At 41.5% G+C, this 112,630-nt stretch overlaps 4 protein-coding genes and 1 long non-coding RNA gene across 9 annotated transcripts; 4 read left to right on the forward strand and 1 right to left on the reverse strand.

Moving 5' to 3' along the window:
- The first annotated feature begins 18,117 nt into the window (after positions 1-18,117).
- On the forward strand, positions 18,118-21,964 carry LOC110090459 (interleukin-8). The gene is made up of 4 exons (XM_020814079.3): positions 18,118-18,278; positions 19,939-20,065; positions 20,178-20,262; positions 20,738-21,964. The coding sequence occupies exons 1-4, from the start codon at positions 18,188-18,190 to the stop codon at positions 20,753-20,755; spliced, it is 321 nt and encodes a 106-aa protein (XP_020669738.1). The 5' UTR covers positions 18,118-18,187; the 3' UTR covers positions 20,756-21,964.
- Positions 21,965-43,024: 21,060 nt separating this feature from the next.
- LOC110090461 (uncharacterized) lies at positions 43,025-51,960 on the forward strand. Of its 4 annotated transcripts, none has more exons than XM_078377714.1 (17): positions 43,030-43,386; positions 44,075-44,154; positions 44,613-44,667; positions 44,888-44,970; positions 45,794-45,851; positions 46,071-46,153; positions 46,939-47,011; positions 47,231-47,313; positions 48,065-48,122; positions 48,747-48,829; positions 49,140-49,194; positions 49,293-49,360; positions 49,743-49,797; positions 50,041-50,108; positions 50,424-50,545; positions 50,919-51,236; positions 51,572-51,960. In XM_078377714.1, exons 1-14 carry the CDS (start codon positions 43,360-43,362, stop codon positions 50,086-50,088), a joined length of 909 nt encoding a protein of 302 aa, XP_078233840.1. In that variant the 5' UTR covers positions 43,030-43,359; the 3' UTR covers positions 50,089-50,108; positions 50,424-50,545; positions 50,919-51,236; positions 51,572-51,960. The 4 variants fall into 4 exon arrangements, with proteins under 4 accessions (XP_078233842.1, XP_078233840.1, XP_078233841.1 ...); XM_078377715.1 differs by having other exon boundaries at positions 50,919-50,976; XM_078377713.1 differs by having other exon boundaries at positions 50,919-51,960.
- Positions 51,961-56,329: 4,369 nt separating this feature from the next.
- On the reverse strand, positions 56,330-60,588 carry LOC140708398 (uncharacterized). The gene is made up of 2 exons (XR_012088556.2): positions 60,430-60,588; positions 56,330-56,856 (listed from the first exon to the last, which is right to left on the reverse strand). It is a non-coding gene; the product is annotated as an uncharacterized LOC140708398 (long non-coding RNA).
- On the forward strand, positions 59,666-87,721 carry MTHFD2L (methylenetetrahydrofolate dehydrogenase (NADP+ dependent) 2 like). Of its 2 annotated transcripts, none has more exons than XM_078377717.1 (8): positions 59,666-59,881; positions 72,786-72,970; positions 73,239-73,361; positions 77,897-78,049; positions 78,635-78,742; positions 81,747-81,839; positions 83,658-83,783; positions 86,566-87,721. In XM_078377717.1, exons 1-8 carry the CDS (start codon positions 59,745-59,747, stop codon positions 86,679-86,681), a joined length of 1,041 nt encoding a protein of 346 aa, XP_078233843.1. In that variant the 5' UTR covers positions 59,666-59,744; the 3' UTR covers positions 86,682-87,721. The 2 variants fall into 2 exon arrangements, with proteins under 2 accessions (XP_078233843.1, XP_078233844.1); XM_078377718.1 differs by lacking the exon at positions 86,566-87,721 and adding an exon at positions 84,609-85,087.
- Positions 87,722-93,794: 6,073 nt separating this feature from the next.
- On the forward strand, positions 93,795-96,982 carry EPGN (epithelial mitogen). Its single transcript, XM_073002893.2, has 3 exons — positions 93,795-94,019; positions 94,690-94,842; positions 96,811-96,982. The coding sequence occupies exons 1-3, from the start codon at positions 93,865-93,867 to the stop codon at positions 96,863-96,865; spliced, it is 363 nt and encodes a 120-aa protein (XP_072858994.2). The 5' UTR covers positions 93,795-93,864; the 3' UTR covers positions 96,866-96,982.
- Positions 96,983-112,630: the final 15,648 nt, after the last annotated feature.

The following is a 112,630-nucleotide window of genomic DNA, read 5'->3' on the forward strand; positions in this document are numbered from 1 at the left end:
GATTAATTTTAGCATGTGTTTTCATGGATTGCTATCTACTGTTGAAAGCAATCCACAAAAGTTCATGCTGAAATGAATCCTATAGTCTTTCAGATGCTACAGGGCCATGCCTTTGAAAACTAAAGTAAGATGGTGTCAGGCAATCCGGGACCCTTAAAGTCTTGTCTGCCTATTGACACTACACTCCATATCTCTGATGAAGTGGACTTCAGTCCAGGAATGTTTATGTCAAATAAAACTTCTTTCTCTTTCTGTTGCCACAGTACTTCAGTTTGAACGGAAGCGAAGTTTGAAAGTCTTAAGGGAACATGCTGCAACACACTACAAGGTGAACCTGCTTTTGAATCATTCTCTCAGTCAAGGCTTGCCTTGGTTTGGAGGGAGCGGGGAAGCTAGTAATTATGTTTCTTCTTTGAGAAACTGAAAATGGTGTTTCTGCATTCTGCATTATGGTTCCTGCATTGAGCAGGGGGTTGGAGTTGATGGCCTTATAAGCCCCTTCTAACTCTATTATTCCGTTACTCTGTTTCTGAGACCAGTGAGTCTCTTCCCAGAAACAGTTATCTGTTTTTCTAATCCTAAAAGATAAACTTCTGTAGATCGTCACTGGGAAATTATCAACAGGGAACTCCCAGAATGTGAGATTTATTTTCTCTCCCCACTCCTCCGTTTTGCATGTAATATGACTAGCAGGAAATTAGAGTCATTAATCACCTGAACTTCTTAATTACTTGTTCTTTTGTAAGATCATAGTTGACTTTTACAGGACTGCACTGTGATACAGGTAGAGGAAGAGAATCTAGGTACTGTAGTTAAAATAGCTTGTAACATTGTGTAGGATTTTTTCTCTCTGTGTGTGTGTTACATCCCATGTGCCATCAAGTCAGTTCTGACTTATGCAAACCCTAGTTCAGTGAGCTGGAGAACCCAGTTTTTAAATGTTGTGTTTATACAAAAAGCAAACAAGTTTGAAAACAAGCAAAAAAAATACATACCTAAAAAACCTAATCATACAGAACAAAATAAATAGCATAAAAAAAATAAAATTAAACAAAATGTGCTCTCTCACACACCCTGCCACCAGGCCCATTTGGAGATATAACCACTTTTTCCTCCATTTAAAGAGACTGATTCCCCTTCTAAAATGGCATTGACTCCTGCAAAAGTGCACAACCTTTCTCCTTTATTAATACAAAATCAATCCATTCTTCCCAGATATGAATAAAGAGATACTTATTTATCAAGCCTTTCTTTAGTTTCATCAATAGCTATATTCCAAACTTCTTTATACCATTGATTTAAATGAAAATCATGTTTTACTTTCCAATACTTTGCTACCTTAATGGATTTTCCAATATTTTGCTACTGTTAATAAATTTGAAATTAATTCTATCATTTTCCAATTCAATTCCTCCTTGTGACATATTGATAAAAGCATTATTTTATGGTGTACTTCTATATTTGACTTATTTATTGACTTGAAAACCAACTATCAGAATTTCAATATTTATTTATTAATTTATTTAATTTATATGCCACCCACACTACCCAAAGGTCTCTGGGCGGCTTACAACAATTAAAATACAGTTAAAAAGATAAAACAATTAAAATACAATTAAAATATATACTCTAAAACACCGGTTCTTAACCTTGGGTTACTCAGGAGTTTTGGACTGCAACTCCCAGAAGCCTTCACCACCAGCTGTCCTGACTGGGGTTTCTGGGAGTTGCAGTTCAAAAGCATCCGAGTAACAAATGTTAAGAACCACTGCTCTAAAAATTGCCATCAAGACCCACAGGTGATATTATTTCAATTAAAAACCTTCTGGAACAGGAGGGTTTTGACCTGGCACCGAAACGTCATCAACGTTGGCACCAGACGACTCTCCCTCAGGAGGGTGTTCCATGGTCTGGGGGCAGCTGACGAAAAGACCCTTTATCTACAAACCATCCCTCTTACCTCCTTGAGGGACGGCTCTTTCAAAAGGGTCCCTGCTAGATCTTAACTGCCAGGTAGGTTCATATGGAACACTTTGTGCATTCCCACTATGGAGGAAAAGAAGTACCTGTTTTCTGACATCCTCTCCAGCACTACTTGGAATAATTCATATAATTTGATTATATAATTTGATTTATATGAATATAATTTTATTCAATTTCAATGAAGTTAAATATAATCTCCAAACTAATTTATAAAAAATTTTCTTTTAACTTTATAGTCATAGACTCCAGTGTTCTTGTATCTCATATGTAATTCCACACCTCAGTACTTATTTCCTCTCCCAAATCATGATCCCACAATGCTTTAATAAGATCTTGTTGTTCCTCTCCTTCTATTATCATATTTTTTTAACCTATTATCTCTTTCAATATCTTATTTTCATCTACCTTTTCTTTCTGTAAAACCATTTCTTCAAATCTTACAATGTCCCTACATTTGCCTCTTTTTTCCACATGATCTTTAGTCCACTGTTTTAGAATCATAGAATAATTGAGCTGGAAGGGACTTACAATATAAGACCCTTGAGTCCATCCATATGCTCAATGCAGGAATCCAAATCAAAGCAGATCTGAAGAATGGTTGTCCAATTTTCTCTTCAATGCCTCCAGCATTGGACTGCTCCTACTTCCCAAAGCAGTTGGTTCTGTTGTTGTACTGATCTAACAGTTAAGAAGCTTTTAATGACATTCAGCTGAAATCTGGCTTTCTGTAACTTGAGCCCATTATTACATGTCCTGCACTCTGGGATGATCAAGAATAGATCCTTCACCTCCTTTCAGATGTGCTGTCGTATTTCCTCTCAGTCTGGTTGAATAAAATTGAACCAAGAAACTATCTTCATTCCTAATACATATTTTATTTGTTCTTCATTCCCCCCAACTTCTCTAACCAATCTTTTATCCTAATAACTTCTTTCTTTCTTAATAGATTCTCCATATTTCATTTCAAATTTCCTGGGGATTTCTCCAGTTCTACTGCTGGATGTAATGGAGCAATTAATGAAATAAATATTTTTCTATATTTATGCCAAATTAAAAGCATAATTTAAGGGGTTTTCGGATTTTAATTTTACAACATTCTTATTATGATGAATTAAAAAATATTCTGGGGTTCCCACAAATTCCCTGTGATTTTATAGTTAATCATATTAAATTATTAAACTGAGATACAATATCAAGTGTATGTCTTGCTTGGTTAGCTGTGTAATATAACCTTCTATTAGGAAGACTTAACCCTCCTACTTTTTGAGATTTACACCATTTCTTCTTGTTAAACCTTGCCTTTTTATCTCCTAGAAATGGGCATTAATCAAACCACAAACCTGAAAAAGCACAGCCTGGTCTGGTTTGTGGTTCAGTTTGGGGATTCGTTTTTGACGAAATGAAACAAAGCAGTGAACTTTTTTTCCCCCTCAGGGCTTTGTTCTGCTTTGGCAAAACAGGATACTTGCCCCTTCCCTGCCCCCAGCCCCATTGCCTCCCTACCCTGTCTTGAAGCTGCTGCTGCCATCCTGAGAGGCAGCAGGCCCAGCTGCCTCTCAGAATGGCGTTGGTGGCTTCAAGACAAAATAAGGGGTGATGGAGGAAGAGGTAGGGGAGGGGCAGGCATGTAGAAGTTTCTCCCTGTGGCATGAACTCAAAAAATTAATCATGAACTGGTTCACTTTTTGGTGGGTTTGTGACAGTTCACGGTTTGTGGGTAGCCGTGAACTACGAGCTATTACAAACCACCAGTTTTCCAATCCGTGTACACCTTTTACCTCAATTACAAAATGTGTTAATCATATTTTGCCAGTCTTCCAGCTTTTCTTCAGTTATTTTTATGAGTAACATCATAAACATTATCTTAAATCTTTATATCATACCATGCAATCCTATTGCACAGCTCTGCCTGAGCAATGAAAATTAATTCGTCATCAGTGGCAAATTGCCAGTGACTAAAGGCAAATCACTGCTGATTAAAGGAGACTTCAGGTTGCATGCAACTTGTATGCAATGTGAAGTCACGTGCACCCCAAAATCTCTAAAGGAAGCTTTTAATCACCAGTGATTTGCTGCTATTGCTGCTATCATCATTGTTGTACATGCAGAGTTGAGGAACAGGATTTTAGCCATAGTGTCATAAATGCAGTTTTCCAGAAATTCATGTAATCTGTGAAAGACAAACTTCATTCTTAATGGAGCTGTTCTAATAAATAGTAATGTTTGTCTCCCTGATTATGAAAGACTTGAGAAGGTAGTGTTGTCATTTCTCTTAAGATCCATTTGAAAGACTAGATAAGGCAGTTTTTTCATTTGTGTTAAGATCCCTTTGAAGCCAATAATTCTGTAATATTTATACCCGATTTTCTCCTCAAAGTTCAAGGTAGGCTGTGGGTGAGGTTGCCAGGTCACCAGCCTGCTATTCCCTGAAGTTTCTAAACTAAAGCCTTAGATCTAAGAGTGGTGTTGTGATGCCCAAAATAGCTACAAATTGGGGAAGTGGGAACACACACATGCTGTGTATGTGCATCTCTGTCAGTCATAGATAGGTAATGTCGCAAAAGGAGATCCAGGGCATGCATGTAATAAAAAGACAAGAATACTTTTGCGCATGTCAAAATTGTATGTCCTGAAGCTATGAGAATGGGCCCTTAAATCTGGATTGCCATGCCCCCAGGGTTCGGGCCCAAAACATGAAACCTAGAGAATAAACCTCAAAAGCTGAGTCTCAAGCACAAAGTCTAAGCCTTTGCTACCCTAATTATAGGTTATAACCCCACTAAATTCTCACAAGAACAGCCCTATTAATAACTTTGAATGAAAGAGCATAAATTGCTCGGATGATCCAGTAAGATTCATAGGTGAATAAAATGTTAACCCAAATATCAGTGGCCAGGTGTAACAATACATATATTATTTCTAACTGGCTTTTGTATTTGAACTCAGAGTTGATTCATATGTGCACAATTTCCACACAATGAATGGGACATTGAATTACAATTTACATGTATAGATTCATAGACATGACTTCCATATTTTCTCAGATTACTTCAAGTGCAAACTACTTTTTAAAAAATGCACACATTAATCTAGTGTGAGTACATCAGGGTATAAAAATACATGCATGATCGGAGCCTAACACTCCACGCTTAAATTATTAAGACATTCAAAAATTGCCTTACATAGTGTCTTTTCCATGTAAAAAAATACTGATAAGATTCATGCTACACAAACAAAAATATAGCTTTATAGGCTTTAATAATAATAATAATAATAATAATAATAATAATAATAATAATAATAATAATAATAATAATAATAATAACAACAACAACAACAACAACAACAACAACGACGACGACGACGACGACGGCGACGACGACGATAATAATAATAATAATAATAATAATAATAATAATAATAATAATAATAATAATAATAATAATAATAATAATAATAATAATAATAATAATAATAATAATAATAATAATAATAATAATAATAATAATATAGAAATCCTCTTGCGTTTTCTAGCTTTGTAATTAGGGTGATTTTGTGAAAATATGGCTGGACTGGAGTGCTTGGGCAACATAATCTGACAAAAACGGACAAACAAAAGAGACAAACATGCCAGAGATAATTTGAGGCAAACACACGCGCAACTAGAATATTGTGATGTGTAAGTCAGAAGTAACTCTACTTAAGTAGCAACACTATCTGGAACCAGGAACTCTCTTTAGAGATGCCAGTGCAATTATTTTGACTCTTCTTTCCCTTTGAGCCGGTTACAACCATTTTGTTTAAAGCTGGATTCCTAAAACTGCTTTAGAGTAAGACCCTTTTTGTGGTTTTATCTGTGGTCTCAGACACAAAATTTATATTACAATAAATTAGCGTTTCTTCTTCATCTCCTCCTCTACCACCACATTTCAAACAAATCAGTTTTCTTCCTGTCAGCTTTTTTCACAGCCCAGCATTCACACTGATACATATCAATCAGGAACACAGCAGTACAGTATGGATGATCTTGGTCTCCAGGGATACATCCTTGCACTTGATGATCTCTTCTAATTCCTTCATTGCTTTTTTTCGGTTGCATTCCTTCAATGCAAAATTATTGTTCAGAATCCTGTTCCTCAACACAAATCAAATGGCAATTTTCAGTTCACTCCTTCATGGTAAACAAACTATTCCTGCCACAATCGTAAAGGGTTCTGATGCATGCGCATGTGTGCTCACCCACTTCCAGAATGGACCAAAAGTTACAATTAAGCTTACTTTTGGCCATAGATTAGAAACACAACACATTACACTACAATGGGCAATACTGACGAGGAGATTTGGGTGCCTGTTGTTCAGATGCGTAACTTCAAGAATCCTTCATAAGATTTATTTTTAAACTGGACTTGAACTGAAGAGATGTTAAATAGGGGATCTTTTCAAACAGAGGACTATCCACTGTAAAATAGGAGATATAGGACCCTGCAACTGAGGAAAAAAGAAAAACGTCTCAGCACCTCTGCAGAACACCATGTCTTCCAGGTCAAAACAAAAGAAAAAACAAAGAAGACAAAAACATTGTGGCACCTTAAAGACAAACTGCTATATTTTAATGTGAACTTTCATGGACAAGTCCACTTCCTCAGACATATGTTCCAGAACTACCTAATCATATGTTTTAAAAAGCAACTAAAAGGGCGAAAGTGGAGGACTTAATATGCTGAAGGTAAGTCAGGGAAAGCGGAGTATCTATTGGAGATCAGAGATGCGAAACTTTGCTTTTTCGGACTGCATCTTCCAAACTCCCAGAGCCAGTATGCTGGTGGTGGGATTCTGAGAGCTATAATCCAAAATATTTCTTACTTTTGAGAAAGCAATACAAACATTTCCTGCCTTTAGCCTGGAGGAAATGTGATCATAAGTGCATAGTCTTGAGGCAGTTTTGAGATACACAGGTATAAACAAATTTGTTCCAGACAAGAAGGCAGCACTGTGTAAAAAATAAATCTTTTTAAAAACAAGTGCAGTGGGTTCTAGATGTGGTTGGTATGCCAGCCATGTCTTTAGGTAAGGTTGGTGAATCTTCATCAGTTGTTTATGTCCTAGCTCCATCCTTCATGACTGGAATGTAATAATGCATTCTATGTGGGGCAGCCTTTCATGAGATTTCAGAAACTTCAGCTAATAGTATAGAATGCACTTGCATGTTTATAAATGCTAAGCATTTGAAATACTGTATCACTGTGATCTGGCATCAGCTGCACTGGCTGTCTATTTGCTTCTTAGCTCAAACTAAACAGTGTTAGTCAACCTTTAAAGGTATATATACAATTTAGGAGCACATTACATGAAGGCTTGTCTGCATCCATAGGAGCTTGAGCATGCTGTGTGTGAGAGACTGACTCCCTGTAGTTATAATCAGAGACAGAAGACAACCTTTTCAGTGTAACCCACCCTCTCCCTGAAAAGATATACCTGGTCCCATACCTTTTCTGTCTCAGATGGGCACTCAATCTATTTTATTTCAAGCCACCATTTGAAAAGCAAGTTAGATTCTTTGAACTTATTGCCCCCATTGCTATTGCTCTTAAAATAATTTCCAATATTATAGTGGTTGTCTAGTGTCACTCTGCTCTTAAAGATTTTGAAGGTTTTAAAGTTATTTAAATAATCATTGCATTTAATGTTATGCTGATGTTCTATTATTTTTATTATTTTCTAGTGAAAACTATATTGGGAATAACTTTAAGTCTCAAAAAGCAATAAATACATCTTATGAGCAAGGAGGAAAACAAATCTATAGAGTCCCAAAGCATTGGGTGTGAAGAGTATTGTTGGCCTGTTCTTTCAGCATTGCCCCTTGCCTTCTCTAGGAGATTTCTAAATCAGACTGTGGTGGTAAGGTGGTGCTAGAAAGTGGTATGTTCCCAGGAAATTCAGCTCAGTTTCCTGCAGAATACAAGTTTGTGGGTGGTTGAATCATGGTACTGTAGTTTATGAATTGTCCACATTTGTTTGTCAATTTTCTGTGGAAGTGGGTTACACAGAATTAGACAGCATGTGCATCAAAGGTGTTGGCTTCCTATAAGCAGTTCATCAGTCCTGGAAGAGAGAAGGCAGGACACATGCTTTCTGAGATTCCGTTTTTTAGTGGTATGTGACTGGCAAAAAATGCTCTTATTATACAGCAGGATCCCCCATCCACTGGATCAGCATCTACAGATTGACTTATCTGGTACATGAAAATATTAAATAAAAAAAAAACATGGTGTATTAGAGGGAGCCAGAGACAGTGCTATATGTAGAACTCACTAATTTCTGTGGGGGGTGGGCTTAGAGCCGATCTTCCATGGATATCACAGTCCTATGTATAGCAACAAGAACATTAAAAGCTCTGTGCTAGAGCAGGTCAAAGGCCCATATAGTCCAGCGGTGTGTTCCCACCAGGATATTTCCTTTTTTAAAATGAACCTGTACCATGTTTGGGATGGGAAGGGTATAAATTCTAGCTGAAATTCCATTATGGTTGTTTTGAGGAAACCCAGGTTCTCTCTTTTGATGTCAGATATGACTGTGTTTGGACATCCTTGGGAATTTTTCTATCTGATAGCCATTTGTTAACACTGATTTCTCATATTTTACACGGGACCCACAATACCTGGATTTAGCTTCCCCTTTGATTGGCTCCTAGAACAGCTATATTTCCCTGACAGCGTAGCTGATGCTTGATAAGCTGGGCGACAGAGGAAAGTGAATGTGCTTTGCCAGGCTTTATAGTCTATGCTGAGAGCAGCTGAGGGCCATATAAACCATGGTGCATAAATTATCACACATAGTATATCTGTATTTAAAAGAGCAGCCAAGGTGGAGGCAGGATTAGGTGGGTCACTCTTTGCCATGTAACACGGTCCAGACAAAAGCTGCTGTTTTCCCATTTTTATAGACTGCAGACCTGCATTTGATATCACCCATCCTGGTCTCTTTAAAAAAACCTGCCACATTGAATACAGTTATGCATTTAACATTGAATACAGTTATGCATTTAACATTAGTACATAGTTTGTCCGTGGGGAAAAAAACTTAGCAACTTTCTCAGCCTTTTCAAATGTGTCTGCTTCCTACTATTCATGTTAATCCATATATGTTAATATAACATTAATATGTTAATGAACAGAATGGTTCAGATATAACTTCAGAACATTATCAGAACTTCGGAATATTACTTTCTGGACTTCAACTTCCAGATTCCCCCAGTCAGCATGGCCATTGGATACGGAGAGTTATAGTCTGAAAAGGTAAAATTTCCTAGTGTTGGACGTAGCCAAAGTGTTAAACAAGCATGACTGAAAGCTTAGGCAACTCAGAGATGGGAAACTTAGCATTAAAGTTGAGATTTATTGAGACAGATATTTAATTACAAGATATACTAAATGTTTTCACATATGTTTGTTTCAGCAAAATCAAATATACTGTGGCATATTAAGCCTAGCAAATTTATTTCATAGGGAGCTTTTTAGATGACAATCCACTTTTTGAGACATATGGAATATAATATCTGGGCCAAGATTTTGTATAAAATGCACATGGTATGGGGATGGGACTAGGGCCAAGAGGAATGCAAAAGTGAATGTTGATTGCATATTGACACTTCTACTTTGAAGACAGCTTACTGAGAAATATAATAAAATTCAGAGCAGATGACTTTGTTCAGTCCTCTAAAAAGCCTCTGGCTTATGGATGTGGTGTATTGCTGCTGTATCCATGCCTAAAAATGCCAAAAAATGACCTAATTTGCCATACAATAACATATCTTACTTCACTGTCTGGATAAGCAAAGCCTCCAACCAGCAGGCGGAACTTTTCCATATAGTCTGCAATCTATCCGGAGTTGGTCATAGTGACTGGCATCCCACTAGCATCTCACCTGACCAGTTTGCAGCCTTTTAAAAATTAAAAGTGGAGGCCATCCGCTGGGATCTGACTCCCTATTTGGAAACAGTAGATCGAGCTGAGACGTCCAGTGCTCCGCCTTGCCCAATGAGACTCGATCTCTTTCAGCCTGTGAAGTCAGACATGGTGGACAGAGTGCTTGACTGCTGTCACACCACCACCACCTCCCTTGACCCTTGCCTGGCCTGGCTAATCAAAGCAGCCAGGCCTATAACATCTGAATGAGCTATGGCAATAATTAATGGGTCTCTCCAGGAGGGCAAAGTTCCCCTTGCCCTGAAGGAGACACTCGTTAGGCCCATTAGGAAGAAACCAAGCTTGTAGGTGGACAATATTGGTAATTATAGGCCCGTCGCTAATGTTCCTTTCCTCAGTAGAGGGTGGTGGCTGATCAGCTGCAGGCTCTTCTGGAGGAAACCAATGCCTTGGATCCATTCCAGTCGGGCTTCAGGCCGTGCCACAACATGGAAACGACATTGGTCACCCTGCTTGATGACCTACTGAGGGAGGTAGACAGGGGCAAAATGTCTCTGTTGGTCTTCCTCGATATCTCAGCCGCCTTTGATACCGTCGACCACAGTATCCTCCTGGGGAGGCTCTCCGAGTTGGGAATCGGTGGCCTGGCTCTTGCCTGTCTCCATTCCTTCTTGGAGGACCGTCCTCAGAGAGTGCAGCATGGGGAGTGTGTTTTGGCCCCATGGAGCCTCAATTGCGGGGTTCCGCAGGGCTTGATTATCTCTCCAATGCCATTTAACATCTATATGAGGCCGCTGGGAAGGGTCATCAGGGGATGTGGGGCTTTGTGTCATCAGTACGCTGATGATACTCAGCTCTACATCTCCTTTTTTCCAGCAACAGTGGATGCTGTTTCATCAATTGAGCACTGCCTGGGGGCTGTTCAGCAAAGGATGCAGGTGAATGGGACTAGGGCAAGACAGAGGTCCTTCGGGTGGGTGTCTCAGACATCAGTGGTCTGGGAAACTCCCTCTTTTGGAGGGGTGACTCTTACCACCAAGAGTGAGGTTCGCAGTTTGTGTGTACATCTGGACCTGGGCTGGCCCTCACCATGGAGACCCAGGTGTCGTCAGTGGTCCATTCCGCACATTTCCACCTTCGGCAGATTGCCCAGCTGCATCCCTGTCTTGATGTGGGGGCACTCACCACTTTGGTCTATGCATTCATAGTCTAAAGATTAAACTACTGTAATGCGCTCTACATGGGGCTGTCTTTGAGGCTGACGCGGAAACTTCAGATGGTACAGAATGCGGTGGCCAGACTTCTTACTGGTGTGAAAGGTACCATCATATTTCCCCCAATCTGGCTGCCTTGCATTAGCTGCCCATTCATTTCCGTGTTGATTTCAAAGTTCTTACGATTACATATAAAGCCCTAAATGGTTTAGGACCTTGATATCTGGCAGAATGCCTTCTCCCACTCAGTTCTGCCAGAGTCACTCGTTCCAGCCAGGCCGTGCAGCTGAGAGGCCTAATGGCAAGGGAGGTCCAGAAGGAAAGAACGAGGAACCAGGCTTTCTCGGCAGTGGCCCCTTGCCTTTGAAACAACTTGCCAGTGGAGATCCGCCTGGCTCCCTCTCTGGGTGTTTTTAGGAATAAATTTTAAACCTGGCTATTTAGGCAGGCTTTCCCTCTTGCCATATCTTAATTTCTGATACTTTCGCCACCTTGGATCTATAATATATGTTTTTGGTTTTATTGTTTTTAAATTTGTAAACCATCCAGAGTAGACCTTTGGTCTAGGTGGGCAGGATAGAAATCCAATCAATCAATCAATCAATCAATCAATCAATCAATCAATCAATCAATCAATCAATCAATCAATCAATCAATCAATCCATAAATAAATAAATAAATAAATAAATAAATAAATAAATAAATAAATAAATAAATAAATAAATAAATAAATAAATAAATAAATAAAAATACCCACATTACCAGCAGGAAAGAAAAACAATGGTCAGCCTGAATGTTAATGACACCGATGTCAGCAGTCAGGATGGTCTACAGGATCCTCTCTTATGATTGCATCCTTTTTAAACCACTTTTCACCCAAACACAAAGCAATAGCCCTAGGTTTGACTAGTTCTTTAGGTATTTATTGGTTGGATCACAAAGAAATTGCCCCCTTTCCTCCTATAGTTCCTTTTCCCTGTTCTCTCTTCCTGTGTCTCCTCTTTTACTCCTAGCCCCACAAGGCTTCTCCCTCCTACTCTCTCTCAATATCTGTCCCTCCTTTCTTTCTCTCCCTCCTCTCTCTTTGGTTCTTCTCTCTCACACACTCTCTTCATGGTTCCTCTCTATCTCTTTTCCTGCTCCCTCTATAACTCCTCTCACTCTCATAGCATCTTTCTTTCTTTCTTTCTTTCTTTCCTTCTTTCTCTCTCTCTCTCTCTCTCTCTTTGTGACTCCCCCCTTCTTTTGTGCTCTTTCTCTCTCATTGTGTTTGTTCAATTACACTCATTTCTGTGGAAAGGCTGAATTCTTTATCTACTGTTTTACCTGATTTAAGCCCCATTCATGTCAGGGAGACTCCTTTGTTTCTTGAAGGATTGGCAACAAGTCTGGGCAACTGCTATGAAAGGTTATAAAATGTATTTTCTAAACAACAAGATGGTTTGACTTCACAATTTTAACAAAGCACATAGTAGGAATCATTTTCTTTTTCAGAAAGCAGCAGTAGGCACTTCAGAAATAACAATAGAGTTTGCTACATGTGGGGGGCAAGGAAGTTAGGAAAATGATACTCAAGGGCAGTGCAGTAGTAAATAAGGGAGGTTTTATATTTATGTGGCACATATATATGTGCCAAATGTGGCACAGAGATAGCCTACACTTTCTGACACCACTGTTCCAGATACAGTCCTGATTCAAGAACTAACTCAAAAGTTATAATTTTTTGTTTGGACTGCCCCCTCGTATAAGTAATGGCTTATGAAATGCTGTCTTGACTAGTCACACAATTCTGGCAACAACAAGATGACTTGAGTTTCCAGGATTTGAATCTTCAAGAACTAGTTCACTGTGCTGAGATCAAGATTTCAGTGTGGAAATGGGAAACAGATGATGATACCCGGTGATGAGCTTACAAGGTGACAATGGCATGATTAACAGTAGTAATGGACATCCAAGCAAGGATTACATTAATATCCTGGCAATAGACAGATGCAATGTAAGTTGAATATTCAGGATATGGGTTTTAGGGTTTGAGTTTTTGGGACCTTAGTTTTCAAGAAGCAGGGGGCTTTTCTGAAGTTAAGGTTTTACCAAAGCCAATTGTTTGGCTATAGGCAAGACTGTAGAGAAAATCAATTTCTGGTGTGTATCCTCACTGGGATCAAACCAAACCAAGTCAATTGTGACTTATGGTGTCCCTTTCCAAGGTATTCTAGGTACAGAGTACTCTGCAGTGGTATACCATTCCCTTCTTCTACCACAAACTATTTCTCAGTCAAAGAAAAAGAGAAGAGAGATTATCACCTATCACCTAGTAATGCACTCTTTATCACAGTACTGAATATAAATGTGCTCATAGCATTGCTTTCCTACTGAATTCGTAGTGTTATTTTTAAAATAAAATATTTCACGCTACATTTAATTGTGCACTATTCTGTAATGTAAAAGCAAAATGTGCTGCTTATATACTGCCCTATACTACTTAAAATACTCTCTGGGCAGTTTACAGCTTTAATTATGCAGGCTACACATTTCTCATCCCCTAGTGAGCTGGGGATTCAGTTTACCAACCTTGGCAGGATGGAAGGCTGAGTCAGCTTTGAGCAACTATCTGAGCCTGCTGGGATCAAATCCAAGCCATGAGCAGAGTCTTGACTGCAGTACTGACGTTCACCACTACACCATGAGACTCCTATATTCTGTGAAGAAAGAGTGATTAAATATGTGGTAATTGTTGTTACTGCCTAATCAATTAAAGTAACAGTCAGTCAGTGATATAAATATCAGAGTTTTATTTGCTGAGGTTATACCTCTTTGTGGGTGTGGCTTCTTCATTTTTTTTTTGCTGTAAAACAGAATAAAAAACAAAATATGACAGATAAGTATGTATTTAAATGATGATGAGTAACCTTTGTTAAACCAAAAGCCATCTTATTTGTTTATCTGAAAAAAGAATGTATAATAAGGTTTGGGTTATACTTTTTAAAAATTATTTGTCAGTTCTGTCCTATATGAATGTAACTCAGGGAATGATGCAATCAGTAAAAACCATTTAATATAAACTTATGAAATAATAAATCACAATCTAATCTAAAAGGAAAAACAGTAAACCAGAATCAAGATGCAATCTGTAATATCCTACTGTTTGGGCATATAACTGATCTTGACTTTCTCAGTTCAGTAGTAGTAAAATGCACTCAATTTAATTTAAACACAGCTAGAAATTTTGTTAAAAGACAGGAGGTTGATCAGTTAAAAATCTTGAATTATCTGAGAGCTCTAAATAACAGCGGCTGTAGGTCAGTGAACAACTACCATTCAGTTTTCATTGCTGCCTGCACCCTTTGCTTGTAACAAAACAGAACAAATGGGTCAACTCGTCTAACATCATTAGCAGAGAACTGATTGGCTTCAAGGGAGTTGCCACTACTTTAGATCACAGCCTGACCCTTTCTCACCTTGCTGGGGGAAAAAAAAAGTCCAACTGGGAAAGTCATTTGAAACTTTTGTTCTGCCCTTCCTTCCTACCACAAGAAAGGCTCCTGAGAAACCATGTTGCCCTGAGGAAGGTGAATTAAAATCAGATTAATCCTCAAGTCAAGGGGCATGTGCAGGTAGAGAAAAAGAAACAGCAAAAGAGAGAAATAGGCCGGCCAATGACAAACATGCCAGCCCTGGAAAGAGTTAGCCAGAGTGCAAATCTGTGTACGATCAAATCCAGAATATATTACCATCCGAGTACCAGAATCATCTACCGGCATCATGTTTTTCCTCTTTCCTCTCTAATCCATTTCCTTGTGTTCTTGACTTTCAGAGTTTAAGCTTGAGGGCAAAGACTGTATTAAGGCTGTACAAAGCCATTGTAAGGCATTTTGGGACCCTTTTTGTAGCTGAAGAGCAATGTGAATAGTACTTCTATAAATAAATAAGCACCTGGAAGACACTGAGAGACAGTTGGCAGTAGGTAGAAGTTGGACACTGTCCTGTCTGCTCTGTATCCTCCAGGTTAGTGTTGACAACCAAACTATTTTCTTTACCAAGTGAGCTGGCATTTCTCCTCAGACCTAACTTGACATCTTTGTTACAACGTTAAAGGGCATAGTGTAAAGCACAGGTTAGCTTTTTTAGCAACAACTCCCACTGGGTATGGCAGCTACAGTCTAAAAAGTAACTTTCCCTAGCTGGGCAAGCCATTAAAAAGCCATTTGCCTTGAGCCTCAGCCCTTCCTCTGCTTTGCCTTATTTGTTGCTCTGGGTGCATCATCACTTCACCTCAGTGTCATCCGTGCTTTACCAGAAATGGGCTGCTGGTGAGCTGCTGCTCACATGCTGCTCATTCCTGTTCCTGAGCTATGACTCCTGAAATTCATGCTCTTTCCAAACTGATGATATTGTTTCCTTTCAAGAGCTCTTTCCGTTCAAAGTGACAGTAATAGAAGAAACATTACTTACAGAGGGGATGGGTATCACCGGCTTACACAAGACCTTTCTTTATGGAATGCAAAAATAAATAAATAAAAATGCTCAGGGCCTTTGTTTTGAACTCCAGATACAAGAACAGGAACATAATGTTTTAAACTGGAATCTGATACTATCACATAGAAAGCAGAAGGCCTGATTGGGTTTTTGAAGATCCCGCTTCAGCCACAGGTTTCATTTCCACAACACTTTCCCCTCAGGTGGGCTCTTACATGGGAACTCAGCAAGAGTTTGGTTCTATAGTACACAGAAACTGAGAAGAAGCTCATATCTGTGAGGTGTGTGAAACTTGACAACATGCAGTGCTCCAAATATTTTTGGATCACAATTCCATTTCCCAGAAACCCTCACTATTGCTTAAGCTGATGGCTGATGTAGTCCAAAAACATCTGGAAAACCACACTTTACTCACTTGTAGGCTAGAATTCAGGAACAGCTCTATAGTTCAGCATGTCTGGACTTTCACAAACGTACACTGGGTTTTTCTTTTTGGCATATTATTCCCATTCTAGCACCAGTTACACAATGCCTCCCCTCTACTGCAATAGCCTTGCTACTTTCAGGGAACTGTGCAAAGCTTCTCCACTTTTAAAAATGATTAAACATTTTATAATCCAGGTCTCTCAGACACCTACAAAGAACTGCTTTTCCTCTTATGAGAGAGTTTGTATGTTGGTTGGTTGGCTTGCAGAATTTATAAACTACCCCATACCGAAGATTTCAGAGTCAGATACAGTACATTAAGACAGGAAATATCACAAATAAAATACTGTATCTGCATCCTAATCAGAAGTAGAACAGCATTCCATTGGATGGGAGCAATACACTAAATCCTTAGTCTTCTCTGTTGGTCTCCCATCAGATTTTAGATACACGCTGTCAAATGTGTCTTTCGGTTTTGAATCTTGCAGGAGGGAAAGTCACTTGGAGAAAAGCAATTTTTAGTGAAATGGCTGGGAAAGACAAAGACAATCTCCCCCTGCCAACTTGCTTATTTGCAGAAAATCATCACTTATAGCTCTACTGCAAGTGGTAAAAGCTGATAGATTTTGCCTTGCACCAAGCCTATAAAATAACCTTGTGCCATTCTGTTCATAAGTGGTCCAGTGTTTTTATCTATGGTACTTCCCCCCCCCCTGTACACTGGATTTTTGTAGAGAATGTGAAGCTATTTGCAATGACAGTGGAAATTACTAAAATCAGGTGGGCAGCTGCGGCAGTCCTCCTGAAATTTGGGGGCAGTGCCTTCCATTGCATGTTCCATAGCCTGATGGACAGACTTCAGGCTTCTTAGATCTACTGGGGATTTTTTTTCCTGCTGGAAACTGGAGGATTCTCCTGTTAGGTTTCATCTGCCAATGCAACTCTTTCAGCATAAATCTCTGTTGTGAATGCAGGTTAAGAAATCAGCACAGGCATTTGCTGTTGCACATCACTTGTGTAACTCTGCACATGTCAGGAAATGCCTACTCTGGTATCATAACATGTAGTAATTTGCAGCTGAAATTTACACTAATAGAATTACACCAGTGGAATTTTGGAGTTAGGCACAGCAGCAGCTTCCTGATCTACTGTCTCATGGGACGTGTCAAAGACACACCCTTCAGACTGCCATTCTTTTGAGTTTTACCCAGATGTTCCTAAGAGGAACAAAATAATGCTAGAACATAGGATCCTCTTTCTGACAAGTCATGTTAGTTTTTCAAAATTGTAGCCCTGTTAATTCGTGCAAGCATATCAGTAAGAAACACAAAACAAAGGGGGGGGGGCTTGTGGCACCTTACAGACTTCTATTAACGAGGTTTATAGCACTTAGTCTTTAAGATGCCACAACGTTGTTTTTGTTTTGGTCTTGTTTTGTTTTTCATGTTCAGTTGCTCATCTTAAATTAAAGGAGATGAATGATGATGCAGGAAAATGTCTTAAGCCAGTGTTTGTCTATCTGTTGTACACACACACACACACACACACACACACACACACACACACACACACACACACACACACACTCTGTTGCTGGATTATTAAAATACAGTAATAATCGCTTCAAATGACATTGGGGGGAGTTCGTCAAGCTTTTTGTGGAAGCTGGTTTGTGCGTTATAACGCTCGTCTGCGTTAGTGGCAGCAAACGCCTCGGGTTTTCTACCGCTCGGTGGCTTCTTAAGAAGAGAACGTGAGTCCAGGCAACAACTCACACCAGCGGAAAAAAAGCGCGGAGTAGCGGGGCGCGCGAGGCAGAGAAATCCCAGTCTCCACAGGACGGTTTGCCGCCCAATTCTTGTCGGACCTGCCAGACGCAGAACCGCTCGCAGTGGCTTCTCTTTCTCTGCCTCCTTCCCCTCCAGCGGCGCCTGTTTCTCCACACCCGCCGGCGTGGCCCCCGGCTGTTGCTCCCGGAGGCTTTGGCGCTCTCTCCTCCCTGCCCGCCTCTAGCCCAGGAGGCTGGCTGGGGCGGGGCTTTCCCGCCGGAGGAAAGGCGCTTATGTGGAGGTGCCCCCCCCCCCCGGCAGGTATAAAAGGTCCCGCCGGGAGGATGGAGCAACATAGAGAGTGCGCTCTAGCCAACAAGACGGTGTCCCAACATGATGAGCCGGTGCCCTTCTGCCCTCCGCGCCTCCGTCCTGCTTTTCTTCGTCCTGCTCCTGCTTAGCGGAAGCCCCTCGCGGAGTCAAGGTAAGCCCCTTTTGCCTGTGGACAGCCTTTCGCTATGAAAAGCCTGTTGACATTGAGTGATTGTGGTGGGTCGTGCTGGCACTGTGCTCGCTTGCGGAGGCAGGTTCAGGGGGCTTCGGGCACGGAGAGGGGTTTCAACTGACTGCAACCCTTTCCAGGGTTTTCTAGGTGGAGGACACTCGGAGGTGATTTCCCATTCCCATTTCCCGGGGGCGCCCTCAGACGGTGCAGCTTGGCTCTTCTCCCACACGGCACAGTGGGGAATCGAACACCCAACCTCTGGCTCCGCAGCCAGATACCTAAACCACTGAGCTGTCTGGCCAACTTGGGCACAGCAACTACACGCATGCAACTTACACCCATGGGCTCTGTTTACCCCGTTCTGTGCCAACCTGGAGGTTAGACTCCTCCTATGCTGGCTGACTTGCTCATTCATTTTCATAAATATTCAGTGAAGGTGGAAAGAAGGCGTTGCTGCCTTAGTGTTCTACTTCTCAAGGTTGATTGTGCAAGGGGAGCAGTTTACCTTCATTAAAATGGCTAAGCAGACTGCATCGTTGAGTTAGACAATAGGATTGTCAATTGAAAAGATGAAGAACTGCCCAGTGTCCTAATATAGGGTGCAGTCTCACTTCTGATATGTGGGGCAGCCTGGCCTAAGTAGGTATTTATTTTATTCCAGTAAAAGCAGGATTTTATTATTGCCTAACATTGCTAGTCTGGTGTCTATAGTATTTGGAGCAATAAAGTTTGAACTCCACTCTAAAGTTCATGTCACTGGATAACAACACTGAGAGCAATGTTGCCTCTAAGTGTGTGGGGTCCTGAGTGCAGAGCTCTCCCAACTCAAGAGGTTCATTCAACAATTATGGTATTTTAAAAGTTTTATATATTTATTCTTTGCAGCATCCAGTTTTGATGGTGTAACTTATTTTGATTTTTCAGATGCTTTTTGCAAAATCAGAGTCCCTGTTTGGACATATGCCTACGGCACCTAGCACACCTTGGGCATGATATCAACATTTATGAGATGAATGTAGATAGAGGTGAATCATTAAAATGAAAGATGCTAAATGGAAATAACTTGTTATTGCATCTTATTATCAATAATTACAAATCCATGCTTAAAATTAATCAGATCATTTCTGTTTCTAAAGAACTATTCATCACTATTTGAGACACAGATATTTCACTCACTGTATGTTTTGGATGGATGGATGGATGGATAGACACACACACATGTATGCATACATAGGCATATCACATATCGTTTGTGACATAAGAATAATTGGAACTTGGGTGTTTATAGCAAAATGCAAGGCAATCTGGAGTGCTTCAATATTTTAGCCTACTATTTCCAATAACAGAAGGGAAATAGAATCCACAGAATTGGGGAATGGTGTAGAAGGGTTTCATCTGCAATAATTAAAATGATCTGTCCTCTTAATGTGGATTTAAGCTATGAGGCAATTTGTAGTATATTTGTCACTGAAGAAAATAATCAGTATGTCCTGGGAGAGCAGGGTCATATTAAACATTCATTTTTATTGCTTTCCATTCTTACTTGGGAATCAGCCCCATTGAACACAGTTGAGGTCATTTTTTAAAATAAATATAGGATATCATCGTGAGTCTCTGTTATGTGTTCCCTCCTCCACAGCTGCTCCCATGACTGGGGAGCTGCGTTGCCAGTGTATCAACGTGGTCTCCAAGATGATTCCACTCAAGCACATTGCTAATGTCGAACTCATCCCCGAAGGACCTTACTGTGCTGCGTCTGAAGTCATGTAAGTCTCCAGAACCTGCCCACCTCTTTCTTTGCCACTGCATTTGTGAACCTACTTTGCTCATCTGGCTCTTTAATTTTTTTTCTCTCTCTCTCTCTCTCCACTCCAACAGAGCCACCATGACAAATGGGAAGAAAGTCTGCCTGGATATCACAGCACGCTGGGTCAAGCTGATAATTGACAGGATTCTTCAACAGGTACCTACAAAACATACTGTACCGAGATGGGCTGCATCTATGGACTGCTTTCTGGTGTCACATGAGAGTCACAGTTAAATCTCACTGAAATAAATGCAGTTTACTGATATAGCATTTCAGTCTCTTTTTCTACTGGAAAAAAATGCCTTTGCAGCTGTGTACTGTAATTGGTCTGAACTGCCCATTCATAGTGCTTAATTACATTAAAGCTATCAACTCATGTTCAGCCAATTTCAATGGAACGTTAATTGCCTAGAATAACATTTTGGTTTCTTAGCGAAAACAGGCACCAAGAGATCAGTTCACAATTAATGCCATAGATTGAGTAGTCCTTTTAATAGCAAAATGCAGTACATAAAATATATTGATGGTTGGGAACCTGAAGCATATGGGGAAAAAAAGATATATCTTAAAAAGGCAACTTTGCTTTTTGTATTTACTCATGTTTTCATTATGCAATATCTGGCTTTTGCAGAAATCCAGTACACCCTGATGGAAGCAATGAAAATGAATTTGGAATTGTAATAGAAGGTGCTGTGCACGTGTGAGAGAGCATGAGAAGAGGAAAGGCCAGCAATCAATACAGTGCAACTTTTTTCTACACATATTTATTAGTGAAACTTATTTTTAATATGTTTTATATATTTATTACTTCTTATGTCTGCAACTGTCCAAAAAGTTCAGAATTTTACCACTGTTGTGCATACTGTGAAACCAAAGGACACTGAATGTATACTTGGGTGCCTTTTTAATGTTAATTTACCATATTTTTGAGCTATCCTAGGATGGAATAAATATAAACATGCAAAAGAGTGCAATCCAGCACAAAGTTCACCGGTGCAGTCTTCACTGGAGTGAATAGAAACACTACTGTGGGTTCAGCACACTTCAGTGGGACATGAGGAAGAGGGCGTTTTGATGCACTGTGCTCAATTTATTCTTTGAATACATCTGAAAAGGAGAAAGGCTTGAGTAAGCGGATAGGCCCAGGTCATGAACGTGCAGCCCAAGATTCTTGATGTAAGCTGGCATGCAGTTTCCAAAGGGCCTGCTCTATTGGCTGTGCATTGATAGAAGAAGGCTGGGCTCCTAGTATTTACACCAGCCTGTTCTATATATTAGTAATTGAAAAGTCCAGTAACTAGCTCATGAACTAAGTGATGTTCAGATTTCCAACAACATTAGAAGGGAAGAAAGAGAATGTATAACTTGATGTGTGTTATAAGTACAGAATAATGCATTGGGAGAGGTCTCCTATGTAGGCCTCACTGAAATCAGTGGCAGCTGCTTAAGAATACTGCCTCCTGGTTACATTTCTAAAGTAAGGGGACAGTATGGCATAATTACTTTCTTGACCTACAACTCCCTGAATTCCTAACCTAGCTTAGCCCAATGTTACTAGGACTGATTTGGGAGCTAAAGTCCAAAAGAAATGTTTTTCCAAGTTCTAGATAAGAGTCCAGTCCATATCATTGTTGAACTGGGAAAACATTGACTTTGATGTATGTATGAAAATCATTATTTTTAAAAGCTGGAATTTTATGTTGACTTGTAAGAATATCAGTGATTGACATGCATTGAGATATATATCTATATCTTCCTTGTATGGCATACTATCATGTTTCTTAAAGACTAAGCAGTTTTGATAATGCTTTTGGATTACATGGGATGCTATGCATTATAAACAAAAATAAAACTATTATCTTATTGTTGTGGTTTGAGATACATTTATCTTTGGGCATGGCTTGGCTTAATTACATAACATAATTTCTTTATTTCTTTATTCAGTTTATGAACCGTCTTTTGGCTGAAATGGGCCCTAAAGGCAATACAAGTGAAAATTGGCTTTAAATTTAGGCTGCAATCAGTATAGCAGCATAGCCTAAGACATGGTAAACCAAAGAACTCTGTCAGCCAATACACTCTGCTACCCAAAAATCCTTCCAGAATACAAAGATTCTTGCTATTTTCCTTGAATATCAAAATGGTGTAGGAAAAAGTATAGAAAAGTTGATACAGCATTGCCATGGGCTTTGTAGGGCAGAATTTCTGGTCAGCAGTTGTTGTATTGGGGCCAGAGCCTGCAGGGTTGAGACCCTTATGACTTTCTCAATAATGGGTACTATGACATGATCAGCCATCCCACTCGGGTTTCCTTGCTCCCTTTCGGATTAGCTACAATCCTCAATAGCTGGGAGAGAAATGGATTCTCCCAAGAACAGTATATTGTTGCAAACTATTCCAGTTATAATACAAAATATTTGAGGGTATTTGGTGTTGAGTGAGTGATTAAGAACCATTACCTTTACAAAAGGCATCCTGCTTAAGTGTTGCTATGCACCCATAAAACAGAAGGTGTGTTTGGAGTCTCTAGGCTGGGGGCTAGAGGGGCTATCACAATGAGCTCTTGACTTTTCACATTTACTCCTGTGCTGCGTATTAGAGTCCTAACGGCTTCCTCATATATTGTTTGCTTATGGGAAGGAGGAAACTTGCATGATATATCTACTCATCTTCTATTATAAGAAAAATCGGATTCCCCCCCCCCCACTGTCACAAGAGGAGCCTCAGCTGCGTGCAGCTGATCTTTCCACATTACACTGCTCACATTGACTAAACACTGTTACAGGTGTATATCCCTACCTGAAATTTTATTTTTCATTTGACAGCACTGTTTAAAGTAGCAATCATACAGATTATAGTTCATCTGAAAAGTGATACTCTCTTGATTCATGGAGTGATGTCTCTGCAATCAGCAGGGCCATTGTGGACACTGCAAGGATAAGGCACAGCATGAGTCACCATATGTAGTTTGATCTACACTGGCTATTCCCATCCCCCACCCCCACAAAGTGTCTGCCTGTTGAACAAGCAAAACTCCAAAACCAGGAAGGGGCTTTACGGGTCTAGGCTCAACATGTCATTTGGAATCCTGCATAATCAATGGCCAAAATCCAATGCTTGAATAATTGAAATACTGTAAGTAACAGTGGCCAGTGGCCCCTAATTACATACTTCCACCTCAAATATACTTGGGGCTGGTGGTAAGATAGTATTAGAGAGGATGCAATGGGGGTTTATGCAAATGATACCACTCTGATGGCAGAAAGCGAGGAGGAATTAATTCCTTAATTCTTTAAGGAATTAAAGAACAGGAATTAAATAAGAGGGAAAGAGGCCAGTGCAAAAAAATGGTCTGAAGCTCACCATCAAAAAAACTTAAGATCATGGCCACTGGTCCCACCACCTCCTGGCAAATAGAAGGGGAAGATATGGAGGCAGTGACAGATTTTACTTTCTTGGGCTCCATGATCACTGCAGATGGTAACAGCAGCCATGAAATTAAAAGACACCTGCTTCTTAGGAGGAAAGCGATGACAAACCTAGACAGCATCTTAAAAAGCAGAGATATCACCTTGCCAACAAAAGTACGCATAGTCAAAACTATGGTTTTTCCAGTAGCGATGTATGGAAGTGAGAGCTGGACCATAAAGAAGGCTGACCGCCAAAGAATTGATGCTTTTGAATTGTGGTTCTGGAGGAGACGCTTAAGAGTCCCCTGGACTGCAAGGAGATCAAATCTATCCACTCTGAAGGAAATCAACCCTGATTGCTCACTGGAAGGACAGATCCTGAAGCTGAGGCTTCAATACTTCGGCCATCTCATGAGAAGAGAAATCTCCCTGGAAAAGACCCTGATGTTGGGAAAGTGTGAAGGCAAGAGGAGAAGGGGACGACAAAGGACGAGATGGTTGGACAGTGTCATTGAAGCTACCAACACGAATTTGACCAAACTTCAGGAGGGCCTGGCATGCTCTGGTCCATGGGGTCACAAAGAGTTGGACACAACTTGACAACTAAACAACAACAAATGGGTGGGGGAGGTCCCAGAAGTATAGCCTTACTCTTCCCATCACAAAAGTATAGGTATGTGTTATGAAATGCCCTCATTCATATGTACATGAACATGCATATGCAAATACAGCTGATACACATGAAACGCATAGACATTTTGCAAAGATGCATATGTGTACAGTAGATTTCACATTGTACCTTGACAAAATCAAAGAAATTAAGCATAAGAAATATATGTTGACTTCTGTAGTCAGCATATATGAACAACCATAATTGTCAAGACTAAAACAAATAGCTTTATTTAACCGCATCACTTCACAGAGTGAAGACTTATTGTTAACCTATGGTTAATCTTATTGTTAATTTATGGTTAATCTTACTATTATCATCAACATCACGGCATCTTGTAGCATGGAAGGAAAGCCCCCAAAGAATGTGAATCTGTCAGCTGATCCTTCTATACAAAAAGTACCAAAATAAGGCAACTCATTCTATGAACCCCACAACCCTCATGATCATAGCAAACTCCCTGGCAGCATTTTCTCTGGCAAACAATTAACATTACTCAAAATACTGATGCAAAAGATCAATGTGATGAGCTATGATCTGCATCATAGAGGCTCTGCACAACAGAACAGAATCCTTTGAATTTTAAAGACATCAACTGAATAATTGAGAAACATAACAGCTAAATACAGACAAGAGTCAGTTCTGTAGTCATGATTTTTGTCATCTTAATGTTCAACTGCAGTTTGTTTTTGTACTTTCTTCTTTCACTTTCATCAAAAATTGTTTCAGGTTATTGCTGTTGACTGCCAGTAATACGGTGTCATCTACATATCTTAAATAACTGATGTTTCTTCCACCAGTTTTCATTTCTCCTTAATTTGAATCTAGTCTAGCTTTCTATGGAATATGTTCTGCATACAGGTTGAACAGATAGGGCAATAAAACACACCCTTGTCTGACACATTTGCCTATAGGAAACTATTCTGTTTCTCCATATTGTGTCCTAATGGTAGCTCCTTGTCCAGAATACAGATTATGCATCAAGACAACTAAGTGCTATGGCATACCCATTTATTTCAGAAATATCTATAGCTTCTCATAATTCACATAATCAAAGGCTTTATTGTAGTCTATAAAGCATAGATTGATCTTTTGAAATTTTTTGGTACTCTCCTATAGTCAGCATATATGAACAATCAAGAAACTGCAACTGTTTAAGATTTTTTTATACCTTGGTTCAATCATCAATCCAAATGACGACTGAAGCCAAGAAAATAGAAGACCAGCAATGAAGGAAGAAGAAAAATCCGCAAGTATAAGGATGTGTCCTTTGAGATCAAGGTGAATATCATCCACAGTAATATATTCCTAGTTACTATATGCAGTTATGAAGGCTGGACAGTGAAGAAAGCTGACAGGGAAAAAGTGATTCATTTGAAATATAGTACTTGTGGAGAGTTTTGCAGATACTCTAGTTCACCAGAAAGATGAAAAAAATGAGTTACATATCAAATCAAGCCTGAACTTTCTCTGGAGGCAAAACTGGAGGTGGTCGTACTTTGAGAGGATCAGGAGAAGGCAGGATTCTCTGGAAAGACCAAACAGGAGATGCATTGACTCCATAAAGGAAATCACAGCCTTGAGTTTCAAGAGCTGATCACGGCTGTTGAGAAGATTATATTTTGGAGGTCAGTCATTCATAAAATTGGAGGCAACTTGGTGGCACATAACAGAGTCCTTTCAAGAGGAAGGAAGGAAACTGAAATGGGTATATTTAATAGGGATGCTTGAATACCATCTGACTGATTTGGGACCATCCCCGAGCTGAGCTGGAGGTGGCTTGAACCAATTTGTTCTGTGGTTTCTTCGGATGTGTATATTTATATGGTTCTGGACCAGGAGGTGGGAAAAGACCCTGAAACATTGGGAAATAATGGCTATAGCATGGGTAAATCTGTGGTTTAAGCATCTAGTTTGATTCCTCATGTGCCTCCTTGAGAAGGGCTGGATTCAATGATCCACAGGGTGCCTTCCAGTTCTGCAGTTCTATTATTATTATTATTATTATTATTATTATTATTATTATTATTATTATTATTATTATTATTATTATTATTATTATTATTATTATTATTATTATTATTATTATTATTATTATTATTATTATTATCATCATCATCATCATCATCATCATCATCATCATCATCATCATCATCATCATCATTATTATTATTATTATTATTATTATTATTATTATTATTATTATTATTATTATTATTATTATTATTATTATTATCTGTGCAACAATATCAATTATGGGAAAGCAGTAGACAAGTGTGTAGGCAAAGCTCCTACCGGCTTCCTTCCTTCCATTCCCCCTCCATTGGATCATTCGCTTTCCTCCTTGCCCAGCTCCTGCCCTTCCTTGACTCCAGCTAGCAAAGGCATTCCTATGAAGATAGGAAACTCCCTGGTTCCTAGCTGAGCTTCCCAACTGTCTTGCTTCTTCCTGACTCCATGTCTTTGTATTTGCTCTTAGAGGTTAAACTTGATGTGTCCTTTCAACAGCAGCCTAAGAAATGGAGGTTGTGGGATGCTGAAAATACCCCAGGCACCAGCTCTGGCAGGGGCTACACTAGAATCTGGACAGCCTGTTTCTGTGTTTCTGTGATATTCCTGGATATACTGCAAGGACAGCTTTTTGTCCATTTAAAAGTTCATCGCTATCAACATGCACTGCAGGTGTAATTCTCATGTATTAAAATTATATTGTGTTATAATATTATATGAACTGTCAGTATTGAAACTAAAGGACTGGATTTGTCCAAGCTTCTTTCATTAATTTAGGCACGGGGAATTCCAAGTCAGGGAGGGGTTGTTGAGTATGAGCTAAATGGTTGCTAAACTTTTGAAAATAATCTTTTCATGATTTATGGATGACAATGCTCTTCAGAAATACTGTCAGCTGCTTTTCTTGAACACAGTTGGCAAATCAGTGAAAATGCAGTAGCTGGGGCCAGAAACAGACGTAAGTGATAGGCCATAATTAGAAACAAAAACACATTAATTTTGCAGAAAGATGACTAAGGCAGACTTTCATAACTGAATATAAACATACAACACAGTTGAAGTCTGATTTTTAAAAAATACAGTTTCTGAGAGGAACTCGTACTGTGCTGTGACACTTTAGTTAAGAGTTTCCCCATCACAGGTCTGTGTATGGCTTCAGTCTTCTCCTTGTATAGATCCTGGGCTGTTGAAATAAAATATGATAGTGGAGATCCAGGATATGATGGAGATGCAAGGAACCATGGTCCCCTCTTGGGAGCAATATCAAGAGATCTCTGTCCAACACAAGGAAGCAAGGAATGACATCAACCACCACAGGGGTCCGCGTGAGTCAGAAAAGGCAATGGGCAGTCTAGGAAAACTGAAGCCACCCTTCCTTTTTCTTCTTCTTCCACATACTGTACAAAGATATCCATCTTCACTATTTAAAAGACAGCATTTTAAAATGGTGTTTTAATGGAAAACATTTTCTCTCAAAGTTTCTCTCCATCTGTGGTCTAGCAGATGTTGTAAAAGGCAATGGATTTCTTATCACACGCATCCTCCTAAGTCTCTTTTGCCATTTCCAAGAATTCTCACCTTCCCATATTTTGCTAACCAACACTTATCACATCCATCTTTTACTTTTTTTTGTCTGTATGAATGTTTTGCAAAGTGCTGATGGTATGCTAAACAAGAATTATTCTGTAAAGCTGTCTGATAAAATAAAGGTATTATTCACACTTGACCTTTAACAGTGAATTCAGTTCTCAGTTTTGTCAGTCTAAATGTATTCTATGTGCAATAGTCACACTTCTTTGGCAATGCTGGGAATTCCATGCTTTGTAGTCATGAATATTTTTCCTCAGTATCTCACCCAAGTGAGAAAGGACTGAGGTATCTGTGACTATAAGAATCTATAGGGAAGAAGTCTAGGGAAAAAGCTCAGTATTAACTTACACAATCTGCAAAATGTGTATTTCATGCTATTATAAGATTTTTCTTCTAGGCATCCAACCCTTTCAAAACTGTGTGCCTGAGCAATCAGACTTACAAAGGGAGTCTGTGTTTATCTTCCGATGGCCAATCATGAAACAAAATCAAGCTGATTTACAACATACAGAGGTGAGGACAAGCAGGTTAAACTGGTATTTTCTCCTCTAAAAGGAGCTTCTAATGAAATGCTAAACGTACTGTATAATCAAGTTTGATCTTGAGGAACAGGGAAGAAGTTCCTGATACAGGTACATTCTGTAACTTGAAAGTTTTGAAGTAATGCTACCATTTAGATTAGACAAATACAAATACAATTAATTGTTTTGAAGGTTTTTGTTTGGTTTGGTTTGGTTTTGAATGTGTCCTTTACATTTTTGCCAAAATCTAGGGAACTGAGATAGGATGACTGTGTCAAAATCAAAATGAACACTTTTATATCTACCATCATTTTGATATTAATATCAGAAAGTGGGTTTCAAATTTAATGTTTAGATACACATGGGGAAAACAAATTAAAATTACAAGAGAAGTAACAATGTTGTTAAACTATGAATCAGAAACCTTGGTTTAACTACGTTAAATCCTTTGATACTTACAGTATATCCAATTCTAATACCTGTCCACTTTTGATCTAGAATGATAGCTATCCTGTCCTTCAGAAACAAAGGCCAATCAAAGGCCAGACAAGCCCTCTCATTGGTTGTGCAGGGTACCCATCTTAAGTGCTGGAAAGATGGAAACTCCACCACCCCTGGGCTGGGGGGCCTCTGGTAGCAATCAGGAACCCTTTTCAAAATAGGCTTTGAAGACCCACACCAGCTGTTTGCTGCTAAGCATTAGAGGCAACCAAAATAAAACTGAATTCCTTTGTGGGTTTTTCGAAGTGAGTCACTAAAGAAGAGTAGGATGGCTGAGGAGGTTGTTTATGCCATGACAGCACAACCAGTATTTTCCCCACCCAAAATGCCTCATTCTGGGGAAGGTCTCCTCAGAGTGAGGCATTGGGAATGAAGTTAAGTGATGGTGAGGAAGCTGGTTAGAATAGTGTGGTAAGCAAGGTAGCACAGTAAAGATGGGAGGGGGAGAGGGAGAAAGCAGACATCTTTCTGTCTCAAGTTGGTGGGAGACCTACACCAAAGAATATTACATCCAATGCACTTATAGAGCCTTTCTTGTTCAAGAAAGGTTTAACTAATGTAGGGAACTAGTCCATATTTCTTCCAGACAGGTTGGAAGTCAGATTCAATTCATGGTGAAACCACTAATGTATGTAACTAGAATACCGTATTTCCTCGAAAATAAGACAGGGTCTTATATTAACTTTTGCTCCAAAAAACGCATTAGGGCTTATTTTCAGGGGATGTTTTAATTTTTTCATGTACAACAATCTACATTTGTTCAAATACAGTCATGTCATCTTCTGGTCACTGCACAATGGTGGAGGGTGGGGTTTCACTTAACTGGGGCTTATTTTTGGGGTAGGGCTTATATTATGAGCATCCTGAAAAAAATCTTTATAGGGCTTATTTTCAGGCTAGTTCTTATTTTTGGGGAAACAGGGTATTATGACATATAGTTTAGTTGTTCGCCTCAAAGGACAGCTGATATAGTCTCTGAATCCCACAGGTCACATCCTGATTAGACCTGCCGATGCTATACCTATAACAAGTCTCATCAGTCAAGACATGCTATATCAGAAGTCCTGAAAAATGTGTCTACAATTAATCCATGTTATCCTTTAGCCATCTCATGAGAAGAGAAGACTCCTTGGAAAAGACCTTGATGTTAGGAAAGTGTGACGGCAAGAGGAGAAGGGGACAACAGAGGATGAGATGGTTGGACAGTGTCATTGAAGCAACCAACATGAATTTGACACAACTACGGGAGGCAGTGGAAGATAGGAGGGCCTGGTGGGCTCTGGTCCATGGGGTCACGAAGAGTCGGACATTACTAAATAACAACAACGATGATATAAAAGGCATATATGATACAATCCATGTATCTTACTGAGAAATATTTCGACATCTGAGCAGTTTACATACAATATTCCCACCCACTGGGAATATTTACCTGTTTAATTAAGAGAGAGCGGAATAATGGGCAGGGATATTTCTTTTTCTTTTTTCAGTATTGATGTCTCTAACTGCTTTGGTTACTTCCCAATTCATCCTAATAATCAATCTAGCGTTCTGTTGGTGGGCTAATTTATTCATTATTTCAGGGTGCTGAGCAAATTACCTGTATCTAAAGGAAGACAAGCGTGGTAATTTGTCCTAGACTGCAATAAACAAACAAAAACTACTGGTATCTTTTCAAAAACTGGCCTGTCAAGATGTGTTAAAAATTAAGGGGCATGTGTATGTAGAAAAAGCAGCCCTGAAAATGAAAATGCTTTAATAGTTTACTATAGTCTTTACAAAACAATTAGTGAGCTGTCTTGCTGAGCAAGGTCAGTGAACAAGAACATTCCTGACAGCTGTTTATGTTGCAATGTTTAAACATGAAGCGGGGACTGTAAGTCCTATATTACACCCTTTTGGTGATTATAATTTTCGGAATTCACAATAGTTTCATATTTCAGGGTTTTTAGGATGATAGTATCCTAGCGCATCAATATCCTGGCACATCAAATGCTTAATCGTACAGAGCATCATTACCCTAAACTCTGCAAAAATTGTAGTCATAACAATAATGTTAGCTGTCTGCCAGATAGTAAGAGCCCAGAAATTATATAAGCTGCAGAAACAATTAGATTTCCGATTGCAAGGTTATTCACAGAGCCAGGCCCCTGGAAATGAGATTGTTTATACTACATTGGGGGGAAGTGTGGACAACTGAATGAATTCCACACAGTGGTTAACCAGCAGTACTGTAGTCACGCCTCTGCTCACAATCTGAATTCAGTTCCAACGGGCTCAAGTAGTCAGCTCAAAGTTGACTCAGCGTTCCATCCTTTCAAGGTTAGTAAATTGAATACCCAGCTCACTGGGGATGCAATGTGTAGTCTGCATAATTAAATTGTAAACCATTCAGAGAGTGCTTTAAACATTATGGGTTGGTATACAAGCAGCACACTTTGCTTTTGCATTATAAGTATAGGGAAGTAAGAAGCACGCAGAAAGTCAACTCTTTAACATAGCAAGGCTTTACACTGTGCCACACACACTGGATTCCAACACCAATCATGTAACAGCACAGCAGATTCATCTTAAACCAGCAGCACAATCAACATGGATTTTGCTGCAGAGATTGAAATTAACCTGGCTGGGTTAACACTGAGAATAATTTTTCATGTGTGATTAGTAATATACTTGGAATCATTGGGACAATTAAAAGACTTATACTGTGATACTCAGATGAATTTTGACATGATTGTCAATGATTGTTTGGTTTAATTCTGTAATTAACCGTTAATTGGGATAAATGTCAACTGTAACACACACAGGCTTCTTATTTTTCTTTAGAGGTCTATAAAGTTCTGAAGGACTCTCTGACCTGACATGCCAATAATTTTCATAAATATTTAGAACAGTTGGTCATTTGCTCGTATCTGTTTCTAGCATTCTGGCAGTAAATGGACATATCCTTTGTTTATGAACACATGTTGGAACTAGTATTTAGATAAAAGGGCAGAGGATGGGCAGGCTTTTTAAAAAATCCTTTGTGGAACTTGACTCCTATATGAAAAATTACTGTCACGGGAAGGAGTAGTTCCAAGTACAGCTTTCTGGTAACTGAGTTTCACATGCAGGAGTTTGGTGCATGGCAGACCATTTTGGCTACATCGGAAGGAGCTCCATCCCTCAGCTTAACTGAGAACTACTGTCATTTGGCTCCTCCCCTTCTATGGCTGCCTCCATTTGTGCCCTTTCCGTCCAGCTACATTTGAGGGACAGGTGAGACAGTAAGAAACTGACTTGCCTGTCAATCAGTCTGACAAGACCAACAAATATGGGCACCTTAGCACACAGAACTGTCTCTTGCTGTGTCAATGTAAACTTCCCATGCTGGCCCTCCAGGAAAGGCAGATTGTGTACTGACTAGAGATAAATTGTCTGGAGGAACACCTTCCCATTTGGGTCACAAGCAACTTCAAGAACTCTTTCTAGAATAGATGAAGCTAAGCTCCAATTTCTTCCATGAGAAGTAACATATGAAGGGTCAGAGAGAGTTGAAATAATGAGCCATGATTAAAGGCCAATGGTGCAGAGGAATTAACAGCTCACCAGGTCAGAGTTGCAGGAACCTTTGATTACCTGAAATCATCTGCTGTCTCTCTCAGACTTCCCTGTTTCCTCTGAGTTTAGTTACAATTAGAGATGGGCATGAATTGGGAAAATGGTGATTCATTTTGATTTGCGATTCATAAAGGTCAACAAGTCATGAATTATGAATTTATTATATTTTTTCTGAGGAATCGATGAATTGAGTGAAGATTGGGTTTCAGACATCCAAGTTATACACCCACAAAGTGACTGCCCCCAGGAAAGTGCCCTTTAGCAGTTTACCTGGGGAAACAAAATCTTCACCAAACTTGGAGGATTCCAAAGGAAAGTCAGTAGAAGCTTCTCTGTGGTTTTGGTGTCTCAAGATGCCTGGGAAGGGCTTTCCTTGGAGGGGTCTCTTTGTGGGTGTATAATTCAGACATCCAAAACCCAGTCTTCACCAAACATGGAGGGATTGTAGAGAAGAGTCAATAGAAGCTTCTCTGTAATTTGGGTGTCTCTGGGTGCCTGGGAGGGAACTTTCCTGGAGGCATCTTTGAGGGTGTATAATTTAGAAATCTGAAACCCAATCTTCACCAAACCTGGGGGGTTTTAGAGGAGTGTCAGCGAAAGCTTTGCTGCAATCCTTGTATCTCTAGGTGCCTGGGGGGACATTTTATAGCCAAACAATTCAATGAATCAAAAATCGTTAAAAATTCATTGATTTGTATTTGTTGGGGCATTGATTTGTACAAATACAAATCAATGTATACAAATACAAATCAATGTACTGTATACAAATACAAATCAATGAATCAGTAATTTTTTAATGCATTTGGTGATTTTTTTTTTTTTAAATTTGTGCCCATCTCTAGTTATAATCATCACAGTGGCAGCAAGGAAATAAATTTGCCAGTAACATTTTGTTTTGAGCTGTCTCGCTGTGCAAAACATTTTGGAACTGGTCTTCAATGGGAAATTCACATTTTGCTTTACAAAAGACTTTGCTTCTATTAGAGCTGGACACTGCTCAATTAGTTGTTGATATGGATCAGGGCAGACACTCATGTTTTCAGACTTTTCTTGGACGCCTGGCAATGGGAAGTGTTATGCGTACCATCTCCACTTACATTTCAGTGCTGTGTAACAGCTGAAGGATGTAAGCAAAGTGGGTGCATCTGTAGAATATGACACTGATTAATCTTGGCTTTTCTGATTATTATCCCTAGCAAGTTCGACCTAAAAAGAATAATAATGGGGGAGGAGGAGAAGCTTGTTGCAAAATGAACTCCAGTTCATGGTATCAGATAACTAGCCAAGCCCTCTTCCAAGCACAGTCTAAAGGTCATCTCTGTGGCGGCCCAGTCAGGGCTTTTTAAAGACAGTGAGGAGCCTTGAGCAGAAGGCTTTCTGAAGACCTTTCCTTACTTCTTCTCCTAGCACATTGTAAGAGTGCCGTTTTTCTTGTCTCCTGGGGAATGGTTAAGTATACATGCAAGACTTAAAAAAAAAGCTGCATTTGATTTCAAAATTTTAAGATTCTTATGACGTCTTGCATGGCAGTGAAGGAAGAGGAAGAAGACACACATTCCACACTGTCCTAGCCACCCACTGGTGTCTCTTTCCAGTGCACATGCGCACATTGCATTCCCCCCTCTGACAGAGGAGATGACGTGCTTCCCATTAAAGTTTGACTGTCTCCAGGGGATCCTCAGGTCAAGGCACTGTAGCAAGGGCAGCTTCAACTATCACCTTTGGTGCCAGACAGAGTACACCAATATGTGTGTGAACACTGGTTGCTACTGCTTGTCTTCCCCTTCCCTTATCATTGTCCTGGAGCACTAGGGCTGCTGCTGTCCTGCTTGGGATCTGGAGAAATGTGTAAAACAAACATCACCCCACAGCTCAATGGATTCTGCTGACTGTCAAAACCAGCTCTACAGAAACCCATCTGTGTCAAATATTATCTGTGACTTGTGAACTGGCAGAGAAAACAAAAATTGCCATGACTGTGAAGCTTGTTCAGGAAAATAAAATGAGCAAACAGGAAAATAAAAACAGTATCAGAAATAACCGAAACCTCTTAATCAGTATGAAGAAACCCTATCGTAACGAGCAGCATGAAAAAAGGGACGGAGTGCCACAGAGAAAGAAAACATGGCTATAAGCATTACTTACTGTAGATATGTTTGAAACACTAACACGTCTGGTTGGCAACAGTATGTTTCACAAATCTTGAATATGAAACAGAGAGAGAGAGAGAAAGAGAGAGAGAACATTCATATTTCACTGCCATTCCAGTTTAATTCTGTATTACCTGATATACTAGTTGGGTACTTTAGAGGCCCACAGTCCAGTGTTAAGTTCTGTCATTTACTCCAAATTGAAGTGAATGAAAGAGTAGGATACTGTTCTTGTGCAGCTCTTTTTTCATGTCTGGAAAATGTCTTGATGAATAGTATAGTGCTTTTAGACATCAAACATTAAGATTTCAATTACACACCCTTTGCCGTAGGCACATTGTCTTAGCTGCCATAAAGTTGCAACCCAGCACGTGTATTCCATTGTGCAATCACGGGAATTTACTTTCTTGTCCTAAGTATCTACAATTACTGGCAAACACTCTACATTTTCCTGAAAGGCCATGGACAAATTGCAGCAATAAGTGTTGAAATCCACTATATCAGCTAAATACTCCATCTGGTGTTTCAGCATGTGTAATCACTATAAAATATATTGTGGGAAATTTGCAGGATGCTATTAATTGGCTCACTCTGAGTTATATCTTTTCTGGAAAATAGCAGGATTTTATAAGCAAATAGATGCCTTCTGGATTAAGCATGATCTGCTGTGGTGAGCAAAAACAAAGCATGGAAAAAATTATTTTTGGACCACAGTTCACTGACTCCTGCAGCGAGCATGACTATGGGGCTGGGGATTCTGGGAGTTGTAATCCAAAAATCTAACTTTTCCAAACTCTTAAGAATGGAGTAGTTGCATACATAAGAAAATGTCAATATATTTTGCCAGTGCAAAATCTGAATGCATTGCAGTGCTCAACCATGATGGCAATGTACCTTTCCATCCAGGGTTATCAGCTATTAAACATCATTATTTGTGTATGAACTACAGCTGTATTATATCCAAAGTATATATAATGAAACATTGGATGACAATCAAAATGAGTCTCGTGGCGCAGTGGTTAAAACGCTGTACTGCAGCTAAAAAAAAAAAAAACTGTGCTCACGACCTGGGGTTCAAATCCCAGGTAGCCGGCTCAAGGTCGACTCAGCCTTCCATCCTTCCGAGGTCGGTAAAATGAGTATCCAGCTTGCTGGGGGGGCAATGTGTAGCCTGTATAATTAAAAAATTGTAAATCCCATAACCCATACTTACTCACTTTAGGTCAAACATATCAATTATGCATTTAAACATTAATATTTGCAATACATTAAGTTACCTTTATTAATACAAACCAAGCCTGTTCAATAAACAGGTACATTTAACTTTTGGTCACCAAAATATACATAGTCCATGGTTTCTTCGCCGTCTTCACTCGTCGGGTCTTCTTGACAAGGCGTCAGCAACACAGTTCATTGACCCTCTGACCACCTTCACTTCAAAGTCAAAATCTTGCAGGTTTAAAGCCCACCTCATAAGTTTACTATTATGGGTTTTCATTGTCTTTAACCACTGCGGTGGTGAGTGGTCAGTGCACAGAACAAAATGTCTTCCCCAGATGTAAGGTTTGGCCTTCTGAATCGCGTATACTATGGCCAGGCACTCCTTTTCCACGGTTGCCAAATGTCTCTCACCTTTCTGGAGTTTCCTACTCAGGTAGGACACTGGATGCTGGTCACCATTTTCATCCTCCTGGCAAAGAACTGCTCCTACCCCGCTGTTAGACGCATCGGTGTAGATGATGAACTCCCGGTCGAAGTCGGGAGCACGCAGCACTGGATAATGGACGAGCGCCTCCTTCAACCTCTGGAACGCCTCCTCACAGTCGCTGGTCCACGGGATGCGGTCATCAGTCTTCTTCCGCGTCAGATCGGTCAGCGGAGTCGCCATCTCGCTAAACCTCGGGATGAACTTTCTGTAGTAGCCCACCAACCCAAGAAATGATTTGACTTTTTTCTTGGTGTTGGGTCTGGGCCAATCACGAACTGCTTCTATCTTGGCCTCTAGGGGTTTGATCACTCCCTTCACTATCCCCGGCTTATTTGAAAAAACCTTATGATGTTTAGTGAGCAGCACTTTTAGTTCTTGCTGCTGGTCTTGGGTGAGTGCAGGACTGATCTTCACCTCATCTGGGTTGTATTTCACTTCCCCTCTACCCTCCCAGAAAGGTAATTCAGCTTCCTCACTCTCAGCTGCTTTTATGGCAAATAAAACCCTCTGTTCCCCTCTGTAGTAGGGTTTCAGGGCATTCGCATGTACCACCCTCCGTGCTTGGTGTTCCTCCTGTTCTATAAGGTAGTTCAGATCTGACATCTTGGAAATGACCCTGTATGGTCCTGCCCATTTGAGCTGTAGTTTGTTCTCTTTGCAGGGCCTAAGCCAAAGCACTTCCTCCCCTGGGTTAAAGTGCCTCTCCCTGGCTTTCTGGTCATACCAGGTTTTCTGTCTGACCTTCTGAGCTTGCAGGTTTTCTGCTGCTAGCTCTAGGTTTCTCTTCAGGTCATTCATTAAAGTGTCTATGTATGTCACAACATCTTGTGGTTCATCCTGGGTGATCTGCTCCCAATTTTGTTTGATTAAATCAAGTGGACCTCTTACTTTTCTCCCAAACAAAAGTTCAAATGGACTGAACCCGGTACTGGCTTGGGGCACTGATCGGTAAGCAAACAAAAGGGATTGCAGCTTCTGGTCCCAATTGTTTGGATTCTCTGCCAAGTAAGCCCTAATCATGCGCATCAGAGTCCCATTGAACTTCTCCGTTAACCCATTACTTTCGGGGTGATAGGCAGTGGTTTCCTTGTGTTTAATTCCACAGATTTGCCATAACCGTTTCATGAGCTTTGATGTAAACGATGTACCTAAATCTGTGATTATTTCTGAGGCAAATCCCATCCTGGACATATACCCCACCAAGGCATCTGCCACTGTGTTAGTTTCGATATTAGTCAAGGGTATGGCTTCGGGGTACCTCGTGGCATGGTCCACAATGGTGAGAATGAACCGGTTCCCCCTCTTTGTGGCCTTGGGCAAAGGTCCCACAATATCCACTCCTATACATTGGAACGGGGTGTCAATCACAGGCAAAGGGCACAACTTCGCTTTGGTCCTGTCACGGTTATTCCCCTGCCTCTGACACACATCACATTGTTTACAGAACTCCTTGATCTGCTTCCCTATTTCAGGCCAGTAAAAATTTTGTGTGATTCTCTGCTGTGTTTTGTTCACCCCTAAGTGCGCAGCAAACATGTCAGAGTGCCCCCTTTGTAAGATCATGGGGCGATACTTTTCAGGTACCACTAGCTGACTTCTGATCCCATCTCCCCCTTTTGAGACATTCATCAGGGTCTCTCTATATAAAATTCCCTTGTCCTCGCGAAATCTCGCTGGGGTTTCAGGTGTTAGCTGGGTGTCTGTCACCTTTTCAAAACACTTTCGGAGAGTGGCGTCTGCCTTTTGCTCTTGGCCAAATTTGCTGTCTGTGGTTAAGGTTTCTGCCACGGCTTCGGGACTACCCTCATCTGCTTCAACCTCGGGCTCTTCAGTACCCCCCTGAACTGTCCCCATGGTAGCTTGTGAGCGTGTAATCACTAGCACCCGTTTCACATGTTCAGCCAGGTCATTGCCCACGAGCACGGCTGCTGGCAGAGTCGATGAAATCGCTAGCCGCCAAACTCCCCTCCAGCCTTGAAAGCTCACAGGTACCTCAGCTACTGGCAGTGAGATCACCTGCCCCTCAATCCCTGCCACCTTCAAGCTCTCATTTGGGATTATATACTTCCTAGGAATAATGTCTGGATGGCACAGGGTCACCTGGGAACAAGTATCCCTTAGCCCCCTATACTGATGGTCAAGTATTCCTACGTCCACCCCTGCGGTCTCAAACAATTGCGAATCTGTCCTAACTAGTAAGCAGCGCTTGACCTCCACAAGAGGACCATTTTCCCCAGCCTGATCAGCAGATATAACTGGTCCAGATTGAGTAGCCATGGCAACAGGCTCCCTCAGTGGCAAGGAGCTTTGCTCTGTCTGGACACAGAACACAGCTTTTGGCTTGGTTCCACTCAAATCATGAGGCAAATTTCCCTTTAGCTGCTTTAATTTCTCACACTCTGAGATTAGATGGCCCTTTCCTTGACAGAAATAACATTTTCTGCTGTACTTGGAGTCTTTCTCATCTGGTTTTGGTTTTCCCTCCAAAATCTGAGGTCTTGGTGGTTTCATGTCTGAGGGCTTCCCTTCAACATGGGCCCCTCCCCCTTGCTGGTTTTTCCCTGGTCCCTGAGAGTACCTGCTGTAGGTTTCTTTGGGTTTACCCACAGATTTCCCCTCAGCACCTAAGGGCTTCCTTATTTGGGAAATAAAATCTGCGATCTCTGTCACCGATTTAGGTTTCCTCTCCCTCACATGGAACTTTAGTTCCCCATGCAGGACTGAATAAAACTGTTCCAGCGCTATCAGGTCTTTGAGCTGCTGGAAAGTCTCTGTCCCCTCCTGAGACAGCCATTTCTCTAGCAACCTCACCAGTTGGGCCCCCACTTGGGTAAAAGTCTGCTCTGGTTTTTTTGTGAGTGACCTGAATCTTTGCCTCAGCTGTTCCGCATTTATCCCATGTCGGGCAAACACCAGTTTTTTAAACTCAGCGAAGTCCTTCAGCAGTTCCACTGGCATCTCTGCATAGACTTCTGCCAGGCTGCCACTGATTAAAGATCGCATAATGGTCATCTTCTCAGTTTCCCTTACTGAGAAGTCCACAAACGCTCTTTCCACGAGGGAAAAGAACACCTCAGGGCAATCTCCCTTGTGGTACACAGGGAATTTCTTCAGGTCAGTTTTAGACAGGCTGCCTTCCCCATTCCCTGGGTTCCCCTCATTATTATTGTTATTCCTATTTCCACTCATTATCTCCAGCTTCTTCAGCTCAAACGCCATTTTTTCTAACTCAAATTGTCTTTGTTTCTCTTCCCTTTCCATCTCAAATTTTCTCTGTGTCTCCCTTTCCTTTTCCTCCATCTCCCTCACCCTCAGTTCATGCTGTTGGGCTAGGAGCATTTTTCTGAGTTCTGAGGTCAGTTCTCCTGTGCTCTCATCCTGCACTGAGCCAAATTCCTCCTCAGAACCTTGTTCTCCCTGTGGTTCTCTCACTTCCCCCATTTCTGCCATTTGGCTTCGAGTCCAGGGCATAATCCCCCCCCCAGAACAGGCTGCCTTCAAAAGTCAAGCCTCAAAATAAAACGACGACTTTTTTCCTTTTTCCTCAGAAACAGCCTTCTATAGACGGCTGCTGTCCCTCCAGCACCAACTTGCAACTGTTGCCAGACAGAATTCACCCCCTCTGCTAGGCCTCTCAGCAGACAGGCTAGATCACTGTTACTTCACGCAGCTTTGCCTCAGCCCTTTCCCGCCAAAACGGGTTGCCTCAGAGCTCCCTAATCTAGTCCCCCAATCTGAGTTTGCACGTTCTTCCACTAGCCTACCTCCCCGTGAGGTAAGCCTAGAAGATACCATCAGTGCTGTATGTGACAACTACATCTTTGCCCCTTCTATAACTGGACAGTGTTGGTTTTAAACTGTCCAGAGTTACCCTGAGCCAGATGGGGGTTGTATAAAAATCAGAGAGAGGGAGGTAGAGAGAGAGAGAAAGAACACCCTGTGTGTATGTGAAAATGGACCTCAGTCCCCCAAAATACTCAGTGAAATATATAGTTAATCTTTAAACTGCCACAATGTATTGCTTCGATATTTGGATTGCTTTTGTTATGTATATTAGCTCTATTTCTTATCAAAAAAGTTCCCTGTAGGATTACACCTGAGAGAAGCAATTTTGAATTCCCCAGGGAGATATGTGATGATCCAAGACCTAAGATGGAGGACCAAACCTTCCAGATAGGAAAAATCTGTGGATGAAGGTTGATAACACTGTACCATTTTAATGACCTCAGTATGATTATCTAACATAGACATTTTCCTATATCTAAAGACAAAACTTGTAAGGACAGTATGTATGTGTGTTTTTATGTATGTATATGTGTGTGTATGTGTGTAGGTAGGTAGGTAGGTAAGTAGGTACATATTTATTTATTTATTTATTTATTTATTTATTTATTTATTTATTTATTTATTTATTTATTTATTTATTTATTTATTTATTTATTTATTTATTTATTTATTTATTTATTTATTTGATGTATCTGCTGCCCAGTTAGTGAACACAGGGAAACCACACACATTCCAATATGACCAAAGTTACTATCTGGAGCTCTTTCAGAACTGGTTTTACCCATATCCTTTCCCCCAACTACGGAGATCCCATGGTCAGGCCGTGATTTAAACTAGGTCTTCACAGTTAGAATATAAGAAGACCCCTGCTGGATCAGGCCAGCTTCCTGTATATCACTGTGGCCCCGCCAGATGCCTCTGGAAGCACATGAGACAACTAGATCCCTGTCTCCTGATACCTCTCCCCTGCGTCTAGCATTTGGAGGTACCTTCATTTTAAACCTGGAGATTATACATCCTCATCATGGCCTGTAACCTGCGATGGACTATTCCTCCAGGAACCTGTCCAATCCCCTTTTAAAGTCATCTAGGCCAGATGACATCACCACATCCTGTGGCAAGGAGTTCCAACGACTAACAACATGCTTGGTCAGGAAATATTTTCTTTTGTCTCTTCTCACTCTCCCAAAACTAAATTTGAGTTGATGTTCCCTGGTTCTGGTATTGTGTGAGAGGGAAAAGAGCTTACCACTTTATGCATCCCCTGCATAATTTTATCTCAGTCATGTCCCCACTCAGACATCTTTTCTCTAGACTAAAGAACCTAAAATGCTGTAGCCTTTCCTCATAAGGAGGTGCCCCAGCCCAGTCATCATTTTAGTCACTCTATTCTGCACCTTTTCCAGTTCCACTATAATTGTTTTGAAGTTTGACGACCAGAACTGTACGCAATATGAATTACATTACATATTCTTATAGTAAAACAGATGTGATCAGATGGACGCAAAGGACTTGCCTGATCATACCAGAAAAGGTAGCTTTGTATGCCACATTTTATTGTGGTGTTTTCACTTCTTGATCTGTTGATTAACTGTTGTGTTGTATTTTACTTTTACTTCCATGTATTCTTTTAGTTGACTCTAAACAGCACAGACTAGTGCATCTGCACTAATGGAGTGATATACAAATTGAATAAAGAAATAAAGAAATCAAATAGGCCTGTTCCTTGGGACATCAAAGGGAGAGACAGACTTGTCAAAGGGGGTGGTCCCTTATGGTAACAATGCCATCTGTGTGCGTGAGAATGTGAGAGTGTGTGTTTGTGTGTGTGTAAGAGAGGGAGAAGACGTGAATTTTCTGCAACCCTTCATAAATAAATATTTTCTTACAACACATAGATGGCCAGAGATCCTGCTCCTATGCAAGTAAACATTACTAGTATTCTTACATCCGGTTCATTTCACTTTCTCAGCCAAGCACATATGTAAAAACCTCAACCCAGGCCAATGAAGGCCGGCCCCCTCTGAGAATGGATAGTGAGCTGGGTTCTCAGACTTTAAATTCACCTGACATCCAAAAACAAAGCTTTTTCCTGCTTGGGAAACCCTGATCTAAATTACCATAGGTTTTTTAAATAAATAAATAAATAAATAAATAAATAAATAAATAAATAAATAAATAAATAAATAAATAAATAAATAAATAAATAAATAAGTAAATAAGTAAGTACGTAGGTAGGTAGGTAGGTAGGTAGGTAGGTAGGTAGGTAGGTAGGTAGGTAGGTAGGTAGGTAGGTAGGTAGATAGATAGATAGATAGATAGATAGATAGATAGATAGATAGATAGATAGATAGATAGATAGATAGATAGATAGATAGATAGATAGATAGATAGATAGATAGATAGATAGATAGATAGATAAAAAGTTGGTATTTCAAGCTTTGATGAGTAAAATCCCTCTTCCTCAGGCTGTACAGCACCCCTTCATGTTTAATTCCAGTTCTTTCTACAGTATTATTTTATTATTTTATTTATTTATTTGTTCATTCATTCATTCATTCATTCATTCATTCATTCATTCATTCATTCATTCATTCATTCATTCAACTTATATGCCACCCAAAGGTCCCTGGGCAGCTCACAATTGAAAGGCAATTAAAATATAGTTATGGGAGACCAGTCACAAAACAAAGTGGCGATGGGCCATTTATCAGACACATTTTTGTGACCAAACTGGGGGACAAAAGCCTTTGACTCTCCCAGAAAGATAGGAGCCGCAGGGACTTCTAAAATCCTTGTAAGATTACTCTGCACCCCCCTCCTGAAAGCCTGCTGGCAGTTTCTGGTTCCTGGACCCTATTGGACAAACGTCTGAGAGACATGTAAAAACTAAGCCTTTAACACTGTTTGTTTCTCCCTTGCGTAAGCCATCTTCGTCTGTGGGCAACTTTGCATGTGTTGTCAAGAGTGCCTGTTTCTATTTCTCCGACTGCTTCTGCCAGACGCACAGGAGGCAGGCCTGAAAGGCAGCTGGCAGCCTCCATGGCCAAGCTTGGCTCCAAAGGGAGAGCTTGTTCCTGTTTGGACTCAAAAGCTGGCCAGGACTGGTCGGAACTCCCAGACCCTGGGTGTTTACCTGGTTGCCAAGGCAACCAGGTTCCGGGCCGGTCCTGAGCTGCTCAGTCCCCTAGTGGACTTGGTGGCAGTTGGAAGCACCTCCAAAGCCTTCTGGCTGGGGGTGTTTGTTTGCGCCCGTGTGCCATCCCTTCTGCTTGGGTGAGACCAAGTCCTTGAGCCTCTGGAGATCATGTCTCCTCTTCTGAGAAGAAACAGAGTAAGTTCTAGCTGCCTCGGGGGAGGGGGCTGGAGCTCCTCTGGAGATCTTGGGGGGAAGGGGAGGGGAGGCCCAGGCCATATGGAGAGGGGGCAGAGCCAGGTGCCTTGACTATGCTCCCCAGCCTTAGCAAGATTCAGTCTGAGAAGAACCGTTCTGAGCAATAAGAGCAATAGGTAAAAAAGGAGGGTTGGAGCAGCAGACTTGGTTCTGTGCTGGAAAAAGGATACACGACACACACAACCCACTCCTTGCAACTGCCCCCTTGAACAAGGGGTTTGGCTTCAGAGCTCTAAAGTTAAATTCCAAAAACACCTTTTTCCAGATTTTTGAAGAGAAAATCTTTTCAGTTGATTAGAATTCTAACCTAGAAAACGAAATATAATGTGCAAATTGAAAATATCAATCTTCTCAACATAGTCAGGTACATTGTGCCAATAAAAGGACAGGCTTTGTTCTCTCCCCAGCCCTTCTCCCTCAGGAACACCCTCCCCTCTGCCCCAAACGCTCCCAAGCAGATTCAAGGGGCAGGTGGAAGGCGCTAATCTATTATCTGCTGCTGCTTATTTTGAGGCACCCCCTCTGCACTCGGGGACAAGGAGATGGTGGGCGATAGAAGTCTTAGGAGGGCCTGGCCTGCACCCACACCCACACCCCTGCCATTCCTATCCTCTGCTCTCTTCTGCAGAAAGCCAAGTGGTGGCGGCTGCTCTGTTGCTTCTCCAGCACCACAAAGGAAGAAGAGGCTCCCGAGTCCCCTCCTGCCAGGTAAGATGACAAATCAGGTCCCTGATCCCAAGGGGCTTCCAAGCGGTTGAAGGGGAGAGGAACTGAAGAATGGGAAGCAAAAAAACACTTTCTTGTACTTGCTTAGGCACGGGTTAAGGGAAATTTAGGCTCTTTAGAGCATAGGCTTGACCCTTGTCTAGAAGCAGTGCTTGCAAAAAAATGGTGAAATACATCAGTTTCTCATTGCATGCATTCTTCCTGACTTATGTGTGCAATCTTTGAAAAGCTTAGTTTCAGTCTAATAATCTAATATAGTCACAAGAAGACGAACGTGGGCTTAATTTGAAGGCCTGATTCCTGAGACTAAAACAATGCCCCCAGAACTCCCTAGGGAGTCACAAACGTTGGAGGAGCTGGCTGGCTTCTGTGGGCATGCTGGGCAGCAGAAGGATAAGATTCACTGCCTTATGATTGCACCTTGTGGATTTCCTCCTTAGTCCACCAGAGACAAAGAACGTGACCTATGAGGTAGAAGGAAGCTCCAGCCCTCGGGTAAGAAATGAAGGGATGTCCCCTGGAAGAAAGGGAGGATCGGTGGTGGCCAGTAAGTGTAGCCACAATATCCAGCTGATGGCTGATGCCGGAGGGGCACCATGGAGTGCACTTTGCTCCCCCGCCCCTCCGGTAACCTTAAATGTAACCCTGAGCTGGGATAAGGGCAGGCTTGGCTTTAACATGAATTAATTAACACCCACATGATTTTGATTCCTAGGATTTTCTCGACAGCGAAGGAACTCTTGATAATATCAGCAGCATCCGCGACGAAGACTCAACCCCTACCCCCACATCTGACATGTAGGCTATGGCTTTTTTATCTTGGAAGAGTTGAGTGTCTAATTTCAGGGAGCAACAAAATAGAACCCCTGGCTTCTTAAGGGTGAGCAGTGTCCTGGTGGATTGAGCGCCGTTACAGTGGACCCTTGACTTACAGACGGCTTGACTTACAGACTTTTTGAGTTACAGACTTCTTTGGCCACAAAATTTAGGTTTGACTTGCAGCCTGAGAATTGACTTACAGACCAGAAAAAAACCAAAATGGAACAAAAACGGCCTATTACGGGATTAATCGGTTTTCAATGCACTGTAGGTCAATGGAGACTTGACTTACAGACTTTTTGACTTGAGAACCGCCTTCCAATACGGATTAAGTTCTCAAGTCAAGACCCCACTGTATTCCCACTTACACCTTTGCCCTGCTTTGATCTCTTTTTGGACTGAAAGCAAAAAGAGATCCGGTTCCCAGTGTTCTCCATTCTTGGATAAGAGAGAGAAGAAACCTGGCTTTATCCTTGGCTTCCTTCTCTTCTCTGCAGGAAGAGAAACAACCAGAGAAAGGGCCTGTTGGTTGGCAGAGGACACAAGAGTAGCTCCTGCTCTGTTTGGCTACTCCTGGTGCAATTGGGAACCATGAGGGGTCATCCATCCCCTGCTCATACACAACGAACCAGGGCCCCTTTCAATCCCTAGTTTGTTGGGTTGTTTCAATTCCCGGCCCACCTTCCACTTTGCATAAAACTGGAGGAAAATGTGATGGAGAGTCCAGTAGGGTTATCCACATTATTTTCTTTCCTTTTGATTTCAATGCCTTATGTTTGTACTCTAGGATTTTCTCCCTCAGTGCATCGGAGCCAAGGAAGAACGTGACTTACGATGTGGAAGAGACCTCCAGCCCCTTGGTGAGAAGCAGAGGCTTGTGACTTGGATGAAAGGCAGGGGTTGGGGTGGTGGGGCTGGATAAGAGGAGCCAAAATGTCCAGCTGCAAAATGCTCCAAGACGGTCTAATTGGGTAAAGGTTGACCCCCGCATGCCCTGAGTGCAGCCTTGGGCAGAGCTTGGGGTAAGCATAACTTGAGGGAAATGAACGAATTAACACATGCACCATTTGGGTTCCTAGGATTACCGAGACCAACAGGACACACTGGATGATGTGAGCAGCATCAAGGATGAGGAGTGGTTCCCCTCTTCCAAGTCGGCCAGGTAGGCCCTTCTCAGGTAGTGGAAAGGTCAGGGAGGGCATCCGTTTTTGCAAGAGGTCTGTCCCAATTTGGTCACTTCACTTATTAGCGAGTCAGGGGGTGGATTCTCAAGGAATGATAAGCCAAGCTCTCCGCCTTGTTGTGGATGAGCAACCTGCTGGTGCCTCCTCTTCAGCGCATCTCACTGGAAGAGTTACCTCGGTCAGCTGGGTGTTCTGGCACCAAGCATCCCTGCTTCCCCCTCCTCATGTTTGTTCCCTCCTGGGTTAGTGGAGGAAAACTCCATGGTTTGTCTTTGGGTCCCTTCTCCACTCTGTTGTGAGGAAACCAACCAGAAATGGAAGCTATTGACTGGCAGAGGACCCAAGAAACGACACGTAGAGAGAAGCCCCTGCTTTCTTTGCATGCTCCTTCCACAAGAGGTAACCAGGAAGGCTAGTCCCTCATCACAGAAATCTTACACAATAAGCTGCAATAAGCCTGCCCGTCTGTTGTCTAGCTAGTTGGGTTGTCTGAACTCTTCCAGCATTTCCTTGATTGTCATGTGAGTATTAGACCTTGGCCTGGGACAGAATAGATGCTCACTTTAAACACAGAAGAAAAGATCTCTTCTCTGTTGTCTTCATGGCATAGTTCTCAGCTTCCATGGGGATCTGGTTGCTCACTCTTTCAAAGTTGGTTTAGATGGGCCTCCCATCTGGAGGGTGGGAACTATGAGGGATCCATCCCCTGCTCATACGCCATTTTCTTTCCTTTTGATTTCAATGCCTTATGTTTGTACTCTAGGATTTTCTCCCTCGGTGCATCGGAGCCAAGGAAGAACGTGACTTACGATGTGGAAGAGACCTCCAGCCCCTTGGTGAGAAGCAGAGGCCTGTGACTTGGACGAAAGGCAGGGGTTGGGGTGGTGGGGCTGGATAAGAGGAGCCAAAATGTCCAGCTGCAAAATGCTCCAAGACGGTCTAATTGGGTAAAGGTTGACCCCCGCATGCCCTGAGTGCAGCCTTGGGCAGAGCTTGGGGTAAGCATAACTTGAGGGAAATGAACAAATTAACACATGCACCATTTGGGTTCCTAGGATTACCGAGACCAACAGGACACACTGGATGATGTGAGCAGCATCAAGGATGAGGAGTGGTTCCCCTCTTCCAAGTCGGCCAGGTAGGCCCTTCTCAGGTAGTGGAAAGGTCAGGGAGGGCATCCGTTTTTGCAAGAGGTCTGTCCCAATTTGGTCACTTCACGTATTAGAGAGTCAAGGGGTGGATTCTTAAGGAACAATAAGCCAAGCCCTCCACCTTGTTGTGGATGAGCATCCTGCTGGTGCCCTTTGTTCAGCTCCTCTCACTTGAAGCGTTACCTGGGTCTGCTGGGTGTTCTGGCACCAAGACGCTCCGCTCCCCCCTCCCCATGTTTGTTCCCTTCTGGTCAGTGGAGAAAAACTCCACGGTTTGTCCTTGGGTTCCTTCTCCACTCTGTTGAGAGGGAACCAACCAGAAAAGGAATCTGTCCGCTGGCAGAGGACACAAGAAAAAAAAATTAGAGAGAAACCCCTGCTTTCTTTGATTGCTCCTTCAGACAGTGGTAATCAAGAAGGCTCATACATCATCACAGTAATCTTATACAATAAGAGGCAATAACCCTGTCGGTCTGGTGTCTAACTTGTTGTGTTGTCTGAAGTCTCCCAGTATTTCCTTGATTCTCATGGTAAAATTAGATCTTGGCCTGGGACAGAATACATTGTCTCTTTAAGGACGGAACAAAATATATGCTCTCTGTTATCTTCCTGGCATGTTTCTAAGCTTCCGGGGGATCTGGGTGCTCACACTTTCATAGTTGTGTCTGGCACAGCAAGGCTCCTCCTCTGCTTTTATTTTCTGACCCATCAATTCTCTCCTCCCCTCTCCCTTTCTAGTGTCCTGCAGACACAGAGGAACCAAACCTTCAATGCTGAAGAGTCCTTCTCTATTTGGGTAAGACAGGAAAGCCTGCCTGGCACATAAAAGAGCAAGAGCTGGAGGGAGGCATGGTCCGAAATACATCCAAAGTTTTCGCTGGGTTTCCTTCTTTCTCTTTCATTTGCCCACCACTCCTTTTCCTCTTCTGAAATCCCAAGAAAGTCTTTCAATGGGGAGATAACAGTCTGGTTGTCCTTCCCCCTTACCATTTCTTCACTCCCTTTCCCACCGACTCTAAGGTGGCTGCACCTCCCAGAGAAGTTAAGCCAGTGGGGAAGAAGTCAGATGCTCCTTCTCTGAAGAGGAATCAGTTCTGTTGAAAGGACCGGTCCTTGTTTCATAAACTTGAGGTCTGACAACAACCCTGATTCAGAATGCGGTCGTCATTCTGGAAGCATGGTCTAACCATAGTTCTCAGGTTTAAGCCCAGGTCTTGGCATAATGATAATTTTGTGCCCTCAAGTCCATTCCCACATACACCCAACCTCTTCAGGGTTTTCTAGGAAGATAAAACTAAAAAGTGGTTTATTATTCCCTTTTTAATGGGGCACAATGGGACTGTGCAGCTTGCCTGGAGTTGTGGCATTGGTAAAGGTTTTCTTTGAAACTGGATAAGAAATTTATGAATTCCATTCCTAGGACTCCTCGGAAGAACAGGGGACCCAGGATGATTTGGGCAGTGTGCAAGAGGAAGCATGTGTGCCTTCTCCCCATCCAACCAGGTAATCTATTTGCTGAGGTTTTGGTATTTTGGGGATGGACTGAGAAGACACAACCCGCCCAAAGCCTGGGTCACAGTATATATGGGCACACTGATGAGCACGTAGCTGCTTCCGGCTGCTGCTTTGCTCAAGGCTGGGTGTTATGAGAGTGGATCTAGAAGTCACAGATTACAGTGAGTCAGTCACTAAATAAGAGATCCAAGAGTATCCGAGGCATGACATCTGCTGCCTCTCTTGGATTATTGGGCCGGAGGGACCCATAGCCTGCAGGGCTCTTCTTGTCTTTCATGTGGTGGGTTCTTTCTTCTAGGTTTCCAGAGCCAAGAGAAGGTACCTTCACCGAAGATGAGTCTCCCTCTCCTTCGGTAAGGAAAGAAAGGCCAGAGTCTTTGTATCAGGAAGGATGACAAACACCTTAAGGGGCAAGGAAGCCTTGGGTTTAACACTTGATTCTTCTTGACAGGATTCCTTAGAAAATATCATCAGGAGCCTGGAGAAGATGGAGAGGGAGCCCGTGTACAGTGCAGAGAGGTACCGTACATTTAGCCTAAAGGCACCCAAGAATCACAGCACCTTCCCTAAGAAGGAGGGGTGGCCTTTTCAGTTCAGATAAGGGAGAGGCTTACTTTCTGAAAAGTCCAGGGTAGTTATTCTCTTAAAAAGCAAGGCTAAAGCCTTTGCTTTGGTGTGTGGCATCGACAAGAGTTTTGAGCAGCTGTGCTCTGGGCTCAGTGGATTCTCAGTGGAACTGGAGGTCCAGAACGAGAGGGAGACAAATTAGACACATGCTGAAAAGGGGATCCAAGATTTTCCAAAGCAGAAGTACTTGGTCCCTATTCTCAAGATGTTAGGTGAGATGGACCCATTGTCTGCAGGGTCTTCGGTTCCTTAATGAGTGGTCTCTTTCTTCTAGGGTCTCGGAGGGACAGGAGGAGTCATTCACCCTGGAAGAGGCTCTCTCCCCTTGGGTAAGGAAGGAGAGGGCAGAAACCGTGTATCAGGAAGGATGTCAGACACCCTGAACTTAAGGGGCTTCCCTTTTTTTTTAAAGGGCTAAGCTTTCCTCATATTGGAATGGCAACCTCAGCTAGCAAAAACAGCCCTAACAGGCCTGTTCTTGCTGTAAGAGTGGGCTAATCTTGCTCCCAGACTTCAGCCTTAGTTTGGGGAGCAAAGCAGCCTGGGCTTGAACACTTCACTCTCCTTGACAGGATTCCTTAGAACAGATCATCAGGAGCCTGGAGCGAGAGGAGTGGTAGCCTTTGTCTGACACAGCAAGGTAGGGTATTCTTATCTAAAGAAAACTGAGCTAAAGGACGTCTGAAGCCACTCAGGGATTGCAGCCCCTTCTGAAGAAGAATGACTAAGAGGGTGGGTGGCAGCACAGCCAGTCTGTTATTTTCATTTTAGGAGGTAGCCCTCTGCATACATCAGGATGTAGATTTCTATGCTGTTGAGAACAGACATAGTAGAAATGTACAAACATGGCCTTTGAGAACGGGTTGTGTTTCAAATGTAATCTCTGGCATGGGTGTGTGTGTGGAATTTCCAAAAGAATCTCAATATTCAGGCCTCACTTTCTCTCCTTTTCCAGGCCTGGAATAAATCTGCGGAGCAACAAGGACCCTGCAGCCCGGCGAGTTGCTCCTGAGATGAAGGGCGACCTCTAGAAGGCTTTCTCCCTGCTCCTATTCAGACACAGGATGCTGCAGACAGGTAAGGAAAAGAGCTGGAAGAAAACAAAGTCTTCTCCACTGAAGAGGCTGTCTAGTTAGGTGTAGCGCAGAGTTTGCTTTAGACAGGGCCTCCATGGAAGGGGAAGAGATCAGATGTCAGTCACAGTGTAAGCTAATTACAAACTGAAGGGTAGGAGTAAACAAACATGTTGCTTTGTTTTGTAGATCTCCAGTTAGATGAGAAATTATTATGTCAATTTTCTTTTCTTTTCTTTTTATTTTTTAGGAATGAGGTCAAGCTAATTACAAACTGAAGGGTAGGAGTAAACAAACATGTTGCTTTGTTTTGTAGATCTCCAGTTAGATGAGAAATTATTATGTCAATTTTCTTTTCTTTTCTTTTTATTTTTTAGGAATGAGGTCACCTTGAGTGAAAGGACAGTTCAGCTGCACCATGGCTTAAAAGGGAAGGTATCTGGAAGAGAAACGATGTGGGTGGGCTTCTCCACCTCCTGACCCAGGGAAGCCCTGCCCTTACGTCTCCAGAAGGCCCTTTCCTCCCTGCCCTCACTTTGCAGGGTGTGGGATGGTGCCTCCACACCCAAAGGCCTGGAAAGATTGTGGAGCTCCTGACCAGCAGGAAATGGGCGAGGGTTTTCTCTGCTGAACTTGCGGAAGGAGAATTGGCCCCAACAGCAGAGGAAGGTCCTGTTAGCAACATCAGTCAGGAGGTGGGGCACCACCACCCCATCGTTTCTCTTCTCTTCCCCCACAACTCCTACCCTTCCAGGCCTGTGTTGCCATTGCATATCTGGAGCAGTGGCGACACTGAAAAGGCAACCTCTCCAACCCCTTTCCCCAGCCAGGCTGTTCTGCTTCTCCTCCCCTTACCCTCCAGCTGCCACCAAACTTCCTTCCTCTGTTCATTTCCCCCTTTCTCCCACCCCGCCGGTTTTTACAACCTGCTCCCTGGGTGAACTGAGCTGGTCCTGGGGTTTTACAGCTGGAATGGCAAGGGAGGAGGAGCAGGAGCAGCCAGGCTGACACTCTTTGGTTCTTGCCACAGGTCCGCCTCTCCCCACCATTCGAGAAGTCAAGACCTGGGAAGAAGAAAGAAGAGTGGCAATGTCGTCCTCCCCCCCCCCGCCCACGGAGGGTTCCTGCTTTGAGGTTCAGTGAAAGAACCTCCCCCTTTCCTTTCCCTTATGTGGCTTTTCTTGCTATGGACATTTGTTAGCTGCCAGTTGATGGGGCTGGGAAGGAATTTTACCCACATTTCCTATTTTTCCTAAGCAATGTGGGGTTTTTGCCTTCCCCATAGCAACCTTCCCTCAAATTATTTTAAATTATGTAATATTATTTTTCTCCCCTGAAATGTGAAGAACAATGGTGAATAAATGTATTTCCTCAACTTTATTATAAATGTGTAGTAAATAAATAATTTATACTGTTGAATTAGTTACTTGTAGTATGTACTTTTCCCCAAGACATTCCTTCCTGTCTCAAGATTCATCGGAACATTTAATCCAACCATTCCAAAAGCAGAACCTTCTCAGTATGCTTGGGTTGCAATTCACATCTTTCCTGGCCTTTGAGGCCGGAACTGTGAGGGTCTATAGATAGAAGAAAACTGATTTCATTGGAAAAAACAAAATGTGGTATAATAAGGTTCATGACCTCTGATATATGTACGCATATACTGTATGTAGGGTTGCTTGCAAGCTCGAATTTTAAGAGTTGTGTCCTTATGATATCACAGGGCTGCTCCTTCAGCAACAGTTGCAGAATGGTAGGCATTTTGCAGGCAATGTAGAAATTCTGCGATGAATATAGAGGCTAATGTGTGAATTCTAGCAGCAGCTCCTCCAAAGTATACAAAATAATGGAACTAATGAAAAAGGAAATTGCACTGAGCATTTCTAATTGGAATGTTCTGAAGTCATAAGAATGAACTTCAAAACCTGAGTTGTTACCTTAGCAACATCTCATTCCCTTGAGCTTTCATAGCCAGGCATGAGATCTGGAGTCCCAGAGATTCAGTTCTGAAACCCAAGCCCCAGGACCCAAACCCTGAAACCCTATGACATATCTCTGTTGCTGCTGTTGCTAGCCAACAACTGAAACTAAACAGTTGAGAATTCCCATTTACCGGCATTTCAAAGGGGGGGGGGGAATTGACGGATGAACTGAAGAAACATGCAATGTTTAGTTTTTCAGTATTAGATTACTTGTGGACAAATGTTGTTTCAGTCAAAAGTCTGTAGAGTCCATTAGAGTCAAAAGGTTAATGTACTTTTAGCTAGCATAATAACCCTTTATTAATGTTTACCAATATAACAAGCCTTAACTGAGAAGGTCACGTGAGGACTGTGCACAGATATAAGAAATTGTTGTTGTTGTTTACTTGTTAAGTCGTGTCTGACTCCTTGTGACCCCATGGACCAGAGCACGCCAGGCCCTCCTGTCTTCCACTGCCTCCTGGAATTGGGTCAAATTCATGCTGGTAGCTTCGATGACACTGTCCAACCATCTCGTCCTCTGCCGTCCCCTTCTCCTCTTGCCTTCACACTTTCCTAACATCAGGGTTTTTTCCAGGGAGTCTTCTCTTCTCATGAGATGGCCAAAGTATTAGAGGAAGGTCTAGTTTGCTAAGAGCTGCTTGCAGGCCAGCATTCAGGAGAAGGAAAAAAATGTCAAAGGCCAGGTGGCAACTTGAAGAAGCTATGGACGAAAAAAAAAACAATGAGAAAAAGTAAATGGTTTTTGAGGAAATTCTCCTATATCACATCAAATAATAGGGTATGGGGAGTCCTGGTTCTGTCATGGCTCTAGATACTGCATCCCATCTTGATTCCCATTGTATTGACATGCCTCCTACCTTCTTCTTGCTCTCAGGAAAAAGTAGCCAACCTAATAGATATTCCAGCATTTGAGAGGGTACTTAGGATGCTCATTTTGTTCCTTCAGCCTATTTAAAATTCTGCTTTGACCCCAGGGCCAATGATAGCCTTTTGGTGGCTTGAATAAACTACAAATGAGGTCCAGGCATCCACACACAGAATCCAGGCAGAATCTAAAACAGACCTTTATGTACCCTCACAACATTTTAAAGAGATTATGAGCATGTTGTCCTCCTCATTGGGAAAATGAAGTCATTTTTTAAAGGTAATAAAATAAAATATAGTAATCAGCAACACAAAAGGAGAAGCAACTTTTAAATATAGAATACAAGTGATGTAAACGTTCTGACAATGGATTCCTAAGTGTGACTACACAGGCAGGAGCATATGCTTTGATGTACTGTGATCTGATTTTTTTTTTCAGATCAGATTTCCATGGGTGAAATAGCCAGCCAGACACAGAACAAATTGCAGGAATCAACATGGGTGAAGGGCTGTGTTTTGCACTGCCTTTAACAAGATGCAAATTCTTAGTTTTCACCTCCTTTTTAAAATTTACTTTTTCTCCAGTGACCTAGTTATACAGTGTTCCAGGGTTGCCTTGAAACCCTTTAAAACAAAACACACTCCCTGCTTGTAGACAACAGGTGCTCAGCTGAGGGGAACAGCCCAAGCAGCAGCCCCTTTGCCTGCCGATCAACAATCTTACTGGGCAGAAAGCAAGGGAAAAATCATGTCAACCTGACTCAGGTACATTTAAAACATGTTTGCTAGCTTTACAAAAACAGATGGTTCCCCACTCAAAAGAGATGATTCCACAATGGCCTTCCCCACATTGAGTTTTGCCTCTTGTAGTCACTATGTAGTAATTCAAATTAATCTGGGCCTAATACATTGCATGTTGCAGGATAAATAGCCAAGGTAGGCACCCCCTCACCGAACATGAGCCTGTCTGAAGAGCTTTTCTTGGCTCATGACTTCAGGTGTCCTTCTGATTCCCATTTCATTTCCATGGCTCCTTGCCTCCTTCCAGGCTGGCCCCATCCCCTGCCCACTGGCAGGCAGGCAATGATGAGCTCCCCCCTCTCTCAGACATCATAACATGAGCTAATATTCCATTTAAAAAATTCCAAACTCTCTGGATGTTTAACATTTCACTATCCTGCAAGGCTGTGGAATGGACCCATCTTTAGTGGAGAAAAATCCCCCTCTTTGACCAATTCCCCCCAGGGCTCCTTGAAGAACACGTTGGACCTTCCTGTGCTCTCAGCCACCGGTCAGATCAGCTCTGATGAGAGAATTTCAGTTGTTTTTGGCTCAAAATATTGTTTGTGTCTGGATTGCTATCTTATGGTCTCCCTCCCTCCAAAGTGCACTGACCCTAAGTAAGGGTGTGCCAGGATCCACTGCATTGCCAGCAGATCCATCTCTCTCTCTTCCCTTGCCCTGAGATTAAATGGGGGGGGGGAGGGCTCCAAGTTTTCAGGCTGAAATCTTTTCAGTCACTTGGATCCTTGAACCAAAGACCCTTGGAAATGAGGGGAAAAATGTCCCCGGATGCAGTGATACAAATTGGCAGGTGTACCAGAGCCTTCCCCAAGCCCCCATGTTCTCCCTTGCAAGCCCCATCTCATCCCCCAACCTGTGGGACCCCAGAAACCCTTGCCTGATAGCTGCAGCTGCTGGGTTCCAGGGAGAGTGCTGGATGCAATGGCAGAGAAGGAAGGAGGGCTCTGCCCACCTCCGTTTTCGATGTTTCCCTTGGCTCTTCCCCTCTTCCTCCTCCATTTCCTGTTAGCTCTTCCAGTGCTCTTAGGGTAGCCTTGGCAGTGTCAAAAGGAAAGGGGAGGAAAAGGAAGAGAAAAGAGGGAAAGGGGAGGTGGGGAGGGTAGGAGGGGGAGCAAGAGGAAGGGATGGAGGAAAGCCATTGTTCCTCCTTCCTTTCCTACCATCTTGTGATGTGCAAGTCCCCTCCCTCCATTTGTCCTCAAATGGACCAAGAAAAAGCCCCTGGCTTGGCCTTTTCCAAGCAAATTGGACTCCAGTTGGACTCTGATGGACCCCAGTCGGGATACCAACGTGTGAAATTGTTCTTGACTTCTCAAGCAGGAGAACACATTAATGGTTCTCCAGTTGCAGAGGTCGGAAGGAAGGGAACCCCAAGCAGAAGATCTTGCCCAGGTCCTTTTGTTGGTGGGTGAAGACCTTTCTATTTATTCAGATGGTCTTGTGGTAGTTGGGTGACTGGCACACTGATCTGTTAAATGCTGTATTTTTAATCGATGTGCTTTTCTGATAACTGTGTTACAATTACTTAGCTGCTTTTTAGTTTTATTCTGTCTTGAAATTTTCATTAGGACTTTTAATGCTGTTATCCTTTTTATGCTACCTTTGGGGAAAAGGCAAGAAATAAATGAAAGGAAACAAATTTCTTATTTTTGTTGTGATTTTTCTTCTTTAATATACTTTTTCTTTCTTTCTTTCGTTCTTTCGTTCTTTCTTTCTTTCTTTCTTTCTTTCTTTCTTTCTTCATTCATTCATTCATTCATTCATTCATTCATTCATTCATTCATTCATTCATTCATTCATTCATTCATTTTTTTGATTTGATTTGATTTGATTTGATTTGATTTGATTTATATCCCGCCCATCTGGTATATTCTACCACTCTGGGCGGCTACCAACAGACATATACTCAGTAAAATACAAAACCATAACATAATCAATAATAAAACAGTGCAAAATATAATAAACAATAGATAGCAAAGAAAAAGAGTTAAGTGCTGGCAGTTAAGTGCTTTCATCTACTTTTTAACAATACATTCTTAGTTTGATTGTGTTTACTCCTTGTTTGTGTTTTGAAACTATTGTAAGGCACAGCAAATAAATAGATTTTTCCATTTCAAAAATAAATACAATTTTAATTTTATTGGATCTATACCCTATTTGGATTTTGTAAGTGTTTTGAACTTCCAGTCCCTGGCTCCACAATGAAGTTCTTTAACCCATTGAACTATACTGATTATATAAATGTACCGTATAGACAAATTATAACTTTCAGGTCTTTAAAATGTCGAAAAGAGATATGTTAGATTTTTTTAGGTGAGGAAAACATTTTGATATTATTTCAGTCTAGCTCTAATGCCATAAATTCTGAGGAACTGCAGGAATAAATATATTTGGATAGCTCAGTTCATACTACCATTTTTAAAAGAGGGGAATGCTATTAACCACTTCTTAATTAATTAGCATCTGCTGACATCTAGTGGCTACACAGAAAAACCAAAGAAAATATCTTCCGGGGGGGGGGGCGCCTTCAAATCCTTCTGAGAGCTTTTGTGATATAACCACCCTTCTTCATTTGTGACAGTTCATTAGCAGAAGGCCTTCAATTTGTAACCCTCCTGTGTTTTCTGTCTCTTCTGCTACTCTTTTTCTTGCCACAGAAAAGCTGTTAAACAAAGAAAGATGGAAACACATTTGTAGAAGATAAAAATTGGAAAGAAAGGAAGACAAGGATGGGACCACTGAAGTATCACTTTTGTCTTTTCTTGGAATGAAGGAGACATTACTGCGTAACCTTCCCCAGCATACACATCCCCCCCCCCATCCCTCCATTCAGATGTTTCTGAAACTGCATTCAACTTGGCTGTGCAGATAATGATTGAAGATAAAGTCACCCAAAATGGAAATGTTAAGCATCCAGCATACCAATATCCTTATACACAGTGCCGCCATATTACAATTTATGAGCAGATATTAATTCAGGAAATGTTTTACCAAGATAATGTGTAGATTAGTCTCTGAGCCACGTTTTAGCAATAGACAGGAGTGCCTTTGAACAATTAAGACCAGTGTACCAGTTGTGCCCATTCCCAGAGAGATCTGATCTGGCCATGGTGCCACATGCCATAGTTAGGGTTAGACTGCTGTAATGCACTCCATGTGAGTCTGCCAATGGAAAGTTCTAGGAAACTTCATGGGGCCCAAAACACAGCAGCCAGATTGCCAACTGGGGCTGGTTACAGGGATCACCGTTACAGCAACTCCACTGGCTGCTGGTCCGTTTCTGAGCAGAATACAAAGTGTTGGTTCTAACCTATAAAGCCCTAAATGGCTTGGGCCCAAACTGTCTCAAGGAACACATCCCCATTTATGAGCCTGCCCAGGTGGTCTTCCTTTTGGTCCTGCCACCTTTACAGGTGCATTTGGTGGGAACACACAAGAGCCTCCCCTTCTGTTCCCAAACTCTGGAACTCCCTCCCACAGGAGGCCACATTGGCCCCATCTTTACTGTCTTTCTGCAAGCACATAAAGACCTTTCACTTCAGGGAAGTTTTTCCTCAGTGATTGGCTTGCCTGAGGGATTTTTAATGTGGTGCAGTGTTGCTCATTTTTTTTAGTATGGTCTTTCATCTTCTTTAGAATTTGTGTACTCGCTGTTGTTAGCTTTAATATTGTATTTTAATGATGTAACCTGCATTGGGTCCTTTTAAGGAGAAAGGTGGAGCAGAAAATACTACAAATAAGTAAGTAATAAGTAAAACAAACAAACAAACAAACAAACACAAACACACACACACACACACACACACACACACACACACACACACACACACACACATACATACATACATACATACATTTTCCATTACTATCCTAAATGAATGGATTACACTCCTTCTTTAGTTGGTCAGATTACTACTTAGTTTTTCAGGATGGCTAGTTTTATGGACCTAAATTGGTTAGGAATTGCTATGACTGAGTCCCTAGATGCTGGTCCTTTGCTTTTTCAAGTAGATTTTACAGTTTTGAAATGTTTTTAAATACTTAATGAATGTCTAATTATGATTGCACTTTAATTGCTTTTACACCTATAATTTATTATACTTTTAATATTATTTGTTTTAACATTGTGAGCTGCCTTGACTCCTTACAGAGAGAAAACGACAGCCTACAAAGTATACTAAACAAACAATTAAACAAAACTTCCCTGTGATATAAAATGATGCTGGTACGATATGATATTAAGAAGTATATTGACATGTGACTTGTAGCAAGTAGGATCTGCAAAAAATAGAGTGTATTCCTCAGCTGTCACAAGAGGAGAACTCCAGTTCAGGGTCATCTTGGAACATAAGCCTTACAGTACTGCTCAGGCTGGTGTGGGATCTTTCTTCTTACTCTTTCTATTCATTCATTTTGTTTATATTTCACCTAAAAATTAATGTCACTTTCCAGGCCATGACACCTGGGGAATTCTGAGAGTTTTAATCTGCCCCCTAAAGAACCTTTCCAAACTATGTTGTACTAGGAGTGGAAAGGTGGATGCCTCATCGTGCATTAACTGCTGGATAGCTTGGGGTTTCAGGTACAGTATCTGGCTGTGTAGTTTAGAAGTTTGGTTCTCCACTGTGCCCCCTGACAGTGGCTGGACACCATGATCCATAGGGTTCCCTCCAGCTCTGCAGTTCTAAGATGATGCCGTTTTCTTAACTATATAGGAAAGTGCAGGTGCCATCTAATTCTGGGTGTGTGAAGGGCATCCCGCAGCCATCGCAACAATCATAAGCCCAATACTCTCTCCAGGATAAAATTATCTAGGGGCTTTCCCCCTTCCTCCCACCTTTGTTTCTTTAGTTATTCAGCTGATATATAATAGAAGGCTATTGACGAAGGAGCTAAAAAGGAGTCTCAAGTATAACGGAGACCAAGGCCATGATCATCCTCCATATGATGGCTATGTACAGATGTGAAAACTAGGTAGCGAAGAAAGCTGGCGGGAAAACATGATTCATTTGAAATACAGGTCTTGGAGAAGAGTGTCGTGGATACTATGGGCTGCCAGAAAGAGAAATAAATGAGCCATAGATGAAATCAGCCCTAACCCTTCTCTAGCAGTATATAAATGACACTTCAGGCATATCAAGAGAAAGTGAGGTTCCCTGGGAAAAACATGAGGCTGGAGACTGTGGGAAGCTGCAGGAAACAAGGGAGACCACATATTAAATAGCTTGAACAACAAAGGAGCCTTGCCCTTTAATTATACGATCTTTTGAAGGTGACCAATTCATAGGGCCGCATTCATAGGGCACAAAACAAAGGAACACAAGATTATAGCCTGAGGCCTCTCTTCTTTGAAGAGGAGGCAAGCAGCCACCCTTTTCTTCCCCACCAGAACACGTGTTAACCAGTTCTCAAGTGCAATAACATCTGAGGAGCCTGCAGAGGAAGCATCCTTCCTGGTATCCTTGGGCAGGCGCAGGAAGGAGGCGGAGCCGCAGTCAAGCCCGCCGGCGTGAACCACTGTCGCGGACGCCGGCTGTCCTTGTCCCCGAGATGGCGGCGGCGACGCGCGTCCCCAGCCGTCTCCTGCAGCTGAGGCGGAAAGGGCGGGGCAGCTTTTTCCTCCCGCTGGCCGTCGGAACGCGGCCGAGCCCCCGCAGCAAAAGCAGCTGCCTCCGCGGGGCGGCCAGGTGAGGAGGAAGATGCGGGACTGAAGGGATGGCGCGCCGGCGTGGGGGGGGGGGAGAGCCGCAGAGCCGTCGCCTCTGCTTTTGCGGGGGGGGGGGCTCCTGGTTTGAAATAAGCGGGAAATTATGGAGAAAAGGCAAGTTTAAAGAGGCCCTCTGTTGGCCCGCCCGTTGTTCCGGGGCCGCTTTCTCGGAAATGTAAGTGGAAATGGAGGTGAGCCGGTAGCATCCCAGCTTGGGGGGGGGCGCGCTTCTGAAATCCCAGAACGCGTTTCGTGACCACCTCCTATTAAAACGGGCGAGGGGGTCCCGTGGAAACCAAGGGAGGAAACCATGCAAGCAGCTGGTTTCACCTTCGTTGGCGCTCCCCCCCCCGGGGCGGGGTGCTTTGCTGAAAAAGACCGGCCAGGGGCCCTGAGGCGTTGCTCCCCCCCGGTTGTGCGCCCGCCAAGGGGCACAGCGTGGGCAGCTGCTCTGTCTGCTTGGGTCACTCTCACCGGGCACCGCAGCCCGGAGGGGAGAACCCCGGCCCATCTTTCACGTGTCCTCACCTGAATTCCCTCCAGTGGCCAATGGCAGCGAGGCTTGTGCCCAGGTTGCCCCCAACAGGGCAATGGCAGCGAGGCCGCCTTCCTCGGGCTCATTCTTCTTGGATGGAGAATTGCACTTATTTGCGGTGCATCCGTTGAGGAGATAAGGTGGGGGTGGGCAACCTGCAAAGCTCGGGGGTGTGTGTGCATGCCTTCCCAACACCTACACCATTAAAACATAATTCCCTTGGACTTTGTGGGAAAGGGGGGGCACGGAGGGGAAAAGGCACAATATTTTTGAATCCCCTTGTTTTATCTGTGGGGCTGCTTTTTTTCTGTTTCTAATTCTGGAGAAGAAAAAGAAAGCAAGAGCCTCTCTTTTAAAAAAGGGCAGAGAAGGCCAAAAGCAAAACAAAATTATGGGTGATGTGGGGACGTTTGAGGGCTGCACATTGCATTTTACTCACCCCCTAATGTAAGGATGTGGAAGCAGGCGATATTCCAGGGAGAGAGAGAGAAGGTAACCGGTTAGAGGGGGGAGCAGCAATCATTACTTGCCCATTCATGATTGCCATTCAAGAGCAAAGTTGTGCTGTTGTGTAGCTTGTCATTTTCTGTTTCTGGTTTGCATACTTCGTTAGATAGCATTGTGGGTCCAGAATCCTATACTGGGGTGCTGAGAGAGCACAGATAAGAGAGGAGGAAGAGGAGGAGCAACCTCTGTCCTTGCTTCCTTACAAGTTTTTGTGTTCTTCTTCCTAAGTGGCAATGTCTCTGGCATGTATTCAGTGAAGGAACCTTGGGGTTTCTTCTGCTCTCAGTTCTTTTCCATCTTCTTCTGGAAGTTCCCTAGGAAATGAGAAGACTTTGCTTTCAGCTCTTTATTGTTTGGGTGAGGATAGTCAATAAATAGGTTGTTATTGTCGCAAAATGAGTGTGACAGACATTAAACACAACAGCTTTTTTCAGATATGGAAATTCTTATGTAGCAAGGGTGTGAGGGCTTGTTGTTACTGAAGTGATAAACCAACACTTGAGCTGTGCCACTTTGGATTGCTCTGATGAAGGGTCCCATGATTTAAATGCCGGCTTCTTATGAAGCTGTACCTTGAATTAAAGTACTTGGTTTAAGGTCATACTAGGTTATAGTATGGATAGTGGGCATCATAATGTTGCTATCTTAAGATTCACAGGTAAATAAGGCTCCAGACTGGTTTGGGCCCACCATCCATGTGAAAGCGGTCATAAATTTCCCTTTGCGTGTCTTCTGCCCCATTGCAGAGAGGCTAATAACAAGGGGATCTTGTTATTAGCCTTTCCCTAGAGGTTCCCCTCTTTTAAGGCTATCTGAAGCAGGAAGGATAGGGGTAAAGATCTGCAGAGGTTTGAACCCTCCCTATGTGTTGAAGGTTCGATATGGATTGGAGATATGGTTGTGCAAATCTGCGAGTAAAGAACAGTAGCTTTAGCTGTATGCATGCTAAGCATTCAGTGTAAATAGCTTGACACATAGTTTTGTCCTCAGAGGCGATATGCCCCTGCATATCCACTGCTGGGAAACATGAGAGAGGCAGTTTCACTCATATTGCCTTTGTGGATTTCCCAAAGACATTTGGCTGCCTTTCAGTATGAACAGAATGCTGGACTGGAGAGGCCTAATCCAGAATAGCTGTTCTTATGATTAAGAGTTGTTGCCTACCAGAATAATTACTGTATATACAATTAAAAAATACCTCTATTGAAAAAACTAGCATGTTAGAGATAAAGCTATACTAGAACCATTTTCTTTAAACATACAGCTTTCCGTATGGCAGAGTGTTCCATCCTGTAAACCTCGTATCAGTTTCCAAAACTGAATGGAACATGCATTACAGCAGATCTCCTTTAGAAGTGATTGTGGTGCTCTTCAACTCTTCATAAGAGAATGTGGCTAGATGTGTTAACATCCACTTAATCTTTCAGAAATGCACTTGACTGGGTGGAGGCAGGATTTTAGCCTCCTTTAAAACTGGAACATTGTAGCCAATTCCATATTTTTTTTGTTTTGTTCCTGTTTTAATTTTTTGAAAGTATATTTGTGCGCTTCTCATTTCTTTCATTATCTGGTAATGGGAAAACGTACAATTTTTAAAATTCATGAGACATTTGGGACAAAATGTAGAAGGATGCTTAAAAGACTCTCCCGCCCCACTGGCAATTCTCTTTAGCAGAAGCAAAAGTAGAGAGTTGATTCCTTCCCTTTACTTCAATAACATCATCCAATAAAAATGAGAAGGCACACTGTGCTTAGAAGTGCCCTTAGGGGTGTTCTTGGGTTGAAAGCAGTTAATAAGCTATAATTTTTCTACTACTACTCAGTATGGACTTAAAATTTGAATATGTTAAGAAAACGTTTGAGCATCCTGTTTGTGCAAGCATGAGAACTGACAAAGTTTAGATAGCTTGACTTTACATCCTAACCCAGATTAGTGTTTAATTGCTTTTGAACAAGTTCGGATCCATAACTTAACAAAAAACATAGTTTAAAGCTGATTTATGAAATCTGGCTTGTAAACTAGCCTGTGTTTGCTTATCTGCTCACATAAACAGGAGTAAAGATAGGGCAAGTAGTTTGTATGGACTAGCCTGCAGCCTCAACACATTTGAGTATTTGTGTTCTTGGATTATTGTTGTGCACAGTGCGGCTGATCTGTGAGATACAAAAAATGTGGTTGAAGACATAATGTTTTAAAAGTACAGAATTGATTTTTAAAAATAAATGGGGTCTGAGCCCATGTGGATGGTGAAGAGGTAAATTCTGTGACATGTCTGAGGAATATATTTGACAGTACAGTATGTGGTGGTGGACTTCTTGGTAGAACAGCAAAATCCAGCAAAAAAAAAAATCTGAGTCAAAACACAACAGTTTGATAGTACTGCAAAAATACCAGTAACTACTTATGTGACTATATCAGTAAACATTTAGAATAAATGTGTCCTTTTTAAGGAGACAGGAAGATCATGTGCTGAGAACATCTCAAAACGAAAGATTAACCTGAAGCTATTAGCAATGTCACACAGCCACAACCCTAAATAATTGTTTAACTTTAGCTGGGAACAGATAACCATTTGTTGAGGGGAAGTAGGTGTGGAAGAAATATCAATGTGTATACATGTTCTTTCTCATCTCACTTCTAATCAGAGATGCTTTGTTCTTCTCTTATGGTTTTTAAGGTGAATATTGATAATATGGATGAAAAACATTTTGATTCAGAATTTTTGAAAAGGAAAACATTGGCAGCTAGTGGATTATTAAACATTAAATGTGGGAAATTTTTAGAATATGATAGGACTGGGTATGATATATCTGGAGTGGAAGTGTGTGGTTAACTTTCTTAACTTTTTAAAGATGGTAGTATGAAATTAATGCCAGAGATTATTCTTATGTTTTGGTATGGGTGAAGGATAGAAAGAGTGGTTTTTCATCCTTGGTATAGATTTTTTAAAAAGAGTACTTACTGTAAATATGAAGGAATACTTTTATAAACAATATGTGAGCCTGATGGCTTTTATGACCTAAATCTAATTACTTTTCAAAACTAGAGTGGTTCCATTGAATCAGTGGAACTTTCACAAGTGTTGACTAACCTGGTTAAATTAGGATGTACAGTACTTGTGAGTAACATATGGATTTAGACCTATATAATAACATATATATGATTCTAAAAGCTTCTGCCCATACAAGGGGTAGGAATTGAATTCTCTTCTGCAAGTATGAACACTTGTTTTGGAGACTTCCAAGAGCTCTTGGCCTGCGAAGCTTTCCCTTGTGAAATGTGCGCTTGTCCAGAGGCCTGTTTTTGTTGTACTGTCTGTCATTCTATGTGGCAGGAATATGTACCATAAAGTAATTAACAAAGGAATGCTGTGAGGCCCAAACATACGAAGTCTTGGGTGAGACATCTTTCAGTGCATATTTGGGAACATTATATGGTTTTGTGGCTTGGCATTTAGACTGTGCTGTGTTGAAAGAGCATCTGTGTAGTTCTTTATAGTATATTTTGAATGTAGATATGTGAATAGATTATTGGTGAACATGAGTTATGGGGCATGGCTGGGGAAAATATAAGACAGTGTGCTTATGCTTATTGGTTTCTCTTTTCTCTTCTAGGAGCACCAGAGAGAAGAGATTCCATCTTCCGAACTCAGCCCTGTCTGCTTCCCCCATATGCCCCTTAAACTCATTTACTTTATGAATCAAAGAGATGCTTTTAACTAAAATGTTTAGATATTAAAAGGTATTTTACCTTTAATGATTTTAATCCTACTTATCTATATCTGTCTAAAATAATTAAAACGGTGTTGGTTTTAGAGTGATTTCAACAGATTTTTTTTACTATTGCAATCTAATTTGCATTATTTGTTATATTACTCATAGAAATAGTTGGCAGACACTTTCAATATTTGGTTGGATTTTCTTTTTGACACTAGGTGAAAGGGAAAACATAACAGAAAACATTTAAAAATAACACTTATAATTAGATATTTGGACAAATATAAAAGCGAATCAGGATATTCAGTGAATATCCCTGATTCATCAGATATTCATTGCTTTATATTCTTGAGGTCCAGAGACCCCGGCAAATATGAAGCAACAAATATAACCCTTTTATATTCGTCCCTTTGTCTATCCCTATCTGCTTGTGCCCCTGCAGAACAGCTGGGGATTTAAACCTCAGCTGGCTTTCTAAAGCCTAAAGGTAAAGGTAAAGGTTCCCCTTGACATTTAGTCTAGTCGTGTCTGACTCTAGGGGGCGGTGCTCATCCCCGTTTCCAAGCCATAGAGCCAGTGTTTGTCCAAAGACAGTTTCCGTGGTCATGTGGCCAGCACAACTAGACACGGAACTCTGTTGCCTTCCCACCATGGTGGTACCTATTTATCTACTTGCATTTGCATGCTTTCGAACTGTTAGGTTGGCAGAAGTTCTAAAGCCTACCCAAAGGCAATCCAACCCCACTGTTTACAAAAACGGGGGGGGGGGTCGCTTTGCTCAGGCTTCCCCTGTCTTTTTATGCACCTGCGGCATAGACAGGGAAAGCCTGACCAAAAGACTTCTCGCGACAGTCTTTGCAAAGACAGTGGGGGTGGGGGGGTCGCTTCTGTCAGGCTTCCCCAGTCTTTCTATGCCCGGGCGGACATAGAAAGACAAGGGAAGTGGGATCCAAGTGATCCCACCCACCCACTGTCTTTCCAAAGACAGCAGGGTAGAGGTGGGGTTCCTTGAATCAGCCTTCTCATGTCTTTCTATGCTCACCTGGGCATAGAAAGACAAGGTAAGTGGGACCCTAGTGATCCCCCACCCTATTGTCGTAGTAAAGACAGTGGAGTTGGGGGATTGCTTCTGTTATGCTTCCCCCATCTTTCTATGCCTGGGTGGGCAGAGAAAGATAAGGGAAGTGGGATCAAAGACAGCAAGGTGGGGGATCGCTTGGGTCCCACTTGCCTTCCCTTTCTATGCCCTGACTAAAGCAGTCTCCCATTCCACTACCTGACAGCATGGGGAATCCCCTCAGTCAGCCCTCCCCACTGCTCCTAGCAAAAGCTAGGCTGCTGGAACTGAGACCACAGTTCCAGCAATGTAGCTTCTGCTTCGGTGGAAGCTGCCGCAGAGCAGGAGGAGCAAGCTTAGCCAGGTAAGTAACAGTGGGAAGGGGGTGGGGGCAGACTGTGGAGGCAGGGGCATTTTTTTTCTAGGTAGCCCTACAGGCTGTCTTTTAAAAATAATTTAAAAAAGACCCGACAAATTGATTTGTGGTTCATCAGACTACTGGGAAACAATTTGTGAGTCATGGGTTGTCAAGGTTGACGACCCACGAACCAAGACGAAGCACCATTTTGTGCTTCGTCCCTGTCTCTACTTATAATGTGGCATATCCATATTCTGTATAGCTCCCCCCCCCAAATGATGTAGTATATATACTAGCATAACTATATGGATAGTTAATTGCTTTGCAGTACATCAGTGGCTATAAGCTAAGCAGCCATTTCTCAGCCTTTTTTTTTTTTTTTTGGCTATAAACACAATATGAGAGAAATACTGTATAGCCAAATCAGGATTGTATAGGTTTCAATTTTAGAAGGTTGTGTGTAGAGATGGGAGTACAGTGGACCCTTGACTTACAGACGGCTTGACTTACAGACTTTTTGAGTTACAGACTTCTCTGGCCGCAAAATTTAGGTTTGACTTGCAGACTGAGATTTGACTTACAGACCAGAAAAAAACCAAAATGGAACAAAAACGGCCTGTTACGGGATTAATCGGTTTTCAATGCACTGTAGGTCAATGGAGACTTGACTTACAGACTTTTTGACTTGAGAACCGCCTTCCAATACGGATTAAGTTTTCAAGTCAAGACCCCACTGTATTCGTATACGAATATGAGTATCCCTGCACAGCTGGAAGTAATGAGGATCCGCCCCCTGGACCGTCCACTCATGCATCCGGCAGTGGTGGCCTTGCTCATTCTTCCAGTCACTCCCAGAGTCCCACTCTTTTCCTTCTCAGCTAGCCACTCCAGGCAAAGGGAGGGAGGATGAGTCTCCCTGCACCCGAATTGCTAGCCGAGCAGGAAGAGAGCAGGGTTCGGGAGTGATTGGAAGGATGAGCAAGGCCGCCACCGCCAGATGCATGAGTGGACAATCCGGCCCCAGAGGCCAGGCCCTCGTTAACTCCAGCTGCATAAGGATATTCGTATTTGAATACTGTACTTCCATCTCTAGCGGTGTGTTAAGAATTGTTTCAAGTCTGTGCCCCCTTTCAAATGTGCCAGGGGGCCATATAGCTCCCATTGTGAATGGCTAAGCTAAAGCTATTGTAGCTAGAACCTAAACTATTTTCAATGTTTCCTTTGAATGTTTTTTAATGCTGTTATCATGAATATATTAGATGGATTTATGTGAGCTACATTAATCCATGATCAGTCAAGGGTTTTTCCCCCCAACCAAGGGCAGAAGACTTCACACAAAGGCAGCAAAAACACAATATTAATTAACTATCTAGAACTCCCTAAAACAGTTGACAAAGGTGATATCAGAGAAAAATTAATTTTTTAATAATAGTAATAGTAACAGTAATAGCCTCAAAAAGCTGTTATCCAAAGCAAGCAGTTTACTTAAGACCATTATCATAGAATGGTGCAATACCTTGTAGGTGGCAAAGGAAACATACCAATTTTTATACTCTTGTCACAGCATGTGTCGATCATTTATTTTTCCCATGGACATCTTCAAATTAGTTACAAGATTTACAAATTGAAATTTTTCAACTTAAGTTGCAAGTACATATTGTGGTTTGTGGTTAATTTTACAATTCCTAGCATATGTTACAGTTCCTCTTTTTGTTTAAGTATATTGCTTAATAACTTCTCACTCAAAGGTTTAACCACTGCAAGCCAAGTCAAGCTCTGTGTTCCATTTGCCTGTAATTAAAACATTTCTTAATATGGTTAATAAAATTAATAATTTCTCATTTTGCCTCATGATGGAGCTGGCCTTGTGTAGCAAGGCTTTTTTGAGCAGCAGTCCTGCATGCAATTGCACTTATATTTGCAGGCCAAAAAAATCAATGTGGATTTTATCTTTACATGTGTAGAGATTTAAGGTTATGGATAAGCTACAGTGGTGCCTCGCTTAACGATGATAATCCATTCCAGGAAAATCGCTGTTAAGCGAAAACGTCGTAAAGTGAAATTAAAAAGCCTATTGAAACACATTGAAAACCCCTCAATGTGTTCCAATGGGCTAAAAACTCACCGTCCAGCGAAGATCCTCCATACGGCGGCCATTTTTGGTGCCTGTATAGCGAGGAATCAGTCCCTAAGCACAGTAGGGAGCCATTTTGAGCACCCGGCAGCCATTTTGAAAACCCGACAATCAGCTGTTTTTGATCATCATAAAGCGAAAATCGGTTCCCGAAGCAGGGAACCAATCATCGTTAAGCAAAATTCCCCCACTTAGACCATCATTTTGCAATTGTGATTGCAAAACTTCATCGTAAAGCAGATACGTCGTAATGCGGGGCAATCATTAAGCGAAGCACCACTGTATTCTCTTCTTTCCTGTCTCCAATATCAGTATTCATAATGTTCAAAATAGTTCTTAATTCACAGACCACCTGAAAAGAAAATGCCAATAGGATGGCTTTTTTGATGATGCAGTCACACATCTGCATTGCATTTGCCTCAGAACTGTAGAGAACCCCCTTTTCTTAGCTTGAACTGCCATTAGCCATTAACGAAATACATATTTCAGCGGTCCTATGAACTGGATAGATCCTTGTGGTAATGATTTGAAGTGAATGGAAGAATATGAAAATGTGTATGCTTTCAGAGACTTTCTGGATTTCTTCATGCTGGAGCCACCTTGGGTTTGTTTATTTTTTAAGGAGAAATGCAGGATAAAAGTTCATTCAACTTCTCAGTGTCTCACATCATCTAGTCCAGGGGTCTCCAAACTTTTCAGCAGGAGGGCCACATCATATATGCTCCTCATTTTTGAGGACTAAAGGAAGATGCATGCATGCATATGTGCACATCCATGCATGCACTTCCACATGCATGCCCACACGTGCTCACACCCACACACCCCAGGCTGGATAAAAAGGCAAGGTGGGCCAGATGTGGCCCATAGGCCGTAGTTTTGAGACTCCTGATCTAGTCCTTAGCAGATCTGCAAATTAGGTAAATACAACCTCAGAGCAACAACAACACATGACATATTACACCATGTCATGATTTATTTTACAGAAATAAAGCCAAAATGTAGACATCATGTGTGAAAAACTAAGTACAGTGGTGCCTCGCACAACGAGCGCACCGTAGAGCGATGAATTCGCTCTACGGTAACGCTTTTGCTGTGCGCAACCATTTCGGGGCTTCCGGCAGCGTTTTCACGCGCTCCCCTTGCTTACCAAGGGCGCGAAAACGCTGCGCCCCGGACCCTTTCGGCTGTTCTGGCGGCCATTTTTTACCCGCCGAACAGCTGATGGCAGCCATTTTGGCGCCCTCGTTCTGCGAGGGGAGGGCGCGAAAATGGCTGCCGCCTATGGAGGAACTTCGCTGAACGGTGAGTTTGAAAGCCATAGGAACGCATTGAACAAAGTTCAATGCGTTTCTATGGCTTTTTCCCTCCCGCACAGCGATGTTTCCCACAGCGGAGGTTAATCCGCTGTGCGGGGCACCACTGTACATCTTTACTGTTTCCATAGGAATTAAGAGGCTGAGTAGCAGCCAGGTGCTGCTAACCAAATGCCCTTGAGTAACTGATCATCAGCAAGTGTGATCACCTCTATAAAAGCTAAAGTTTTACCAGCTTGCTGCTCTGGAGCATTCAGGTGTGTGATAATGCAATGCCGAGGAGGAAATACATCAGCAGTGATTTTAGGGAAGCAATTGTTGCTGCCCTTCAATCTAGAAAAGGCTAGGAAGCCATTTCCAAACAATTTAAAGTCAATCATTCTACAGTGAGGAAGATTATTCACAAGTGGAAAACATTCAAAACAGTTACCAGTCTTCCCAGGAGTGAACATTCAAGGAAATTCACCCCAAGGTCAGGCCGTGCAATGCAAGAGAAATTGCAAAAAAACCAAGAGTTGCATCTCAGACTCTACAGGCCTCAGCATGTTAAATGTTAAAGTTCACAACAGTACAGTTAGTAAAAGACTGGACAAGTCTGGTTTGTTTGGGAGGGTTGCCAGGAGAAAGCCTTTTTCTCTCTGAAAAGAAAACTGCAACATGGCTTAGGTTTGCAAAGTTACTTCTGGACAAACCACAAGGCTTTGTGGACCAGTGTCCTTTGGACAGATGAGACCAAAGTGGAGATGTTTGGCCATAATGCACAGCACTATGTTTGGTGAAGACCAAACACAGCATATCACTACAAACACCTCATACCAACTGTCAAGTGTGGTGGAGGGGTGATGATTTGGGCTTGTTCTGTAGCCGAACGGCCTGGACACCTTGCAGTCATTGAGTCGACCATGAACTCCTCGCCCAGAGTAGTCGACCAGACCAGATGGGCGGGATACAAATCAAATAAATAAATAAAATAAATAAATATATATACCAAGGTATTCTAGAGTCAAATGTGAGGCCATCTGTTCAGCCGCTGAAGCTTGGCGGAAATTGGGTCACATAACGCGGCAGTGATTCCAAGCAAACCAGTAAATCTACAATAGAATGGCTGAAAAAGAAAAGAATCAATGTATTGCAATGGCCCACTCAAAGTCCAGACCTCAGACAAATTGAAATGCTGTGGGATCTTTAAGAGAGCTGTGCATAAACAAATACCTGCAAACCTCAATGAACTCAGGTAAAGAAGAGTGAGCCAAAATTTCCTCACAATGATGTGAGTGGCTGATAAAAGTCATACAGACAATGATTACTTCCAGGTTTTTGCTGCTAAAGGTGGTTCTACAAGCTATTGAATCATAAGGTGTACTTAGTTTTTCACTCATGCCTTCTCCATTTTGGCTTTATTTTTGTGAAATAAATCATGACACAGTATAATATGTCATGTGTTGTTGTTCATCTGAGGTTGTATTTACCTAATTTTTAGACCTATTAAGAACTAGATGATTTTTGTTATGTCCTGATATATAAAACCATAGAATTCAAAGAGGGTATACTTTTTTCTCCACCTGACTGCATGTGGTTATAATGATAGAAGCATTGGCAGCTGCAGTGGAGCACCCTTTTCACAAATTAAAAGCCGTGCTGAAGGTATTAATTCACCAAATCCACCACAGCTACCTTTGTTTTTAATACAGCTTCCTGTCTTTTATAACCAACCCCATTTTAATCATTTCTCATACAGCTAGAAGTAACTTCCCGAACAATGAATAATTGCTGTAAAGGATTATGAGAGGAAGGGAAATTTGGAACTTGTGGAGAAAATTCAGAAAATTGTCCTAGTAACTGAGTTGCAGTTCTTTTGACAGTCGTGCACTGGCTGCTAAGAATGGAGGATCACCACCTACCCCTCCAGCATGGCTGTGAGACATTGAGAAGCTGAATGAACTTGCTCACCTCCTTATCATTGCTTTGTGATTACTCTGGCATCTACCTTAGAAGAGTCTTATTTCAGTGGTGGGGAGCCGAGGGTGTTTTATGGCTTGTGGTATACAGTGGATCCTCTACTTACAGAATTAATCCGTATTGGAATGATGGCTGCAGGTCGAAAAGTCTGTAGGTCGAGTCTCCATTGACTTACAATGCATTGAAAACTAATTAATCCTGTAACTGGCCGTTTTTGTTCCATTTTGGGTTTTTTCCCAGTCTGTAGGTCGATTCTCCGGCTGCAAGTCGAACCTAAATTTTGTGGCCAGAGAAGTCTGTAACTCAAAAAGTCTGCAAGTTGAGCCGTCTGTAAGTCGAGGGTCCACTGTACACAGTATTCCCTAGCAGAGTCTTGCTATAGAAACTTGAAATTTATAGTATATTCCATATTGCCAGACTGTAATAATCCTGAACTATAGCAGGATGATGAACAATTCCAGATGAGGCTTTTATCATCTAGTCTCCTGCCTTGTTTATTAGGTTTTGTGGAACTGCACGTGATATCATTGTCTTCCATTCACAATCCTCATGTTTTCTCATCACTTTGTGACGTTATTTCATTGCAGGGGTAGGACTGAAACAGAAAACCAAGGATTCTGCTTACATCCTTGATACCACCCAATTTGGTCCTTGCATGGGCAGAGATGTAGTCAGAGTAAATAGCATCAGTGATGTAGAATCTTGACAACCATCATAACTGTCAGTACTGTATAAAGGAACTCGATTTGCATCATCTATCTATCTATTCAGGCAACATAAATGGAGTCTGGGATTGCACTAATAGGGTATAACTATTCTGAGCAAATTAGGATAGAATTGTAAAATATATCGCACATAAAATATTTTGTTGAAAGCATTTTTTTAGTATTCTTTACTAAACAAAAGCTGAAGAAGATGTTCATTTCATTGTGAGTGCTGAGATCACTAACTGAATTCCTAGTTTCTTATGTATTTGTAATCTTGTCCCATAAGAAGGTAAAGGTTGTAAGAGCAGAGACTTGACAGTGCAGGAAGCCAGTTCTACAGCAACAGCAGAAACCTTCTGCAAGAAGGTCTTCTGCATCTGATGTACACATAATTTTATATTGAGCTGATTTTCCATTTCTCTGCATTTCAGAGCTGGGCTATCTTCATATTCTTTATACATAGCAGGCCAATTTCATTTTATGGCAGGATTGATTAATATATACAGTAATGTTTCATTCTTAGCAGTAAAATGTTTAGTCTAAAAATTGTGAGGGTGTTTTTTTAACATTCTCCTTGTATCTTTTCTCTTTTTATAGTTCTGAAGCAACTATTATCTCAGGGAAAAAGCTGGCTGCAGAGCTCTGTGAAGGGATACAAAGAGACATAGAAACTTGGCTCGCCTTGGGAAACAAGAGGCCTCATCTCACTGTTGTCTTAGTAGGAGACAACCCAGCCAGTCACACATACGTAAGAAATAAAGTAAAAGCAGCAGCTGCTGTAGGTATGCTTTAAAAGAGCAAAACAAAAAAAAGCAAATAGCTTGTGTACAATCCCAGCTTCAATGTGTATAGTTTTCAATTTTTATTTTAAATATATTAAATAAGTAAGCCTATAATAACATATGAATGTGAATTTATTTTACTGTGCTGTTCCTATTAAACAAATTTAAATGAAAATGCTACTGAAATGTACTGAATCTTTTTTTAGTACTTAGTAAAACAAAACAATCTTTGCTAAGGATATTATTTTGTGTGTTGTTTTCATTTCAGGCATTTCTAGTGAAATAATACTGAAGCCCAAGAATATTTCTCAGGAAGAACTCTTAGATCTAACGGCCAAACTAAATACTGATCCAAGAGTCAGTGGTATATTGGTACAGTTACCTCTGCCAGGTATTGCCATTCCATTTTAAATGAGATGGATGATTATGAAACGTAAATGTCGTGGTGGGGAGTTGCTTTTGGAACGGTATCCCCATTGCTTCAGGAGGAGAGAGCTATAAATAACAATATTCTCCTGGACCTTGATTATATTTATACAGTGGTGCCCCGCATAGCGAGGTTAATCCGTTCCGGATTAACCTTCGCTATGTGAAATCTTCGCTAAGCGGGAAGTAAAAAGCCATTGGAACGCATTAAACTTCATTTAATGCGTTCCAAATCGGCCCTAAACTTCCCACTTAGAGAAGTTTCCTGGCCCTGGGCAGCCATTTTCGCGCCCTCGGCAAGCTGTTTTGCGGCTTCAAAACGGACCCGAAATGGCCCCGCGCGGTGTTTTCACGCCCTCGGCAAGTGAGGGGAGGGCGCGAAAACGGCGCGCGGGGCCATTTCGGGTCGTCCGCGGCCGTTTTGAAGCCGCAAAACAGCTGTTTTGCGGCTTCAAAACGGACCCAAAATGGCCCCGCGCTGCGTTTTCGTGCCCTCCCCTCGCTTGCCGAGGGCGCGAAAACACCGCGCGGGGCCATTTCAGGTCATCCGGCGCCCATTTTGGAGCCGCCGAATGCGGCTGCAAAATAACCGCCGGACTCCCCAATCGTCGCAATGCGAGTGCGGCGATTGGGTGCTCCGTATAGCAATCCCGAAAAAGGGGATCGCTATACGGATTCGTTGTTATACGGTGCGCTCGCTAAGCGAGGCACGACTGTATCTCCAGTGATACCTCTTTTCTGTCTAATTTTTTCAATCCTATTATCACATTGCTTAGGGTTTTTAAAAATCTAAACATGTCTAGCTCAGATTAGATTTGTGGCTGATTTTCCCCCCTGAGAAATGCTGGCAAGAACATTGCTGCCAGCTGTTTCCATGAGGCCATATGTGGAAACAGGTCTTCTGGATGATTCTGCACAGTGGTGACAGAAAAGAAAGCTGCCTTTGCTGTGATCACTACTATCATATAGGCTTTCAAATTATGTACAGTGGTGCCCCGCAAGATGATTGCCTCGCAGGACAAATAACTCGCTGGACGATTGGGTCTGGCAAAGGTTTTGGTGCCTCACAAGACGATTTTAACTATGGCCCTGTTTCGCAAGATGAAGCGCCCCCCCCCGAGGCTTCTGAAAGTGGTGCTTTGCTTGTGTGGGGGCGGGATGTGTGTGCTCTTCTCTGCTCCCGCCCCCTCCCTACCTCACAGCTGATTGACGCTGGTCTTAGAAGCTTCCCCAGGCTTGCCCAGCAGGCAAACAGGCAGTGGAAATGCACTGGGGAAGCCTCTGAAACCTGTGCTTTGCCGGGGTGTGGGTGGGAGGGTGGATAGGGGCAGGACCGCCACCCCCCTCGCTCGCCCCCCCCCCGGCAAAGCACCACTTTTAGAAGCCTCCTGGGGCTTGTTCAGCAATGAAAATGCACCTCTGAAAGCCGTGCTTTGCCTGCGGGGGGGCAGGTGGCATGGGGAGTGGCGGGCCTGCCCCTATCCACCCCACCCTGATTAATTAAATTTCAATGCCTTCCTATGGAAAACCGTGCCTCGCTAGACAACATTTTCACTGGACGGCATTAACTGTGGAACGGATTAATGTCGTCTTGTGAGGCACCACTGTATATGGAGTGTCCCGTTATTTGTATTTGTTGCTCCTGCTGCCAAAACCCTGCTATATCTGCTAGCCCTGTGGGTTATACTACTATAGTACACCACAAGCACAGCTGGGACCGGTGTTTCTTTAAGTATCCAGGTCCAAAACTGCTTAAGTGCCTGAGTTCAGGGCAGTTTGGGGCTTTGTACAATAATATTAATACGTTGACCTGTCCTGACAGCTCAGTGGCAGCTAATAGGGAGATTGGTGAGCACATGTAATGTGTATATTTTTTGCTTTCCTGAGCAATAACCACACAGTGGCATTCTGAATTAGCTACAGCTTCCAAATCACCTTGTACTGTCTCCTTGACTATCAGACGTAGTATTGAACTGTTTTTTGGTCCGTATTGCAAGAGACTTTCTGAACACATTTTCTTAATTTCACAGGTGAAATTGCTTTGGTCCACTTCACCATGGGTGCACCAAATGCACAATATGGTTTTTAGCCCATGTATATCTCTCATACTGACTTTTTGGGGGGAAAAGCTGAAACAGTTATTGGGATTTATGTTAAAATTATTGGCATTTATGTTACTATGTTAAGCTGCAAGTTCTCAGGCTGGCCATAATCATGTCATTTCCATTGTCTTTTTTTAAACATGTTTGCTGATTTTGAATGATTAAAAAAAAGTTGACCACATGGTGGCAGTGTTAACATGGACTCTGCAAGACGCAAGGCCTCATATCAGATAGTTGACAAACCGTACTTCTTGTCTGAGGACCTCACAGCAAAGTGCTTACAGTTGATGTGATTTAAGGAAGAGTTAGCAGAGACATGTAGCTTTCATGAGTTTGCTGGTTTGTAGGTCACTTCAGCCATAGCCATTATAACCAATGGTGAGGGATGATGGGAGGGGCTGTCCAGCAACTACAGGAGGGCCAGAATTGACCCATTCCTGACACAAGGATTTTTGTGGCAAGTACATACAGGCAACTCCAGCGATAAGTTCTGAAGCCTTAAAAGTTTTCTGTATACAGTATCTGTCACCTACCTCAGTGGTTCTTAACGTGGGCAATAATGCCCCCAGGGGGCGATTTCATTTTTCAGGGGGGCGGTAGAACGAAAAGGGGCGGTGTGGGGGCGCTGGAGCAGAAGGGGGCGGTAGGGGGGTGCTGGAGCAAGCCAAACCTGTGAAAATGGCTGCAGCCTTTTTACAATGTGCATGAATATATATTTTCCTCCAATCTTAATTTAGTTTCAGGGTTTTCGTCTTGGAATTTTTAGTTCCTGCATTGCGGTTTGTTTTTATGCCCTTTTTATATTTCTTTTTGCGTCTTAAAATTCGCTTGCAACTAAATCATTAAATGTTACTTTTTGGGGGCATTTGATTTTCTTGGAATTGAATTTTGTTTTCAGGAGTCATTGCATTTAAGTGTCTTAAACAAACAAACAAACAAACAAACAAACAAGATATCATCACCGCAGGGAGGGGGGAGATGATAACTTCCTCAATGGCTCAAGGGGGCGTTTCTTTCAAAAAGGTTAAGAACCACTGACCTACCTGATGTGAGCAATAACAACTCATACATGGCCTCCAGAACCTGTATCATTATATGATGGTATTCCAAAGATACTAAAGAACACTTTAAAGCTGGTGTGTTTGTATTTTCAACTATTACCGAGATATTGCAACAATGTCTGCCGAGTAGACATTGTCTGGGGGGGGGGGTGCGGTAAAAATCTAATAAGTAAATAAATAAAAATTATCAGCCTCAGACTCATATCTGGAGCAATGATGCCCAATATCACAGTTCTGAAAGAATGTATGGCTCCATCATTGGGAGATGAAACCACTTATGAGTGGCTCTTTGGGAGGGAATTAGATATGGTGCTTTTTGAAGCCATATACAGAGAAGTGTCTTTTCTAAGTGCCAAGAAAGATGAGGAGAGGAAAAAGAGCAACCTTTGTAGACATCTAGACAACTTTAAGGTTTTGGAACTCCACCAAATAGCCTCTACCAAGTACCCTCAGCCACACCAAATCCTCGGCAAGGAATCTGAGGAAGGATGCTGAGTGAAAATAGTGAAAAGGTTTAGTTATCTTCCTGTTCTTCTGGCTCTCCTTTCAATTTCTAGATGTTCGTCTGCAATAAAGTGCATGATAGTATATGGAAATACTTCAGGGAGTAGACCACCCTAGTAAATGGCCATAAACCCTGAGCATCTGGTTTCTCTTCACCTCCCAGGTGTCTACAGTCTTTGACTAGCTTTGTTAGCTAGGGTAGCTGCTAGTCTCTGGGCAGTGCAGAGATGGATTCTCATATGCTGGGTTATCCCTGTCACTGGCAGAAACATGTAATCCTGAAAAGGGGTTTTGGTAGGCCTACAACTCTATTTCAGCAGTATTGTTTCCTACCTTCACCCAGGGCTGAAACACCATATGAGCTCCGGTTGCTGTTAGCTTTACCAGTACAGTACCTCTTTTCTTGTGTGTGTCTCTCTCTCTGCTCCACCTCTTTGTTTACTTGTTTAGCTTTTCTTCTTTCATTTTGCGAACCATTCCTTACCTTCCTACTCCTTTCCTGCCTTGCATATTAACACAGCAAGCACTCCCCCTCCCAGTTCCCACCACTAAGTGAAAGCAAGAGTCAAACCTGCCAAGACTGTAGATGCATTTAGTTCCTGTTAATCATCATAACTGTTAGTTAGTTAGTTAGTTAGTTAGTTAGTTAGTTAGTTAGTTAGTTAGTTAGTTAGTTAGTTAGTTAGTTAGTTAGTTAGTTAGTTAGTTAGTTAGTTAGTTAGTTAGTTAGTGCATGTTCATAAGTTCTGCATTTCTTGAGTTTCTCCACAATCACAGATTCGTTAACAGTGTTAATGCTGAAGGCAGGCTAAATATCAAAGCCTGTTTTCCAGATCACATTGATGAAAGGACTGTGTGCAATGGTGTCACTCCAGACAAAGACGTGGATGGATTCCATATCTTGAATATTGGGCGACTGTGTCTTGATCAGCCATCTGTTATACCTGCCACTGCTGCCGCCGTTTGGGAAATAATAAAGAGAACAGGTAATGGAATTTAGTGAGTGGATGGTGAATACATTCTGGAAAATATTACAGAGAAATAAAAAAATCAGAAGGAATCTAAATGGATTAAATTTCAAATTCTTCGGTTAGAAGTCCTAGCTAAAACATGATTTATTTTAAGAATTTATACTGAAATTGGTTCCTCCACTGGGTTGTCTGCCATCACCTATAAATGGAATCAGTAGGAATTTGGTAGGTCATCTCCTCAGGAAGTTCTGTTGATTCAAATAGGTATAGTCTAGTTGGGACTTAATATGCCTAGTCTAATTCTAGTCATAAGTTACAACTAGAGTAAGTCCATTTGAATCAGTGGTACTTATGGAGGAGCTGAGTCGCCAGTTCCTCACTGATTCAGAGGGTCTATTCTAGTGCACCTTACTACATTGAGTCACTATATATACCTATATATACCTATATGGCAACAGTTCTTTTCTGTCATAATTTTCGTGATGGGAAGTGGGGAAATAAGATATAACATTTTTTTTTAAAAACAGTAGATTCAAAACTTTGATTTCAAACGAATAACTGTAATTGGTTTGACTTGTTGATTTTGGCTCATCCTCCAAGGAATACAGACATTTGGAAGAAATGTTGTTGTAGTTGGAAGATCGAAGAACGTTGGCATGCCCATTTCAATGCTTTTGCATACTGATGGAGGACATGAAAGGCCTGGAGGTACTTTGAAGAGCATTCTACTTTATTCCATTGCAAGTTTCAACACAGAGAAAAGGGAGGGAACAAAGGAAGCTGAGCTTCTCCTTTGACACCTGAATTCATAACATTATACAGAATGATCTGGAAATTGGAGTTGATCCTATTCTGAGACTTGGACAGAATTGGGAACAAGATGTTATCTTCTAAGAATTTATCCTATTTTACTTTTTATACTATTCTGCCTGTCCATGTTTTATGACAAATGGACAGCAGGCATTCTGTTGTTGTAACCTAACTGAAATAAGTTTTTTTCTTTAATTTTTCTAATGAAGCAATACATTTTATTACATATTTTATTCCTTAGAAAATGGATATGAGATTAATAAGGTATGAAGCTGAGGAAATTTCATTCAGCCTAATTTTAATTTATTTTTATAAGAATTTCCTTTATTATTCATTTTATCTCTGATGTTTCCCACTGAATTTTTGCAGTTTTCTGCTGTCCGTTCTGGCACAGATTTATTTTCACATTAATGATCCTATAGACCAGAAATTCTCAGTGGGGGGTGTATGGCCCCCTGGGGGTCCCAGGTGCATTTGAAGGGGGACCCAGTCTAGAAACAATTCTTCACACACACCCTTATAAGGTTCGTTATGTGATTTACACAATCCTAATTCAGCCTATATACTTTCATATTGTGTTTGTGGCCATGGCCAGAAACAGAGTTGAGAATGGCTGCTTTAGGCCACTAGTCTGCTAGAGTGGATCATAATCAAATACTATATGAAAGCTGAGGGTTCCAGGCAGGGCTCCTGGATCTGAGAAACTGCAGATCTGCCATAGACCCTTATATATTTTGGCCACAAATGTCTGGAGAGACAAAAATTGGATGGGAGTCCTTAATGAAACTCCTACAATAATACTTTGGGGAAAAGGTTTTGCTTCAAATGAAATTCAAGTTTTTGTCAAATTATAAGCACAAAGATAGTTGCATAGATTCTGTGAGTTACTTAACTTTATGAAATTTATTAAAAACCAAATTTTAAAAAATGTACTTTGGCGGTAATCCATTTTCTTGTGCATATTCATGTATTATTCATGTAAGCCGTCCCGAGTAGATGTTGTCTAGAGGGGCGAGGTATTAAGTCTAATAATAAATAAATAAAAATAAATATGGACTGGAATGTTGTAAATTCTCTATGGGAGATGTAGGCTTCTGGGAAAATAAACCCCTTGGGTAGTTCAACTGGTTACAGTAAAAACACAAACAGTGGTGATGATATTAAACATCTTCGAAGAGTCTTTATATCCTCTTGTTATAGCCTTTCAAGAAATGAATATTAATTAATTAATTACAGTGGTGCCCCGCATAGCGAGGTGAATCTGTTCCGGATTAACCTTCGCTATGGGGAAACATCGCTAAACGGAACGGAAAAGCCCATTGGAACGCATTAAACTTTGTTTAATGCATTCCAGCGGGGCCCAAACTCACTGTTCAGCGAAGTTTCCCCATCCATCCGCCATTTTCGCACCCTCGGTAAGCGAGGGCAGTGCGTGAAAACGCTGCGTGCGGACATTTTGGGTGTTCCGGCAGCCATTTTGGAACTGCCGATCAGCTGTTCCCCCGACATCGCAATGCGAAGATCGGTAAGCGAAACGCTTACCGATCGTCGCAAAGCGATTTTTGCCCTATTTAAACATTGGTATGCAATCGCATTAGCGATCGCAAAATCCGCATCGCTATGCGGATTCATCATTAAACAGTGCACTCGTTATGCGAGGCACCACTGTAATTTATTTATTTATTTGTTTGTTTGTTTGTTAGATTTCTACCCCGCCCATCTAGACCAAGGTCTACTATGGGCGGCAGAATAGAGGCTTATTTCATCCTTACTGAATTAAACTAATTTTCTCTTGAGGCAAAGAGTGACTGAGTTATGTCATTGTCAACAAATGTCAACAAATCAATACAGCAAGTATATTCATTTCTGAAATACTTTTTTACAAGAATGTCTTAACTGTCTTTGTATTCTGCATTTATTACATTTTATTACTCAAAGGATTTTCAGAAACTCAGAGATAAGATAATCTTTAGTAAACTCCAGTTGAGAAAATTCATTAAATCCCATGCCTTCTAACTAGAAGGTACTGTAGTTACAGAAGCAAGCCACAGTCAGAGCATACCTGCCCTTAGGACTTAGAACAGTTAGATGACCTTGCACATACTAATTATATAATGGCTTTTGCATAACGTGCTGAAGAAGCAATATTTGGGTGAAATTTTGGAGGAAATGGGGTTGGGAGTATGTGTCTGTACAAGATGCAGCATTTTAGGACTAAACCTAGTGTTAGTCCCAATTAGAATAATCTGGTTGAAATGAGTGGGGCATAAATCTATGAATAATATAAATTTCTATGATTTCAGTGGGCCTAAATTGACTAACACTGGATTTAGCCCTCTACTTTGTGCTTGCTTGCAGGCAAGGTGCATATCAAAATGCTGTATGTTCCATGATTGATGTTATGGAACAATAAAAGTACCTTTCCAGACACATTTAGAATTCTAAATTCATGTTTGATTTATCTTTATTCAGTCTTGTGTAAATTTTATTTTTCTTAACTAGAGATCCAGAATTGTGAGTTAATTTTCTTTAAATAATATTGAAATTCCCATTACTGTATTTTATTCATCAGTCTCTTATTTTACACAAATATGTAAGTGACTATAATTATTTGTTTTGTATTCATCTGATAAACTAATTTTAATCCAAAGGGCTGGATTCCAGGCAAGAAAGAATATTTTGAAATGCTCATGTTTCTTTTAAAATTACATACATTGGTAGGCTTCTTACAGACATGTAGATTATTATATTTGGGCCACATTTGTGGATAAACAGGTTAACAAATTATGTTGTGTAAACCTTTGGTGCTTCAACATATGGATGATGATTGTTTTTATTATTACAGTACTTCATTATAGTACCATAATTTAACATTGACTTTGACCAGTGTTATTTGTGATAGGTGATGCTACAGTGACAATTACTCACAGATATACACCAAAAGATCAACTGAAGATTCATACCCAGCTTGCTGATATTGTGATAGTTGCTGCAGGTAATGTTGTACTCCCAGTTATACACAGTTTATTTGAAAATCTGTGTTATGCTGTCTTTTTTTATTTCATAAATTTTCATTATTATGTTTAAAATAAAATATTTTTGTAGAACCTAGATCATCTTTCTGTATCCTAGCATTCTCAAGATAAGCTACAATTCCTATTGTACACGGCTAATATGATAAAGCCATTCTGGCTGGGGCGACAGGAGTCATAATCCAGCAGAGTCCACAGTCAATATATTTGGTGGGAGGCACTCTGGTACATACTCACAATGACACTAAAGAAGGGAAATGTCTGCAGGGACTTTTCACTGGAAACAATTTTAAGCAGATTTATTAATTTGGCTAAAATTATTATTTTATTATTCATTTTCTTTATTGGTTTGTTATTTTGCATGTCTCGAAGACTCCAATTTACCTTATCTTTTTTGTCCTTTTCCTCTCCTCTTTTTCTTTGGCATTTTTACCACGATTTACAAAAGAAATCTGCATGCTCTGTCACTCATCTTTCAAACCTCTATATCTATGATAACTGTCCAGATGTGTCTAAATTTAGTTGCCATCCCTCACTGATATATGTAATATACACCTGTTCCTTTAAGAAATGTGGTCTCACTGAATGTTAATTCAGTTGAGTTTTTAATTTGTACTTCTTAGTGGCACTCTATTTTCTTCCTCTCAAAGGATCTAAATAAAACACTTATTACACAACAGAGTTGTGAAGTCAAGGAAGTTTGTTCCTCAGGCTAATGGTGCTCATATCACCCATTTTTGCATAAGGTGTGGAGTAAACCTAAGATTTGCAGGAGCTTGAAGAAGATGACATTTTAAGAAGATAAAATTCCAGCCTGTGTTTCAGGCACTCAGAAGAACTGAAGGTCTAGAAACTGTAATCAAGGAGACAAAAACATGTAGCCATGTATGCTTCTTGTCTTTTTTTTTAATGTGGTAGTCCAACATAAGGAAGGATCTGTGCCTTTTTCCTGTAGCAAAGAAATCCCAATTACTATTAGGTTTATCACTGCATTACTGAAACATTTTTGTTCCTGAGGTTTTCTTGGGTGGGGAGAGTTAAAAGCCTGAATTTTATTGTGCAGCAGTTTTGCTTAGAGAAAAAAAAGACTGTTTTAGTATATGGATTTTTCAGTAGTTCATAGTAAGCCCAACATTTTAACCTATCTGTGAAAGAGGTCACCCTCAAATGTGCTGGTTGCCTTAATTAATGACTCTAAAGTATTTGCAGAATTTTTGTTATGCAAATATAATTATAGGGCTCTTTAATACTGCAAATACCTATGTTTACTGAGTATTATTTCCCCACTGTGACATTGTCACTATTCTTGTCCTCTCATTCTCTTATATAAATTGGCCTAAAGATTTGTGCTGGCATTTTTAAAATTCTGCCATGTCCAGACACTGTCCACTTATCACCCTTAATAGTGTAGTCAAGGAGAGACCATCTGTGCATGTGGGGGGCAGGCAGGTGTGTGTGGGTGTGCAGGCAACCGCACACACATTCCTGTTCCCTCAGCCCTCAAAAACTTTGACAATATTCAGTGTGACCCTCACTGTAAAAGGTTTGGAGACCCCTGCCCTAAATGAACATATCCTGTGTCTTCTGGATACCATGTTCTGGCCATCCACACTGGCAATGTGAAACAGAGTATCTGTTACAGTATGTCAATATTTTGGATCAAATTTTCAGTGTTTATCAATTAAATATTTCTAAGGTTTTTCCCTGTTAAGGATGAAAATACTAAATGTGATATGTTCTTGTTCAGCTCTATGAAATCCTAATTGGATTGGTGGTTTCAGGTATTCCAAAACTGATTACCTCTGATATGGTAAAAGAAGGAGCAGCTGTAATTGATGTTGGGATCAACCATATCCATGATCCTCTCACAGGGAAGACCAAATTAGTTGGGGATGTAGACTTTGAAGGTAAGCCAAGTGGCTTTGTTCATGGAATTACTAAATCTGTCACAGTTGCTTTTGGAGATGGGAGGGGTTTGTAAATATTCATCTCTTGATGGGAAAGGGTGGGAGGACAAAGAAAGCACATTTTAAAAAAGCACATTAAAATTTGACACACATTCTTAGAAGAGGAAGAATGGAACTTTTAACAAGCTTGAAGGTGACTTCAACACAACGTGTTTTGCATATCTTTTGGGAATTCTGCATGTAGTTCATCCTATGTGGCAAACAAATTGTATCCCATGCAGCAAACAATGAATTTATATAATGCCCTACACAAAAGTGTATAAAGGATACTTGGATGTATATGAAATAGTCCCTACATTGAATCATACATGTAGTACTATTTTTTTAAGGTATCAGTGAGAATAGGGGTTATTTACTACCGAGATTTACACCATTGGACTACACCACAGTAGGATTCTGGTAATGGGTTTATGCCAGCTGTGATCCTAGATTTTCAAAGAAGGCAAAGCAGACTGAAGTATAGGTATTCTGACAGTATATTGTTTGCAAAACTTTGGCCACAAGAGCACTTGTCTTTACATCGTATCTTTTGAGAAGAGGTGAGTTCTTATTGAAGACTATTTTAGAATAGTATTTTAAAGATAATTAGGTTGCAGTCTTAGTGGTAGCAGGATTCTTTACCTGCTTGCACTTCACTACAAGCAGTCAAGTCTACTCAGATCACATCAAAATGTCTAGAATAGCAGTACCTTGTGGCTTGACATACTACAGACAGAGCTGTTTATGCTACTGACCAGGCGGTTTTATTTTGCTTTGCTTTTTGAGGTCTCCCTCTAATCATACCTCCATGAGAAACTAGAGTCTGATGGGGCCAAGAGGATAAAAGAAAGTGATGCAGTGGAAGAATGCACCTTTACTCATGACAAAGAGTATCTCTGTAACAAAAACAGTATCTCTGTAAAATGTGACTTAATTAGGAGTGATGTTACATAAACGTACTAAAGTGTTTTTGAAATTGGGTTGGAATGCACTTCAGTGGAAAATGTACAGAATGTAAGAATGTTCCTTAGGTTTGAAAACTATGTAGTTCAAAGAACAAAATTATGCCCTTAGTTTGCTAGTGTTGACTAGTTTTCTGGAGGGATTAATCCTATTTGGACCAGATACTCTCTATTTTAAAAGCGTTCCAAGAATGAAGACTTCGCAGAGGATCCTGTTTGTCAGGGATGCATATCATTTCTTTTAGAAGATGAAGAAACACTGAAAATTTATGAAGAAGTTGCAAAATGATTATTCCTTATTTCCCACCAGCAAAGGCTTTTAAATCAAACTTTTCAAAGACGTAGCTGCATTAGTCTTTTAAAGCAAAAACAAGAAATATTATGACACTTTTAAGATTACCAAATTTATTTCAGTGTTTGCTTTCATGGACTGCAATCCAGTTATTCAGAAACAGAAGAAATGACTGAAAATGTGGTGTCTGAGTTTGAAGAAGTGTGTTGTAATCCACAAAAGCTCCCACTGAAATATATTTGTCTTAAAAAGAACCACAATACTTTTTGTTTTGGGGTCTGCCTTTTTCATATACCCTTGGGAAGTGTGTTCTGCAATGCAAGTCAATTGCATTTAGATAATAAAATCCATGGTACCTAACACAGTTGGATGGATGGATGGGAAAGGGGCTGGTAGATGAGCTTCCATGGACTTGATCTGGAATAAGCTTGTTAGGCTTGTCTAAAATAAGTTAATGTGTGTCCAGATTAAACTTGTTAGGTCAAGCCTGTTCTAAATTCCCAATTTTGTGTCCTGATAATATCATTGACAAATAAGATAAGGTATTGGACCTTTTCCCCCTTGCTTTAGAACCCAGCAAGGCTGGAGGCCTTCCTGCCATCTTGTGAATCTTTTGTTTCAGGAACACTAGAGGCCCAGTGCCCCTGTTTCCTCCTCTAAGAAAGTACCTGGAGCAGCAGTGATAATGGGTATTTAAGGGCTCAGAAATGCTGGGAACTGAATTTTTCAGGGTTTTGATGCCCACAAAGCTGTTGTACCCCAATGAAGGCTTAGAGCAGCAGCCGTTTCTGATTCTGCTGGCACATTGCCCACCTCAGCCAGTTCTTTTAACTTGGACATGTTCAGGATTATTCCTTTGAAGATGTACAAATGTTTTTCTATTTCTGCATTTCCTGGAATAAGCAAGAATAAAGGAAGCAGATAGAATCTGCAGTTTGGCCATGTCTTAATGTAGCAAAAATGGATTAGAACCAATCTTCAGGTCTGGTCCAAACATGTAGATGTACGCATAGGTCCTTCTGTACATCTCTTCCAGTCCCCCATCTGTCAGCCAAGCTATGCCTAGTGACAGAAATGAATTTTGCAACAGTTTTTCATATAGTGGGGAAAGATGTGAGCAAACTGGAGATATCCAGAGCCTGCCATGTGAGGAGCCTGTGTGTCTTGAGCTATATCAGAGTTAGCCTTCAATCTTAATCTACTTTCCACTGAGTAGATGGAACTGGACTAGTAACCTATTCTGTGACCTTCATGATTGGATAGTATCTACATTGTGAATTAACATTTAATGCCCCCAACAAATAAAGAACAAGATGAAAAATCCTGCTTCTTAGCTATTAGAACCAGGATTCCATCAGCAACTTTAAGAGTATACAGATATATTTTTTGCTCACTCTGGCTGTGGGTTAAGTTTTATTAATTGCCAACATTGTAAAACATGTGTTTTATGCAAAATCTCTTTTTCCCCACTCTTTTTTTTAAATGGCAGAAGTAAAGAAGAAAGCTGGCTTTATCACGCCTGTGCCAGGAGGGGTAGGACCAATGACAGTTGCCATGCTCTTGAAGAATACATTCATTGCTGCTAAGAAGAAGCTTATTTATTAAAAACTTTTTATTCAAGTCATTCTATTTATGGATACATAAACATTTATTTTTGTTACAAATATATTTATTTCTGAATTGCATTTATTCACACGGGAAGATTGACAATAGGTTTGTTTGCAAATTTTACAGGAATTTACTATCTATGCTGCAGACTATATATCTGTTGATTTCACATATGAATTGGTGTAATAATTTGTGTACATAGCCTTGGTCTGAACTATTGATCCCAGTTTACAAAATGTGTGATGTCAATGGGAGCTCTCGTCCAACAGGAAATGAAATGTGTGTGTGAGTTTCAACTGTATAATGCTATTCAAGCTTACAATAATAAAGGGCTTATATTTTAGTAACAATATGCATAAAGGGGAATTCCCAAATATACATTTGGAAACCACTGTGCTCACTATAATATGGAATTTGATGGCGGAATATATTTAAAAATACTCAAAAGATAGTAAATTGCATGTGTATTTTTAAGCATGCTCAATGTTTATAACCACTGGATTGTGATTCACATGTTTACTAACATTAAAAAAGATGGAGAATCAACCCACAAGAAATCACTGCGCTTTGTAGCATTTTGCATCTACCTCTAGTTTGTCCCTTCATCCAGAGCAAGACATTGTCCACATTTATATTTAATTTATTGGGTGCGGGTTGACCTATTTAACTCTTACTGCAGAAGCCTTGTTCTCATAGTTAGTAGACAGGAAAATTCCACCTGTAAAAACTGCAGTGTGTATTTGGAATTAAAATAAATTGATATTTTTAAGTTCCACAGGATTTTAACAGGTTGATTATCCATTTTTCAGTATGAGTGAACTGTAGTGTTATAACAACCTGATTGTTGAAAGTGAACTATATTGGGTACAATTTTTAATTTACTCGTTGAAAGGAGTCCAAGTAGGTGCTTGTCTGCATTTCTTTATTTCAGCTGAAGGGGCGTAAACACAGACAGACACTTATTCCAAACAATTCTGCAGCAGAACATAAGATTTTTCGCCCATGTTTTCAAAATAAAAAAATTGTTAATCTGTTCATTTTTATTGTGTTGTTTCATTTCCTCTGAATACACACATCAACTAAAAAATTTAAATGTGGAAGTTCACAGTGGCATTTCTCTGCCAGTGCCCTGAATTTGGACCATTGTTGAAAACTGTTTTCATAAAACTGCTCAGTGATTTTTTTCAGTCATTTTCCATATTTTTCCACTAGGCAATAAGTCAAATAACTACACTGTACTCTGTTATATACAATTTGTTATAACAGTTAACTATTATTATTGTTATAACTGTTATCAGCATCAAATCAGTGAGAAGAAATGTACACAAAGAAAGTAGTTTACATATGCAAGTTGAGGTGACAAACATTTAAAAGAATGGAAAACATGGGATTGAATCTCCTACCCTGGCTTTGTGCAGGTGGCTTCTTCTCAGTTTAGAAACCTGCGGAAGGCATTTTCATGGACAAAATATGTAAAAATGCAGAAGAAACTGGTGCGTAACAAATAGTCTCTTAAAAGCTGTCCAACTTCAAGAGAGCTTTCTCGTGTCTCCCATGAATTGCAGAGGCAGACTGTTTTTGTTTTTCCATCTTGTTTTCTGCTGCAAATCTACTGTGGATTTAGGATGTCTGTATTCACAGCTTCAATTGTGGATGCATTTCTGCTTCAGTTTTGAACGCTTTTGTATCCATGATTCTACAGCAAGCAGTCATGCCTGCCTCTTCATTGTGTGACTCAGAAAACCCTTCTGAAAATTTCTTCATCAGCGGTGCATGCCAAAGCTCACATGCAAACAATGCTGGAAGTTCTTCCTCCTCAAAACGACATGACTGTTGGTTCATTTAAATATGTTATCAAGGTTTATTTTATAACGGTTGGTCTTAGTAAACACCATTATTTTGAAACGCATAGTGTGGCAACACTTTGTTTCCCAAGAAGTACACCCCACTAGAATTCACCAAACGGCCCATCTTGCAGAGACACAAATATACAGCAGTGATTCAACTTCAACTTTCTTGAATATCTACGATCCTTTTTTAAAATTTTCATTCAGTTTCTCCAATATCCAATTTGTATCAAGTGTGTCAATACCTCTCCTTACCATTTAAATGTTTCCAAACATTTAAAATTTAAAAGATTTATGGAAATACTGTTATCATTTGTAAAAGCAAAAACACACACCAGTTTCTTTTAAACCAATTATGGGTGTTTTTTTTAAAAGAGAAGTACACTTCAGGGGATGGAGTCTTTCCATTTTCATCCCTCTTCTCAGATCCATTTTGGAAGATAGGAGTCACATGACCGTGCAATCAGAAATGAAACTGATAATTATGAAGGAGGCAGAGGTTTTCTGCTTCCTGTGGGTGTGCAATGCTAGGCACCTCCTTTTTGCAGCCACCTCTTTTGTCACTGCTATTAGGAAATGTGCACACTAGGATAGTGGTCCCCAACCTTGGGCCTCCAGATGTTCTTGAACTACAACTCCCAGAAGCCTTCACCACCTCCTCTGCTGGCCAGGATTTCTGGGAGTTGAAGTTCAAGAACATCTGGAAGCCCAAGGTTGGGGACCACTGCACTAGGACACAGGAGAGACCAAGCAAAGGGGGGGAGGCAAAAGATTGCTTTAAAATCACTGTAAATTTCCAAACAAATTATTTTTGTGGAAACAAAATATGAAGGATGGGAACAGGCTGTCATTAGCCTGATGGTAATAACCACTGAAAACTGGGCAAGAGAAAAGGAACCTACTTGACAGCAAATTGATTGATTGATTGATTTGATTTGATTTGATTTGATTTGTATCCCGCCCATCTGGTCTATCTATATGACCACTCTAGGCGGCTGTAACATAAGCAGTGTGAAAACCCCCTAAACATTTCTTGAAAAACAATTATCATAAGCTGCAATTGTATACCCCTTTATTTGGAAGGAAGCCTTATTAAAAATTATGGGGCTTACTTCCTTATAGCCTTGTGTAGGATTATAACGTTAAGGTATTAAATTTGTCATCAAAGAATGTGACTACACTGCAAAACACAATACAGTTGGCTTTGAAGTTGAAACGCTAACCATCTGTTTGTTTTACAACACAACATAAAGTTAATTGCAGAAAGGCCTATACTTTTTTCAATGGCATTCTTGTCTATCTGTTCAGCCATTGGAGGCTGTCAATTTTGTACCAACTCATCTGGCAACCTCTTCCCCATTTTTCTGGCATGTCTGATTGCCTGTCTTGGTCCTGAGGAGGCATCACAGTAGTATCCTATGGTGATGGCAACTTTTCTAGTGAAACACAGTATATGCCATTATAGTGGGATAACCTTGAAGTGAGCACCCGTTGTCTCTCCTATGAACAATTTTGTACTTTTTTTTTAAACAAATGTCTATGTTTTGTGCTGTGTCATAAGCGCTGCACTGCTAAGGGTGGCTAATGCAGGGGGGACCCCCTTCCTGCTGCAAAAGCCTCACTGAGACATAGATGAGTTAGCCAATGTTTCTTGCCGCTTTTAACAACTTGTTTAACAAAAGTCTGTGTTTGTGTAGATACATGTATTTTTTTTAAAAAATAGGAACATCCAGTAAACTTTCAATTTTTAATCATTTTCAGTACCATCCTGTTTATTAACTGCTTATTTGAAATACATGTTTAGTTTAAAATTAAATTTTAAAAATGATGTGCAGAACTTGTCCTTTCAAGCTGCATGTGCTGCTTTAGTTTTGGTGAAGGCAGTTTGCCCCCTCACTAAGCTTGGAGGTACATATTGACCTTCTCAATTAAATCCTGTGTCCGTATGCAAAGGGACCTTCTCAAAATTGAAGGTCAGCTATCAAAGTCTAACAGGATTTCACCTTTAGCCATTTCCTTGTGTAGGTACCTAGGCTTGGCTCACCCCTAGTCCATTCTTTAAATATGTGTATATAGCAAAGTCAGTGTTCACCTGGTCTCTCCAGTTTCTCCCTTAAATAGTATCCTTGAATACACAGTTATGCCCACAGGTAATGGGAACTTACTCTTCCCCCCCCCAAGAAAAACACCTGATCACATTGCACGGAAGCGGTGGTTTCTTAAATCAATTTCTATTTGCTCTGAGGTTTCCAGGCTGTTCTCATATGCATCATCCTTTTTGACCAGCAAGATTAACAGGGGACATATATAAATGCACAGGTGGCAGAGGAGGACAAAGAGCTGGAAAGAGAAGTGAGAGTTGTGCTCTAGAAATGGTTGGTGTACCTTTGGACATGTTATTTTTATGCATTTTATTAAAAGGTAGGTATGCTGATAGTTTTTACTTATTTTTGTTTATCATTTCAACATACAGGCTCATGCTTAAAGTTGCTCTGATCAGCTTGGCCATTCTTACTGTAGGTGGGCTGCGAAGTGTCATTGGCTAAATGTGGAGAATAATTAAAGCTTGAGTTGGTTAGCCAGCGAGAGTGAATTTTAACTTCTTAAAGGGCAGAATTATTTTTGCAGCTATAACTGTATTATGTTTCTGTATTAAGAAAAAATGTTGAAGATTTAACAAGCCTATCATAATGAGATAATTTTTGCTTATTAAATTTCACCTCCCCTTACACGTTACTGTATTTGGTATCCCAGAAGAGCACATATTCAGCCTTTTGCAATATATAAATTGATTTATGCTAGGACAGACTGATGGCAGCAGGCAAAGAGGAAGATCTAATATGAGATAAACTGACTCCATAAAGGAAACCACAGCAGTTGAGGAAAGGACATTTTGGAAGTCACTCATTCGTAGAGTTGCCATTAGTCGGAGAGAACTTGATATCATGTAACAACAAGGAACAATTTGGTTTAACATTTACAGTTCAACTATATGTCCCATTGAGTTCAAGTCCTTCTGGCTTTGAAACATATTAAGTGCCTTGAAGAGCCAGGTCCTTGTTCATATAACCCAGTATTGTAAACCTGAACGGTCTGCAGCTCTCTTGGATTTATAGACCAAGGCTCACACTGAAATAAAACTTTTAGCCTGCAATGAGTTAGCAAATTTTGCCTCCTTTTTTTTCCCCCCTTTATTTTTGCCAACATACTGAGCTAAAGTCTATTTCCGAGGTTTTCAGCAAACTGGAATTTCTGGTGTTGCTGTGGAGATCCTTGAAGGGGTTGGTAATGGGGCGGATGAAGAATAACAAGTGGAAGCTCAGTCGGGATACAATGGTGCTAAGTTGTCAATGGGAGAGCCATCAAGAAAGTGAACAGAATCAACTAAAGTGGTGCCTCGCTAGACAATGATAATCCGTTCCACTGAAATCGCTGTTTAGTGAAATCACTGTCTAGCGAAAAGCATTTCCCCATTGGAATGCATTGAAACCTGTTTAATGTGTTCCAATGGGGAAGAATCGTCGTTGTCTAGAGAAGATTGGCCATAGGAAAGCCACTTTGCAAACCGCCGATCAGCTGTTTAAATCGCTGTCTTGCGAAGCTTATGTCCCAAAAACACCTGTTTGCAAGCGCAGAGGGAGCTGTCAAAGTCGTTGTCTAGCAGAAATCGGTTTGCGAAGCAGGGACCAAACATTGTCCAGCGAAATTCCCCCATAGGAATCACTGTTTTGCAAATCGCTGTAGCAATCACAAAAAGCCAATGTCTAGCGAAAAAACTCATGCGGGGTAACTGTCTAGCGAGGCACCACTGTAGTTCTGTATGAGGTTCATCTGTATCATAAAGATCAGGTGCACAGCTTGGTGGCAGCAGCTGTTTTTAGATCCTCTGCTGTTTATGGCTGCAAAAGGATCATCTCTGCAATGTTTAATAATAGCTGCTCTGTATTTCCTAAGATTTCACTGAATCACTCACCACAATGAATGCGTCAGAAAGAAGTGGAACAAATGCATTGCTGCATCGGACTCTCCCTGGCTCAGGTCAGCAGCTTATCAGAGGTTTCAGCGGCAATGAATGGAATGTTGCACTTGAGTGAAACTTTACAATGCCAAGATATTCCTGTACTGGTAATTACCAAAAAGGATATTTTGAGAATTCCATAGAATAATTGAGATTGAGAGTAACAACTGGCTGGATAATTTAGTGGATTGAGCATTTGGCTGCAGAGCCAGAGGTTGGGAGCCCAATTCCCCACTGTGCATCCCAGGAGAAGAGCCTGCCTTGGGCAAGCTGAACAGTCCCAGACACCCCCCAGAAGAAGGTAAACTACTGAGTAATTGTCTAGAACAGTGGTTCTCAAAGTGTGGTCCCCAGATGTTCTTGGATTGCAATTCCCAGAAGCCTTCACCACCTGCTGTGCTGGGCAGGATTTCTGGGAGTAGCAGCCCAAGAACATCTGGGACCCCAGTTTGAGAACCACTGGTCTAGAACAGTGGTCCCCAACCTTGGGCATCCAGATGTTCTTGGACTACAACTCCCAGAAGCCTACACCACCACCTCCTCTGGCCAGGATTTCTGGGAGTTGAAGTCCAAGAACATCTGGAGGCCCAAGGTTGAGGACCACTGGTCTAGAAAACCCTGGGAGGGTTGTTTGTAAGTCAGAATTGACTTGATGGCACATAATTATAAATTAACAGTGTTATATTGCCTTCCTGTAATTACCGTATTTTTCGCACCATAAGACGCACTTTCCCCCCACAAAACGGGCATGGAAAGTCTGTGCGTCTTATGGAGCGAATAAAACAGATTATATTTTCCTGTTTTCTTCTCCTAAAAAATTGGTGCGTCTTATGGAGCGAAAAATACAGTAAATACATACCTCAAAAACCTGCGGGGAGAGTGGAAATCAAATAGCACTCTCATCAAATAACAAAAGTTAGCAGGATGTTCTGCACAAACCTCATTAATATTAATGAAAGCTAGGTGAGGGCTTCCCAGATGAGCAGCCAGCCCCCGCCCCAGCCTGGTCCTTCCATGTATTATGGAAGGTTATGATTCTCATCATTCCCAACTGTTGTCTCTACTGGCTGGGGCTCACAGCGAGTTATAGCAGCTCTTGAGATAAAACTGTTGGGAAAAACTGGGGCAGTGTGTCCATCTAGAAAATAAGTAAATGAAATCTGTGGTAGGGCTTTTCTGCCATAAATATCCAGAACTTTCAAGATAATGTAATTTTGGACAAATGTGGCACAGTTCTATGAAAGTCTACTTAGAAGTGAAATCAGTGGTACGTACTCAGAGACAAAGTTTGTATCAGATTGCAGTCTGGTCATCCATGCCATCTTTTGTCATCCATTTCTTCCTCCCAGCAGGACATACAGTGAGTCCTGTGGACCTAAAAAGCATTCAGTCCTGCTTTGAAGAGCACAATGATTATTGTCTTAATGGTATCTGCGTATTTCACACAGAATTAAAGATGCCCACTTGCAGGTAAGCAAATACCGCATTTTTCCATTTATAACACGACCAGATGTATAAGATGACTCCCCCCTTTTCTAACCCCAAATTAGAAAATCTGAGCACTGCTTTCCCCGCCACTTCCCTTTTGCTAAGCCCCACAGGGCTCAGCAAAAGGAAAGGGAAAGCAGGGATCAAAAGGCTGTACGATCACCGAGGAGGCAGAGACGGAGGCAAAGGAGCACGACACTCGGTCGCCTCTTGTAGCTGCCCACTGATTGCTGCCTCTGCCACCCAATCGCCCCCTCCAGCAGTCATCTCCTTTAGGCAGGGAACAACGCAGTAGCACTAAAGGGGGCAATTGGGCAGTGGCGGCAGCAGTCAATGGGCAGCTGCTACAGGCAGCTGAGCGTGGCTACTTCTTTGCCTCCGTCCCTGCCTCCTACTGCTGCCTTCCATGCATAAAACAACCCTCAAATTTTTCCACTAATTATTTTTTGGGGAAAGTGTCATTTTATATACGGAAAAATGAAGTTATTCTTTGATGAATTAGATTTTATGATGTGTCTTAAGAAACTCCATTCAGGTTAAATTTGAAAAGGAAATCTCCTGGCTTGTGATTTTTCTCTTAAGAGAGTCCAGCTTTTAGTTTATCCTCTTGACCATCTCCTCTTAGGGAATCTTTTTTTTTTCTCCATCCCAGGTGCTTTGTAGGTTACAGTGGTGAAAGATGTGAACATTTGATGTTAAATTCCTACACACAATATTCCTCTGAATGTTATGTTGCTGTCGGGATTGGTGGTGGAATGTTACTAATTGGAATGATTGCTGTATTCTACTGCTACATAAGAAAGAGGTATGAAAGATAAGAAACTTCTAGGGGGTTGACTAATGTAGTTATAGTCCTGAAACACCACCTTGTTTGATCTGTTGTGCTGAGATAATAAAGTCAAATAAGTAATGAAATACACTATGGAATAAATCCAATGTTAGGCCTACCTAGAGCAGACCCCCTGAAATACATAGGATGTGTTAGTTGTAATAAATAAATAAATAAATAAATAAATAAATAAATAAATAAATAAATAAATAAATAAATAAATAAATAAATAAATAAATAAATAAATAAATAAATAAAGAATTCCTCAGAATTTGCCTCAGCAATCAAGCCTGCCTGTGTTTACCTCCTGATGATGACTCATCACAAAACAAAATTAATTTGCATAGCAAGAAGCGAGGAAAACTTTTGTGCTGTAATAAACTGCTGTCCTTCTACACTTAAGAATTTTTCACTTTTAACAATGTTAAAAGTCTTGTCTTTGTTAGTTAAGTTGTTCAGTTCAGTCCTAAAGTTCTTGTGGAATATTGAGAAGGATTGGTGATATATGTTGGCTAAGAGTTAGAAAAGAACTTCCTCAGTTGCAGTGGTTCTTCTCTCTGCTGTCTTCTTCTTTGGACACATCTGGGGATACAGGAGAGCAAAAGCAAAATTACCTGCATGCAAACCTACAGGGACCTCTGCCCTGCCCTGCTTCATGCCTGGGACAGTCCTGAGCAGAACAAGCATGATGATTTGGACCCTTTGACATTATTAATAAATGAGTGTCTGGAGCCCAGCTGAATATTTATGTCAAAGTAAGCACAATAGTTTAACATGAGGTGCTAACTAGCAAGTCTCTGATTGATTTCTTAGTCATGCACCAGTTCCACGACACACTGTGTGACGAGAAATTCAAACAGGGACTCCTGTTAGTAGCTAGTCACTCCTCAGAGATAAACTTTTGCACTTATGCCAGCACAAACATTCATTTAAATTCTGGCTGGTGTTTTTTAATATCACCTATGGTATCCCAATAAAGAGATACGATGATATCAGATACTTAGTGCCAAAGTTTAGCAGCATCCCTAAGCAGTGTCCTGTGCTAATAGCTACAGGCTTGCATAGTCTCCTGGAGCTTTGACAATGCATATTTGGGATATATGTGAAAGAGACAGAAAAGCCCCCTGGATTCCATTTTCATTATTGATATCCTAAGCTTTTTATAAAACCAAACTTCCTCCATGAAGGCCAGCTGACAGAAGCACTTAGGCACTGTTAAACGCCTGAGGAAAGATAATTTTGTATGGAAACCATCTGCTGGAGCACTGGCCAACCTAGACCAAATAATCCATCTTGACTTAAACATTTCCTCCTTCCCCACCTTAATTATTCTCTTCTCCCATCCTTTAAAATGAATATATTGCCCTCCCGGGCTAAGAAAAGTTATTTTCTGGACTACAACTCACAGAATCCCTCAAAGAGCATGGGCATTGGTTTTGCCCAAAGACTGAAAGGCTGACAATATTTTCCAGGTTATGAGAGGGTGTTATTACTTGACTAGGTAGAAAAGGAATCTGCCTCGCTAACACATGCGCCTTTTCCTCTCCCCATTTGCTTTCCATGGCCATTTCCTTACCAGATGAACTTCTTCATCCAGAATTCAATGGGATTTGACAAATAGGGGATGGAAGCGCAAGCAACTACAGTGACTGAAATCATTTTCATATAAATTCCACAGCTTCAGGCTGATGACATCATCTGCTAGAGCGATTTTTTGGATATTAAAGGTTTCCTTGTCCTATCTCATGGCCAGTAGGGGGTCCCAATTAATCCCTTTGATTGTCAGGAACCCTTCGAAGCCGCAGGATGGGAGGAGGAAGCTTTTTATGATTGAACATTGTAGTCAGCAGTAAAATCATCCCAATATGTTAGCATTACAGTATCTTGTCTACTCATCAAGGTAGCAAGATCTTCATTCAATTGAAATTATCTTGCCTCCCACAGGTACAAGGAGACCAAAGCTTCCTACAAAGTCTGCCATGGGGAGGCAGCAGTTTGAAGATTTTCCAGCTCATGCATAACGTTGATAGTGAACTCAGGAAAGCTGGGCCAATAAAAAACCCAAGTACCAGAGCCTGCAAAAGGCGTGCTGATGGCTCACCAAATCCTGCTCATTTGCCTAAATGGTTGCTTCTGAGGAGAACAATGCATAGACATCACACTGTGGCCCAGGTGCAACATGATTCTGCTTTATGCTCAGTGAGACCCCACTGGTTGATTTTGATCAGCATTATGTTCTCCAGTCTTCTCAAAATTGGTAACCTCCAATGTTTTGGTTTCCAGCTCTGGTATTCTTTACTGTTTTCCATACTGATTGGAGCTGATTGAGGTTAATATCTAAAATATCCAGAAGGCACCAGGTTGAAAAAGACCAGCCTACTGTAGATGGGCATCTGCTCTGCAAACTCAAAGTCACCATTTTTGTGAGGAAGGGCATACAGTCTTACTTGAAGAGTGTAGGGGTTCAATCTGGAACCTTCTTCATGCCAGGCATGCACAACTTCCTGGCCTACCAGTATTCACCCTTTTGTTAGTATGGCTTTGCTCACCTCATCAAAGGAAGCTGCAATTGTCTTTCAAGAACAAACTCTATGAGAACACTTTAATCATGAACAGGCCAAGCAGATTTTCATAATCCCATCAGGTGAATTGTGAGTGTCAACCAATGGTTTTTTTTTTCTCCATGACCACCTTCAATAGCCAAGTCAGAGGAATGAGAAGGGGAGCAGAAAATAGAATCTACACTCCATACTCAAAAACAGCGGTTTCAAATGTATCAGAGAGCTGAAGAGCAGGGGTGAGAAAAGTGTAATCTTATAGGATACCCAGTAAGGCCCAATAAGGTGATGACCCCCAGAGTATATATTTTCTGCTTCCCAAAATGCAAATTGCACCCCCCTCCAAAGGCATCTGAGGGGTGCAATGCCGTGGAAATGCAGTTCCATCTCCCATCCCAAGTTATTTCTCACTTATTAAAGAAAAGAGAAGAAAAGAAAAGAAAAGAAAAGAAAAAGAGTCTTGTAAGGGCTAAGGCAGCCAGTACGGAATATGGGGTTTACATTGCAAATTGCAGTACCAGATGCATCTAGGTTACACTTTGTGGGCAAAAGAAAATAAAATTGGAGGCAGAGAATGTCTGCAGCCACCCAAGATAGAGTGAAGGACAAAAATATCCTCTGGAACCTCAGAAGTTGCTCACCCCTCACTTAGGCCACAAGCCTTTTATCCTCACTCCACTGCCAAACAGGACTGCAGTGGTTAAATAAGGAGGGCTGGCTAAGGAGGAAAGATTCTGTGTACATGAAGCCCCACAGATGCCATCCCTTGGCATTAAGGCCTGGATGGAACGACCCTTTCCCATCCCTCAGGGCACAGGCCATGTTCAGTTGACTGCCAGCTTCTCATATGATTCAGGATGTCTAATGTCCTTTTCCAACTGCACCATTTGTTTCATTGCCCATTTTTTCTGCCCATATTTCTTCGTGTACTTCTGTAGTGGTCATCTGCATGCCCCCCTGTACCCACAATAGCTGTGGGAATTCTCAGACTTTTAGTTAAAAAGGCCACCTTTTCAAAACTATGGCTTGAAGACCCACCTTGGCTCTCCTGTTCTCAGCCACTCTCCCACACATTTGGCATTTCTGATGCTCAAAGTGAGAGAAAGTCAGTAGTCATGAGACAATATTTCCTGCTTCTATTAGAAATTACCATGGAACATGGCTGCCCCAGGGCATTTTGCTGCCTAAAACAAAGGAGAAACTGTCGTCTCCCTCATTTTATTTCTTGTAGAGAAGCTGTACAGACTGCCAACTGCATCTTATTTCCTTACTGGCAACAGGACAGCATCCTCCACTATACCTGAGAGATGCTCTCTAGCTTGAATCACACATAGCTTTGTCCTTCCATAATTTCTAGCATCTACTACTCAAGACAGATGCCTCACTCTACCTAATGGTAGGGCTACTCATTAAAACTTTAACCTTTATCTTGAGCATCTTTTTCAGCAGCTGAAGAAGTTAATTTATTTCAACAATTTTATTTTTCCAATAGGAAGATCACGCTCAAATCAGACACAAGAACCCCACACTCTTTCTTTTTTTTTTTCAGGACTCCCTTCGCTCTGCAACAATGCATTTTATTTTACACATGTGCTCCCCACTCCCAAATGTATCACTTGTAGTGGCATTTTTGTGGGGCCCAGATGCATTCTAGGGTGGAAGAGAAAGAGAGAGAGAGACTGGACTTTGCAGCTGCCGAAAAAGCTGCTCAAGATAAAGGTTAAAGTTTTAATGACTAGCCCTACCATTAGGGGGCTAATTAAAAGTTTAATTAAGCTTAGAAAAAGCAATACTGTAATAAAGAGATATTGTGTGATATTTATATATTAGGGTGCCTTCTACAAAAGAAAAGGCACATGGATGAAGGAAAACAGCATACAGTACACATACCTAACAGCCTTTCTTCTTGAATTGCAAATGCTTTATAATAATGAATCGCACCAATTTCTGAACATAGGAAGCTGCCTTATCCCAGCTCAGGTCATTGGTCCACTTAGCCCACTACTTTCAATTCTGACTGACAATAGCTCTGTAGGTTTGCATGGAGGATTCTTTCTTACCCCTAATAAGGCATCATTTGTGCTCCCTTATCTTCACCCATACAAGTTCTTATGGGGCCCAATGCTGCTTAACTTCCAGAATCAGTTGAGACTGTAGTGTTCATGGAGATCTATGTCTGCTGCTTCATTGTCCACTTTCTTCATAAACACCCTTCACATGCAACACCTAATGAGGCCGCCACTTCATATTCTTCTTAACAAATGTGTATGTAATCTGCATTTGTGGAATACTTGGTCTCTTAAACTAATTATGGTACCATAAGACTATTTGTGAGAGCTTGGAGTGTCTCTGCACAATTGTTCTAAAAACTGTTGTGATGGATACTCAGCATCCCCATGCCAGAGAGTCTATTCTTTGAGTCATGGTTTTCCTTGTGGGGCTTTATCTGTGATTGTTCCTCTGCTGTGATTCGCTGCAGAAATACAAGGAATAAAACCAGTTCCTGGTCCCCAACAGAGTAGACCTATTGTATCAATAGCTTCCGTAAGTGAGTCAACACTTATGGAAATCTCACGGATTCAATGGGCTTACTTTAGTAGATAATTCGGGATTTCATTTAGGGACTCAGGAATTTTTCATTTTACTTAATATCATACTAATATGAAATAGATAGTACTGTATGAAACCAAGCAATGCCATTCTGAAAATAGTGTATTTAAAAGGGCTCTGAACATCTGGAAAAAGACACAGCCTCCCTTTATAATTTTTTGGTTGTTTATTTTAATTTATTCTTCTATTGAATGTATTTTGCAATTTGTATTTGTGTCTGTTGCTACTATCTTGGATTATCAAGAGCGTTGTCCTTCTTTTTACATTTTTGTGGGTTGGGTAGGGGATGGTTGTTGGTGTTTTTTCTTTTGAATGTTTATGGTCCCTGTTGGAATCTGCCCAGAGAAGTAGCCTGCCACTACATGACGTGGCCCAGAAATTTAATAAATACATAAATAAAACATGAACTTGCTACATTTCTTAATGGTGAGAGGTAACCAGCCACCTATAGATGTCACTGTTGTGCCACAAATCAAAGGAAGTACAGTAACTTTCACTTGGATTACCAGGGTGATGTGGTGGATAGAGTGACAGACCAGGACTCTGGAGATCAGGGTTCAAATCTCCAGTTGGCAATTGAAATTCACTGGGGAAGTAGAACTGGTAAAACCACTCTTTTAATATCTCACTTACCTAGAAAGCCCTATTAAGGTCATTATAAGTCGATTCCAACTTGATGGCACAGAACACACAGGCACACAGAAAGAGAAAAAGAGAGAGAGCTTCCCCATGCTGGTTGTTGCTTTTTAATTGCTATAGACATTTGCTCACATTTCTCTGAAGACTCATGCTCATGCTGGCAATAAAGGTTTATTAATGATGGAGCTGAGGTCCAAATTGGTTCCGAGTTCTATTGAAAGCACTTGGAGGTGGGGGGAGGGGCAAAACAGGGCCAAAAAAGAGCAATGACAAAATATTGTGGCACCTTAAAAAGTATCAGCCTTGGGTCAGTGTGAACTTTCATCCTTTGCCTTTCCCCTTCTTTTTTTTTTATTTCCCCCCTTTTAATTTTGTCAAGATGCAGAGACAAGCATAGCTATCACTTGAGCAACTGAAATCAATGTGAAATCTTATTTCTGACTTCAGCAACCCTAGACGGCAATTAAAGCTAAATGTATCTATCAAATGGACTTACATTTAACAATATAAAGTATGTTGTTATTCACTGTTTATTAGCCACAGCCATCATGGGCCCAATCCACCTGGAACCTCTACAGTGCAAAACGCAACCATCAAGGCTGGAATGTACCCAGCTCACCCCCACCTGGCAGTGGCCACCAGAGGGCGCAACAGCAGCAGCAACTGGTGCTCAAGCATCTCTCAGACACCCGCAGAGCAGGACTGCTGGCTGAACTTTGTAACCAAGTATCTTGCCCCATCATTTGCGTTTCTCCTCCATCTTCCCAATCCTTTTATGTTCTGGGTCCTATACTTTAGATTGTAGTGGCCCTGGTCCACATCAGACTCTCCTGCCCTCTTTGAAAACATAATTTTGCCCAGCAAAAAACTGACGACTTAGACCAGGTAAACAGACAAAATCTTCCAGGAAGAGTTATTCACTTATCAAATACGTTGCAGCCCCACCTGCAATGTCTAACATTTAATTTTAAAAATTCTCCATAGATGACTAGGTTTTTGAACCCCCAAGGACACATGTAAAGTTCTACACACAAGGGGAGAGCGTCAAAAAAAGTACTTGCTTGGGGGGGGGGAAGTACTTACACTGGGGGTACAGTACATGTACATGATCCTGGTCTTGGTCTTTTATGCTTCCTTTTGGATTCGGTGATCACATGGAGACTGCTGATTGTTTCACTCTCAATTTGATGAAGTGTGATCTGCATCTCAGCCCACAGTCCTCTTTCTCTGATCGCACCTTCCGCCAGTCCTCAGCTCTCCCTTTACGGTTCAATGTAAAGCCAGGAGCTCTTTAAAGTGTTGCACAGCCCCAGGGAAAAGGTACAGTTTCCCAATGTTCTCCATAATGTTCTAACACATACTGCAGAATCGCAGGAGTCTGTGGAATTCACTGGAGTTGTTTGTAGTTTATATAGATTTTCATCTCCCTCACCCCATTTTTTTGTCCATGCAGAAGTGATCTTAGGACAGAATATAGGCAAAGGAGTCAGATAAAGGTACAGTTTATCCCCTTATCTATTCAGTCTGTATGTAGAACATATCATACGAAAGCCAGACAAGAGGAGTGGGAATTGGCAGAAGAAACATCAGTAATTTAAGATATGTGGATGATACCACCTTACTGGAAAAAAGCAGCAATGACGAAATCAGTGAAAGTGAGAGAGTGTCAAAGCAGGACTGCAGTTGAACATTAAGAAGACGTAAGTCATATTTGATTTGACTCTGAGTCTAGACATCTACAAAACATCCTGTCTTCAGCTACAAAGCCTATTGCCCCCAGTCAGCAATTAAACTGCCTGAAGAGGAATTGGTGTCAATCACATGCTATTTTCTCTTAGGATTTCCTTTATAATTACCAATATGGCCCAAAATCAAATGGGAGCAAACTCATCTGTAAGAGGGCGATTGCACAGAGGCTTTCCACTTCCTTTTGAAAACCAGGTGCAGGCTCTCTCCCTTACACTAGAACAGGGTGAGGAACAACTTTGAAAGGGCTGCCTGAATGCCTTGCAGTGCTTGAGGTCAGAGACCATGGCTATGCCCTGACTTCAGTGGCTTCATCACCACCGACCCTGGCTTGGGCAAGAGAAGGGAGCGGGATCAAAGGCAGGCACACCCAGCCACTGTGCTGAGAGCCATCTCCTGAAAAGCTGGCGGAGTGAGCTTTGGTCAGCCCTCACCCTTCTCATATGGAAGGTGGGAGAAGACATACCAGAGTTACTCAGTGTGTTTAAGAATAGGATTCAGTCACTTCTGACGTGACAGCTGAGCATGCCTTCATTCCCTTCTCACCTTCCCTGGAAGGATTGGCAGGCAAGGGATCACATAATATCGGATGACAACCAGGAGGATTCCCTCTACAGTGGTGCCTCGCATAGCGACGTTAATCCATTCCAGGATTAACGTTGCTATCCAGATTCGTTGCTGTGCGGGGGGTGGAACCCATAGGAACGCATTAAACTCAGTTTAATGCATTCCTATTGGGGAAAAACTCACCGGTCTGTGAAGATTCCCCCATCCAGCCACCATTTTCGCTGCCCAGTAAGCGAGGGCAGGGCGCGAAAACGCTGCGGACGGCCATTTTGTGCACCTGGTGGCCATTTTGGAACCACCGATCAGCTGTTTTCTAAACATCGCAATACGAAGATCGGTAAGCGAAACGCTTACCGATCATCGCAATGCGATGTTTAGCCTATCTAAACATTGCAATGCGATTGCATTAGCGATCGCAAAAAACGCGTTGCTATGCAGATTCATCGTTAAACGGTGCGCTCGTTAAGCAAGGCACCACTGTACTTGATTATCATTCCCTATAGAACATGGGTGGCACTTTGAAGAAGGCCTGCTTTCACATCCTCCACAGGACAGATTCAGCTTATCACAGGCCAAAGGCTGCTCTCTGATCCATTAGATAGATCATTCATTGATAATTTACTAGAGATGGACACGAACCGGGAAAATGATGAACTGGGATGGCTCATGGTTTGTGGCTACCCACAAACCATGAACCACCCACAAATGCCAGAAACCGAAATGCCCTGGGATTCAGTCCAACAGCAGGACCAAACTGCTGGTGAAGGCACACTGAGAACAGTTGAATCATGCTTACTTGAGTTCTCCATCTCTGCTGTTCAATAACTGGCCCAACACTACTGATGAGTTGGGGGATGGACAGAAGTGATCCAAGGGGTGTCCAGGAAAGCTAGATAGCTAAGAGAGTAAAATGGTCAAACAAGCTATTGCACCAAAATGGAAGGACATACCATTCCCATAGAAAGCACTTCCCCAAGTTCTGAGCAGAACAAATGAAAAAGAAGTATCCCTGACAGAATTTATGGTTTTCCTCCTCTAACAAAATCAGAGAGAAAACAGCTATGATACATAAATAGTTGCAAGCATACAAAAATAAATATAAACTAGTAGCTGAAATCCTGTTGCTGAGTTATGCAACTGGCCTAGATGTCTGAAGTGAATTGTGCTATGCTGATTCCCAGTGTGGTGTAGTGCAGGGTCCCCAACCCCTGGTCCATGGCCCAGTGTTCATCTGTGGCCATGGCGGGACCAGGCCATGGAGACAGATCTCTCCACCCTGCGTGCACTCCTGCTCACTCGCCCCACCTGCACGCACGGCCCGCCTCCCACACGCACAGGTGCCCTGGCCACCCACAAGCACACTCCACCCCTCAGCAAGCATGCCCTGCCCCTTCACGCATGTGCGCAAGTGAGCTCCGCCCCTCCACAAGCCTGCCCTGCCCCTTCATGCCCCTCCCCTCTGCGAGTGTGCCCTGCCCACCCGAGAGCGTGGTGGTGCCCCTGCAACCAGACCCCGCCCGCCCACAACTGGTCCACAACTCAGAAAAGTTTGGGGACCACTGGAGGGTTCAAATTCCCACTTGACCATGGAAACTCACTGGGGGAGTGGAACTGGTAAGACCTTAATTATCTCACTTACCTTGACAATCCTATTGGTGGTCACTATAAGCTAGTCCTGATGTGACAGCACAGAACACACACACACACACACACACACACACACACACACACACACACACACACACACACACACACACACACACACACACACACACACACACACACACACACACACACACACACACACACACACACACACACACACACACAGAGTGGACATATGTTGTCATGGGATTCAGAATGCAACTGATAATGTCTATGGAGTTTTCTTCACTTACAGCAATTTGCTTCCAAAGGTTACACTGTTTGCAACGGGGTTCCAGCCAACAATGAATAGCTGGCTGCAGGATGAAAATAGGAATACATATAAACAGTCTGCTGTTTATAAACACTTGAATCAGAATGAAGTGAAATGAATTCGAAATCATATGAGCAGTTCAAAAATTCAGTTACGGATGAAGCAGATAAAGTCAACGGGACGATGTGTGATGAAAGCAGTCCATATATTATGTTTCTTGAGGTTTCTTGAGTCCAAAGAAGGAACCATTTGACTCTTCAAATTCTTAAATATAGTAGCAATCACCAGACGTTTGTGTGATATACAATTTGTGCAATTTTGTGCAAAATATTGTTCTCACCAGTGCAAGGGTTACGTTGAAAATCTCTAGAAAATCCCTCACTAAACTCACAGGTGAGGAGGGAAATGTTGCAATTTGTCATCCTTTCTTGCAAGGACAAAACAAGCTTGAAACCAATGAAAGCTTCCTGCCAGATGAATAACTGTGTGTATTTGGTTTTATTATCTGCTCTAATGCTTGTGTCCCAGCATCAATCTGCAAATGGAGGTCCTGGTTACAATGGCAAAAGAACTAGTACAGAATATGAACTGTGTTGAGTGAGCTTGGTATCAACTGGAGAAGACAGAAGAGAATCCATGCCTCCTCCTACCAATCTTCCCCTTTTTTGCCCTTTGCCTTGGGAGAATCTTCTCTTAGTTTTCCTGTCCTTCACTTGCCCGCCCGCCTGCCCCCTCCCCTCCCCTGGCCTTCGCCTAACCCTTTGGAGTCTTTGCTAGAGCTTGCATCAGAATGTTCCCGGACCTACCCCAGTAAAAATCTTCACATGATATGGAGGTTGTGCTTCCTAGAAGCAGATGACTAAAAGAGAGACTGGGGCAAGTTAGCAGAAGAATATATTTAAAAATAATCACTTGGAGATAAGAAATCATTTTCATCACTGGCGACTGCAGCAGTCATAAATTTCAATTTATTGCACTCTGTGCTAATAGACCAGCTGGGTCCGTTGATCAGTAATAACGATAATATATGGGGTGGGGGGAGAAACCTAACGAAGTCTGGACGAGATTAGCTGTTGCAATTAGCTAAACAAGAAAAGGGAATTGAGGAGAAAGATGTGGTACTGCCTCTTCTAAAAAGCAAGTTATATGTGCATTCTAAGAGCTCATGTCTCCAGACATGGGAAATATTGGGGGTAGGGGGAGGATTATTGTTCCCAGTATCCCACCATCATCATGGTCAGTGAGAGAGGGATTCTGGGAGTTACAGTTCAAAAGTCAAACATTTCCCATTGTTATCTGTCTAAAACATAAAAGGATTCCTAAACAGGTCCTCCTGTTTTCCCATTTTCTGGGCACAATGACAAACTTCCAAAAATGGCAAGAACAAGGAAAATACATGTAGGCATTTGTAGATGGTCAACATGACCAAAACAAAATCATAATCCTTAACACAATTGATTTACTGCAGCCTAGATTCTACACAGACCATCTTGTCTGTGACCTCTCATTCACCTGGAACCACTTTTTCCTTAAACTGGAGTGAGGAAGATCTAAGCAAGAGAATCAAGGAAGCTCTTGCTGGTTATTTAAAAATCCCTCAATCAATCTGATTGGCAGATATCTTTGAGTCATCCACAGCATCGCCACTGATAACTATAGTTCTCTTTCTTTGGGTGTTAAACCTTTCCAGCCTTTCCAGGCATGCATGTTGTAAGCCTGTACTATGTGCATTTAGAACTACTGTTTGTTTGTTTGTTTGTTTGTTTGTTTGTTTGTTTGTTTGTTTGTTTGTATGCTGCCTTTCTCCCCAAAAGAACCTAAGGTGGCTTACATCACTAAACTATTGATGTATGTTGCAGCTTAACAACACAGATGGAGCTATGTTATGACACTTGGTCACATGGCCTCTTTTAGGGCGGACAATTCTTCACTTGAAGGATTGCAAGGGTGCCAGCCTCCTTTGGAAGGCGTCCTCCATTTGAAAAAGTGCTCAGCTGAAGCCTGATTTAAAGATCAAGAACCAGGAAGAGGGAGATCAGGGACTTCAAAGTTGCCCATCCATTGTTAGTACAGTGGACCCTCTACTTACAGAATTAATTCGTATTGGAACGGTGGCTGCACGTCGAAAAGTCTGTAGGTCGAGTCTCCATTGACCTACAATGCATTGAAAACCGATGAATCCCATAACTGGCCATTTTTGTTCCATTTTTGTTCCATTTTGTTTTTTTTCTGGTCTGTAGGTCGATTCTCCAGCTGCAAGTCGAACCTAAATTTTGTGGCCAGAGAAGTCTGTAACTCGAAAAGTCTGTAAGTTGAGCTGTCTGTAAGTCGAGGGTCCGCTGTAGTAACTGGATCATAAAGTCATCTGGTTATAATCTTTTTACTTGAAAATAATGCTCTATTTTATTTAAATTTTATTTAAATCATAAATATCCTTTATATATATATATTTGGTTGTTGGTATGCACCATCAGCCTGCATCTGACTTACAGGAAACTTAATAAGGTTTTGCCACTGCAACACTCCAATGAGCTTCTATGGCAGAGCTCAGACTTGAACCCAGTTCTCCTAAATCACAGTCCATCCCTCTTCCATGACATTATATTGGCTCATCATTATAAATCAGTGTGTGCAATTTTGTGCAAGTCAGTGTACTGTACTCCTTTGCTTTTTAGAGGTATGCACGTGCCCATTCTCGTTCTGGGCTAAAAATCAACAGAACACTCTGTGTTATTTCACTAATTATGCACTTTGGCATTATCTGGGCAGCACTGCAAAAGGCATGTGTGTTTAGTCGTTTAGTCGTGTCCGACTCTTCGTGACCCCATGGACCAGAGCACGCCAGGCCCTCCTGTCTTCTACTGCCTCCCGGAGTTGTGTCAGGTTCATGTTGGTTGCTTCGCAGACACTGTCCAGCCATCTCATCCTCGGTTGTCCCCTTCTCCTCTTGCCATCACACTTTCCCAACATCAGGGTCTTTTCCAGGGAGTCTTTTCTTCTCATTAGATGGCCAAAGTACTGGAGCCTCAGCTTCAGGATCTGTCCTTCCAGTGAGCACTCCGGGTTGATTTCCTTTAGAACTGATAGGTTTGTTCTCCTTGCAGTCCAGGGGATTCTCAAGAGCCTCCTCCAGCACCACAATTCAAAGGCATCAATTCTTCGGCGGTCTGCTTTCTTTATGGTCCAGCTCTCACTTCCATACATCACGACAGGAAAAACCATAGCTTTGACTATTCGGACTTTTGTTGGCAAGGTGATGTCTCTGCTTTTCAAGATGCTGTCCAGATTTGTCATCGCTTTCCTCCCAAGAAGAAGGCGCCTTTTAATTTCAGGGCTGCTGTCTCCATCTGCAGTGATCATGGAGCCCAGGAAGATAAAATTTGACACTGCCTCCATATCTTCCCCTTCTATTTCCCAGGAGGTGATGGGACCAGTGGCCATGATCTTAGTTTTTTTGATGTTGAGTTTCAGACCATTTTTTGCACTCTCCTCTTTCACTCTCATTACAAGGTTCTTTAATTCCTCCTCACTTTCTGCCATCAGAGTGGTATCATCTGCATATCGGAGGTTGTTGATATTTCTTCCGGCAATCTTAATTCCGGCTTGGGATTCCTCCAGTCCAGCCTTCCGCATGATGTATTCTGCATATAAGTTAAATAAGCTGGGGGACAATATACAGCCTTGCCGTACTCCTTTCCCAATTTTGAACCACTCAGTTGTTCCATGACCAGTTCTAACTGTTGCTTCCTGTCCCACATATAGGTTTCTCAGGAGACAGATAAAGTGGTCAGGCACTCCCATTTCTTTAAGAACTTGCCATAGTTTGCTGTGGTCCACACAGTCAAAGGCTTTCGCATAGTCGATGAAGCAGAAGTAGATATTTTTCTGGAACTCTCTGGCTTTCTCCATAATCCAGCGCAAGTTAGCAATTTGGTCTCGAGTTCCTCTGCCTCTTCGGAATCCAGCTTGTACTTCTGGGAGTTCTCGGTCCACATACTGCTGAAGCCTACCTTGTAGGATTTTGAGCATAACCTTGCTAGCGTGCGAAATGAGTGCAATTGTACGGTAGTTGGAGCATTCTTTGGCACTGCCTTTCTTTGGGATTGGGATGTAGACTGATCTTTTCCAATCCTCTGGCCACTGTTGAGTTTTCCAAACTTGCTGGCATATTGAATGTAGCACCTTAACAGCATCATCTTTCAAGATTTTAAATAGTTCAACTGGAATGCCATCACCTCCACTGGCCTTGTTGTTAGCCAGGCTTTCTAAGGCCCACTTGACTTCGCTCTCCAGGATGTCTGGCTCAAGGTCAGCAACTACATTGTCTGGGTTGTCCGGGATATCCACATCTTTCTGATATAATTCCTCCGTGTATTCTTGCCACCTCTTCTTGACGTCTTCTGCTTCTGTTAGGTCCCTCCCATTTTTGTCTTTTATCATGTTCATCTTTGTGCAAAATGTTCCTCTAATATGTCCAATTTTCCTGAACAGATCTCTGGTCTTTCCTTTTCTGTTATCTTCCTCTATTTCTTTGCATTGTTCATTTAAGAAGGCCCTCTTGTCTCTCCTTGCTATTCTTTGGAAGTCTGAATTCAAGTTTCTGTAACTTTCCCTATCTCCCTTGCATTTTGCTTCCCTTCTCCTCTCTGCTATTTCTAAGGCCTCGTTGGACAGCCACTCTGCTTTCTTGCATTTCCTTTTCTTTGGGATGGTTTTCGTTGCTGCCTCCTGGACAATGTTACGAGCCTCTATCCAAAGTTCTTCAGGCACTCTGTCCACCAAATCTAGTTCCTTAAATCTGTTCTTTACTTCCACTGTGTATTCATAAGGGATTTGGTTTAGATTATACCTGAGTGGCCCAGTGGTTTTTCCTAATCTCTTCAGTCTAAGCTTGAATTTTGCTATGAGAAGCTGATGATCAGAACCGCAGTCAGCTCCAGGTCTTGTTTTTGCTGACTGTATAGAGCTTCTCCATCTTTGGCTGCAGAGAATATAATCAATCTGATTTCGATATTGCCCATCTGGTGATTTCCATGTATAGAGTCGCCTCTTGTGTTGTTGGAAAAGAGTGTTTGTGATGACCAGCTTATTCTCTTGACAAAACTCTATTAGCCTTTCTCCTGCTTCGTTCTGAACTCCAAGGCCAAACTTCCCTGTTGTTCCTTTTATCTCTTGGCTCCCTACTTTAGCATTCCAGTCCCCTAGAATGAGAAGAACATCTTTCTTTGGTGTCAGTTCTAGAAGGTGTTGTAAATCTTCATAGAATTGTTCAATTTCAGTCTCCTCAGCAATGCTGGTTGGTGCATAAACTTGGATTATTGTGATGTTGAATGGTCTGCCTTGGATTCGTATTGACATCATTCTATCATTTTTGAGATTGTATCCCATTACAGCTTTTCCCACTCTTTTGTTGACTATGAGGGCTACTCCATTCCTTCTACGGGATTCTTGTCCACAATAGTAGATATGATAATCATCTGAGCTGAATTCGCCCATTCCTGTCCATTTTAGTTCACTGATGCCCAGGATGTCGATGTTTATTCTTGCCATCTCCTGTTTGACCACCTCCAGCTTCCCAATGTTCATAGATCTTACATTCCAGGTTCCTATGCAGTATTTTTCTTTGCAGCATTGGATTTTCCTTTCACTTCCAGGCACGTCCACAGCTGAGCGTCCTTTCGGCTTTGGCCCAACCACTTCATTAGCTCTGGAGCTACTTGTACTTGTCCTCCGCTCTTCCTCAGTAGCATGTTGGACGCCTTCCGACCTGAGGGGCCCATCTTCCAGCGTCATATCTTTTAGCCTTTTGTTTCTGATCATGGGGCGTTCTTGGCAAAGATACTGGAGTGGCTTGCCATTTCCTACTCCAGGTGGATTGCGTTTAGTCGGAACTCTCCACTATGTCCTGTCCGTCTTGGGTGTCCCTGCACGGCATAGCCCATAGTTTCTCTGAGTTACTCAAGCCCCTTCGCCACGACAAGGCAGCAATCCATGAAGAAGGCAAAAGGCATAGTGTGGGCGAAATCCTCAAGAAAGTGGAGGGGACCACATGGAGAAAGTATAAGAAGAAGCAAGGATCCTATTAATTAGACTTCTAATGAGAAAAATGGAAAGTTTGCTAAAATTAGTTATTAGCATCCTAGACTTCAAAATAGATTTGAATCCAGGACTACTATCAATTAACCTTGATTTTTTTTTAATGTTCAGTAGTTCTATGGATCTGATCTCTTAAGACAGTTTAAGACAATCATTTTTAACAGTTGTCAAGAAACAGTTAATTGAACAGAAAGGAAAGATAATGTCCACCCAAGTAATTTTAAATCAGGCACAAATGTTTACCTATGTGGTTCATAGATTCACCATAAGTCAAAGGCAACTTGACAGCACTTAATAAAAACAACAACAGCGTGCTCAAAAACACCAACCAGTGTGATTTGCTACCACATCACAAGAACAACTCAGCAAAGTAATCATTAGTTTAAGTCTGGCATTCAGCTCATGGGCTGTCAACTCATCTAAGATGTGGAGGAAAGTACTTTTACCTACAGGATGGAGGTTCTAGACCCGAATAATATCGCTGCCATCAGTTTTCCAACATCCCTAAAATTTCTCTATCCATCATTGTTTTGTTCTTTCCAGGTTCATTTTTCTGCAAAAGGAAAAGTCCATCATACAAAACTCTTTGAACACAACTGGTTCCAGATGTCTTCCTTCCATCCTGCCCATCAGACAGATCTGGCACAATACATCAGTTCAGCAATATTACTGGAGTTGAGGCCCACCCATAAGCTCAAACACAGGTTGCAGAAAAAAATATGACATGTCATAGAAATCCTCCCCTTATATATAGCAATATGTATGTAGGAAGGGGACAGCCAGGTGAGCTTACACATCTTCTCACATGCTGTTTTTTTCTAAGTATATACACATTGCAATGTTCAGGTTTTCTTTCTTATGAGAAGTCAGTGATGTAGTCTTTTGTTAGAGAGAAATAGATGGGGTTTCCTCCATGATAGCTTTGAATATATCCAGATAGAGCATGGAAGGCTACTGTGACCAAGTTCTTTCTCCTGCGCTATTCTGGATTGAATTTCTGAATTGATATGTGCCTTTTTATTTTAGAAACCCAATCATTATTTTCAAGAGAACTGGATTCTGTTCATTAGCCATACACTCAACATTAGCTTGCTGCTTTCTATTAGCATAAATACCAAACACCTTTACAGACTCATCCTCTTAGGAAGAAAAGAAATTGCAAAGTATCTGATGTCTTTCTAAACATTCCCAGGAAGAGAAAACAAGCATGAGACATTGACTGTTAAATGCAAGGTGTGGTTGCGGTAATGATAGTAACAAAAACTGTCCTCTGACCACATTGTGCTATCAGGGAATTTCACACTTGCCTTCTCCATTTCTGAATAGCTGTGATGGTTGATACTGGCTACAGCAATATCTGATGGGAGGTGAAAGAGGTAAGCCTGCCCTATGGTACTGTCAGTCATCATCTGTGACATCATTTACTTGGCATGTGTGGTGCCTTACAAACACATTCCAATTAAGGGCAGGCTGATAGGTTCCCATCCGACCCCGTGACCTTTCATAGACAGTGTGGCCTGATCCTTGCACAGGTCCATGACTGTAACTGTGCACATCCTGACCTCCATGAAAAACCCATTCCTGCAAATGGAGAACATGGAAATGGCTATCACCTAGGGATAGGATGGGC

Source organism: Pogona vitticeps, chromosome 6, assembly GCF_051106095.1.
Source record: "Pogona vitticeps strain Pit_001003342236 chromosome 6, PviZW2.1, whole genome shotgun sequence".
Taxonomy (NCBI): domain Eukaryota; kingdom Metazoa; phylum Chordata; class Lepidosauria; order Squamata; family Agamidae; genus Pogona; species Pogona vitticeps.

Coding starts and splice junctions, on each gene's coding strand:
- LOC110090461 (XM_078377713.1), top strand. CDS start 43,360: ATGTCTCCTCTTCTGAGAAGAAACAGA. Junction 47,314..48,064: donor CCCTCTTCCAAGTCGGCCAG/GTAGGCCCTTCT, acceptor CTCCCTTTCTAG/TGTCCTGCAGACACAGAGGA. Junction 48,123..48,746: donor AAGAGTCCTTCTCTATTTGG/GTAAGACAGGAA, acceptor TTCCATTCCTAG/GACTCCTCGGAAGAACAGGG.
- EPGN (XM_073002893.2), top strand. CDS start 93,865: ATGCCATCTTTTGTCATCCATTTCTTCCTCCCAGCAGGACATACAGTG. Junction 94,020..94,689: donor TTAAAGATGCCCACTTGCAG/GTAAGCAAATAC, acceptor TCTCCATCCCAG/GTGCTTTGTAGGTTACAGTG. Junction 94,843..96,810: donor TACTGCTACATAAGAAAGAG/GTATGAAAGATA, acceptor TGCCTCCCACAG/GTACAAGGAGACCAAAGCTT.
- LOC110090459 (XM_020814079.3), top strand. CDS start 18,188: ATGATGAGCCGGTGCCCTTCTGCCCTCCGCGCCTCCGTCCTGCTTTTC. Junction 18,279..19,938: donor AAGCCCCTCGCGGAGTCAAG/GTAAGCCCCTTT, acceptor CCTCCTCCACAG/CTGCTCCCATGACTGGGGAG. Junction 20,066..20,177: donor TGTGCTGCGTCTGAAGTCAT/GTAAGTCTCCAG, acceptor CCACTCCAACAG/AGCCACCATGACAAATGGGA.
- MTHFD2L (XM_078377717.1), top strand. CDS start 59,745: ATGGCGGCGGCGACGCGCGTCCCCAGCCGTCTCCTGCAGCTGAGGCGG. Junction 78,050..78,634: donor GGAAATAATAAAGAGAACAG/GTAATGGAATTT, acceptor TCATCCTCCAAG/GAATACAGACATTTGGAAGA. Junction 83,784..86,565: donor TGGGGATGTAGACTTTGAAG/GTAAGCCAAGTG, acceptor TTTAAATGGCAG/AAGTAAAGAAGAAAGCTGGC.